Source organism: Apodemus sylvaticus, chromosome 12 (genome assembly GCF_947179515.1).
Source record: "Apodemus sylvaticus chromosome 12, mApoSyl1.1, whole genome shotgun sequence".
NCBI lineage: Eukaryota > Metazoa > Chordata > Mammalia > Rodentia > Muridae > Apodemus > Apodemus sylvaticus.
The window spans coordinates 43348148-43491612 of record NC_067483.1 but is presented as its reverse complement, the minus strand read 5'-3'; the positions used below and the strand labels follow the sequence as shown (position 1 = coordinate 43491612).

The 143465-nt window shown below is 44.0% G+C and overlaps 1 protein-coding gene across 1 annotated transcript; it reads left to right on the top strand.

The window, feature by feature from the left end:
• Positions 1-30131: 30131 nt before the first annotated feature.
• Positions 30132-134001, top strand: Nr5a2 (nuclear receptor subfamily 5 group A member 2). Its single transcript, XM_052201061.1, has 7 exons — positions 30132-30331; positions 33938-34056; positions 35559-35700; positions 37979-38619; positions 89642-89761; positions 96732-96879; positions 133744-134001. The coding sequence occupies exons 1-7, from the start codon at positions 30250-30252 to the stop codon at positions 133989-133991; spliced, it is 1500 nt and encodes a 499-aa protein (XP_052057021.1). The 5' UTR covers positions 30132-30249; the 3' UTR covers positions 133992-134001.
• The last annotated feature ends 9464 nt before the right edge of the window (positions 134002-143465 follow it).

The following is a 143465-nucleotide window of genomic DNA, read 5'->3' as shown; positions in this document are numbered from 1 at the left end:
CCAGGCCTTGGGCACACACCTGTAATCCCAGCAACCAGCAGAGCTCAGACAAGAGCACCAGATGCTGGTGGTTCAAGACCAGCCTAAACCATAGAATAAGACCTTTTCTCGATTAACAGGTGGGAACCACCAGGCTGCCTCTCGGCTGATGATTTATTTCCAAAACCAAAAACCCAAAAGACCAAACAAAACAAATCATATGCTTTAGCCTCAATTAAAACAAATGGAATTTGTTTTACAAATTTGCAAATTATCATAAACATAGCTGACGTTCTAAGCCATCTAAGAACATGGTTTGGGAGGTTTTCTGGTGGGGAGCATTGTTCAAAACGTGTTTCTTTTTTGTTTTTTTGTTTTGTTTTGTTTTTTTTAGTTTTGTTTTGTTGTGTTTTTTTTTTTTTTCGAGACAGGGTTTCTCTGTGTAGCCCTGGCTGTCCTGGAACTCACTCTGTAGACCAGGCTGGCCTGGAACTCAGGAATCTGCCTGCCTCTGCCTCCCAAGTGCTGCCTGCCTCGAAACGTGTTTCATATTATCTAATACAGAGCCTAGAAAAAGCTAGCTTGCTAACAAGCCTCATAAGACAGTTAAAGCTGTTACCCCAGCAGGTGATAGTTAACCTTGACTGTCAGCCTGATTAGACAGGAAGACACCTAGACCAGTAAAGCACAGTCTAGTGGGCTTTCCGGAGGTTTCTAGAGGCCATCGCTTCTGGGACAACAACGGAGGAAGAAAAGACCTGCCCGGGCTGCGGTGGCACTGTCTGACAGGCTGGCCCCAGACGGCCGAGGTAGACAGAGGTGCCTCTTGGTACGGGGGACCTGCGTGCTTCCTGAGAACCTGTGTACATTGCTGCTGCGGGTTGTCTGTGGACGGAGACTCCACCTTCTCAGCCATCCTTCGTGGACTCCTGCGGGCCACTCCACAGGCAGCCTCCAGGCCTTCTGCCCCGACCCTTGAAGTGCGCTCTCAGGTGGGACCACCCAGTTAATCTAAATTTGATTGTGTGAATTAATCTAATTAGCCCCTTTTAGACGTCTACTTGTTGTAGACTAATGTTCATCTAGCCCTGAATAAGAATATTGGCCACTGTCCCTCTTAGAAATATTAAGGAACTGGATGAGTCAGTGCAGGATTTTATATTGTCTGCCAACCGGGCAAGGAGGCACACAGCTTTAATCCCAGTACTCTGGAAGCATAGGCAGGGGAGTCTCTGAGTTTACAAACCCAGTTCCAGGACAGCCAGGGCTACATAGAGAAACCCTGTCATGAAAATTAAAATAAATAAATAAATAGATAGATAAATAAATAAATAAATAAATAAGTAAAAACTGGGCAGTGGTGGCGCACGTCTTTGATCCCAGCACTTGGGAGGCAGAGACAGGCAGATTTCTGAGTTCGAGGCCAGCCTGGTCTACAGAGTGAGCTCCAGGACAGCCAGGGCTATACAGAGAAACCCTGTCTCGAAAAACCAAAGAGAGAGAGAGAGAGAGAGAGAGAGAGAGAGAGAGAGAGAGAGAGAGAATTTTACAAAAAGAAAAAAGAAAATTGTCTGCCCCCTTCTAGAAACAACTGAAGTTTAAAGTCCAAGTATTGTACTAAGTCAAGTAAAATAGAAATGAAACAGGGTCTTGCTATGTCACTTTATGGAAACAGTGGTTCCTGCTGCCCTTCCCAAGTAGCACGCATTATTTAGTTTATTTTTGTTTGTTTTCCTTTTCATGGTAAAAAAAAAAATGCGTAGGTTTGAGAAGAATAAACGCCATTGGAATCAATATTTAATACTTTTCTAGCTCTAGTAAAAACCTTTCACCTTGGCATAGCCTAGTGGTGTGCAGGCATAGGGAAGCATAAGGGTGGGGGGTGGAGGGTTGTTTGTTTGTGTTTGTTGTTTTCAGGACAGGGTTTCTCTGTGTAGCCCTGGCTGTCCTGGAACTCACTCTGTAGACCAGGCTGGCCTCGAACTCACTGAGATCCACCTGCCTCTGCCTCCCAAGTGCTGGGGTTTAAAGGCATACGCCACCCACCACAGTCTAGCAATGTCCATTTCTTCTTACCAAGTATCAGGCCCTAATTCTTCAATCATATCTTCCTCACAAGATGAGGCATAGACACAATTACTACCTTTATTTTATGGGTAAAGAAATTGGTGATCAGCCAGGCAAAGCAGTACACACTTTAATCCCAGAACCAGGAGGCAGACATAGGAAATCTCCATTAACTTAAGGCTAGCCTGATCTACATATATGTATACCCAGGCCGGTCATGGCTATAAATCTAGACTCTGTATTAAAATAAATAAATAAAAATAAAAAATAAAAGCCAGGCATGGTGGAGTATACCTTTAATTCCAGCACTGGGGAGGCAGAGACAGGTGGACCTAGTTGAGTTTGAGGCTAGCCTGGTCTACAGAATGCATTGCAGGACTGCCAGGGATATGCAGAGAGATCTTATTTCAAAATTCAACAAAGAGAGAGAGAGACAGACAGACAGACAGACAGACAGACAGAAATACAGGACAGAGACAGAGATTGATGCTCAGAAATAAAATAACCCTCCTGAAGTCATTTATTAATAGCATAATAGTCAGCTTTCAGAACCTACACCAAACTCTACACTTGATTTATATTTTTATGTTAATTTATATCTATATATGTGTGTCTGTGTGTATTTATGCCACTTGTAGTGGGGGCTTTGGAGGCCGGAAAAGGGTCCAGTCCTGGAGCTGGAGTTACAGGAAACCGTGAGCCACCCGACACAGGTGCTAGGATCCAAACCAGGTCCTCTCAAAGAGCAGGAAGAGCTCTTAGCTTCTGGGTCATCTCTCTAGCCCTTTACTCTCTATTTTACATAGATGTGTGTGTGTGTGTGTGTGTGTGTGTGTGTATCATTTAGACAAGCACTTGACTGTTTCCTGTTTCTAGACTCAGATCTCTCCCTCAGTCTCCCAGTCTCCCCCTCCTGGAAGCACCCCTTACCTCCCACTAGTGCAGACCTTGAAATTCTCCTTAGACCTTCCCACTGCTCAGTCCCACTGGTCTCCCATGGTCCCCAGGAGAAGTACTGACCAAGACAGCACCTGGTACAAAGCAGATGGTCATTTAGTAAACACCAGCCCGAGGTTTGTCCTGCCTCCGTCACTGCAAACCTGCTCACCAGTGAGACTCTATGCTTTCTTGGATCCTCACCCATGAGTCAAGAAACTGGACCCTGATTATACTGACCTCTTCATAGCTCTCCTGCCTTTATGTTGTTCTAAACCTTGTCTCCTACTGCATGGGAAGAACTCGGTAGGGTCACATAGTGTACTGTGTGCTTAGTCATTTGATTTTTAATAATATTGGATGATGGAAGGGATGGACAAACAAGCAAAAAAAAAACACATTGGCTCAACTGTTTAAACTCCGAAAAGCGAAGGAGTGCAGGCAGCGAGTCTGGGTAACAGGAGACCCTAGAAAGAAGGACCTAGGACATGACTAAGTGCTGTTTTATTATGACTTAGAATTATTTCAAATAGGGTCCCAGTGCCTTCAGACTTATGAATCCCACCTTAGGTGTTGCTTAGAAATCAACTTTGCTGAGCTAATAAATAACAGAAAGGGTTAGGTAAGCCAGGCATGGTTGCACAGACATATAATCCCAGAGCCAAAAGAATCGCTTTGATTTCAGAGCCAGCCTGGTCTACAGAGGGAGGCCTTATCTGAAAAAGAACCAAAGGAAGGAGGAAAGGAGAGCGGGAGGGATGGAAAGGGATAGAAAATGACAGGAGCACCCTGGTTGGGGGCACACACTTTTAATCCCAATGCAGAGGCAGGTGAGTTTGAGGTCTACAGAGTGAGTTCCAGGGCAGCCTGGGCAACTTAGTGATACTTTGTCATAAAAACAACAAAAACTCCTGGCGGAGGTGGCCCAGGCCTTTGGTCCCAGCACTTGGGAGGCAGAGGCAAGCAGAATTCTGAGTTAAAGGCTAGCCTGGTCTACAGAGTGAGTTCCAGGACAGCCATGGCTACACAGAGAAACCCTGTCTCAAAAAACCAAAACCAAACAAACAAAAACCAAAACAAGAGACAAGATCACTCCATCTACTATATAAACAAAGTTCAATGATTGGGATGCATCTTTAAGAGGTGGATATCAATCTGTGAAGGAGATTTTTGTCCTCGGAAGGGAATGTGGGTTGTGACAGACCACCAACAGTAGATACAAAACTTTTAATTTTTTTAATTTTTTGTTTTGTTCTGTTGTTTGTTTGTTTTGTTTTTCAAAAGAGGGCTTTTCTGTGTAGCCCTGGCCGTCCTGGAACTCACTCTGTAGACCAGGCTAGCCTTGAACTCAGAATTCTGATTGCCTCTGCCTCCCAAGTGCTGGGATTTAAAGATGTGCACTACCACTCTTTTGACTTTTTTAAAGGTGGTGAATGTCTTAATTTTTATAAAAGCCAATCTGTCAAGACAACTGGGATGTCAGTGCGGCTTCCTTATGGCTGAACTTTCTGATGAGTTCCTGTGGGCCCCAGGATAGAGTGCAAGCCAAAGTTGTGTTTAAGTTTTAATTACTTTGCCTAATCCATGCGTCTCAGACCGGAGAGCCCCTAGCTGAGGACAGGCACTCCCTGACATGCTGGAGGCTGTTGTTTATGGGAGATAACAAGTTTTCGCTTCCTTAAACAAGTTTGGTTAGACCTTCTGCATCTGATATGCTTGGTCACCTGAGGGCCTGTGGGACAGCCTTTCTAAGGTGGGACTCATGGCTATTTTCTAGAAACCCAGAGATGGATCTGCCCAGAGAGTCCATCAACCTGGACAGTATCTGGATTCAAATTTGGCTTTAAATTGTGGGATTAACAACAGCTTTATTTTATTGCCAGCTCATTTAAAATTTAAGGTTGTCCTTTTCTAATTGAACCTTCTCAGAGTAAATAAATAAATAAATAAATAAATAAATAAATAAATAAATCAGGCCTTGTGTGTTTAAGGGTATTGGGAAAAACAGTGACTTATCCACACAAACATAATTGCCATTGTACCTAAGGTTATTTTCACAGTTACTGACTGTGAGCATTAACTAATCACCCTCAGTTGAATAGCACTGGGTCCCCAGCACCATATTTGCCAGAGATACTATACTGACCTAAGATGTTACTTAGTTTCTAGTTTAAATTTAGAAAATTCCGTTAGATGAGGGTAGGGGAGTCATGGTAAAGAGCAGACATGTAGGCTGGATAGATGACTCAGTGGTCAAGAGCATTGACTGCTGTTCCAGAGGACCCAGGTTCAATTTCTAGCACCCACATGGCAGCTCACAACTGTCTAGTTACTAATTCCAGGATACAACACATTCACACAGACATACATGTAAGCACAACACAAACAAACAGACAAAAAACCCAAAACACTGATGAACATAAAATGAAAACAAATTTCAGACTATATTCTGATGGTCTAACATGTTCACATTCTAGAACATTCTTTCCTAAGGTTGAGGGCACCATTTGACAAGGCACAATTTAGCTTTATCAGTCTTCTCCAAGGTCATGCTTCCCAGGGGAGACATTAGGCTTTGCAGGGCTTGAGTGACAATAAGGACCTCCCTTCCACCTTGTGCTTGGTTCCGTGGTCTCTACACCTCAATTTTGTTTTATCTGTTTGTGTTTGAGATAGGGTCCCACTGTGTAGCCCTGGCTGGACCCAGAACTCTCTAGGTAGATCCCACTGATGCAGGACTCCTTTATTTTTCTATGGTGTGTGTGTGTGTGTGTGTGTGTGTGTGTGTGTGTGTGTGTGTGTGTGTGTGTGTGTTTGTTTGTTTTTGAGACAGCATACCACTGAGATAAACTTGATAAACTTAGGCCCGTCTCTCAGGTGACTGTCACTCAGCCTCTGCTCTCCACCCACATTCCACCCTTGCCCCAGGGCTGAGGTCTTATAAGCCGCTGGGCCACACAGTGTTAAGTCACAGTTCTTCATTTTTAAAATGGGTGTGGTGATAGGGTGAGAGGACTTGGCTTCTAGGTTGTTACACTTGGTGGAATGGGGTCTAGTACAGTAACCAGCCTTTGTTCTTGTCATTGTTGAGATAGGGCCTCACTATGTAGTCCTGGCTGACCAGGAGCCCCCTAGTAGACTGTTGGGACTAAAGGAATTTATTTACCTCTAGTTGCATCTGCCCAAACCTCTGACTGTGGTGAGCTGCCAACAAACCCAGCTCTCATGGTTATGAGAACTCCCTCCCAGGGCTGGATCGAAGAAAGAACATAACCCAGGCATGGTGGCACAAGCCTTTAATCCCAACACTCAGGAGAAGCTCTGTGAGTTCTAGGACAGCCTCGTCTACATAGTAAGTTCCAAGCTAGCCAGGACTTCATAGAGAGACCCTGTCTAAAAAGAAAAAGAAAAGGAAGAAGGGGAGGAGGGGAGGAGGGGAGAAGAGAGAAGGGAAAGGAAGAATGACCGGAAGAAATATGGAAGTGGTTTTGTTTTTGTTTTTGTTTTCTTGTAATGAATTAAATAAAGAAAAAGGAAAATTCCCCAAATGTTCCCACCCCTCAGCCCAAGCCAGGGCAGCCTCAATGTAGAAGTTTAATGTTTCGTCGTTGCATCAGAATGAAGACACACAAGATCAGGGTCTGAGAGAATATGGGATTCTTCCTGTCATCAATCCATGATTACCCACACCCAAATGGATTGCATTTCTCAAATTGCAATTGGAAAGCATGGGTATCCTCAGTCAAAGCCAGGTTTCCTTGAGGGTGTGGGCAGCCTGGGGTCAAACACAGGACCTTACACATGCTAAGCATCAGCTCAACCCATGAACTTCAACCCCACCCGTCTCTCTTCAGCTCAGCTCCAGATTACATGAAGAACTCTATTACCTTCTAGAGCTCATCTACCTAGCATCCATCATCCTTCGGTGGCTCTGTGACGGAGGGATTTGCGTCTTGTTTAGAGATAAAATTGGGTTGTATTTGTCTCTTTTGCTAATGCTCATCTCCCAACTCTAGTCTACCCATTGTCCTCAAAACCTGCTCACTGGTGACTCAGAGGCAGTGAGAGGCAGATGACAGATGTGGCTCTATAGAGCATCCTTGCTTCACAGTGGGAGGAAGAAGGGCATGGCCACTGTGTCCCCTTGGCTGGGTGTACCCTCAGCTGGCTCTCACTACCATCTCTTGAAGGACACTGTGCCCTCATGGATGCCCTGCCCTACTGCAGGACTTTGTCCTTTATAGATCACTAGACATCTCAAGAAGAATGTCAATAACCTTCTGCCAAACTATTAAAGGAGAAAAAATATCAGGAGCCATGCAATTTACCACAGGAGCTGACACACCACACTTGACCCACTTGACAAACCCTGAAGCCAGCTCTGGCCTAAGCCCGGTTAAAAGCCTGTGGAGAGCTGTGACTGGCCTGGCTCTCAACTGGAAAAAACAGGAGTCACCCTCCAGTCCTTACCAACTGGTTGGCCTTGAGCAAAGAACTCACAAGCTTCCATTTTTTCTGACCCTTTAATGGTTAGGAGGGGTGAGTAGGGGGAAAGAATCTCTGTCATTTACCTAACCTGGGCAACCCCAAAGACTGACTGAGGCAGTTAGTCATAAATGAGCCAGGTACCCAGCAGACAGTAGAGAATCAAAACCCTGAGGTGGTAACTCAAGCATAATCCTCCCACTCCAGAGCCTGAAGCAAGAGGCTCCTATGAATCAGGAACAGCCAGGGCTATGTATCAACATTGTCTCAAAAAACTTAAAGCCCCTCTTCCCCCCAAAAAAAGACTATAAAGAACCCACTGAAAAACTGGAGCAGCAGTCTATCCTGAAGGTGTGTTGTAAGATCGTGTTTGTGGGAGTGTGTTCAGCAGCCAGAGGTCAACATCATATGTCTTCTTCCCTCAGTCGCCTCCTTTTTCAACTTTTTCTTTTGTTATTGAGGGAGGTTCTCATTACATAGCCTTGCTGGCCCAGAACTATGTGGACCAGGTTAGTCTCAGACATCCAGAGATCTGCCTGCCTCTGCCTTCCAGGTGCTTACATCCAAGGTGTGTACCACTATGGTCTTTGATTTTACTTTATTTTGTTTTCATGATGCTAGAGGTCACACCCAAGACCTTGAACAAGCTAAGTCCACAACCTACTGTCGAGCTTTAGTCCCAGATCTCTGTTTAGTTGGGGGGTTTTTGTTTGCTTATTTTGTTTCGGTAGGAGTGTGACAGACATCATGGAAGAAGCCAGAGCAGAAGCAGGGAAACATTTGGAAACAGAAGTGATCTTCTGAGAAGTGATAAAGGGCATGGATGTGCTAGTCATTGAGTTAGACATGCCACGATACCATTTTCATGTCATCATCCTGCTATGTAAGAGATGAATCATGCTACAGTCAGGCCAAGAAAAATGTTCTGTGAGTGAGAAGCTGCCCAGGTGAAGGCCTGGAGGGTCTCTGGTGAGTCACTGGACTACAGTCCATAGCTGAAGAAACCAGGTTCACACATCAGTGAAGAATTACAGCAGCAGTGGTCACCACAGCAACAGGATAAATATTCAATGAAGGCAAGAAGGCAAATGATGATGATGATGATGGTGATGATGATAGCAAATACTTTTCTTTGGCAGTTGGAGGAGGGTTCAGCCCATATTTAGGGTGGGTCTTCTACTTTGAATAATCTTAGCAAAATATATAAATAAATCATCCTTCACTGGTAAGCCCCTGTAGAGCTTTATCTCATGGGTGATTCTATATTTTATGGGGGAGGTAGGGTTTCAAAACAGGATTTCTCTGTATAGCCCTGGCTGTTCTGGAACTCACTCTGTAGACCAAGCTGGCCTCAGAAATCCACATGCCTCTGTGTCCCAAGTGCTGAGATTAAAGGCATGCGCCACCACTGCCCAGCTTCATGGGTAGTTTGTCTTTTATGGTTTTATTTATTTTATGTATATGAGTATACTGTAACTGTCTTCAGACACACCAGAAGAGGGAATCCAATCCCCTTACAGATGCTTCCTGGGATTTGAACTCAGGACCTCTGGAAGAGCAGACAGTGCTCTTAACTGCTATTAAGGACTCTCCAGTCCTTTGTGGGTAGTTCTAAATGTCAAGTTCACAGTCAATATTAATCATCTGAGCTGTGGTTGTAAATTTTTTATTTACCTATAATCACGTTCTCTCCTCTTTATTAGGTAGATACAAGCAAACCTGATAGATCATGGCTTCTTGAATCATGGCACAAGGACTAGGATCGTCTGAAATGCCAAATATTTAGTAGATAAACATGGAAACTAGAGATGGAGCTGGGGGTGTGACCCACTGGAAGGCACTTGCCTGCCTTGCGCAAAGCTATGGGTTCCATCACCATCTAGGCAACTAAGCAACCAGTGGAGAGCCTTCAAGTGAACCTTCCACTCTGAAGCCAAGTGAGCCTGTTACAGGTGAAGGCTGCCTTGCACTCCTCATCTTCCTGCCTCAGCCTCCTGAGTGCTGGCCTTACCCGCTGTATCCCCACCCCTGACTCTGAAATCTTTGTTGGCTTTGTGATTTCAGATACAAAATATGCCCTGCGTTTTTGGTTGTACGTGAGTTTCGTGGGTGTACAGGGTATCAGATTCCCTGGAGCTGGAGTTACAAATGGTTTCGAGCTGTCGTGTGCCTGTCAGGGATAAATCTGCGTTCTCTGGCAGAACAGTCAGTTAAGTTAGCCGCGGACACTCAGCCCCCTAGCATGGCCTGTGTTTTTAAACTACTTTTTTTTTCCTTTATGAAGAGCTAAGAATTAAATTTGGAGCCTGAAACACATTGGGCAAGGGTTCTATTATTACATTAAACTGCTGGCCTAATCTTTGTTGGTTTTATTCTTTCTCCAATATATTGGAAAGTATAACATATAGGAATATATATCCTTACTCTATTATAGCTCATAAATAGACATTTTACTCATCACAGATTGCTTTATTAAGCACCAATTTCACTGGGTGTGCTTGTGTACACCTTTAATCCAAGGTGGATCTCTGTGAGTTCACGTGGTCAAGTGAGACCCTGTCTCAATCACCAACAATAATGAGAAATAGAGTGATAGAGAGAGGAAGAAACAATATCAAGGAAGAATATTTATGACTCTCCTTCATCACCTTTTATTGAAATATTTTGTTTTTTGGTTTTTGGGTTTTCAAGACAGGGTTTCTCTGTGTAGTTCTGGCTGTCCTGGAATTCACTCTGTAGACCAAGCTGGCCTCAAAATCAGAGATCAACCTGCCTCTGCCTCCTGAATACTTGGATTGGAGGCATGAACCATCATACCTAGCTCTGCTTAAATGTTTTTAAAGATTGAAACCCGGAAACAAAACAAGAGGGAGTTTGTTCCAGTTACTCCCCAGGAGATTGTGAACTGTCAACCGCCGGTAATGGGGGGTGGGGGGTGGGGACAAGCGGGACAAGCGAGCACCGTGCAGCCTGTGTGGAGAGGCTGTTCTGAGAGGAAATCTCAAACAATCTGATTTCCAAAAGACTGACTAGGGCTCTGTTTAATGATTAGTGCTGTCAGAAATGAGTAATATTTACCTGTTCAGAACAGTACCGACGAAAAGCCAATATCTTTCCAGCCAGGTGCTACATTTCCCACAGTTAGTATAAGGAATGGATGGAAAATCTACTTATTACTCCTCACTCAAACCCCCCACTCCACCATTTTACAGAATGTGCCGGGAGGTTTTTGTTTTTTGTTTTTTGAAATCATGCCAACCTTAGCTTGGGTCCTACATAGAATCAACGAGAGGTGCCAGTGAGAATACACAGTCCAGCCATGACTTGGCAGGAGCTAGCTGCGGTTTAACCTGTCTGTGACGCTTCTGGAGCCTGGTGTCATCCGCCTGTTTGAATGAACGGCGTAAGGTGCTCCTTTTTCATGACCCCAGATAACTCACACCCTAAAAGGGACTTGCTGGCATGTCATCTGGGCAAGATGTTCACTGTAAGTCTAATGATTTTACGGGGAGAGCACTTCATAGATAGGCCTCCGTGGTCCGGGAAGCGTACACTCAGGAAGTTTACAGCGACCATAACTGATTAACTGATCTTTAATATCCTCTCGTGCAATATGGGTTCAGATGACATTGTTGAGTGCCTTTTGGATTTTGGCAGAGATGCCTTGGGGTCATCAGTTATCTGTCAATCATTTACAAATTCTTTCTGAAAGCAGTTAGCAAATAAGAGTGTTGCCATTATAAACGTGTATTCTTTATTATAAATGTGAGTCATGATGTGCAGTACAGATGAGCTCACCGGGGTGAGGGAGGTGTTAAGGCAGAACACTAGTACAGAAGATGCCCACGTTGGAAATGATGAGACTGTGATTGAAAAACAGCTCCTAAAACAAGAGGCTATGAACGACTTTGTGTCTGCCTCCACAGAGTCACTGGTAAGCTGCCTGTTGGCTGTGGCTGATGGTGAATGCTAAGCAGCTGTTATTTGAACTATGTGTGAACGATACTTCAGTCTCTCCTTCAGAAAAACGTGCTCCTTTCTCACCAAGTACAAGTATTCCCATTTCTATTAAATTAGCCTGCGAGATAAGCTTCAAAAGACTGAGGTAACTCATTAATGCAGTGTTTCCTCAGCCTGCCAGGAAGCTTCACAGCAAAGTGGGTAGAGACTGGCAAATGAGCAAGCCCAGTCAGGAAAGTCCTGGTAGGACCCCCCAGTGATATTCTTTACCCCTTTCCAACCCCCCCTCCAAAAATGACCATTTAGTCAGAGGCAGATGGCACAGCAAGAAACCTAGCGTGTGTGTGTGTGTGTGTGTGTGTGTGTGTGTGTGCTCTCAGCCAGATTGAGAAAGGGAAGCAGAACAAATCACACAATGATGCTATTAACCCCCAGGAACCTTCTACAGGGAGCGAGGCAGTAGGTGCTAACAGTGCCTGCTTAGAATTGGGGTCACACAGCAAATCTGTGTATCTCCACGATACCCTAAGGCCTGTCCTCACCTAAGATGCCAAGTTTAGATGACAGAGTCTCATGACTTATAAGCTGGCCTCAAACCCGCTTTGTCCTCCTATCTCAGCCTCCTGTACCTGGGTCACAGGTGTGTGCCACTGTATACCTGATGACTCTTTTCACACGTGTGAGGGGCACCAGGCATCAGTTGCATATGCCGTGGCATCCGAATCTGTTCTGATAGATTGTCTTCTCTCTCACACACCAAACTCCCTGTGCACATCCATCTGCGATTTTACTTTTCACCATGACAACCACTGAACTCCATCACTTGTGTTGTTGTTTTCATAAGGATCTCCAGCCTTAATGATCTGAGGGATTGGATCTAGAGAGATGGCTCAGCGGTTGAGAGCACTGGCTGCTCTTCCTGAGGACTCAGGTTCAGTTCCCAGCACCTGTATGGCAGTTCATAACTTTGACTCCAGTTCTAAGGGATCTGATACCCTCACACATCCATCCATCCATCCATCCATCCATCTGTACATCCATCCATCCATCATACATATGAAGGCAAAACACAAATGAACATAACATTAAAATAAATAAATCTTAATAAATAACAAAACAAAAACAAAAAACGAGGTTAAGCATTTCTTTGCCCCAGAAAGGGCAGAGCACAGTTCTGAGCTTCCTGATTCCAAATGCCAGGTTGTTGACCATCCTGCCCTATGACCAGTCTTCCTGCCAGGAGGATCTCACCGCGTGTCAAACTCAGGTGGCTTTGCATGTGTCTCCCAGAGCACATGGCTTAAAAAGGAATCAGAGCAGCTGTCGGCCTGATCACAGGTCTGGTAGACTAACTACACTGTTCAGCGACTGGACGCTCCACCAACGTTTTCAAAATGTGTCTCCATTGCTAGGGCAGGTATGGAAGAAGACCACTCTGTTCCAGAGTACAACACACGTGAACGTGCCTGGAGAAAGACATGGTCCTTCTGCATTTTCATCTTAGGTCGGAGAATGGGTGTTTGTGCTGTAGCCTTTACACCTTCATCCCACCAACTTTGGAGGGTGGAAAGTTCAAGGCATGGGTTCCACACTGAGCTCAAGCCCAGCCTAGACAACTTAGTAAGTCCCTACCCCAAAATCAAATCATTAAAGCACGGCATGCTGGCACAAGCCAGTAATCCCTGCACTTGGAGTGGGGAGGGGAGGCAAGAGGAGCAGGAGTTCAAAACTAGCCTTGGCTACATATCCATTTGGAAGACAGCCTGGACTACATGAGACCCCGTTTTTTTTTGTTTGTTTGTTTGTTTTGTTTTGTTTTTATTCGATATATTTTTAATTTACATTTCAAATGATTTCCCCTTTTCTGGCTTCCTACTCCCTGAAAGTCCCATAAGCCCTCTTCCCTCCCCCTGTTCCCCCATCCACCCCTTCCCACTTCCCTATTCTGGAATTGCCCTATACTGCTACACTGAGCCTTTCCAGAACCAGGGTCCACTCCTCCGTTCTTCATCATTTGATGTGTGGATTATGTTTTGGGCATTCCAATTTTCTAGGCTAATATCCACTTATTAGTGAGTGCATACCATGACTGATCTTTTGAGACTGGGTTACCTCACTTAGTATGATGTTCTCCAGCTCCATCCATTTGTTTAAGAATTTCATGAATTCATTGTTTCTAATGGCTGAATAGTACTCCATTGTGTATATATACCACGTTTTTTTGTATCCATTCCTCCGTTGAGGGATACCTGGGTTCTTTCCAGCTTCTGGCTATTATAAATAGGGATGCTATGAACGTAGTGGAGCATGTATCCTTATTACATGCTGGGGAATCCTCTGGGTATATGCCCAGGAGTGGTATAGCAGGATCTTCTGGAAGTGATGTGCCCAGTTTTCTAAGGAACCACCGGACTGATTTCCAGAGTGGTTGTACCAATTTGCAACCCCACCAGCAGTGGAGGAGTGTTCCTCTTTCTCCACACCCTCTCCAACACCTGTTGTCCCCTGAGTTTTTAATCTTAGCCATTCTGACTGGTGTAAGGTGAAATCTCAGGGTTGTTTTGATTTGCATTTCCCTAATGACTAATGATGTTGAGCATTTTTTAAGATGCTTCTCAACCATCCGAAGTTTTTCGGGTGAAAATTCTGTGTTTAGCTCTGTACCCCATTTTTTAATAGGGTTATTTGGTTTTCTGGGGTCTAACTTCTTGAGTTCTTTGTATATATTGGATATTAGCCCTCTGTCAGATGTAGGGTTGGTGAAGATCTTTTCCCAATTTTTGGGGTGATGATTTGTCCTTTTGATGGTGCCCTTTACCTTACAGAAACTTTGTAATTTTATGAGGTCCCATTTCTCAATTCTTGATCTTAGAGCATAAGCTATTGGTGTTCTGTTCAGGAACTTTTCTGCAAATTGATCCATCCTTATCTCCTTGTACTAAGTTCAACTTCAAATGGATCAAGGTCCTGCACATAAAGCCAGACACTCTGAAGCTAATAGAAAAGAAACTGGGGAAGACCCTTGAGACCCTGTTTTTTAAAAAGAAAATGAGGCCAGGTATGGTGGCACATACCTTTAATCCCAGCACTTGAAGGCAGAGGCAGGCAAATCTTTGTGAGTTTAAGGCCAGCCTGGCCTACAAAGTGAGTTCCAGGATATGTGTTACACAAAGAAATTATGTCTCAAAAAAAAAAAAATCAAGAAAAGAAATAAGAAAGAAAAGAAGGAAAGAAGGAAGGAAGGGTGGAAGGAATCAGACTGGTGATTGCTGAATAGCACAGTAAGTACTTGCCTGGAGCCTGGAGCCTGGAGCTTTGGTTCAGTCCCCAGTGTGCACACATGCAAACAAGTATTCACCATTTATTTATGGGTTGCAGTATAGCTCAGTGGTAGAGCCTTTGGCTACATACCCAGCACTGGATTTAAAAGCAAATTTAATCTAAGGGAACAGCATGGGCCGTATTGGTTGCACTGGAACACGGGACGTAACGCTCAGAGACACAGTCTCTGCCTGCATGCTTCCCTGGCTGGGACTGTCTGTTCCTTCACCTGGAAGTAAAGTTGCTTACTTTCTGTGCACAGGTAGCGACCAAACCTCATTTTCCTAAGGTCATATGGATATATAACAAGATATTTTCCACAGCCCTGTGGAGCACAGTCACAACATGACCACTCCTAACTCGTCCTTCCAGAGTTCACGCAGACCCCAAACTTCCAAACTTGACAGCCCAAGTTGGAAGAACCACAGAGGGAAAGGTACTGCCCTCTCTCCCTCTACCTGCTTTCTTTCTGTCCAGCATGGCCGAGGCTCTGGTCCAACATCTCAACTGAAATGAAGGAAGAAAAGGGATGAAACGAAAATCCTTCAGTATCAAGCACTAAGGACAAAGAGGAAAAGGGTATAAACTCTACAATAATTGCTGTATTTGTTGTATAGTAATTTTTTAATTGGATATTTTCTTTATATTTCAAATGTTTTCCCCTTTCCGGGTCTCCCCTTTGGGAACCCTCTATCCCATCTCCCTCCCCCTGCCTCTATGAGGGTGCTCCCCTACCCACCTACCCACTTCCACCTTCCCATTCGATTCGCAGACCATATGAAGCCCAAGAAGAAGGAAGACCAAAGTGTGGATGCTTCAGTGCTTCTTAGAAGGGTGAACAAAATACTCACAGGAGGAAATATGAAGACAAAGTGTGGAGCAGAAAATGAAGGAAAGGCCATCCAGAGACTGCCCCACCTGGGGATCCATCCCATAGATCACCACCAAACCATGACACTATTGTGGATTCTGGGAAGTGGTTGCTGATGAAAGCCTGATATGGCTGTCTCCTGAGAGGATCTGCCAGAGCCTGACAAATACAGAAGTGGAGGCTCGCAGCCAACCATTGAACTGAGTGTGGGGTCCCTGATGGAGGAGTTGGAGAAGGGACTGAAGGAGCTGAGGGGGTTTGCAGCCCCATGGGAGGAGCAACAGTATCAACAGGCCAGACCTCCCGGAGATCCCAGGGACTGGACCACCAACCAAAGAGTACAGACTCCAGCCGCATATGTGGTAATTTTTTTCTAGATCCTTCTAGTCTCGAACTCACTCTGTAGTGATGGCTGACAGTGTACTTCTACCTCCTGAGCCCTGGGAGCCCAGGGGTGTGCGTACCTCCGTGCATGTGCATGCTCGGCAGACACTAACAACTGGTGGGTGAAATTTTGTTACAAGAAATGTTCAAATGTCAAGGCAACATTTACATGAGCACATGTATCCATCTACTTAGTTTAAAAGCAACACTGAGAGATATGAATGGCTAAGAGAAATAAAGGCTGTGAAGTGGGTATAAATGTGCCTCAGTTACCTAGAAACAGATTCTCTCCCAGGCATCTGAGAGAATAAAACAAACTTCAAAATTCAGCACCAAAGCCAGCCAGAACTTACAGAGATCCCCCTGCCTCTGCTTCCCAAGTGCTGGGATTACAGGCATGTTCCACCACTGCCAGGTCTTTACTGTCAAACATTAGTTTCTCATTTATAACTAGCTATGTGTAACTAATGATGCCTAATAGGTTTGGTAGTATTTGCCATTGAAATGTTATAAAGTTTCTCTTGACTAATTTCCTCTTTTTGTGCCATCTGCTTCTGGTTTTGTTGTTGTTGTTGTTGTTTTGTTTGTTTGTTTGTTGGATATGGTTTTTTTTGAGACAGGGTTTCTCTGTATAGCCCTGGCTGTCCTGGAGCTCACTCTGTAGACCAGGCTGGCCTCAAATTCAGAAATCTGCCTGCCTCTGCCTCCCAGAGTGCTGGGATTACAGGCGTGCACCACCACCTGGCTCTTTTTTTTTTTTTTTTTTTAGATGCATTTATTTTTACTTTAGGTGTACGAGTCTTCTCTTTGCGTGGATGTCTGCCCACTATGCATGCAGCCTGTGCAGAAAGTCACAGACAGTTGTGAGCCATCATGTGGGTGCTGGGAACCACACCAGGTCCTCAGCAAGAGCAGCCAGTGCTCTTAACCACTGGGCCACCTCTCCAGCTCCTCCTTCTGCGTTTGTGGGGAAAATTATTGCTACATAGCCTAGGATTGCCTTCAGTGCACCATCCTCCTGCCTCAGTCTGTGACTGCTGGAATTACGAAGTTTGTCACCATACCCAGTTGAGCCTGGGGATTTGCATATGCTAAACTCGTATATATTTAGCTATACCTGAGCTATTCCATCTTAGTTTCTAGAAGATATATGAACAGTGACATTTCAGAGTCCTAAATGATTTTTAAGAAAAAGGCTGCTTTGCAGACTTCTGTGTCCTTTAGCCAGGGAGATTTCTGGCACATTATACTGTTGTTTAAATGTTCAATGAAATGACCCCAAAGAAACAATGGACAAGAATTGACATCCTATGATCTTGTAAAATCCCTTTAATCTCAGCACTCTGGAGGCAGAGGCAGGGGGATCTCTGAGTTCCACCCTAGCCTGGTCTACAGAGTGAGTTCCAGAACAGACAGGGCTACACAGAGAAACCTTCTTTCAGGGAAAACAAACAAACAAACAAACAAACAAAACAACCAGAAAAATGAAACAACACCCAACCTGTATTCTGGGCTCCTTATAGATCAGCATACAGTGTACCATCTCCCCCTACACGTAGGTGGCCCCCCCCCCCAAACACATACACACTCAGATATACAGAAGGATAAATGAAAAAAATGCATTATACATGTATCATTTTGCCCAAATTTTATCTCAAGATGTTTTACTTTATGGAGGTAAATTACTGTTTCAGCCCAATGGCCAATACACAAGCAAGCTAATACCTCATCTAATAAACAAACAGGACTCTTTCTTACAGCAGCTGGTCAAACGATAAGTAAATGACCGAGAGCTTCCAAGTGCTACCTGTAGAGTTTCAAAGTGTCAATCATATCTACAGTCATCGTTTAAAGAATTAATGCCCGCCAGCGGTTATCATCTAAAATGTATTTGCAGAGGTCAGAAGAGCAGCGTCTGTCCTTCTCCATGGACATCAAAGGGCCATGTCACAAGCTGGAGTTGTGTTAGTGGACTTAAGGTGGTTTGGAGTTTTATCCACCAAGTATGATCTCCTGACCCCTTGGGTTTACAACTTTCCACTCTCTGAGCTGCAGAAGAACCCCTCCTTTTCTGAGTTAATCATTTCTTTGCCATTATCTGCCAAGAGTTCTTATCTCTCTTGCTGTCACTTTATAACAGGGTCCTCTTATCAACCGGCACAGGGTCATGTGACCAGTTGAAGCCTATTGAAAGCTTCCTTTCTTCTGATTAGAAACCATCATGAAACTAGAGACTTGGTTTACAGCAGGTCACGCATGCTGGAAAAAGTGCAGAGTCCAGGAGAACATGGACCGGAGCCTTTCTGAATTCTGTTTTTCCCCCTTTTTCTTAACTTTCACTTAGAAAATGAGGGTTACTGTAGTCTGAGGTTTCCTTCCCAAGGTCACAAAATAATGACAAGCTGCAATCTTTCCCACGTTCAATGATTTCTGCTGTAAGCCAAAGGACTGCCAATAATTTCGCTAAGAATGTCTGCTAGTTTGGATACTGGGGATTTTCAAGAATTTCTTAAGCATGGACTTACAGCTATTGGTAAGTAGGAAGCCACTGTCTTAATATCTGGCTGTTTTGTGCTATTACTGGTGGATTTGTGTTTTAATGCACTACTTTGCCTGTGGCAATTATTAAAAGCACAAAATAAGCCCACACATATATCACACATTTATTTTTCTTGAAGTTGAAAGAAGCAAATGAGTAATTCAACACATGAATATCATTTATTGTATCCTGTGTTTGGGGATGTCATTGTATTAGATCATCTTAGCAAAAAACTTAGTATTTTGAGACAGGGTTTCTGTGCAGCTCTGGCTATCCAGGAATTCCACTGTGTAAACCAGGCTAGCCTTAGATCCACCTGCTTCTGCCTCTGCCTCTGCCGCTGCCTCCCAAGTGCTGGGATTAAAGGTGTGTGCCATTACTGCCTAGCAGAAAATACAGCCTTTAATCATCTATTTCAGCCTTAACAATTTCTCAACATTTTGAATCAACCATGCCAAGTAAAAGTTTGAACAGTTTGAAACAAGCAACTAACATTGATCAACCATTGATCAAAAAAACTACCTAATGAGGAGCTTCCCAGCACTGTGACATTTCAAGGTATCAGACCATGAGAGATCTCATTCACTGTGATCCTATAGAAATGTTTGTTTCTTGGTAATGGAAGTCATTCAAGAAAAACAAAGTCAGACTATTATTAAAGGATTCTGGGTGAGGATTTACTGTGACTGTGACTTGTTTTTAGAGACAGAAATAACCACATACCCTCCCCACAAGCAGAACTTAGAGTTTGGGCACTTTCTAGGCAAGCATTCAATCACTGGGCTACATCCCTAGCCACTATGTGAATCATCTTGCTGTTCCTTGTTGTTCTTTGGGGATGAGTGAGGTTTAGGTTTTGCTTTTGTTTTCCTGAGAGACAAGGGGGTCTCATTATGTAACCTAGGCTGGCCAGGAACCTGCTCTGCAGTGATGCTCTTTGTCTCTCTCTATAATACTGGAACTGTAGGTATGTGCCACCTTGCATGCCTGACTCATTTTATTTTTAAAGGATGAACATCCACGCACATACATTTATTTATACCAATATAGAAACATAAACTTGGTGATTTTACCATAAATTTGGTAAATGCAGTAACATTCTGTTAATCCTAAAAGCTAAAGACAAAGAAAGCAATTTGCTGTAGGTTGTGACCCTGCTGGAGAGCGCGCGCCCCCTTTGCTTCCTCTGGACTAGAGCCAGAGTCGACCCTTCCCCAGGGGTCCTTGCGCCGTCCGTGATCGCCAGCCCAGTCTCAGAACCGGATAATCAGGCCCCCCTGGCTTTGTCCCTTTCCCTGCGGGTGGGGGGGGGGCTTGGGGGGGGAAGCCTGCTGACTCCACCTAAGGCACTGATTGCTTTTTTTATGGTCCAAGCTACGCCCTGAAGTATCAATTGAGGAAATGTTCACCAAAAAAAAAAAAAAAAAAAAAAAAAAAAAAAAAGAAAACGTTCTGTACTTAGGAAAAAGAAAACACAGGGAAGCGAGTGCAGAAAGAGAGAGAGAAAGCAAATAGCTCTTCAGAGGGTGGAGAAACTAGGGCTTTGTGAGCTGTGCATCAACCGAACGCTGAGCACTTCTCTTCGCGTGGGGAACAAGGCGGGGATGAGGGCTAGCGGGCGAGACGGGCACGTGCACCAGACGGGAGCGTGCTCTCAGCTCGCACCAGCTCAGGGCTACCCCCAGGACCTGGGACCACACACGCGGTGCCCACGCAGGGTCCCTAGCCCACCCGGGTGAATTAAAAGATGTCAAGGCAGCAAGCAGAGTACAGACCGCAGTCGGGCTGAGCTGTTTAAACCCGCTGCACCGCTGTAGCATCTCAAAGGCTCTGCTGGAACTGAGGCGGGATGGAACTAGAACTGATAGACCTCTAAGGGGCTGTTTGAGCCTTACCTCCCCAGAACTGTACAGAAGGACTCTCATCCGCCCTGGACCAGCTTACACCCAAACTCGGGGCTTGCCTGCGCCCTTCAGATCCGCTAGATCTCAAAATGACCCTTCAGTTCTCCCAAAAGGATAGGGGAGAGTGTAGGAAAAAGAAGGAAGATAGGATGGCGGTGAGGAAGAGATGGGATTGTGGGGGAGAACCTTGGAGTATTGGAGTATTTGTTCCCACATCTCAGTGACTGGAAAGTAGCTCCAGGCACCCAGATTCTGGTCTGTTTCTCCAGGATCACTCAGACTAGGGACTTGAAGAGGCTGAACCCATTTCTGAAGGAGGGTTGACCTTTTTTTTTCTTTCGGTTTTGTTGTTGTTGTTTTGTTTTGTTTTTTGAAACAGGGTTTCTCTGTATAGCCCTGGCTCTCCTGGGATTCACTCTGTAGACCAGGCTGGCCTCCAGCTCAGAAATCCCTCTGCCTCTGCCTTCCATCTGCCTCTGCCTCTCAAGTGCTGGGATTAAAGGCTTTAAACCCACCACTGCCCAACTAGAGAGTTGACCCTTTAAGGAGACTTTTTCATTGCACTGGTCAGGCCCACTGAGATGGAGGGCATCCCTCCCTATCCTTGGGCAGCTACAGAGCCAGAGCCTAGTACCTGTGTAGTTTTGAGATGGCAAACTACAGGCATCCTGGTGTAGATGCTAGCTGAGGTCTCTAGCACCAAGCGCCACTTAGTTGAAATGTTCCCCCACCACACACACAGAGTTTCTCTGTATAGCCCTGACCGTCCTGGAACTCACTCTGTAGACCAAGCAGGCCTCAAACTCAGAAATCCGCCTGCCTCTGCCTCCCAAGTGCTAAGATTAAAGGCATGCACCACTTAGTTGAAGTGTTTGAGACTTGAAACACAAAACCAAATCCCTGCTTGGTCCTCTTCTACCTGGGCCTTTGGCCAAGATGATCTGAATTCACTCATGATCAGGAGTTGAGCTAGGCGAAGCCTCAAGAACAGGCTCTTTAAGCATCAGACTGACCCTTTCCCTCCATAGCCCCACCCCCACCCCACACGCACCTATTTCTCTGTCTGACCCCACTCCCCATTGCTCTTTACTCTGCAGGAAGGAAAACTTCTCTGGGGGATTATTTGGCTTCAAGGGTATTCAGGAGTTGGGGGAGACACAGTCTTCTTGATGTATGAGCAATGTTAGCTTGAGAGATTGTACCTGGGAAATCCAGATGATCTTAAATTCACCACACAAATGTCTACTTGTTAAAAAAATCTTTTTGGCTATGTTTATTGATAAGTAGTGATAATCTAACTTTTAAACTGCAAGTAACTTCAGTGGTCTGGTAAGCAATCCTGTCTAGGGATAATGTTATGATCAATAAGGAGTGTGTCAAGCCCTGCAAGATAGGCAAGTTAGCTGGTGCTGCTCTCCTAAAGCATCTATTTTCAGTGGTCCTAGACTGTGACTCCTACCAGAAAGACAACCTTGGGGCAACGTGAGAGGAAGGAGAGCAAGCTGTTATTTATCAACAGCCAGCTGTAATGGTTACTTTGGAAAGCCCATTTCTTTATTTAAATTTTTTAAAAAAAATTTTGATTTACATTAGTATTCTGCCTTCGTGTATGTCTGTGTGAGGGTATCAGATCCTCCAGAACTGGGGTTACAGACAGTTGTAAACTACTATATGGGTATGGGGATTAGAACCTTGGCCCTTTGGAAGAAATGTTCTTAACCTCTGAGCCATCTCTCATGTCCCCTCCAAACCCCTTTTCTAACTAAAATTATTGACTCAACAAGTTCGCTTCCTTTAGCTTGCTTTACAAAAGCTCACCGGTTGTCAGCAGAGTGAGCGGTAAATAGAACCCCAGGGGCAGCAACACTCTCTCAATCCTCCCCGCTCCCTTCCTCTCTCTGATATTCAGGGATTGTAACTTGAAGTTGGTCAAACATTCCCCAAAGATGATTATAAAGGGCTCTTTCTATTCCTTTGCATTTTGCAATGGAAATCACCCCTAGAATTCAAAAGGGTGAAATGTGGAAACTGTCTGAATACCTTTCTGGGAGGTACAGGTGGGTGCTAAGGAAGTATGGGTGGTCCTAGCCTTGGGTCATTGTAGGGTGCTCATGGCTGCATGCACACCGAGCTAAGGACCTCACAGCATCCATGCCCCTTAGTCTGAGGACGATGGGGAGGTCACTTGAGTCGCTGAGTTCAGAAAAAGTGGAAGAGGATGAGCAAAGTGACAGTTAATCAGCTTGTTTTGAAACACTTTCAACAAAGTCAGCTGTCCCTCCCTCCCTCGGGGGGAGAAGTGCTGGATTCCTGGCTCAGGAATTGAACACCCAGTGTCTTGCCCCCCTCCCCCCCCCCCCCCCAGTTCAAGACCATACCTTCAAAGGATCTGTGTAAGGTCACTCTGATAGTCTTTAAAATCTTCCAGGTTCTAGACAAGGACTGATGTTACTTACTGCTTTTCTCTTGTTCTCTCTCTGTCTCTCTCTGTGTCTCTGTCTCTGTCTAGCCTCAAACTCCTAAATGCTGGGATTCCTGGCTGCCTACAACACCTGGCTGCTGCCACACTCAATGCTTGGGCCTCACCATCCCTAACCCCTGGCCACAGTTCATCTTCTCCAATTCTGGGTATTGCACACGACCAAAAAAAAAAAAAAAAAAAAAAAAGGCAAATAAGTTGCACCCCCAGGTCCATCCCTTCATCTCTTGATCACAAAAATTACCTTCTGGGTAAAGGACACACTGACACCCTTTGAATTGTGCAGGCTTGAAAATTTTCATGTATATGAATGTTTTGTCTGTCTGTCTGTCTGTCTGTCTGTCTGTCTGTCTATGTGCCTGGTGCCAAAAGAGGGCCTCTGATCCCTTGACAGAGTTATAGTTAGTTCTGAGCTGCCTTGTGGGTGCTGGGAATCAAACCTGGGTGTTCTGGAAAAGCAGCCCGGGCTCCTGCTGAGCGGTCTCTCCAGGAAGCCTTTGTCAGCTCAGCTCTAAAACTACCCCTCTCTCCTGCGGGCTCATGCCCAAGGGTGTCACTACTGTAAGCCCTAGCCAAGCTTCTCCACTTTGCCCTTTTATAGACAGAGGACAAGAGGGTCTTTATTGCTACCTATAAGCCAATCACTGATTTACCTGAAGAGTAATCTCAAAGGAAAGCCTCTTCTGAGAGGTTCTTTCTTAGATCCTAGCAGCGGGATTTTTGTTTTTGTTGACATTTTTGTTTTTGTTTGATTTTTGTTTTTGTTGTTTCTCTGTATAGCCCTTGCTGTTCTGGAACTCACTCTGTAGACCAGGCTGGCCTCTAACTCAGAAATCCTCCTGCCTCTGCCTCCCAAGTGCTGGGATTAAAGGTGTGCGCCACCACTTCCCGGCCTTTTTTTAAAAAAACAAAACAAAACAAAACAAAAAACTGGTAAGTAAGGGCCTTAAGGCCTGGCAGTGGTAGCACACACCTTTAATCCCACCTCCTCTCTCCAGAGGCAGAGGCAGGTGGATCTCTCTCTCTGTAAATTCTAGGCCAGCCTGGTCTACAGGGCAAGCTCCAGGACAGCCAAGGCTGCACAGTGAAACCAAGTCTTGAATGAAAAAAAAAAAAGAAAGAAGAAAAAAAAGAAAGAAAAAGAAAACCCCCACAGAAGAAGTCTTAGCTCAAGAACTTCCCACTGAAGTCATCAGATAAGGTTTAGCACCTAAAGGACAATCTCTAGCCTAGATTGAGGTGGGTGGGTGGGCTTATGGTGGAGAGAACACTCGGTGTTGTCTACTTTGTTTCACCACAGACCTCTTGGCTGACTGGCTCTTGGACTGTCTTGGGCTTGTCGGTGCCATGTGGTGTTTGGTCTGGACTTCTTAGCTCAGAGAATTTCCCCACTTCGAGGCTTTGTAGACCAAGATCTCTTTTGAAGATCCCGGACTCCCAAGCAAGGGCGAGCATGGACTAGGGGTTGAAGACAGTTCCCAGTAATGTAATTTTAAATATACAGAACCTTAACTTCCAAAAACAGAAGTCAAAAATTCCCTTCTTCCTTTCAGGCCGAGGGTTGGGAACTCCAACGGTAGAGAGGGAAGTAGGATTACTCTGGCATTTTTCCCCCAGTCGTAAAGCCCGGGATGGGGTATTTATTAGGATACTACTTTAGGGGATTGAAAATCTGCTTGCTTGACTTCTCCGGGAGGTAGGGGATGTCCCCACCCCCACCCCCTGCAGCGTGCCTGCAGTGCTTACTTGAAACAATGAATACAAAGAGAGTTTTTAAAATGTTTTTTTTTTTTTTTTTTTTTTTTTTTACACCCGGGAAGACAACTGGCTGGCTTCAGGTTTGTATTTTGTTTTGCAAAGCTCCATCTACAGGGTGCGCTGAAGTTTTGTCTTTAGCTGGGCTGAAACCTCGCAGTTCTTTTTAAAACAAAGCGCTCCGGGTGAGGGCGTGGAGCCCAGGAAGGGGGGCGGGGGTAAACTCAGCCCCAGAACCCAGCCGGCAAAACGCGTTATTGGCTCAACTGAATTTTGTAGCTTCACCTGGTGGAAGGTTCAAGTGGGAGGGGTAGGAAAAATAGGGAAGTCAGGGCTTCAGGAGCAGATAAATTCGTTTCTCTTTTTCCTTGGGCTGTTCCTGCCAGGTGAAGAATACGTTAAGACAGAAATCTAGAACTTTTGCCGGGCTTCAGAACTAGTTGATACTTAGAAGTATACACCTAGGACAAGAAAGGTAACTTTACTCAATTCTTTTCTTTATTTTTTCTTTCCTTCCTGCTTCATTTTTTCTTTCCTTCCTAAAAGCATTTTAACATCAAAAGAGAAAAGTGTGAAGAGAGGAGGACGCGTTAAATTTTGTTTACCAGGATAAAAAGTTTTGCAAGTTCTTTGCTAAATTGGGCAGGTCGTTCCAAACCTCATCTTTTCAGGTGCGCGGGAAAGCAGTGTCTGCTACGGTGCTTCTAGCGCTCGGGGAACTGGAATTGGTCCTGGATAGCTTGGCCTCCCCCCACCCCCAAGCCCTCAGCTGCAGCCTAGTATAGGTTACGAGCGCAGAGCGGACTGGCGAAGGCTTCTTAGGTCAGGTCAAGGGCAGGTTTGTTCTCCGTGTGCGCCCCACCGAGCGGAGCGCAACCTCTGGAAGGGAGAAGACGGGAGGAGAACTTGGGAGTTGCATCCTCGTGGGTGGGGAGTACGAGACCTCCTCTGCTCCAGCCAGCTGGGTGAATGGGGCGCGCACGGCTCCGGGAACGCCGAGGCTGGATAAAATATGCCAGGCCGGCGCTTCTCGGGCTCCTCAAGGCTGCGGGAGCCTCCCCGAGCTATCATCCTTTGTAATTGCAACCGTCAATCAACACTTGAAGACAAAGTCAAAGCCGGGAAGGGCAAACCCGGGAGACTCTCCTTGCTGGAAAGGAGGAGGCGCGGGGGAGGGGTGAGGAGGGAGAAGTTTGCTAGAAGTTGTTTGGAGAGCGCCAGAGAAAGAAATTCGGGATGCTCGTGGTAGCTAGGGGAAATTTTAAGTTTCCGCCAGAAGTAAGGGCCTTGGTGAATTCCTACATGTGCTTCCATAAAAGGCAGGGTGGCATTGATAAAAAGATATCTCAGGCGAAGGTTGGGTGTGCGTCCCAGCTCATGGTTGATGCGTTCCGGGGGTCCGCCCTGGCCGTTGTTGGCTTCAGGGTTTAGATCACATAGGTCTCGGCTCACCCCTTTCATCTCAGCTCGCTTACCTTCCCCAGCCATTTAGTCTCTCAGGCCTGATCTGAGACCATAGGAACCTAGAACCATCCCAGATAGAGGAAAGGTGAACACTCTGAGCTGCTGCTGCCCCTCCCTCCCCACCCTTTCTCCTCCTCTTCTTCCTCCTCCTCCTCTTCCTCCTCCTCCTCCTCCTCCTCCTCCTCCTCCTCCTCCTCCTCCTCCTCGGCCTCCTCTTCCTCCTCCTCCTCCTCAGCCTCCTCGGCCTCCTCCTCCTCCGCCTCCTCGGCTTCCTCCTCCTCCGCCTCCTCGGCCTCCTCCTCCTCCGCCTCCTCGGCCTCCTCCTCCTCCTCCTCCGCCTCCTCGGCCTCCTCCTCCTCCGCCTCCTCGGCCTCCTCCTCTTCCTCCTCCTCCTCCTCTTCCTCCTCTTCCTCCTCTTCCTCCTCCTCCTCCTCCTCCTCCTCCTCCACGCCGCACAGCCCTAGGGTACAGAGCATTCTAGGAGACACTGCGACCAGGCCAAGGTCGCAGAACTGGTTTCCTGTCTCGGTGGGATCCTTTACCCAACGCAACAAGAGGGTGAAGGACCCAGAGTGGGTGCTGGGTTGTCTAGAGGGCATTGGGAGGGTGCACTCAGAGCTTGGAATGAGCTTCCTTCCCTCTGTCCTCGCGTCGTGCACCGGGATCACAGACTCGCCACTCCCCCAAACTTGAGGAACAACTCCGCGAAAAACGTGAGTGAGCCCTTGAATGTCCAACAAAACCCAGCTCTTGTAGAGTCCCCTCCCCCCTCAACACAACTAAAGATGTTGTCAAGAACCTAGAAATCTGAAATATGGCCAATCCTAGATACCTCTCCCACCCTGGAGGTGAAAGTCAGGGTTTTCTCCTCCCTCCCTACCCCCATCTTACCTTCTCCCCCCACCCACTGTGTGTATATGTGTGTGTGTGTGTGTGTGTGTGTGTGTGTTGAGAGAGAGAGAGAGAGAGAGAGAGAGAGAGAGAGAGAGAGACTCACTATGTAGCAGTGGTAGCATTGATGCACTGATTGTCTGGTACTAACTATAGAGACCTTACACACACAGACCCTTTACATAGACCTACTGGAATCTGAACTCAAAGAGATCCTCCTGCCTCTGCCTCCTCTCAAGTGCTGGGATTAAAGGTGAGAGGCACAACCCCTGGCAAAAAGGCAATTTCTCTTACTTGTTTCTGGGGCCCCTTCTTTGGTTGGCTGCTAGATGGAGGCTCTGCCTAGACTAGATCTTCAAAGCAAGGGAAAGCCAGCGGGCTACTTAAATGTCAAAGGCCAGAATCTTCTAGACGTTGTCTGTTCCCTGACTTCCCCTCCCTCCTCATCCGTGAGGCTTTTTCTTGGAAAGTCTACCTGTGGGAAGATAAAGGAAAGCCCCCACTTGACCTTTGGCACTCCCTGCTCTGTCTTTGGAAGACAGAGTGCTGGGAAGTGGTAGCAGATTGGGCTGCCAAGCCACTAACTTGACCTAAGCCCAGAAGCTGATGCTAATGAGCATGATCAAAATGGTCACCTCACTGGTCAGCCTCAGTCTGCCTCTGGTTCTGGCTAGCCTTCTAGTCACAGTAAGTCACAAGGCTTTTTAACTCTGGGAGCCACCTCTTGCATACACAGAAAGAAAGAAAGAAAGAAAGAAAGAAAGAAAGAAAGAAAGAAAGAAAGAGAGAAAGAAAGAGAGAAAGAAAGAGAGAAAGAAAGAGAGAAAGAAGGAGAGAAAGAAAGAAAGAAAGAAAGAAAGAAAGAAAGAAAGAATAGCAAAGCAGACCAAGAAGCTGGAGTCCCTGCATCCTTTCTTGGCTGGTAGGTAGGAAGATGATAAAGACCATTATGAGTGCTTAAAAGCTTTGAAATAAACTGATTTCTCAAGTTTGCGTGAACTCCAAAGTAAAGCAGGCAGTGAGTAATGATTTGAGCCAGGAGACTTGCTCCCTTTCTGAACTATGTAAGAAATCTATTTGTAATTCAAAGTGATGTCTTAAAGAAGGGGCAATACTGAGAATGTGTTGACATTGTTACTTGATACTAACACGAAAACTTGAGCATAATGGTCACTAATAGAGGTAAATTCAGCCTGCCCCACCATACAAACTAATTGGCAGGCCCCCTCAATATCTGTGGCCAGAAGGGACCAGAAGGGACGTGCTCAGGCCACATTAGAACCCTAAAGATGCTGCAGAAGCTGGAAACGAAATAATTTAGATTCTGTACATATATGTTTTTACAGCAAATAAATGAATCAGTTTAGAAGAGTCAATATATTCAAATTGATAGCCATCAGTGGATAGCCTACGTCATAGAAAAAAGTATAAGCAAAGATTCTGAATAATTTTATATTCATTAACTACTAGACTGGGCAGTTTATGTGATCTCTATGCCATTTAAATAGAATAAATTCAGCTCTTTTGAGATTCAAATCCACCCCCTTGCGGGTGGACGCCGATAATTACCCAGTTGCACAGCAGACCATGGGTACGAAGCTTTGCGTGCATGCAGGAGGCTGAGAAGAATGTTTTTCATCTTGTTGGGATGAGATCTGAAAACTTTAAAAGATGTGGCTGGGCTAGTGGCCTAAGAGCTTGCGGAGCAGATGGTTCTTTATAACTTAAAAAAATAATGCTGAGCCTTGTGGGGGTTGGGTGGGGGGGGACACCAAAGGGACTCTAGAGTATAGAAGGAAATCAAGGGCTGGTCTTTCCGTCCTACATCCAAACACAGCTAGCTCTCCCTGAAAATTGGTGAGAGTCACTAAGATAATCTTGGACTTCTTTTCATAAACAGGGAGGTGGGTTAGTGAGCAGCCCGGGGAAGCAGAAGTGGCTGTCTTTTACTGTCTTATTCCGTGCAAAGGGAGAGAGAAACCTAAGTGACTTAGCTGTCCGCAAAGTGAGCCTTAGCCCCTGGATACTTTAGGATGCAGCCACTCACTCGTGCCTCTGTGATGACTGCGTTCCGGGAGGACCTTGATAGTGGGACCAACCATCCGTCATTAATGAATTTAACATTCTTTTTTCCCCTTGTTTTAAGTCGGCCCTCCACTCCACAGGTCTCCTTCCCCACACTCACACAAGGACCACCTACACACTCCAGCCCTTTCGCTTCTCCTTGTCTTTTCTCTTTGAAAAAGGCCTCTCAGCCCTCAGATCCCTGGCCGCTTCATTTAAACACAGGTCACTCCTCAATAGCTGAGAAACCTAGTAGCATTTATATCCCCTACTCGCCCCTCCCGTCCCAGGCCAGGGTGGGGTGGGGTAGATTAAGGCGGGGTGAAGAGGGCAGGCACCGAGGCCGGAGCTTCCTTATTGGCTAGTGGCTAGGGTCTGACCTGAGTCTGGAACCTGCGTCCCCATTCAGTGTCTTCCCCTCTCACCTCCCTCTCTGCCCCCACCCCTCCATCTTACCTCCCCTTTCCAGCTTGTCTTCCCCTCTCCTCCTGGCTCTGTCACCCTCGGGGCTGGAAAGGGTTGCTCTCCACCCTAGAGGAGTGGGAGGTTGGAACTTCAGAACTCCACACTTGTGATTGTAGGAGAGAGGGAAGCTGAAGAAGAGATAGGAGAAAGGGGCGGAGAGGAGAGAAGAGGACAGTAGAGGAGGGGAGAGAAGTGAGGCGAGCGAAAGAGAGGAGAGAGAGAGACCCCTGCCGATCCTGAGCCAGAGGGCGGGTGTAGGGAGGGGAAGGAGTCCGAAGCCAGCCGTTCAGCCGCTGCAGCAGTGGCAGCTGGCGGTTGCCTCTGCTGCCCTCCGGAGCGCGGCGCGCACAGATCGCTGTCCGGGGCAGCAGCGCCTTTGCTGTCGCTGCCTCCGCCCCTGCGGAGCGGAACCCTGGCAGCAGAACGCGGTCTTCTTAGACTGGTTCGTTAGCCCGGATCTCCCGCGCGCAGCTCAGGGACAGCTTTGAAGCTGCCGGACCAGACCGGACCCGACAGGACAGGGCTCCGAGGTCCTGCCTCACAGCTCCAGCGAGCGGGTGGGTGAACGGGCACGCTGATCACCCCTTCTCTCTTGCCGCTGGAGTTGAATCTGTGCTGCCCGTGTCCAGGTGCTGGCCTTCCGGACCGACACCGACGCCCCATTCCCGCCCGCAGCCGCCTTGTCATGCTGCCCAAAGTGGAGACGGAAGCCCAAGGACTGGTCCGCTCGCATGGGGAACAGGGGCAGATGCCGGAAAACATGCAAGGTAAGCGGTGCGGTGTGGCGCGTGATAGCGCGGCGCTCTGGTTCCTGGCTTATACACTCTCGGGCAAACCCCCGCGGGCTTCAGCCTCCTGCAGCGTGGGCACCAGAGCAGCCCGGCTGGCAGTTTGCGGTACGCCGGCCTCGGCCTCCTCTCTAGATGCCAGCATAAAAGTTAATGGCACTTGAACTAGGCGGACGATGCTTTTTCATCAACGTCTACTTGGCCACTTCTAATTAAGTAGAGAGACTTCAAGCTCAGAGCCAACTGGACCTGGGGCAGCTGGAAGCTAGGAGTGCGGTGGAACAGTCTTTCCGAGAAGCGGAATTCCTCTCCGCTCACCGGTTCTAGGTTGTTCGGGCTCTCACGCACATGCTCCCGTGTAGAGGGAAAAAACTGAGTAGAATGGTCAAGCATTTGCAAGAGACGATCACGGGAAGGTGATTGGTGTTGTTAATGGTGTTCCATTACACGCGCACCCCCAAAAACCTTTTGCGGTGCCAGACCCGGCAGTCTTTAAGGCAACTCAAAACTGCTGGCATAACTAAAAACACCAATCACCCCAACTCTATTCCTGTCCAGTATAATGCCGAATGAGGGAGGAGTTGTGGGGCTCAGGGTTAGCTCATTACCCTTTGGGTCTCAGAGCCGCTGTGACTGTGGGTATTCCATTTGTATCCCCTCTTGATTGGTAACATCAAGAAAAGGGCCAAATCCAGTCTCCTGTATTTTCTACATGCTAAACTCTTTAGAACTTTATCTTAGCAACGGGCCAAGGAGGGAACAATGTTAGGAAAAGTTTTTCTATCTTCGCCCCTACCAGAGTTCAGGATATTGAGGCCAGCCGGCTTATGATCCCCCCAAAGCTTCCTGCCGGCCTTTTTTGTGAGAACTTGAAAGGGTCAGAGAACTGTTGAGAACCGGGCTCGTGCACTATGGTAGGCTGCGCGCTCTGGCCGCTAAACCTAAGGTCGCCTTAGGCACCGGGAAGGGGACAGCAGGCTTGTGGGTGGGGTCAGAAATTCTGGGTGATCTTTGGGGTCTTTTCCAAGTCTTTGGGTAGGCTTATAGAAGTTCCCTGGCCTCGGTCCTTAGACTAACTTTTGTGTGTCTGCTACTGAGGAAGCCTTGTTGGTCTAAAGAGATACACCTGGGATTCCTGATCAGTGCCCCGGGCCTGCTTCCTGCGCTCTGGCCTCCAGGCTCCGCTAAGTTTCCTCCCAGCAGGAGGACCGGCTTCTTGCTACTTCCTGCCCTGTGCAGGCTTTTAGGGTGGCAGGATCCTGGGGCGAAAAAGCGCAGTGGAGGGAAACACGGTGGAGGCAGGCGTACTGAGGACTGGAGAGAAATACCCTGGTAGCGTTTTTCTTTGTAAAATTGAGAGGGCCCTTCTTGGCCTCCTGCCCCTGAGCCAAGACATTAGCTTGCCTTACTGCTGGGGGGCTGGCAGAAACGGCCCTACTTAGCTTGACGCTGGTTTCGAAAGCAGCGTGGGAAAAAGCCTGTCGCGGCTTTGTGGGAGTTTGCAGCCTGCACAGTACGCGCCCGCCCGCCCGCCGTCGGGTCCCTTAGTAGGGATACATTCATACTTTGACGGGTGCTGGACCCAGAAGGAAATTTCGTTACTGGATTCGCGAAGCATCCAACTTCCAAGGGGATTAACGGAGGACCAAGCTTTTCAAGACCCTCGCCTTTTCCCAGGGGCGCAGGGGTTTCCAAACCGAGGTGGATTTGGTTCTCTGAACTCTTAAGCTAGGTGCCCTAGGTGCCCTGTGTGTAAACAAAAAATGATTCTCTGACCTCCCAGATGTGCCTCTCCCCACCCAGACTCCGAATTTTGCCGGAAGACAGGATTCCGTCTTTCATTCTATCTCATCCCTGAGATGGGCACGGAGAGTGTAAGTGGTTGCCAAGTCTTAAATGTGAAGTTAGAGGTTACTTGTTGGGGAGACAGGGAGACAGAAGAGAACACACAACTACTAAAGTACAGCCCCGCTCAGCCCAGAAACGTCCCTGGAAACAGAAGACAGAGTTTCAGAGCTCTGTAAACTCTCCCAACCCAAAGCTTTTCCTAAACCCTTAGGTCCGGATTCTTTAGAGTGTCTCAGCCTCTCGAATAGTTGGGTTCTGAGCTGGCTTCGCTGGAAAGGGGCGCGCTCAGCATCCCTTATTTCTGAGATACTGAGCCCCGGGAATGCCTTTGCTAGAGCCTCTTCCCAACATCTTTGCAAACTGTTGCTTTCTCGGACCAACTTACGCTGTCGGGGAAGAGAAAGAAACGAAGTTCATTTTTAAAAGAATAAAGATATCATCTGGTGATAGATAAAGAGGCATAGTACTTTGGCTCTGGGGTAGGGGCAGTTTCACCATTTTCTTTTTAGTAAACAAATCAGACTAAACTTCTGCCAGGCTGTGGGTACCCCTCCCCCGCCCCGCCCCTTGCAATGCCACTGATTAACTTAAAGCAAACTCTCTTTGGAGTTTGTGCGTCTTTGGGTAGCAGAAGGTTGAGCAAGGGGACCCAAGCCTAGCCGGGTGCACAAAGGGTTTAAAGAGGGTGCAGGGGACACACGGGTAGTGGCTGGTTGTACAGACTTGCCCCTTGCCTAGATGCAGGCCAACCCCTGCCTCCAGCTTAGGAGTGGGGTGGGAGCTTCACCGGGCGCAAGTAGGTCTTCAGTCTCCTCTGATCGTGCTTAGGGGTCGTTGGCCACCGACCTTTACTTGCATAGTTTATCTTTTTGGCTGCAAAAACTAGGGCATTAGTGGCCCTAGCCACAGTAAATCAGGATACCATAGTCTGAATTTTGTTCAACAGGCAATCTCGGAGGTGTTTATACTTTACCGAAGCTTGTGAAGTTGATTACAAAGCTCTAGAACTCTGCTAAAACCCTCCTGTGTTTCTTTTCCTCGCCTGTTTCTGCTCCCCTTCCGGGTGTCCTCTCCTCTTCCTTGTTTTTATTTTCACAGGGCATTTTCAAACGTGAGGAGATGAAAGTGGCCAGAACAGAACTCCCAGTCAATGCGGAACTGAATGTTTTGATTAATCTAACAGACTTGAACCCTGGGAGCCACAGGCTGTTGTTAAAGTTGCTTCTGAGAGGCGCAGTTCCTGCAGCTTCTTTGCTCTGCAGATGAGCATTGCTAGCCTAGTAAAGGGAGGTGTCCTACTGCAAGCCACTCCAGGAGTGTGCCAGTCACAGCCTGCATTTTGCTCTGTTAGGCAAAGGTGACATTTGGAAACATTAGAGGTTTAAAAGACATTTTCGGTTGTTAACTTTTGTATGGTTCATGGTTTTTTTTCTTTTCTGATCTGTTGGCTTTTGTTCAACGGTGGTTACTTTAAAATGTTAACCAAAAAAAAAAAAAAAAAGAGTTGGAATTGTTTTTAAATTGAAAAATAATGAAGTGCACGTTTATTGATGCACAAAAGTCTTTTCCTTTGCTTGTTTAAAAGTACTCCTTTTCAATACCAGTTGAGTAAACATTATTTTATGATTTACCTGATATCTGGCCACCAACCACCAATGATGCTTTTCAACACAGCATTAAAACCAGTATTGGGAAATTAATAGGGTACGTGTTCACATTTCTCTTTTTTTGTTTCAGTGTCTCAATTTAAAATGGTGAATTACTCCTATGATGAAGATCTGGAAGAACTATGTCCTGTGTGTGGCGATAAAGTATCTGGGTATCATTACGGTCTCCTCACCTGTGAAAGCTGCAAGGTTGGCTTTTCCTGTGCTGCCTAAAAAGATAGAATGTTCTGACCCAAACCATGGAAGCTCTTCAAAGCTAAACCTAAGCTGTTTCTTTCTTTTTTTTTTTCCAACTGAAAAGTGAGAGGTGGAGGAAGTGTTATAGGGAGACTAGTACTCAAAATATGTCTGATTTACTCCAAAGGCAGATAGATACCTAGGCTCTAGGAAACTGTCAGACTTGTGGCTTTAAAATAGTTTATTGTGGTGCAGTACTGTATCTATAGGACTTTATTTCTAACAGTCCTAAATATTGATTTTACTTGACTTATCTATATTTAAAACATCCTTCTTAAAAGGAAACATGATAGAGTATAATCCAAGTACATTTTAACTTGAGAGGAATCTGTGCTGCAAGTTGGAACATTTTTCTTTAATTCAGAAGACATGAAGGTCTGAATTCCCAACTGTATGATTTCATCTTGATGGATTCTGAAAATATTTTTAAAAGAATTTTTTTGAATGAAGGTATCAAGAAACCAGATTTTATTTTCTAATTGAACAATTTTTATAAGTGTATCATATGACTTATTTAAATGTAGGGAATTTGAGTATGTTCAGTGTGCTTTTATGTTAATAATCTTGCCAAGACCTTAAGCATTTGTCAGTTTAAAAAAAAAAGTCCCCATGAATTCAATTTTCTCTAATTTTTCCCCAACATCTTCTTTAAAGTAGAAGCTCAATGCATTTATTTAAACTTTTGCTGGAAATCCCCCTTCATTTTCCACAACAAATGAAGATTGTTTCTGTGTGGGCTAACTCGAATAAGCAAGGATACCATCTTAGCAGAGAGTGGGAAAGCCATGCACCATTTCTGACCAGTCCCTGTAAGTGTGAAGAGGTAGAGGCACTGCTGCAGTTCAGCCTCGTGGCCTGTGGCAGCACATCCCCGCTGTGTGCATGGCTTTCCCATTAGTTGGACTTCTAAGACACAGCTCCCTCCCACCCTTGAATGGGTTCCAGTGGCATTAGGAACATTTCCCCATTTTTGTTCCTGAAGTCCTTTTCCTTTTAACTGTCAAGTGTTGACATTTGTAAAAGATCTGAGGTATTTGCTATTCAGTTCTTACAATGGTTTGGGACTGAAATTGTTTTCAACTAGCTAAAAACAATGTGGCAGGGTTCTATGACTTACCTCTGCTTGGAACATGGATGTTCATAGGAAGCCAGATTTAAGAAGAAAAAAAAAACTGGTCAATATAGAGTGTATTTTTTTTCTGACTGTTGGAACTAAATGGTATCAAATTGATGTAATTCTTCAGGAATACAATTTCTGAGGCCAGAAAAATCTTCACTGAGGCCTGGCACTGATACTGAGGGTTGGTCTTGTTAAATATGAAATTAAACCTCAGGACCACATCAGGGCTCAGTGGCCCAATAAAAGGACTTACTGGTGATTTCCTTAGAGTAAAACAAAAGAAGAAAAATGAGTTAGACTATACGTCTCACTCACACTTTTCTCTGTCTTATAGGGTTTTTTTAAGCGAACTGTCCAAAACAAAAAAAAATACACATGCATAGAGAACCAGAATTGCCAAATTGACAAAACACAGAGAAAAAGATGTCCTTACTGTCGATTCAAAAAATGTATTGATGTTGGAATGAAGCTAGAAGGTAAGTGACTGTCAGGAGTCCCCTGGGACTTGGACTTTAAAACATTGTGTGTTGAGCAGGGAAACATTGTTTCTCTAGCCCTCTAACACTGTTGACAGTGATGGAGCGTATTTTTAAGTTTCATCTTAGAATAGCCTGCCATTTAAACTTGCTAACGTCTACCAGGGAGAAGAAAGAGAAGCAAGGAAATTGTCTCTCTCCCCATCTCTTTAGTTTGGGGTGTGATATAGTTAATATTGAAAAGGTTAGAACTGACGCAGCTGTACTGAGAACAAATTTCATTTGGAAAAATGTGAAAAATGAAATGAAATCACCCTTAATTTTTTTTTTAAATCAAGATGCCCTAGGTTTTTTGTTGTTTTTGTTTTGTTTTGTTTGTGTGTTTGTTTGTTTTTGCTTTTTTTGTTTTTAAAGAAAATTGGCCTGGTTATATCATTGTTTCATTTATACAATTCATGATTCTTGAGAAAAGTTAGTTTTTTCACTGTGAAAAGGGATTTCTTATACAGAATTTCAGGTTTCAATAGCATAAAGAGTATACATCAATTTTTTTTTTTAAAGAAAAAGGTAATAGCTGAATCTATACAATTTAATAACTAGGAAGCAGAAAGTACGCCAAGCAGTGGGCTCTCGATCAATAGTGATGGTGAACGAACGAACGGGCCTTCAGGAGTCACTCTCAACTGCAGATGAACACTGCCGGCTTCGGCTTGGCAGCTAGTGGAGTTAATATGTGACCGCTGTAAATAATTTGTATTTCATGACTGTTAGGGTGTGCTGCTATTTTCCAGCCTCTGACCTGCTGGCCTTCCACAGATTAAACAGACTGCAAATAACACAATATGGCAGGGTACCCAGCACCGTGCTACAGTAAACTTCATTTGATCAGGGAACGCCTTTTACTTGGTTATTTAGAGGTTTTCTCCTGTATATAGAACTCATTCTTGGGAGAGTTATGGGGGGAAACAATTAAAGAATTTGTGTTTTTGCATAAATCTTCCAAGTTGCTAACAAGTTTGTTTATTCTTTTTTTCCAAATAGAAGTGGCCATTTTGGTTAGCCTAAGGACTTCTTTTATGAGGAGATTGAGAAAGAAAGTAATTTGTTTATTAATTTTATCGTCAGTCTTATTAGTTGTCAATAGTGGCAGATGCTAACTATGAGTTTTAATATTGCAGATGTGATATTGAAACATAAATGATGTGATTTCATACAGCATGTCATTTGATTTCTTTTTTTAAATGAAAAGACAAAAGATTGTGTTTTTTAACCTCAACATTATGCTGTGCTAATTGTGTGTGAGTCGCCCATAACTATACCCATACTTTAACAATGGTCATCGTATAGTAGAATATTTGATAAATTATTTAAATTAAAAACTTTCATGACTCAGTGCAGAATATTGGATACTTAGAATGTACAGTAAATTTTTAATGTCATTATCAGTCCTAAGATTAAAAAGCTCAAAAAACTTGACCTCCAGCAATCTCAGTGTTCCAAGTTGTCAGAGGTTGTCAGGTTCTGTCTAATTACCACTGGCCACTGTGGGTGGCCTAGGAGGGCACTTCTGACTAACTATTAGGCTTGGCCTGGATTCCACATGATTGCACAGAAGAACCTCTGGACAACTTTGGAAAGGACTTTGTTTTAATTGTGTCTAATCCCACTTCAATTCAAAGCATGGCTGGTGCTTTTCTGATGTGTATCCACAGTACAGGTGAAAAGGTTTTTCTGGAAGAGCCTGCTCCTAACCTTTGTAACAGAGTAGCCCCAAATAACTAGAATTGAGGAAGACTTTATGAGAAAAAGCATTTAATCCAGAAGCAGGCTTGATTCTCTTTTTCTGTAAAAAAGCAAAAGGAAGGAAGGACCCTAGTGCAGATGCGCACACGCAGATGCTCACATGCAGATGCGCGCAGCAGGTATACAATGTTGCCTTCCACACACCCCGAAAGAAAATCATACCCCCCAATATTAAATATCTGTTGTGAAATGTCTCTAGTTCACAAAGGGCTATGCTTTCTTAGGTACCCAGAATAAGTTTTTGATTAACAACCCAATTGAAGGAAAGAACTCATAAGGAAGATACTTCTCCTCTTCGGATATCTGTGGACTCTCAGTAAAATGCTCATATATACACACACACCACACATACACAACTACACAACACACGTACACATCAGTTGCTAACATTTTCAAATGCTTCAAGATTTTTCAGAGTGCTACTGACTATTCCCTTCTTATATATTATATATCTCTTCTTTTCTCTTATCAACAGCTGTAAGAGCTGACCGCATGCGAGGAGGCAGAAATAAGTTTGGGCCAATGTACAAGAGAGACAGGGCCTTGAAGCAGCAGACGAAAGCCCTCATTCGAGCCAATGGACTTAAGCTGGAAGCCGTGTCTCAGATGATCCAAACAATGCCCTCAGACCTGACCTCTGCAATTCAGAACATTCATTCTGCCTCCAAAGGCCTACCTCTGAGCCATGTAGCCTTGCCTCCGACAGACTATGACAGAAGCCCCTTTGTCACATCTCCCATTAGCATGACAATGCCACCTCATGGCAGCCTGCATGGTTACCAACCATATGGTCACTTTCCTAGTCGGGCCATCAAGTCCGAGTACCCAGACCCCTACTCCAGCTCGCCAGAGTCAATGATGGGCTACTCCTACATGGATGGTTACCAGACAAGCTCCCCGGCAAGCATCCCACACCTGATACTGGAACTTTTGAAGTGTGAGCCAGACGAGCCTCAAGTTCAAGCGAAGATCATGGCTTACCTACAGCAAGAGCAGAGTAACCGAAACAGGCAGGAGAGGCTGAGCGCATTTGGGCTTTTGTGCAAAATGGCGGACCAGACCCTGTTCTCCATTGTTGAGTGGGCCAGGAGTAGTATTTTCTTCAGGGAACTGAAGGTATGTCATAACCCTCCTCTCAAGAAAAGTCTAGCTAGGTTTCTGGCTGTTAGTTATGTTCTTGGCACTTGAGAATGGGTTTTCCTTTTTGTTTGTATGATTTAAAGTAGAAGTGGGTGTGTGACCATTCCTGTAGGGTTTTTATAGGTTGATTTGGTAGGGCTCTCGGTCTGTGTAGCTCCTAACTGGAAGATAGTGTTTAACTTGCCATTAAGTATTTATTCGTAGTACAACACATTTTGACTCTGAGATGGTTCCAAAAAATGCTGCATCAAACAGCTCTTAAACTAGTTATAAAGTGACCAAGTCAGAAAAAAGAAAGTATATTCATGTAGTCTTGAAGATTTCTTTTTCAAAGGACTGAGCCAGTATTTAACTGTCCAGGTCCAAGGCAGTGCAAATGGTACCACTGGCTAGAAATATCAACTCAGCATTTACTGTTTGCCCTGACAGTAGGGTGATAAACCATTGCTTTCTGAGCAGATCGAGATAGGATGCTCACTGCTACTGTAGGCCAGTGGTGAGTGCTGGTCTACTGGGTTCCTCTCATATACCTGTGGTTTAAATTAATGGATTGGTACATTGTAAATACAGCACTTGTTTGCATAAGGATCTATGTTCAACTATGTAATTATTTTATTTCCTGAAACTTAAGGCCAAATTAATAATACAGGAAAGTCGTTTAGGAGTTTGGATTCTGAGCGAAGACCCAAGCCACATTTGGTAACTAGGCATTCTATTCCTGATTTATTTAAGCAAACCCTGAGTTTGACTTCCAAGCCTTTTTCGTTATAAAAAGTCAATATTAGGCTTTTGCTGTCATAATGGGAGCCGTGACAATAAGTATCTGTGACTTCTAGCCTAGTGAGCTTATCATGAAAATGTGCTGTACATGAAGAGGGTAAAGAAGCTGTATGTGAAGGGAAAATAACGTTTTTCACAGAAGTCTTAAAGCAACAGTATGTGTGTGGAATTACCTGACTAGATCTAAAGAGGTCAATAAGAGGGTACCAGCATGCAGTTATAATGCATCCGGCTGGTTATTCTCCTGGTCTCTATTGCTGTATAGAAATTTGGCAGATGCTGAAGACCAGGCTGCAGAGGCCAAGCAGAATGCTCTGAGTTAGCACGTTAAGACCAGGAACTTTCAAAGTAGAGAATCACTTGATGATAGAGCATTCATTCTTCAAAAAGCTAAAGCCAAACAGTCTTCATATTCTGGGTGCTTTTACGTTCGTAGCCATGGCTCTAGGAGGACAGATAAGGTCTTTAAAAAAGAAAGTGTTTTTGGTTGGCTGTTGCAGAAAGCTGCAGTGATGGAGTATTCTGAATCTTGTATTCAGGTGGAGTGTAGCTAGCTGGGTGATGCTGGCTTGCTCTGTAGCTGCGTCTGCCTCAGGCAAGAGTCAGTGCTGCCAAGTCTTGCTGTTCTCATCTGTAAAACTTTGTGTGTGCTCTGGAGTGAGCCTGAGAGGTTGATTCTTGTGTTGAGGGGGTTGAGGTGTTGAGGAAAGACATGAGGACACACAGAAGCACTGCAGGTCGACACACTGCAGGCACAGTAAAGAGGTGCTTTCTTTAAATTATTTTAGTTATTTGAAAGGCTCGTCTTTATGTAACACAATCTTGTATTCAGTCTTAGATTATTCTCTTAGTTTGGCACCAGGAAACTGTATTAACCAAGGGTTATAGGATGGTCAGATTGTATTGCAGTGAACAGTAGCCAAGTAACAAATTAGTTGTATAAGATGAATGAAAAATTGAATGAGATAAAGTTGTTTTTCCCTAAAGTTTCTGATAAGATGGTTTTGGCATAATTCCTTAAAAAAACAAAACCTGGTGTGGAGGCAGATGTGTATAATCCTAACGCTCAGAAGGTTAAGAAAAGAAGCTTGCTCTAAGTTCAAGGCCAGCCAGTTTACACAGGAAGTTCTAGGCTAGCCTGGGTTACAGAATGAGACCCTGTCTCAAAAATAAAACAACAACAAAAAAGACAAACAAATTTCTATTAGAAAGACAGCTGAAGAGATAGATGTTTTAAAAATCATCAGCAAAACAATGGATCTTTACATGCACAAAAGAAAACGGTACAAGGTATGTGACTGTTCTAGTCACAGGTTAGACTTCATGAGCGCTGGGAAAATAGACAGTTTTTGAATGTCCTCCCCTTTCAGCTAAACTCTGGTGCGCAAGTCTCTCCAATGGCTTGGGCTTAAATATGCCTGAGATGTCAGTGTCTTGGTTTGCAATAGGGAACGGACATCTTATTTTTGTTTGATGTGTACTCCGCAGGCAGTAGTCATCATAGGAAATAGATTGAAAAGTAAGAATGTAAAAACTCCAGGGTACCTAGGAGGGGTAGGGAGTTCTCCCCTCAGCTTAAGTCTTTTTCAACAGTAGAGCTCAGGAACTTCAGAATCGCTTAAGCATTGCTGTGAATGGAGAATTTCTTTTCTGCTTGTGTACAAATTTACTTTGTCAAAAACCAGCAAGTCCTCTGAAATCAGCACAGAACATACAGCTTTCAAGGGATGTAGCTTGCAAAGCTTAAAGCATGAGTCTCAATCATGCTTTAGGCTCTTTACATTGGGTGGTGGTATACAAAACACATCTCATACATTCGCACGAGCACAAGCATCACATACATGCACACCTCACACATACACACACATACCACACACCACACACACCTCATATATTCACACATACACATCTCATACATTCGCACGAGCACAAGCATCACATACATGCACACCTCACACATACATACACATACCACACACCACACACACCTCATATATTCACACATACACATCTCATACTTTCACACAAGCACATACACCACATACATCTCATATTCACACACATACACACATACACATATATACACACATACTACACACAACACCTCATACATTTCACACACACCACACACATCTCATACATTCACACAAGCACACAACACCACATACATCTCATAGATTAACACACATATACATACACACATACCACATGCCCCCTCCACATATACATCTCCTACATTCACATACATTCACACACATACACACATATCACACCACACACACACCTCCTACATTTACACACATACACATATCACATCATACACACAAATACACACACACATCTCTCCTGTATTCACACACAGATATTTGATACATTCACACACATACACATCTCATATATTCACACACATGCATACACGGATGCACACCAGTAAAGCCAGGTTTCCCATGATCTTCTGCAACCTATATTTAATAGACTTTATTCCACTTCAGCCTCGTCCATTTCGTGCTTTGTTTGGCTTTTGATTCTTGTCGTGACACACTAAGTTGATTTCATGACCCATTAATCACACATTGACCTTCAGTATTGCTGCAGGGAAGGTTCTGTGGTCTGTCCACTTGGCTGTCACCTACCTGTTACCACTCACTGCTTCTGGCTTGGACTAGAAGACAAGCCTACAGCCTACAGTCTTCATTCATTTTATTGAAGTTGTGACTTTTAAGTCTCTTTTCTGAAGATGAGTGGTCATCTTTAAATGCTTGTCATTTGCTTGTTAGTGTCACAGATTGTTCATCAAGCGACACATTTAGGGGACAGAAAGTTCCTGGAAGAGAATAGGATAATAAGGCAGTTATGCAAACAACCCCTTGATAACATCATACACTTCCTACCGTCTCAAAAGGAGAGAACACATATTTTCTTTACTAGTTACCAGGTGGAAAGGCTTGTGGGCAGTTTTGATTTTGCTTCGTATCTGTGAAAAGGGACTCTCAAAGCATCCCTGTTGAGATCAGAAGTAGAATTGCAGAAAACCAAGATTGGAAGGGGAAATGGGGGGTCACACATACCTCAGCCAGGTTGTTTCTCATTCTTATAAACAACTTTGGCCTCAGTCCTAACCAACAGCATCTAAATAGGAAAATTAATATACTGCCACCCGTCACTTTCGAAGAAAGCAACAAATGCAGCCCATGGTCCCCATTGGCTAGCTTGATGTTTGTCTAGCTAGGTTTTCAGGGCCAAAGGTGGTAAGAATCCCACTTCCCTCTTTCTCTTTAATGTGTGTAGGGTTGTGCGCGTGTGTATTCATCTTTGCATGTGTGTGAATGCATGTATACATGTCCTTGTGTGTGTGTGTGTGTGTGTGTGTGGTCCTGTGTTTTCTTCCATGCCTCTCCAACTTACATATTTAGGCAGGGGTTCTCCAGAATCCAGGGCAAACAGTGAGGCTGGCCAGCCAGTCAGCTCCAGATTTTCTCTCTCTTCCTCCTCTCTGCAATGGCAGGCTGGCTGTCTCAGCTTTTTACATGGGTCTGGGGGATCAGAAGCAATTCACTTCATCTCTGGGCAGTCTTTCTAGACTCTTCCTATGAAGGAAGGCAGAAGAGTGTGGTTTGCCCCTAGTGAAGGCAGAGCTGAGGCTCAGAGTCAGGAGCAGAGAATTAGACTTAACGCAGACAAGCAGAAAGAGAGACATACAGAGAGAGACAGACAACTGGCACATGCGCACAAGCACCATGACCTTTGACTCCCAGAGTATAGACCTTTGCCAGTACCGCTAAAGCGGATCTCTAGGTCCTCAGAAGTCCATCACCACCACCATTAAATCACTAATAATCAGCAAGACGGGTTTTCCCTTAGCCTAGATGGCCCTGGGGAGGGACTGACTCACTGTAGAAAGCCTCACTAATTCTTTTCAGCCACCAGGGAACCATTTCATGGAGATCTACCGCTAGTGCTTCTGGGCCTTGCAAAGAAGACTCAGTAAGCACCCATTCTATAGCACGCAGGCCCTGTGAATCCACGTGTCCAGGCCTAGGCTGATGGCCAGACCTGATTCTCTTCTGTCCTCTCAGCTTGGGGGCAAGGTGTGTGTGTGTGTGTGTGTGTGTGTGTGTGTGTGTGTGTATTTGTGTTGGCCAGTGTTTGTGGTCCAGTGTTTTCTTCCATGCCTCTCCAATTTAGAGATCCAGGCAGGGTTTCTCTCCAAAATCCAGGGCAAACAGTGAGGCTGGCCAGCCAGCCAGCTCCAGATTTTCTCTCTCTCTTCCTCCTGCGCTGCAATGGCAGGCTGGCTGTCTCACCCACTCAGCTTTTTACATGGACCTAGAGATCCGCACAGTTGCCTCTGTGTCTGTCTGTCTGTCTGTCCCGCTGTGTATGGTGTGTGGGGGTGCATGCATACTAATGAGAGACACACATTAAGTCCTTCTTCCAGAGAACTGGGCAGAGAGAGAAAAGAGGATTAGAATCCAGCTCACAGGTAGCTGCAGATCTGAGACATAGCCCTCAACCCTCGGAACTTTAAACGGCCTGTGCCCAGGACGAACACGACACCCCATACCTGACGTCCTCCTGAGGGAAGGAAGATGCTTCACGTCCTCCGTTCCCTACAGCACCTGGGACTTGCCTTTCTTTCTATCTCATAAACATGAGTACAGTGAGAAAATAATTCCCACTTTGTTAAACAACTAACGAATCTGGAGTATCTATTTGATCTTTTAATGAGACCAGATGTCCTCGGAGGATTCTGGGAATGGATGTAGAAGAACTTCCCCCCATGAATGATTCTGATACATGTAGGAAGAAAAAAGTCTAAATTAATCCTGACTGAAACTCGTAACTAGAATTTCTGTGGAAAATAGGTCTCAGAGACTTGGGGAGTTTGTGTCAAAGGAATTCAGTCATGTCGAAGGCAGGTTTTTAGTGTGGTTTTCTCTAAATCAAAACAGCAAAGGCTGGGGCTAAGATTTCTTTTTATTTTTTTCTGATCCATTACAGAATTTCTAAGCAGGGTTGCATTTATTTTTAACATTTATCTCCCAGTCCCCTCCTTTTTTGAGAATGAGGGTCTTACTATGTAGCCCTAGCTGGCCTGGAACTCTCTATGTAGACCAGGCTGACCTCAGCCTCACAGAGATTCACCTGCCTCTCCCTCTCAGGTGCTGGGATTGCCACTGTATACCACCAGACCACAGTTCATAGCTCACCTTTCCCAACCAATACACTTGTATTGGAGCTGCCCGAATTTTAGAAACATTTTTATAAAAACGATTTATTTTAATTTAAATTCCGTATATTCATGTGTGTGTGTGTCGATGTGAGGAGGCAAACATTTGGCTACAGTTGCACTTCGGACAGAAGGGATCTAGAGGTGGAGCCACAGGTGATTGTGAGTCACCTGAGGTAGGTACTGGGTCCTCTGCAAGAGTGTGACGTGACGTGCTCTCAACCAGAGAGCCATTTCTCCATCCCCAATTCTTTACTAAGGTTAGTTCTCCCTGACTCTCCCTGTCCCCCCCCCTCTCTCTCTCTGTGTGTGTGTGTGTGTGTGTGTGTGTGTGGTGTGTGAATACCTGTGCTTGCCTCTCACTGTAGCCCGGAGGGGTCAGCTCTGAGTGCTGCTTTGTGCCGTGGAGAGTTTGTGCTCTGGTAGGTTGATTGGTGAGACAAACTGAACATGTCCATCTGGCTGTGGTGAGGGCTGGTCTTCATCTGTGTGTATGTTTCTGAATCTTTAAAGTTAGTTCATTTGTGTGTGCACACAGCAACTTTCGGGCATAAGTTCTGCTTCTATCACATGGGCCCCATACTGCTCTGGTAGGCTATTTTGATGGCAGGTACCTGTACCTGTTGAGCCATCTCTCTAGCCTCAACATCTGTGTTCTTCAGGGATGCCTTGGCAGTGCTACAGGCTGCCAGGCACGATGGTGCACATATATAATCCCAGCACTAAGGAGTCTGAAGCAAGAGGATTGTGAGTTCTAGACCATCTCCCTTACATAGCAAGACCTTGTTTCACGAAACAAACGACACACTGACGCTTCCATACACTAGTTAGTAACTTATTTTCACTAAAATCCAACTTAACGCCCCTTCCTTGGGATTTATCATTCTTAGGGTACAGGCAGATGAGCACTCACAGTCCCTGTAGCCAACCCCCTTTAGCAATGCCTCTTCTCCACTCTGCCCCAATCTGCTTTTCTTAGGATACTTTAAATCAGAATTAAGGCGAGATGTGTGATGATTCAGGTGGATGTCTGAGTTCAAGGCCAGCCTGGTATGTACATAGTGAGGTCCAGGGCAGCTAGGGCTACAAGGAGAGACCCTTTCACAAAAACAGAATAGCACGTGTGCGCGTGCGCAAACACACACACACACACACGCACGAAATTGCTTTGTTTTACAAGCAACAAGCTTCATTTAATCTCCTGAGCTCTGCGCAGGAGATTGAACTTGAGAAGTCTGCACAGCTCCTTGAACCAGCCATAACCATGGGCACGCAGCCTTCCTGGAAAGGCAGCGCTTCTCTAAGAAAAAACTCGTAATTCTTGGAGCATCTGTGTGGAAAGCACAGCTGAGAAACCTAAGAGTAACAGGGTAGACTTGTCAGGTGTGTGCGCGTGCGTGCGTGCGTGCGTGCGTGCGTGCCTGCCTGCGCGCGCCTGTCCCTCCCTGTGGGGCACACGAACAGGATGGTTTTCCTGAGGTCTGTCAAAGAATGCTGGTTTTTTTATTGGGTCCACACTATAGACAGCGCAGGGCTGACGGCTCACACACTTTTTCCCACGGTGAAGTAAGTATAGCACACCTTACCTGCCTTCGCTTTAATTTCTTGAGTAGCCCAGGTTGGCCTCAACCTTGGACACCAGTTCAAACCAGTCCTAACTCCTCGTCCTCCTGCCTCTGCAGCACCAGAGTTGGGATCTCAGCCAGGTCTACCTCCTTTAATCCCAGCAGGCAGAGGCAGGTGGATTTCTGAGTTTGAGGCCAGCTTGGTCTACAGAGTGAGTTCCTGGACAGCCAGGGCTACACAGAGAAACCCTGTCTCGAAAAAAAACAAAACAAAACAAAAAAAAGATATTCTAGAGGACATATCCCTCCTGTCCCTCCACACACTTCTAAGATTACTAGTCTAGAGGGATATGAGTTAATTGCTTAGTGAAAAAATATCACAAGCTGGACACGGTAGCACTTATAATGCTGCCCCTGGAAGCCTGAAGCAGGAGACCAGGAGTTTGTTCACAAACTGGGGCTCAGAGGGGCCTGTCTTAACCAGTGTCTTTTCAGGCCCAAATCAGTTCAATTTGTTTTTTGTTTTTGTTTTTTTTTAACAAATCAGTCCAAGAATGTGTTCCTAAAATTGACATGGCTAACTGAATGAGCTAGGAGGCTCCAGGAGAATGGAGCAATGGGAGACAGAAAGGAAGGCACTAGAGGACCTCTCAGGGGCCACCCAGACTCAAGGCCTGGTGTGGGATTGATAAACAGGAAGTGGCAACAAAATAATGTTCCGGTTTGAGATCATCACAACACGAGGAACTGTAAATAAAGGCTCAAAGCCTAAGGGAGGTTAAGAAGCCCTGGTCTAGACAATATTTGGACCCAAGGCCTTCACTGATGCGGATACACAGCTAAAACATGAGTAGTGGTATTAAGACAATGGAGTGGGGGGGGGCTGCTCTGGAAACAGCTTTTCTTGTAAACTGGCCCACCCCTGCGGGCACGAATAGGGTACCAGGTGTGGAGTAGCAAAGAGTGGCAGTCCTTAAATTCCCGAATACCTGGGTGGGCTATCTCTCTCCCCTCCAGCCTCCCAAGGCCAGTACTATTTCCTTACAGAATAGGATGTAGAAACCTTTTTTTTTTTTATCAGTTTGTCTGCTTAGAGACAGTGATGTGCCTGCCTCAGGCTGGCTTCCTTGCTCTAAGGCCTGTCCTTGCCCAGGTGGGGACATACTGAGCTAGCTCATCTGGATGGATACCTGCTAGTGTGAGATCCTCGAGGTGGGTGTGGGGGTGGGTGGTGTGCCTCCCTGTGAGAGTCCTGGGTACCATGCATCCATGGGTAGCAGACTAGGAAAACCAGCCAGCATGACTCACACTTGACACCCCTTCACGCACTGTTGAAGGACTTTGCCCCCTGAACCTGTGACGTGCAGTCGATCCCTTTATTTCCTGGGATAACTGAAGAATGCCTTTGCTCTGACTTGTTCCTCCGCAGCTTGGGAAGTAGACCAAGCAAGAACTCAGCATGCATTCACAGGCTGCATGGAAACTGGGCATTTAAGCAACTCTTCCAGTTGGGGACATCCGCCACTGACCCAAGAACACCACCCCCAATCAAGCACAAGGACAGATAGTCCACCACTTCCAGAGCATTTTGGCTGTTTCTCCAATGTCTGATACTAAAACCCGATGCCAGGTTGTCTCATGCCAGACAGAGCTTGGACAGCCAGGAAGCTGGGATTTCTAGCCTAATCTGGACCATCAGCCTTACCATTTCCACCCTCTTAGCCATCCAGACTCTTCCTCCTCAGGCTCCTTTATTCCATGTTGCCTTAGATGGCAGGGCCTGGGGGTTTCCTTCTCCCTCAGTGCAGGATCAGGGACCTAGAGGTTCCTGGCCCCTGCCCTTGGCTCTATGTTCTCTCCCCTCTCTGGTGGAGAGGGAAAGGGGGTAGTCTCCTACAGAGGACATGAAACAGTTAAAAGTAGAGTCCCGGAGACCTGCCACACTTTGCAATAGGTAGAACAGTCCTTCCAAATCTCCTACTGGGTCATTGTCTTTAGAGGGTGAAGTGGACACATGGTTAGTATGCGATTCCCACAGAGAGAGAGACAGAGAAAGACAGACAGAGACAGAGATACAGAGAGAGACAGAGAGACACACAGAGACAGAGGAGGGCATTGGCCTGGCAGGGTGGTTATAGATGGGGTCTGTGCCCCTCATCGGCAGGTGACTTTTGACGTCCCCATCTTCTCGGGGAACAAAGCAGGATGGCATGTGCATGGAAGCCACAAAGAAAACCCCGCTGTTGTTTTCAGACAGCAGCAGGTTTCCATTGCACGCGAGGCAACGGGCTTCGATGCAGTTCTCTTAGCCCCATGCCCGCCCAGTCCTCCAGACGGCTGCCTGTGCTTCTTCCTTTCACCTTCCCTTGGGATCGCTGTCATGAATTACCTACCATGGCTAATCAGATTTTCCTTTCTTCATTGACAGCAGTGGTGGGATTTGAGTTCAGAGCCTCCTAAGAGCTAGGTGAGAGCGCTCTTAACACTTCCCAGCCCAGTCCTTCATGATGGCCTGGTCTAAAGGAATAGCCAAACACGTTGGGAGAAAATTTTCAAGTCTAAAGTTCTGAGGGCTGCCGAGGGCTGCTGTGTGCTCTTCTCAGAGCACACTGCCCTGGAGCTGAGAGAGGTCCCTTGGGCTGGGCACTGCTGAGGATTTCCTTTGCACCCAATTTTGATCCAGCTCTGATTTTGTACAAAGCCTTTCCTTTCTATAAATCTAATTCACCTAAAGTCTGAAGGTCTCCACCTGTGGGTCACAAACCCCCCAGGTCTAAATATCAGATATCCTGCATATCAGGTATCTGCATTATTACTTTTCACACCAATAGCAAAATTATGAAGGAGCAATGAACTAATTTTGTGGTTGGGGTTCACCCCAACATGATAAACTGTATTAAAGGACTGCCGCGTTAGGAAGGTTGGAACCACCACTGGTCTAAAGCTTGCCCTTCACGGTGCAACCGGAGTGCCAGAGGCAGAGTTCAGTCCTGGTGTCCATTCTTCCTACTCACAGCAGAGAAGAAACTGGCTTTATGTTGGTTAAAAAACGGTCCATAGCAGGACCTCTGCTCTGAAGTGCCTTTTACCCCAGAGAAGCAGAGCAAATGAAGTGGAAAGGATTTCATTATTCCTCCTCCCTTCCTTTCCCTTCTATTGTTTTTTTTTAAGAATTATTTTATTTATTTTATGTATATGAGTGCACTGCCACTGTCTTCAGACACAGCAGAAGAGGGCATCTGATCCCATTACAGATAGATGGTTGTGAGCCACCGTGTGGTTGCCGGAAATTGAACTCAGGACCTCTGGAAGAGTGGTCAGTGCTCTTAACCGCTGAGCCATCTCTCCAGTCCCAGCCTTTTTTGTTTTTTTGTTTTTAGACAAGGATTTTACTATACACACCTGACTAGCCTGGAATTGTGTAAACCAGGACAGCCTTGAACTCGAGAGATCAAGTGCTAGGATTAAAGGTTAAATTGAAAATATTTTAGGGAAAGGAAATGTCCTAGATATCAAATACATGCTGGCTAAGTTCGGTACAGCCTCAGAAGCAGATGCAGGAGGATTGTTGTGAGTTTCAAGCCAGCCTGCTCTATATAAAAAGTTCCTGCTCTACTTAGAGTTGCTGGCCTTTCTCCCTTTCCTCTTCTCCCTCCCCTTTTTCCCCTTTTCTCCTTCCCCCCTCCCTCTCCCTTTCCTCCCTCCCCCAAGGCCTCATGAATGCTAGGCCCAGCACCTTGCTTTACTATTAAGTATCTTACAGTATCTTACCCTCAGTGTAGAATATATATATATGGAATATATATATAGGGAATATATATATTGAATATATATCAGAATGTATCAGAATGTAGAATATATATATATATATATATCTCAGAATTCTGTTTTCAATGATTTCTTAGCTCACACTGCTGATGTCTTTTGTTGAGGTATCTTCATCTTTATTCACTCCTGGATGATGATGTGCACATGTAGGGTTGGGGGGTGGTCCCAGCTAATTCTGCTTCTGTGATTTGAGTGCATATCCTGTTTTCAGGCCTGTTCTCTGCAGTTGGCTAAGGCATGCCGTTTTATTTTGGCCACTGTATCCTGTGGACTCTGAAATCTATCCAGGCTTCCTTGCCCCACACATCTTGCTTGATTGATCTAAAGTTGTGATGAATAAGAGACTTTGCTTACTGCCTAATTAAAAATAAAGCTTACTAAATATTACATTTCCCTTGTAAAAAAATAATGATAGAGATTAGTGTTTGTGCAGAAGTGCTGGCAACAGAAGTCTTCAAAAGTTTTCCTTTGGGTGATGAAAAGCTGTTACATTATTTTGACTCGCTAATCAAATGTAATTGGGTAGCTTGAAGTGCCTTAGCTTCTCCTTGTACAGTTATCAAAGCAGGAAATGTAACTCACGGAGCTGATGAAAGGCGTCTCTCACGGTATTCTTTCAATTATAGATCTTACGGAGCAAAAGAGAGAACGGCTCTGCTGCTGAAAACGCAGAGGTTTGAGATGCCCCATAATGTTAACTGCTGTATTAGCTAGTTAACACATTATTATGTTCTTTAATTGATTCTTACTCCAGCTTCGAGGGGGGAAAAAAAAAAGTCTGAATCTATTTGGCATGGAATTAAGGATGGGGAGATGCCGGAAAATAATATTGCTGTTTACGCTAGATTCAAATCACAGCAGCTCTTTGCAAGGAAAACAATAGTCCTGGCAAGACAATATGCCTTTTAAAATACTAACATTTAGTTGTAGCTGAGAGCTAACTAGAAATAGAATTTTTTTTTTTACTATGGTTGCTTCATCCTGGACTGGCAAGAGTGCTGAGGTACGATTTTGTGCGTGCATATACACACACACACACAAGCACACACCACAATAAATAAGAATTAAAACCACACATTATGCCTCTATCTCCCTTGGAGGGACCACTTTCTTAAAGTTGGCTCACACTCAATTTATGCCTGAAAGTCTGCTACAAGTGAGTAGGTGTGAGCCAGGCTTGATCCGTGAATTAATTCCTTTATTCACTCATTCACCACACAGATAGAATTACTGTGTGGTAATCCCTGTGCTAAGTTTCTGGAGACAACAGCGAGAGCAGTCTTGACTGAACACCTGCTAAGTCCCTGGGGTCCATTTATTCCACACCACTCGCCCTTCCCGGTACAGGCAGCATTTGAGCGCAGACTCTGAAGCCTTAGTCTCAGGTTTGGGTGTGTGGCTTGCTCACCGCAAGGCTCGCAAGGACATGGCCACCAGGCAGTGTCATTCCCAAAGACAGCAAGGCAGCTCCCTCCCCCCCAGACCCCCCCAGTAAAAACACCCCATTGGCCCTACCAAGATTAAAACAGAGAAGGCAGCTTGTCCAGATGTAGTCCAAGCCCTTTGGAGGGTGCCTAAGCCAGCACAGGAGAGGCAACAGTGGCCAGGGCTAGAATCTGGAAAGTAGGAGTGGAGAGTCAGATGGGAAGGCAGAGACAGACCAGCTGGCGCAGGACTAGATGCCCTGGCCAAGTGACCTCTGGGAGTGTACCTATACTGGAGGGTAGACTGTCAGCAAGCTAGGGGAAGCTGGGCATTCTATTGGGGTGTTAACATACTGTTCTCTTTGTTGTTGTCTGGCTGTCCTGGAACTTACTATGTCGAGAGGGCTGGCACTGGGACTGAGTGTTGTTCGCTACTATGCCTGTCTCTAACACATGGTCCTTAAATACTGATTTTGTCTGATTTTTATGGAGACAGTTAGGCAGGGGACTAATTCCTACTAGACTTTCCTAATATAATTTCATAGCTTTTTCTGTTCGGGTCATTTTTGTTTTGGGTGTTGGTTTGTTTTTGAGACAGGGCCTCAGTCTGAAGCTCAGGTGGGTCTGGAACTCTGTCTTCCTACCTCAGTCTCCAGAGTGCTGAATTTCAGGTGTGGGCCACCAGTTGATTATCTTACCAGCATGTAGTTGAAAGTCCATTTGACTCTCATATTTACTCAACTGCTTAGATTTTGTTGTTATATGGAAGGTATGCATGCAGGTGGTATCTTTAAAGTGCTAAAGTTACTATAGGTATTTGAGATCTTAGTCCTTGTATCATGGTTGGTGTTTGAACAAATGCCATATATTAACAGTTTTTTTTTTTTTTTAGAAGAACCTTCTTTTAGATCAGAAAACTTTCTTTTAACCCTCAAGCTGATTTATTGATTTTTATTTCATTGTCAATTATTTAATAGCCAAAATGAGCTTTTCAAGTGTTGGTACATGTGGACAGGGCTGTCCAGCCCAGTGGACAGACCTAAAGTTGAGCACGTTGGCCTTTTAGAAATTGCTTATTGCCGGGTCTGATCCCAGACCCAATGAATTACACATTCATTCAACATGTGTTAGTGAAATCCCACAATAGCCCAAGACGTGCTGTAGGCCGGGACGTACTGTAGTTAACGAGATCAACAAGAGCACTGTGTTTTTTTTCATCAGTGCTCCCATGCTAGGGGTGTGGGGAAGCTGATGATAGACAAGGGAAATGTTACTGCCAGAGCAAATCAGTGCACAAAACAGATGCAGGAGGCCGGCAGCTGGCAGCCAGCTCCACTTCTGAGATGGCCAGGGGAAGAAGTGACCCTCGAGCTAAGGTCTGAACAGCAAGAGCAAACTAGTGTGAACAAAGACATGTTGTCCAGGTGAAAAACAGACAGGGAAAGAAAAAAGACACGAGAACTAACTCAACACTTCCAATAGCTATCAAGGGACAGGGGAAAATGGTTCTCTGTAGATGAAAGTGTATCCTTCTGAAACAAGCAATCTTGGCATTTAAGCAATGCTGTGAAGTCAGCAGATTGTCCTAAAATGTTACTGCTCAGGTGGATACTGGGCTGGACAGATGCAGGAGAGGGTATAAGAAACCCAGACGCTACCAGAGAGCGTACCACAGGGGCTTAGCCCAAGAACAGAGAACAGGAGCTGAGGGGTGGGTGGTCCCAGGATACAGGTTGAGGTGAAGCTGACAGACTGCCAGGACAGAGATGACGAGACAGGGAAGACTCAGTTTCTGGCTAAAAGCACAGGCAGCCTTTTATAAGGGGAAACAGTCTCCAGGGGCCAGCCCTAACATTGCCCAAACACCTAGGAGAGGCAGACCCACGTCTACTTTCTAGGAGCCTTTGATTTATTCTAATCTTTCTTCCCAGTCTAAGAAAATGAGGGTGACTAGGCAAACCCACCTGCAGGCTCATCCACGTCTCAGGCTTTCCACAAAGATCCTAAGAGTTGGGCTCTTCTGCAAATGTTCCTTGATGGGATTCAGAGACAAAAAGCAGCCAAGATAACATGCCTCCGGGACCCCTCCTTTGACAGTATATATCGGTCCTTTGCCTCCGGGACCCCTCCTTTGACAGTATATATCGGTCCCTTGGAGACTGTCACTAGATGAATATGACCTATTGTTTGATCATCACCATGGACAACATTGCTTATTGAATTGCAGTTGTGGGAAACCTAAGAAAGAACTCAGTCACTGAACTATGTCAGTGATTAGCTTCCCGGGTCTGGTCAGCACTGCCTGCAGTAACGCAACACCGTATGTAAGGTACAAACTGCAGTAACACAACTTAGTAAGGTACAAACTAACCAGACTTCAAATTCAGTAGGGAACTGGCTAAGGAAAATTCCTTCCTCTGCCCTGTGGTGTGTTCTCCTGGCTCTCAAATTGGTTCTGTGCTCAAGGAAGCAAGAAGCTTAGACCTCTTGTGTTAAAATGACTAATTTTTTAACTGCACCCCAACCTAGTTCTAGGGATGGCAACGTCCGGATTAGTGTTTTGATTTACTTGACACGAGCTAGAGTCTTTGCCATGAGGAGACTTCAGCTGAGAAAATGTTTGTTCCTCTCTAGGCTGACTTAGGCACAAGCCTGTGCAGTATTTTCTGTTTTGTTGTTTTTTGTTTGTTTGGTTTTTGAGACAAGGTCTCTTTAGTAGTGCTAGCTGTCCAAAGACTATGCTGCCTTCCAAACTTAAGACAGATCCATCTGCTTCTGCTGATGCCCTCACTGTACTGGAATTAAATGCACTCACTTTAGCATCCAGCCAGTGGGGACAGTCTCTTGATTAATGGTTGACACGGAAGGGCCTAGCACACTGCCACCCCTGGGCCTGTGGGCGTGGGTGCTATTAGGGGCTGGGTAAGCCACAAGCCAGTCAGTGAGAGTGCTTCTCCATGGATTCTGCTTCCCGGTCCTGCCTCCAGGTTCCTGACATGCTTGGGTCCCTTTCCTAATTTCTCTCAGTAATAGAGTGTTACCTAGAAGTGTAAGATGTAATATAAGCCCTCCTCCCCCAACTTGTTAATGGTCATGGTATATTATCATAGGACTAGGAACTGCCTGAGACTGTGCCTATGCTGGCAAGCACCCCACAACTGAGCTACATATGGGACTGGTCTAAACATGTTTCTTCAGTCTGGGTCCTTAGTGAAATTTGACCCACAGTTTGTACCTAGGCCATGGCATAAACTTTTTCTCTCCTTGTCTCTGGCTATTTATTCTAAACCTTCATGCTAAGTTTTACTTGCAATCTTTTGCTGCTTGGCTTGATTTGGAAAGGCTGTTTCCTTTGCTTCCTCCACTAATACAAGCTATGTAAGATACGACAATTTATTTATACCTTCTCTCTTCCCAGTCCAGTGCAGCAGTCAGCACAAACCCTTGGTCTTAGCACATAAAGGCAGAGGCAGGATGATCCTTGAGTTGAGGCTAACCTGGTCTACAGAACTAGTTTTAAAATAGCCAGGGCTACTTAGAGAAACCCTGTCTGCAAACAAACAAGTTCCCAGTACTGCAAAACAAGAATATATACTCTGTGATACAGATACAGCTTCCATATAATGATCTGAGAAAAAGTGTTGGTTTCTCTATGTTAAGATTATTAAGCAGGTTATAAACATTTTTGTTTACATTTCTGTGCTTCAGAAGAATCACATGGTAGGTTGTCTTGGCTAAAATGCTTTAGCATTAGAGAGTTTGATGTTTTTTTTTCTTTGGAGTTGGGGTATATACATAGTGAGAGATTTAAGGAATAGAATCCAAGTGTAAACATGGATTGGATTTGAAGCATATCAGATTTTAGGGCTGTGAATCAGGGACACTCAACCTGCATCAAGCCATCTCACTTTTCTTTTGCCCATTCTTGCTTTCTCCATCTAAGAGTAGGATTGTAAAGTAACTCATTTAAAAGTTAATTGGAAAGCATTTCTAATTGCAGAAGAGCATCCATGACCACTTACTCTGAGAGAGACCGTAGCTGATTTCAAAGTGGGCTATGAAAAGCATCTGGGTGAAGCATTTGGTCTTCAGAACTCAGTTCAGCAAAACTAAGAGGGCAGGGAGCCTAACCCCAGCACCACGTAACCAGGCAAGGTAGAGCACACAGCGGTATAGGCAGGGGAATCAGATGCTCAAGGTCATTCTTGGCTGTATAAAGAATTTGAGAATGTGACAAAGTGTTCAAGTTCCTTTTATTTCTGAGGCGATGTGACTGCTGTAAGTGTAGAAGGGACTAAAGGAGTAATTTGTACGCATATTAAAGGTTATCCTGTTAACATGGCAGGTACATGGGGAGAGTTAAAAGACAAGATAGGAGGAGAAGCCTTCTGCATTTTTTGGTGTGTGCTTGGACTTTTAAAATATTTTGTGTTGAGTTAATTCACGAAAAGAGAGACAACAGCCTCTGGGTAGTAGTGGTGCATGCACACCTTTGACCTCAGCACTGGGGAGGCAGAGGCAGGCAGATCTCTGAATTTGAGGCCAACCTGGTCTATAAAGCAAGTTCCAGATCAGAAAGGGCTAGACAGAAAAACCCTGTTTGAAACCTGCAAAAAGTAAAAATAAGAGACCACAGCCTATAAAAATTATATGAGTTTGTGCGCGCTCGCATGTGTCTCTTCTTGAGGAAGAGTCTTACGTTGTAGCCCTAGCAGGCCAGAAATTTGCAATGTAAACCGGGCTGGCCTTGAAACTACAGAGTGCTATGAGCAGTCTGTCATACTTGGGCTGACGATTTTGATTTTTAAATAGCCACCATGTTAAGAACCTGCTTTAAGCCGAGCGGTGGTGGCGCATGCCTGTAATCCCAGCACTCTGGGAGGCAGAGGCAGGCGGATTTCTGAGTTCGAGGCCAGCCTGGTCTACAGAGTGAGTTCCAGGACAGCCAGTGCTATACAGAGAAACCCTGTCTTGAGGAAAAAAAAAAAACCTGCTTTAAGCCATCAAGAGGCTTCACCCGCTACTTAGTGTATCTACACTGAATCAAAATTCTGCTCAGAAATTGAATGTGTGTGTAAGTCTGACTGGGCATTTACTGTGGAATTATCCATGCCTATGTATGTGAAAGAGCCTACATGTCTGGAAGAGTGTCAGTTTGTGTGAGAAGCTCTTAAATAAATGGGGGAATTCTGAAAGGTTCTGCAAGTCATGGTGGAAATGTGTTGGCAAACTTAGAGTGGTCATTGGTGAAAGTAATCTTTTGAAATAAGAACACAGCAGTGTGCACCTGTTACTGCTAAGAGAGTCATGAGTTGGAGACCAATCTGAACAAACCAAGACTCTCTCCCAAAGCATCAAAAGCCATGAATAAATCATTAGATCTATCCACATTTCCTCAAACACATCCTTTTGCAAAATTTTTACTTTCTTCGGTGATGTACTCTTTACCCAGATTGTAAACTAGTGAGAATTCCCGATTAGTCAATTAATTTGTGTTTAGACTGCTTTGTTTAATGTTCTCTGATTTGTAAATCAAATGCACCAGACAGATCACCTACAGAGATAGGAATATCCACAAAACATCTCAGGTGTTTTTGCTGTAGATCCCCCCCCGGAGCGTTGAGTCTGATCCCACTTCAGGCTGAATTGGGAAAAGCCCTAACCTCTGTAATGAGGCCAGAGCTGAAAGGACTGGTGCACAGATGTGCTGTTTCACAGAACTCTCCGCGCTGGGGAGTATTTATTTCCCTTTTAACTTTATCAAAATAAAACTATCAGGTAAAAACATACTAAAATGGTCCTTCAAACAACAGTTCTTCCAGTCCATTATTTTCGAGTGAGGGCAGATCCAACATGAAATTACCCTGTATTGAAAATGGAGGATTATTGCAGAGCTGCTCCCGTTTTGACTGAGGTACTTCTTGGCGTGATCAGTGTTAGAGCAGAGAGACTGAAATTTTTGTTAAGAGAGCCAGCCTTTGACGCTGAGTGCTCTAATTAACAGCCGACTGTTACTCCAATAGACCATTTTAAATAAAAGACCCCATTGTGTGCCTGCTACTGGATTTTGAGGAAGTGTAAGGCAGAGATGATGCTCTGTCAGACAGGACCATGGCTCCAGCACCACCTGTGCCCCCCACTCCCCCACCCCCTCCAGCAGCAGAACAAAGCATTAACAGTAGTTTTCTTTCCCTGGAGGTCTTAGAAGCTGTTCAGAGTTGAAGATGCAAACCATCTCAAGTCTGAGGCACTGAGGCCTGCGCTGTAGAACCTAGCACAGTGGCCATTGCGTCCTAGTTCATGCTGGTGGGATGTATATCTCTGGAGCTTTAGATATGACATTGAAACTGTTGATGGACAGGGAGATGGTGCCACTCAGCCAAAAAGCAGTCCAGTGGGCAGTGTCAGTGCGGCTGGGAAATATGTGCTTTTCTGGGGGCTCCAGTGAGTTTCCAATGATCTCTGCTTTCAAAGGCAGTCCCAAAGCCCACTTTCTCTTGTGAGAAGACCCGTACGTAGATTGAATGTTATTCTAAGCCATGTCTTGTAACAATCATACATTTCAATGTTCTACCCTGATTATCAACACACAATGAGCTGGACACAGTGGCAGTCTAAGATTTATGACAAAAGTCAGGGTTGAGAAAGTAGGATTTACCACTTCAAGTGGGACTCTGAATCAAAACATCAAATGACCAAATCGTTACACTTCCTGAAAAATTAGGAAAGAAAACCAGCCAATTACCCACCCCACCCCACCCCCACCACCGACCCGTGAAACTGTTTTTAGTTAATATGGACATGTGGGTGAAGTATTTTATTTCTTCTAAATATAGGCTTTTATATATTAAAAGAAAAGCTATTTACAACTGATTTGTTACTAAATAAAATCTTGGATGAACACTTTTAATTACTAAAAAGGTAAGGGAACAATAAACACGGGAAATATAAATGAATAAAGCTCTCGGCGTCAGGCCGCTTTCAAGGCTATAAATAGCATCCCGAGCTCCGCCACTATTCTTAGCGAGAATGAACAAAAGAAGGTGTCCCAAAATAGAAAGGCAAGCACATCTCCCCAAGCCTTGGATTCCAGGGCATAAGAAACTCTTCGAACAAGTTCATGGATTCATGGGCTTAATTGATCTTTGAAAAGGACATTTCCCTTCTGTCACCTTGCCAAGGAAATTCTTTTCCTGGCATGTTTGTAAAATTGGCGGGCCGATGTTTCCTTTGGGTGACACAAGGTGTGATGAAGAATTTTATCTTTACTTCCTTACTGAAATCAACCCCGGTGTCTTGCTTTTCTGTTAACTTATTTGGTTATTATCAGATGCTGGGCAGTTGACAGTGTTAGTGCATATAATAGACAGGCCTGCCACTTCTTCCATCTGATCGGCTCCTGGCCTTGGCCAAAATATCTAAAATATGGGCACTGTGTGCTTGGGCACGCCTTTCAACCCAATGCTCCTGAGGCAGAACGAGGTGGACCTCTGTTGAGGCAATCCTGCTCCATATAGCCAGTTAGAGGATAGCCAGGGCTACATAGTAAGACCCCTGTCTCAAGACAAAAGCGAACTGAACAAAGCAAAATATTTATACGCGCGCACGTGCTTGCTTGCATGCACGCACACACTCCCTCATACTCTTCCATATTTCTTCAGGTTTTTGGTTGGCACATACTGGCACACGATGCCACCCTTCCTGATATGTCAGGCATAAAACTGAGTTGTAAGGCTGCAATGTAAATAGAAACACATATTCTTAGCTCAGGTCATGCTACCCTTAGTTTATAAGAGACTTTCCAGGGCCAGTGACATGTTTGAAACCATGAACAGTGGAAGCTCATGCTGGTACTGTCCCATGGACGACACTTACTCATTTTTGACTAAGGTTTTATTTTTAATTATAGGTGTGTATGTATGTCTGTATATGGGTAAAGGAGACACCGGTAGCCTTGGAGGCCAGAGGTGTTGGATCGCGGGGAAGTGGGGTTACAGTTAGTCATGTGCTACCTGACCTGGGTGCTGTGTAAGACCAACACATGCTCTTAGCAGCTGAGCCATCTTTCCAGCCTCTTCCCCACTTTATTTTTTCACATAAAACATTAAAATTCTTATCCCAATTTCTGATTTTTAAAAATTAACTAATTATGACTATGATTATTTGAGAATTGATTTTTTTTTTTTTGGTTTTTTTGGATTTAGTTTTTTTCGAGACAGGGTTTCTCTGTGTAGCCCTGGCTGTCCTGGAACTCACTCTGTAGACCAGGCTGGCCTTGAACTCAGAAATCTGCCTGCCTCTGCCTCCCAGAGTGCTGGGATTGCAGGCAAGAATTGATAATTAACACTGTAAAAGTGAAAGTACTTTTGATTGAAAAAATTCAGTATGAAACAAAATTAGGTATTAAATTAAAATCTCTGAGAACATTTTTCATGAGTAGCAGTGAAAAACTGAGTAATTTTTTTTTAAATATACTGGTTTGTTTCAGCATTGAAACTACATTCTATAGTCATTATAGAAACCTATCACTTATTTATAAACTATGTGTACCATCGTTAAGATTGTTAATTTCAATTTTATTATAAAATATTGTATGTTTTTAAAATAATTATTTTTAATAATTCTTGAGTAAAATTAGTTCTCAGCAGAAGGTTGTTGTCCCTAACTGTAGTCAGGCAGTTCAGCTCATTTGAAGTTCTCCTCAAGAAGTATATCTTATTGTCCTCCTGTATTATGCATATATGATTTGGGAACAGAGATACGTGCTCTTAGATGTCTGCGCATGCTTGTGAAGACCCAAGGTTGACATTGGGAGTACTCTCTACCATTTTCCATGTAATCCATTGTGGCAGGGTCTTTCGATTGAACCCAGAGTTCACTTTTAGTTGGCCTCTCTAGCCGGCTTGCTCACGGTCTCCATACCTCTGCCTTCTGAGTGCTGAAATTATAGGTAGGCCGAGACCTCAGCTGGCATATATGTGTGCTCTGGGGTCTGAGCCCCACGCCTCAGACGTGGACAGCAAGGGGGTATACGGTTTTTGTTTTTGATGTTTGTTTGTTTGTTTGTTTGTGAGCCTAATTTTCATTTGTTTTTGAGACAGGTCTTTGTACATAACCCTGGCTGTCCTGGAACTCACTTTGTAGACAGGGCTATCCTGGAATTCACAGAGATCCTCCTAACTCTGCCCCCGAGTACCAGGATCAAAAGTGTGTGTTCCACCAAGCCTGGTTGGCTTTCTAATTTATTTATATTATTTACATTTTAAAATTTTTATTATTTTTTAGTTTTTTATTTTTATTTTATTTTTGAGACTGGGTTTCTCTGTATAGCCCTGCCTGTCCTAGAACTGAATCTGTAGACCATGCTGGCCTGAGCTTACAGAATCCACCTGCCTCTGCCTCCCAAACTCTGGGATTAATGGTGTGCACCACTACTGCCTGGCTAAGCAAATGTTTTAACCACTGATCTCAAAATACTTTCTTTTGGGTGTCTGTTGAGAGTGTAGCCAAAGAGGAAAATGTCTTGGTCGGATGAAACATTTAAAAATGTATATGGAAGTCAGATGTTAATTGCATACCCTGTTTGACATCTTCATTAAGATAAGAGCCCATTTTTAGCCAAGAACAGAGTCAAAATTCTAGCTGCAGATTACCTTGGAATACCCAAAAAGTTGAAGCATATGTTCAGAAGAATGTCCATTGTGAACAAGTTTGATTTCCAGTGTTTTTGTTAACTGAATACCACACAGGGAAAAGATCACTACCATGGCAATGTGCCTCCTGGAGTAGCTAATGACAGGCAGGCTAGCCCAGAATCACCACGTTCACCATTGCTGCTGCTGCTGCTGCTACAGCAGCAACGGAAGCCCCAGTGGACCTTAAACCCTGCTCCTTTGGGCACGGCTGAGGAGGAGAGGGTAATGTGGTCACGAGTCCTTATTAGCACTTTGTTGCCGCCTTTCTAGAAAATGTAAGCATATCAGTATAAATTGGGGGGGGGGCAAATAATAAAGGAGCATCTAAAAATTAGTTTCATTTTCCCCCTTTTTGTTAAAACTACAGTATTTATATATCATATTGACTTAGAAATTCTTTGGTATTCCATCTTCTCAATTTTTGCAAAACACTAAAGTGTAGTAACTAAACAGCAAACCAATTTTAAGTTGAGCTTGGATGAGAACGTTTTATGAAGATTGAATAGGGACCTCAATCCAAGGACATAATAGACAAGAAACATTTTTTCCCTCTCCCTTCTCTTCAGAAGTAGTCTTCCGCATGGTTTAATGTGCTAACATAACCCCCATCCAATATTTCAAAAGATACAGAACTTCCCAGCACGATGATAAAGTTTTCCTGTGTTCCAATAATAAAACCTCGTCGGACCAGCGATTTCCAGCTCCTCTGTGGCTCAGCGATTTGTGGAGAGCAGCTAAGTCCGAAGTGCCTCGCTCGCTAGCGCAGTATCAGTGTGGGAGTCGGAAACAGATGTTCGCGGGACAATGCCATTTGTTGTCACTGTCGATACAATGTGGCAGCTTTCCCAAATGAAATTGTTTGTGGGTGGAAAAGAATGTAAGCAGTGATTCATGCCCGGACTCTTTTTTTTTTTTTTTTCCTGCTGGAGTCTAACCATATTTGTTTAAATCATAGATCAGAAGACATTGGTGGGTTTTTAAAAAACGTCTTAAATAACTTACACTAAAATGTCTTCTTTTTTTTTAAGGACTATTTCAAGAGTTTTACTGAAAATACTAAATGCCTTTCTCTTTCTGGAGAAGTCTGATAAGATTTGACATTTACTCAGATTCTCTGGTTTAGATTGGACATTTTAGTATTACACTTGGTAGGCACCATTTCCACTAAATAATCCTTTGCTTACCATTTCATCAAAACAGTGGAGCATGAAGTCAGACTCTTCATGAGCTCCGATGGGCTCTCAGTAGAATTATACAGGCTCATCCAGCGACTTACTTTCAAAGAAAAATGTGTTTGTCTGTGAGATATAAATGTGGATGTGCAAAGACATTTAAAAGGTGCCCACAATTAAATTGATATAACCAAGAGACCCTTACATTAGATGCACATTGCAACAGGATGCATAGAAACAATCTTTCCTGGGAAGAAAACCTAATGAGAGTTTCAGGCATATCTATCAGAAAATTAATTTTATATGAACTAATTTTAATCCACAGATAAGGAAGATTGAGCACTTATTCATACCTGTATAGCTGTCTGGGGCAGCGGTTGTTTAAATGCTGTTGTTTCTCTCCATTGGGGTCTGCATCTCAAAGATTATTTCAGGGGCCATGAACCAGTGCTCACAAGACTTCTTTTCTCATCAGCCAGGGACCAGGTTGATGCATGCCCTGGGCAGCCTTTCTTGATCTCACTTATTCTAGGTTGATAACACAAAAACATTTTTAAGGCCGAGGCAGGCAGATCTCTGTGGCTTTTTTAAGGCTAGCCTGGTCTACACAGTTCCAGGACAGCCAAGGTTACATAATGAGACCCTGTCTCAAACACAGAAAACAAAAATCTTTTAAGGCTTAAACTCATGCTCTGTACCTCTGACTGTCAGGTAAAAAGTTACTGAGTTTCCCAGGAAAAATGCATATTCCAGTAACTTCTCCTGCAACTGTAGAGCGTGCTTGGCCTTGAGCCCAGTGGTAGCCATAGGGAAGGGAGCCTAAAGGATACTGGTATTTTCCTGCTTCGTGAATAGTTAAGTAGGCATTTCAAATTTCTGTAAACTTTTCCAGACTTTCTTTCTTGGGGTAGTGCTGTGGATCAGATCAGAGTTATGGAGACAACCCTGTCTCTCATTTTGATAAGTTGTTTACCATCATCATCATCATCATCATCATCATCATCATGCCATTGTCATAGGGAACAGTTCTCCCTTCTCCCATAGGATCCAGGGTTGCAGTCATGTGCTACCTAGCTATTTATATGTATTTTTAAGTGTTGAGTTGATAAATAATTACACCCAGATTTAAGGGCTACACTAAGATTATTGCATTCATGTATGTGATGTTTGAGGACAAGACAGGGAGAGCTTTCTGATTAAAACTGACATTCTAGCATGGCTATAGTAGTTCATAAGGAAGATCTCAGGAGGCTGAGACAGAATGATACACTTACAACTTCCAAATGACAGCCCCCTCCAACAATTCTTCCCCTTTGCTCTTTTTTATCCATTGACATTTCTGCATTAGCAATTAGCAATTTACCAGTGGCATGTGTTAACATGCCAGTCTTTGTGGTAGAGTAGGAAAGAGTAAACTGAGGCGGACTTGCCTCACAGCCTGTCACCACTTTCTTACAACAAGATCTATTTATTTTAAAATAAATAAATGAATTCAATGAGAATATGTGAATTCAGCGAGAGCGAGTGTCCCCCCCCCCCCCCCAGCAGGTTTGAATGCTTGAAACTGTGAAGCTGGAGTTTCAGTCAGTTGTAAGCTGTCCTACATACGTGCTGGGATCTAAACTTGGATTGTTGGGATGGATAGCTAGAATATGCTTAGCTTCTTAACTCATGAAGCTATCTCTCTAACCCATATTGTAATCAGTTTTAATTTAGAACATATCACTAGAGTCCCCCTCTCCCAGTGAGACAGTGGCCCTACAGAGGGTTATTTTAAAGACTTTTTATTTTCTGTACCCTATCAGACATATCTTTAGCACTAAATGACTGGAAAACTCATGATTTTAGTAATAATTACAAGCTGGAAGTCAATACTCATATCTAAAATATTTGCACTGGTGCTTTCTGATGGTTTTTTTTTTAAGCCAGCAGCAGGGAATTCTACATTTTCCTAAATTTTAATCTCATTTGGAGAGTATTTCAGACATGTAAAAGCAGATTCACACATGATTTAATCACATCCTTTAACTACTATCATTATTAATACTTCAATAACTGCGTATATAACCCAGGCTAGCCTAGAAACAACAGTTTCCTGAGTGCTGAGACTGCCCCCCCCCCCAATCACCCATATGCTGTAGCATGGTTTTGTGACTCACTTCAGTGGACACTATGAGTTTCAAAATAGCCAAACCAGTTCTTTGACCTTTAAAAAAAAAAAAGATGCTATACTAAAAAACTTTCTCTTGACAGTCTAACTGTGGATTTAAGTACTCAAGCTATGGAAGTCTTTAAGAACATATCATTTTTCACAATGTCTCAGTTTCTCTCTAAGGGCGACTGGATGGATTTGTGTGTCCTAAGGCCAGCTTCTGCAGCCAGGAGCAATCAGGAGGGCAGAAATTCTAATCCTGACGTGGCAGGCAAGGCCCAGTTCTACTTGACAGAAATGATTTCAATTACGGACCCCCTGGCCCACCTTTGCAGTTTCCCTGGAGCAAATGTTGTTGCAAACGGGGGAAATCCTTAGACACCAGATAACCTGCTCAGCGCGTGGGACGCAGTTACTTAGAACACTCCAAATCCCATCTTTGATCCCGGGTGATATTTTTCTCTGTTATGTCACAGAGGTCACCTGGCTCATGTGTGACAAACTGCCTCCATAAGTCACGGTGCCACTGGCAGAGATTTGTAACCGTGCCCCTGGTCCATTGCCTTTGAGTTATTTCACAGGCCCATTGCTTCACATTTACACTCTGTCGGAAGATGAACAGGGGACGGGAGTAAAATCAAGGGCAGGGGCTCATCCTGAAGGACAAGGGGAAACAGGTGGAAGGTTAATGGCCCTGGAGCGATTCCACCAGCCTCTCAGGCTTGATATATGGGCCTCGGGCCGAAAACGGGCATTGGCTTTCAAAGATATATTATTTCATTTGAGGAGAGGCACTCTGGAGTTCCTGCATTTGTCTCCTGATAGATGATCCTCTGTCTACAACTGGTTATGGCGTGTGAGTTTTCCCCGGGCCTTCTCCCCTACATAAAAATTGTGCTGAGCCCTCCAGCCTCTCCTTGCCTATGTAAGATCTGGACAAGCACAGGCTCCTTGGCAGGCTCTTGGGATTTGGTTGTTATTTTAGTAGTTGGTTTTTCTGAGGCTGGAGGCGAGCGCTGGGCAAAAGACAATTCTGTTCATTCATGTACAACTTGATAAGGGTGGCCTGGAGGAGAGAGGCAAGCATGGGGTTCTGTGTCACAAGATGAGCTCTTACCCTTTCAGATCCCAAAAGTTGCTCCCTTAAAAGTAGGTGCCAGTCAGAAGGCTTTTATTGTATTACTTTGACATCTCCCCTAAGCTGTGAGGCAAATGCTCTTTTTAAATCACCGACAACAACAACAACAAAAGTCTTCAATAAGTTCTAGGTGCTTTGGAGGAAGGACAGCTGGAAAGTGATCATTAATTTTCCCAGGAAACCAACCAAGTAGAGCTCTTGCCACATGACGCCTAATGCTACACAAATGAATTGAGCTGGTCACTAGATGAATGGAGTCGCTTGAGTTAGCCTGTGCTACAGAAGGGTGTAAGGCTATTAAAAATAAAACCAGTCTTAGCTTCCCTGGGTTCTTAGGGTTAATGTCCATGAAAATATTTGGAATTCTAATAGGCTTCAATTTATAGTATTTTGAAATTAATTATTAACCTACCTGGTTTGAGGTGTGTGCATATGAAGGCTTTGCCTTTATAATACCTGATAACTGCTATACTAGCCTCCTCTGAGATAATGCCTATTTTTATGGCCAGCATTAAGGGAAAACGAGCTCAGTAAACTCACTGTCCAAACATACACTGGGTTTTCTCTTCAGCTTTCTGCAGGTTCCCCTGCCCCTGTGTCTAACGTTCCCATATCACTGTGTGAGGCATCAAAAATTTATTCAGAATTTTTATGGTCAAAAAAAAATTCCTCATTTTCCATTATTGTCCTGGACTCATGAGCACTTATCATTTAAGAGATAATGCTAGACCTGTCTGATATTGAATGGCATATATGACTTGATCTGAGAATGTGTGTGACTGCTGCACACGTAACAAGCTCTATCACAGTAATTATCTGTAAAATCGAGATCAGGGCTATAGGAGCGACCTGGGAGAAGCTCGCCTGCACAGTCTAGACTCTGGCTCCATCCTCAGCAGTATGTAATAGAAGAGGAAAAAAATGAGGTTCAATTCTTAACAGAATGAAGCAGCATCTGGCTATTGGCTTCTCTTAATAATGAAGTTTTCTTTTTTTCTTTTTTCTCTGGAATATTGCCAACTGGAATAGTCAGAGGTTAGCTCAGAAGCAAGAAGGCTCAAAAGTTACCTAAGGGGTATGGAATATGTTTTAGATGAAAGATCCCAGATTGTATAGTGTCGAACCAGGGATGATGGTAGCCAAGTGCCCGTGCTCCCACTTGTTGCTAGGATACCTGCTACTGAGGACTTCACACAGTCACCCCGCGGTGCCACAGATAACATTCTCACAGCAGAAAGTGAGCTCCCAGATCCACACAGCCACGCCTTCCAGTCACAGCCTGTCCTGTGCTTACCTTCGGCTATTTATGGCTAATGACCTAAAGGCTTCTCCTGCTCGTTTGAAAAAAAAAAATGACTGATTTCATTTCAGCCATGTTGACTGTCCCGCATGGTCTTTTCAGTCAGTAGAAAAGGCCCAGTCTGTGGGTTAAGTTGACTCCTCAGGCTGGGCTAGCTCAAACATGAGAAACCTGATGTCCCTACATATGTCAATCTCCTGGCTCAGACAGACCCTCCCTCACAAGCTGACCCGTAGGAAGCAAAGGGTTGCAAAAGGCCTCTTAATTGCTCATTTGCAGTTGAGACAAAAAAAAAAAAGTCAAATGCAAAAGGCTCTCAAAGCCAATGGAATCTTCATTGAAAAAAAGAGAGATCTTAATACACAGAGCTGCTTATTATTGCAAAATTAGAATAACAAATGCACCCAGCATGAAGCCAACATAAACTTGCCTGAGTTTTATTCAACCTGAGACCCACTCAGCCTCCTTGTCTCTAACAGCAATAGAGTAGGCATGCTTCCCACACTCTGTTTGTTATTCTTTACTGTTCATTTAATGATATATTTAGGTCTCCATCACACTTTGTATTTTTACACATAATTACCCATATTAAAAAACACTCATTAGTGTTCTGTTCCACTGACTTAATTATGCCCCTTAATTAAATCTTGACTAACTGGGGGTCACCGCAGTGTCAGTGGGATTTGTCACTGGTTGTCAGCAGGTGTCTGGTTGCATCTATTACTGGTTTTCCTATGGCTTGAATCTATTGAAGAATTGTCTGGGGTTTTTTTCCTGCCACAGTTCGTATTGGAAGCAAGGAATTGCACTTATAGACAGGCTCCCCCAGGGTGTGTGTTTGTAGAAGGACATTTTTGTTTTTATTTACCTGGAAATTTTCTTCTTCTTCTTCTTCTTCTTCTTCTTCTTCTTCTTCTTCTTCTTCTTCTTCTTCTTCTTCTTCTTCTTCTTCTTCTTCTTCTTTTCTTCTTCTTCTTCTTTTCTTCTTCTTCTTCTTCTTCTTCTTCTTCTTCTTCTTCTTCTTCTTCTTCTTCTTCTTCTTCTTCTTCTTCTTCTTCTTCTTCTTCTTCTTCTTCTTTTGTTTGTTTGTTTTTTCAAGACAGGGTTTCTCTGTGTAGCCCTGGCTATCCTGGAATTCACTCTGTAGACCAGGCTGGCCTCGAACCCAGAAATCCACCTGCCTCTGCCTCCCAAGTGCTGGAAAATTTCTTGCATTAGGAGAAAGCAGAATGCAGAATTGTATACACAAGCACTTTTCTCCCCCCTCCCCTGCCCTCCCCTCCTCTCCCTTCCTCTCTGTTACCCTACCCTACCCTTCCTTCCCCTCTCCTCTTCTCCCCTCCTCTCCCCAGAGAGGAGGAGCTGTGTAATCCTGGCTGACCTGGAACTTTTTTTTTTTTTAATTTTCTTTTTTTTAAATTTTCTATATTCTTTGTTTACATTCCAAATGATTTCCCCTTTTCCGGTTCCCCCTCCCAATATGTCCCATAAACCTTCTCTTCACCCATTCTCCAATCACCTCCCTCCTTTTTCTCTGTCCTGGTACTCCCCTACAATGCTAGATCAAGCCTTTCCAGAATCAGGGCCCTCTCCTTACTTCTTCATGGGAGTCATTTGTTATGCTAATTGTGTCTTGGGTATTCAGAGCTTCTGAACTAATTAATATTCACTTATCAGTGATTGCATTCCATGTGTATTCTTTTGTGATTGGGTTACCTTACTTAGGATAATATTTTCTAGTTCCAACCATTTGCCTAAAAATTTCATGAATTCATTGTTTTTATTGCTGAGTAGTATTCCATTGTGTAAATATACCACATTTTCTGTATCCATTCCTCCCTTGAGGGATATCTAGGTTCTTTCCAGCTTCTGGCTATTATAAATAAGGCTGCTATGAACATAATGGAGCATGTGTCCTTATTGCATGCTGGGGAATCCTCTGGGTATATGCCCAGGAGAGGTATAGCAGAGTCCTCTGGAAGTAGCATGTCCAGTTTTCTGAGGAACCGACAGACTGATTTCCATAGCAGTGGAGGAGTGTTCCTCTTTCTCCACATCCTTGCCAACACCTGCTGTCTCCTGAGTTTTTAACCTTAGCCATTCTGACTGGTGTGAAAATTTTTTTTTGAAAAAAAAAAATGACTGATTTCATTTCAGCCATGTTGACTGTCCCGCATGGTCTTTTCAGTCAGTAGAAAAGGCCCAGTCTGTGGGTTAAGTTGACTCCTCAGGCTGGGCTAGCTCAAACATGAGAAACCTGATGTCCCTACATATGTCAATCTCCTGGCTCAGACAGACCCTCCCTCACAAGCTGACCCGTAGGAAGCAAAGGGTTGCAAAAGGCCTCTTAATTGCTCATTTGCAGTTGAGACAAAAAAAAAAAAAGTCAAATGCAAAAGGCTCTCAAAGCCAATGGAATCTTCATTGAAAAAAAGAGAGATCTTAATACACAGAGCTGCTTATTATTGCAAAATTAGAATAACAAATGCACCCAGCATGAAGCCAACATAAACTTGCCTGAGTTTTATTCAACCTGAGACCCACTCAGCCTCCTTGTCTCTAACAGCAATAGAGTAGGCATGCTTCCCACACTCTGTTTGTTATTCTTTACTGTTCATTTAATGATATATTTAGGTCTCCATCACACTTTGTATTTTTACACATAATTACCCATATTAAAAAACACTCATTAGTGTTCTGTTCCACTGACTTAATTATGCCCCTTAATTAAATCTTGACTAACTGGGGGTCACCGCAGTGTCAGTGGGATTTGTCACTGGTTGTCAGCAGGTGTCTGGTTGCATCTATTACTGGTTTTCCTATGGCTTGAATCTATTGAAGAATTGTCTGGGGTTTTTTTCCTGCCACAGTTCGTATTGGAAGCAAGGAATTGCACTTATAGACAGGCTCCCCCAGGGTGTGTGTTTGTAGAAGGACATTTTTGTTTTTATTTACCTGGAAATTTTCTTCTTCTTCTTCTTCTTCTTCTTCTTCTTCTTCTTCTTCTTCTTCTTCTTCTTCTTCTTCTTCTTCTTCTTCTTCTTCTTCTTTTCTTCTTCTTCTTCTTTTCTTCTTCTTCTTCTTCTTCTTCTTCTTCTTCTTCTTCTTCTTCTTCTTCTTCTTCTTCTTCTTCTTCTTCTTCTTCTTCTTCTTCTTTTGTTTGTTTGTTTTTTCAAGACAGGGTTTCTCTGTGTAGCCCTGGCTATCCTGGAATTCACTCTGTAGACCAGGCTGGCCTCGAACCCAGAAATCCACCTGCCTCTGCCTCCCAAGTGCTGGAAAATTTCTTGCATTAGGAGAAAGCAGAATGCAGAATTGTATACACAAGCACTTTTCTCCCCCCTCCCCTGCCCTCCCCCTCCTCTCCCTTCCTCTCTGTTACCCTACCCTACCCTTCCTTCCCCTCTCCTCTTCTCCCCTCCTCTCCCCAGAGAGGAGGAGCTGTGTAATCCTGGCTGACCTGGAACTTTTTTTTTTTTAATTTTCTTTTTTTTAAATTTTCTATATTCTTTGTTTACATTCCAAATGATTTCCCCTTTTCCGGTTCCCCCTCCCAATATGTCCCATAAACCTTCTCTTCACCCATTCTCCAATCACCTCCCTCCTTTTTCTCTGTCCTGGTACTCCCCTACAATGCTAGATCAAGCCTTTCCAGAATCAGGGCCCTCTCCTTACTTCTTCATGGGAGTCATTTGTTATGCTAATTGTGTCTTGGGTATTCAGAGCTTCTGAACTAATTAATATTCACTTATCAGTGATTGCATTCCATGTGTATTCTTTTGTGATTGGGTTACCTTACTTAGGATAATATTTTCTAGTTCCAACCATTTGCCTAAAAATTTCATGAATTCATTGTTTTTATTGCTGAGTAGTATTCCATTGTGTAAATATACCACATTTTCTGTATCCATTCCTCCCTTGAGGGATATCTAGGTTCTTTCCAGCTTCTGGCTATTATAAATAAGGCTGCTATGAACATAATGGAGCATGTGTCCTTATTGCATGCTGGGGAATCCTCTGGGTATATGCCCAGGAGAGGTATAGCAGAGTCCTCTGGAAGTAGCATGTCCAGTTTTCTGAGGAACCGACAGACTGATTTCCATAGCAGTGGAGGAGTGTTCCTCTTTCTCCACATCCTTGCCAACACCTGCTGTCTCCTGAGTTTTTAACCTTAGCCATTCTGACTGGTGTGAGGTGAAATCTCAGGGTTGTTTTGATCTGCATTTCCCTAATGACTAGTGAAGTTGAGCATTTCTTAAGGTGCTTCTCGGCCATCTGAATTTCTACAGGTGAAAATTCTTTGTTTGGATCTGTACCCCATAACAGACTGGTTATTTATACCAAGTGGCTTTAAACATAGAAATGTGCTGGGCTTAAAGGCTTGTTACCATGCCTGGCTGACAGGAACTTTTAAAAAGATCCCTATTTGCCTTCTATAAGTTGTGATCATATTTGTGTATACAACTCTGAAACTTCTTTTGAAGAAGAAGAGAGATTCCTAGTGGGGTTTAAGCCTCCCGCTGCATGTCTAGAAGTGTGATGCAGTGGTAGACGGTTTGCCTGGCAAGCAGGAACTCTGGCTCCAAGCCCCAGCACCTGAGGGGGTGATCAAGGGTAGCACATTACTGTAGGCCAAATGCTGGGCAGATGGGAGGATCAGGTTCAGGGTCTCATCCACCCCATATAGAGGCACCTAGGCTGTGTGAGACCCCGTGTCCCTCCCTCTGACCTTACTCCTTACATAACAAAAAGGCTCAGGTGGGATAAGACCTTTGTGTGTCTACTGGACACTCAAGTGGCCTCATTATTTGGAGGAAGGTCTTACTTAGTACAGCTGCTTTGACTTCCCATTTTACAGTAGAGTGTTTTACACTCATGGTCTTAGCACATTACTTCAGGGAGACAGAATTCCCTTGTTTCTGTGTATAATAGGCATCTAATGTTGATCTGAATAATTGATTAGTCCATCCAGGCTTTTGTCATTAGTTGTCATCTTCTTAACCCCTCAAAACACTGCCTGTGCACCTAAAGAGGCCTTTGCATTTATTAATGGATTTTATTTATTTATTTATTTATTTATGCTTTTAAACATCTTATTATTACAGTACCAGTAATTGAGCACAGGGCCTCGTGTATGGTAGGTAAACACTCTACCATACCAATTAGCTATATTTCTAAGCTTTTTTTTTTAAAGTTTACATTTGTTTAGTTGTATAGGTGGTAGCGTAAAAAAATTCATCCTGAGATCCATTGCAGGGAGAACCAATTTCCATAGGCTGTTTTCATGCTTTGAGGAACACATTTAATCTCTACCAGCAACTGTAAGTTTTCAGTTTAGATAATTATTCCAAATGAATTTAACCCTTTTCTAAGTTAGCAAGCAGCCTAACCCAGGAGGTTCATACAGTGGATGGGGTGTGTCTGCTCGATACTGAACCTTCAAACACTGTGTGATGTCCCAGTGCTATCTGTCTGGGGAGTTGAGGTATTTTTCCTGCCTATGTATCGTCTTGGATTGTTTTAATAGTTAGTATTCTCTTATTGGTTGGTTGGTGGTGTTTGTTTCTTCATTTTATTGTTAGAGATAGGGACAGGGACTTGCTATATAGCCCAGGCTGGTTTCGGCTTACATAATTTGTAAGCTTCCTATCACAGCCTCCCAATGGCTGGAATGTCAGGGATATTATGCCACAGTGTTTTCTGAAGGTCAAAGGGAAGATGCTTTAATGCTAAACAAACGTTTTCAAGTGTGCGTTTGTGTTTGAGTTCATCTGTGTTTTCATCTGTGCATTTGTCCCTGTGCAGTGCATAAAGACATTGGTATGAAACAGACAACAACTTTCAGGAGTTGGTTCTCTTTCTATAGGATCTCTGTAGTTAGCTAGCTGGTCCATTTTGCTTTGGGACACTGGGATTGCAAATGTTCATAACTGTATCTAGTTCCTTTATTTATTTATTTATTTATTTATTTATTTATTTATTTATTTTTGAATGTTGGCTTCAGGGATCAAGTCGGCCTGCTTTTAAGCAGACATCTTACCCACTGAGACACGTGACTAACCCCAAAGAGTTTTTTTGCCTGCCTCTGCCTCCCAAGTGCTGGGATTAAGGCATGCGCCACCACCGCCTGACTCCAAAGAGTTTTTAAAATCATAAACACCAGGCTATTTTGTTTATTTTTTTCAAGACAGGGTTTCTTCATATGACCCTGGCTGTCTTGGAACTCAAAAAATTCCACTGCCTCTGTCTCCCAAGTGCTGAGACTAAAAGTGTGTGCCACCATCCATCTCCTGGTGAAGTGAACTGATCACATGGGGTAGATATATTATACAACTTGATTAGCAATGTATTAATTCCTTTGTAGTAGTATCTCTAATTAGTTTAGTTGGTAACCCAAGAGCAGTAAACATTTCTGGTGTAAAAAACTCTGCAATTATCTGTAGAGTTCATGGGTTAGCTGTGGCTGTGAGGTCTGAGAGGAAAACAGGCTTGCCTCCATTGGAGGACCAGGATTTCTAGGCATGAAACAACAATGTGGCCAAACCCTGCTTGAGTTGATCATCATAGGACTTCTTTCAAGAATTAGGCTCAGGTCAGGCCTAGGACCTAGAGTGTCCCCAAGAGGATCCAAGATAGTGTCCAGGATCCATTAGAAAAGCCTCTGCCTAGTTGTAGTGGGAAGGGCAGCTCGCGGTAGGAGTGGCCACATGCAGTCTTTTCTAGTTCCAGGTTGTTTGTTAACTTAGCTGTTTGCAGATTGTTTCCTCTGCTGTAACACATGCTGTTAACCTCCTTCAGAGATCTTCCTGGGAATTAAACAACTTAACGCAAATCAGGTTTCCTGGTAGATAACATATACTCAAGAAACATCAATTTTATCTACCCTTAATCCTGTGCTTGATCTACTTGGCCAGTGCTTTATTGTGGCTCAAGGCACAGTGCACAGCTGATTCTCTTCTGTCCGACTGGAGGGCACCTGATTTTGGCAATCATTTAAGGTAAAAAAAATCCCACAAAATCCAGCATGACCTCTATTTGCATATGTATGCATAGTTCAGCAGAGTTCTGAGACACCTCAAGACGCCATGATGCTCCCATTTCTCAAGCTCAAGCGTCTGGCGTAAGGTCATCTAGTCACCTCTGAGGGATGGCTGGACTGCAGGAAATGGAGTTTTTACTTAGGATCAGTGTGTGTATCGGTTTACCTGTCCCACGATGAAGTTACCTAACTCCTGCTTGGAGCTGAGAAGAAAATGCAAAAAGACACCAGAGCACAGTGTGATTCATTTATGGTTATAAGTGGTTCAGCCTTTCTTTTATTAGTATGCCAAACACGTCTTATGTATGCCAAATAATTAAGTCTATTATTAATGGAAAGGTATGAGGGCGGGGAGAGAATGAGTTCCGGAAACTTTTTTAGAACTTAAAAGCACGCTAATTACCTTACAATATGGCAAATGTATTTAATAATAGACCTCCCGTAAAGGAGGGTCCCATTTCAGCAACCTCCATCCTTTATTTGTGTGTATGTGTCTGTAACCCTGACCTATTTTAAAACTGGGGACACACAAAGAAAATTCTTGTTCCGAAGGGGTATTATTGTGTGGCCTCCATCTTTAGCTCCCGGGGGTAGCTTTGGGAATTTTGGCCAGACTCTCCTGTAGCTGTCAGAAACTTCTATTCCCATATTCCACACAACACACTCTTTCCAGAGGTTAGCTCTGCTTTTGTGAAATGACCATGCTATTTGCAACTATTCACAATGTTTAGTTGCACATACAGAAACACCTAAAACACCCAAGCAGGCAGTACACCATCAGTATCTTCCAGCCTTTCCTTCCCGAGACCCAAGCTGATGTGACCAATTAAAACTGGAGTCTCAGAGCTCTCCATCCCGCTGAATCTAGACAGGGAGAGAATACCATTGCATCTGTCCCGAGACACACGCACCGCGTAGCCAACCCTTGCTCATCACCAATTGTTAGAAACCAAGCACAGAGCTTTGAACCCAGTGGTTTCCTGAACTCATTTGTGGTGGTACAGACATGATTGTGAGAGATTTAAAAGGGGGTCCTCAAACCATTTCATCTCAGCATGTCTGGCACTCTTGAAAACAAGAACTTCCACCTGCTGAGTAGCTGCTATACCAATGAGCTATACCCCCGAGCTGTGTCAGTTAGGACTATGAAAATGAATGTATGAAGGGTTAAAGCAGAGAATCCCCCAAGTACACATTCCATGTGCCACTAGAGTGATGAGGTCATTACATCCGCAGCTTCCAGGTTCCCGAGAGGTGGAGGAGGGTCAGAAAAGGTGAGAGGGCAAATGACCTCTTGGTATATGAGAAAATCCCTTTAACGTCTTGTGCTCTTGGACCAGACTTAGAAAATGGTGATTTACCACAGCATTCTTGTGATCACTACTGCTCTTCATGCCGATTTAAGTCTGAGGAGGTTTGAGGCCAACTGAAGATAAAGCCCAAATAGAGTTCCCTCTTTCTGTCTGTGTTAGGTTTTCTTTCTGTGGAAGTGGTATGGAACCTTGAGCCTTGTTCACACTCCATACTATTTTAGGATGGGGCCTGCCTACCTTACCCAGGGTGGCATTTCACTTGATTTTGATCATTTAACTTAAGGTTTCTGAGGTGAGATTCTGAAGTTTTACCAGGCCTAGCTTCAACTTCGGGAGTTTTCAAGTCAGTAAATGGAATAACAAGGGGGGAACTGAAGGGAACAGAATTCCAATAATGTCTCAGTAATCCAGCCATCATGACCCCCCCCCCAGTGTGGGCTTATCTATCACACACACACACACACACGCGCACGCGCACGCACACGCACACGCACACGCACACACACACACACACGGAGGAGACAGATACAGATTCCTACAGGGCCAGTAGCCATCAATATTAGCTGGAACTTACCAGAAGTGGGAATAAACCAAGGCTCAGCTGGCTAACTTCAGTCTGCCCAACCTCACACTGATTTTCTTGGTCCCTGGAGGCAGGGACAAGAATTGTATCCTCTATCAGATCCCACAGTTGTCACTCTCACTGTCAGCAAATGACCGTCATCTATATTCCTTTGCCTAAAATGTTAGTGTATAAACATTTGAGACCATGCTCACAGGGTTTCAAAGTGTAGCACATCGACCATCAACACCGCTGGGCCACTTATTTTTTTAGATATGCAGGGTCCCACTGAGTCAGAAGACCGGAGTATAGGTGTATTGGCGTCTAAACCTCCTCCCCCCCACACACACACCTGAGTTTTAAGATAGAGTTAAGTCAAGCAGCCTTTTACTGTCAAGAAATGTGCAGTGCCTATAATAACAAAATCAAAAGTAGCACTCTTAAAAGAATAACTTTATGCATTTATGATATCATAATTAGAGGCATATTCTCCAGGACCTCCTCATCTGTAAAGACAGGCTATACCTTTTCTGTAGTCATCTTTGAGGTAAGCCTTTAGTGTGCTTTATTAAAAGCAAACAAACACTGAAGGTCCCTGTACAAGACTGTGGTTTGTGGGAGAATCTAATTTGTACTAGGGAGCAAAGGTCAGGTGGTGGAGCTCATCAATGCACTGCTCCAGGATGAGATCAATCTCCATACGTCACCGTATTGATCCGCGGGCTCATTGGCGCTCCCCTCCTGGAACTGTGTGGATGGTGTGTGAATGGAGATGGAGAGCTCTCAGCCTGAGGACTCTATCAGGAAGGATGTTCTTCTCCCCATTTAGGCTGGCTGGCTGGCTCCTCCCATTAGGATCTTCTTGTTGAGCAAGTACTTGGAGAGAAATAGGCATAATAGGTTGTTTTTCTACTGCAGACAAGATGTCTGTGAAATGTCACTTTGCATATCACATGAAAAAACAACCTTTTAGCCCGTGGTCATCGGAGCTTTGAGAATGAGTTGCAGTTCTCATTGAGGGACTCTTCATTGAGAGAAGCCTTATGGGTGAAGAACTACAGGTAGGAATATATTAAACCCAGCTCAAAGATGGAGAATCTCTTAAGTATTCTTACTAAGATTCTTACTAAGACTTACTGCTTTTTCTGCACTCCTTTGTAAAGGCAGATGGTCCCACTAAAGAGGGAGACGAAGTTTGCTCCTTAGCCAGACTCTGCTTGAGTCGCTTTGAGCCATTTAAACGGTATCAAGATATCAGAGGTCTGAGCCAGGCGGTGGTAGCGCATGCCTGTAATCCCAGCACTTGGGAGACAGAGGCAGGTGGATTTTTGAGTTCGAGGCCAGCCTGGTCTACAGAGTGAGTTTCAGGACAGCCAGGGCTACACAGAGAAACCCTGTCTCTGTGTAAAAAACCAAATCCCCCCAAAAAAAAAAAAAGATATCAGAGGTCTTTAGTCTGTGTAGCCATCAACAGGTCAGGTCTGGCTGATGCAGAACAATGCTGCCTGGATATGGTTGGCCTTGGAATAGGATCTCTGACACATTATTGTTAGTTTCTCGCTCCTGTGAAGGAGCTGTGAATATTAGTGGACATCCTCTAAGGAAGGGTCACAAGTCATCATAAAGAAACAGTTTAAAATACTTTCTGACCGTGAAGAGTTCCTATTGGTCATAACAGCAAGTACTGTGTACTCGAGCTGGCTGTCCTTTGCTTTCTAAGTTGTGCGCTATCACCCCTTGTTTCTGTAGACAAGGACACCTCACAGAAAAGCTTCTGATCACAGTGATACATGTTTGAAGGTCCTGTGTCTAAAAGGCTAACCATCCCACAAGTCTATTCACTCCTCCAGTTAAATAGAGTATTTGTGAGCAGCAGTATGAAGATTTAGAAGCCGCTGGCTAAAGTTGTACAGTTTCATGGCTTCACTGAGTTCCGTTCTTGACATCCATAGTGCATATATACAGACAGACTCATTCACGAGATGCCCCTGGGGAGCCACACAGCTCTTCCTTCCTCTGCCTCCAAAGAACACCATCCTTCCAGGAACTGTGGGTGTGCATGGAAACTGTAAACAGCTTCTTCCTATAAAGAACATACCTGTTTTTGTGGAGCTATACATACATCTAAGCAGTTTTCTACTGCACGAAATCCAGAGGAATACAATTTGCTCGGTTCCCCTATATTTGAGTGGGAACAGGGACTCCATCCCTCTCAATCTCTAAGAGAAATATTATTTGTTACAATCAGTAGTGGGAGGCTGGGACTCAGTTCTTGTACCCTATGTAGCTACCTTTGTTGCAATGTGTTTTCTGTATACCAAGGTGTCTGCTGTTCATAAATTTTTATAGGCTACTGTATTCAGTGACAAATGTAATAGTTGTAGATTTTTATTTAAGTGTGAGAAAAGGAAAGCCTTCCTAGAAATAGGAAAGATGAAAGAAGTTAGTTTGGCATCAAACTAAAGCAGTGGTGGTTCTCGGCCTTCTAATGCTATGACTTTTGGGGTTTTGTTTTTATTTTTGGTTTTTTTTTTTTTTTTTTTTTTTTTTTTTTTTTTTGAGACAGGGTTTCTCTGTATAGCCCTGGCTGTCCTGGAACTCACTCTGTAGACCAGCCTGGCCTCGAACTCAGAGATCCGCCTGCCTCTGCCTCCCAAGTGCTGGGATTACAGGCGTGTGCCACCACCGCCTGGCCTAATGCTATGACTTTAATACAGTCTCTCATGTTGTGGTGACCACTGAGCATATTATTAGCTACTACTTCATAATTGTAATTTTTCCACTGTTTTGTATTGTAATGTAAACATCTGATGTTCAGGATATCTGATCGATGAGCCCTGAGAGTGGTGTGACCCACGGGTTAAGAACCACTTTCTTAAGGTGTAATTGAAACAAACCGACTGTGAAGTCATTGCCTTGAGCACCTACAGGATATCTCTTCCTTTAACTGGCAGAAGTAAGAAATTGATTGTAGGTTTGGTGAGGAGTGTGTTCATGGTCATAGTGACACTGCTATTAAGGTCTAGGCCCTTTATTGGAGGTTTATACTCTATCCTGCTAAGCTATAAGCAGCTAAAGAGACACTGGTTGGGCATAGACCCTAGGAATCCACCTGTAGGTCTTGTGGAGTTTAGGGGCCTAGTCTTTTCAGTGAAGGCTCACACTAGGGGACTGTTACAGTTACTATTGTATTGCAAGAGATACCATAACCAAGGTGTCTTATAAACACTTTTAGAGGTTTAGTCTATTATCATGGTATATATGATATCATGGTATACAGTAGCTGAGTGCTATATCCTGACCAGCAGGCAGAGGTTGGAGGGAGAGACAGGATAGAGGGTGAGAGAGTATTCACCTGGATCTGGTGTGGGCTTTTGAAACCTTAAAACCCACCAGGCAGCATTAATTCTTCCAAGAACAACACACCTCTTAATCCTTCTAATCCTTTCAAATAACATCAGCTCCCTGGTAACTAAGCTCAGATATGTGCCTATGGGGAGGGGGGCATTCTTATTTAAATCATCACTCCAGGGACCAAGAAGCTAGGTGGCCCAGCAAGAGGGATGGCTAAAGGTTTGAAGGAAGGTGATTGACATGCTGGGCCATTAAGGCCCATGAGGGTCAGGTGTTTCATATAGGCTGGTGGCTAACTGCTGCCAAGTCTACTATAACAATGAAATTCTCACTCCCTATGCTGGTCTTGAAAGCTAGCAGTAGTAAAAAGCCTCCAGGATTAAATTAAGATCTTACCTGAGAATATTGAGACAAGAGTCAAGTAACTCTTTGTACCAAATAATTCAGTTTGGGGGTTTTGGAATAGACAATGTAACCTTTCATCTCATCCACAGTCTCTGCATTTTCATTCTGCCAACCATGAGAACCCATCCCTCCTTTCAGTCAGCTCATAACGCCAGTCCACTGTGTGATTCAACCAGTCTCCATCCTCAGCCACCTTCACAGGCTAACCCCCGGGAAGAGCAAGCAGAGTTGTTTGGTTTTGCCACCTTCCAAAGGTCTTCATTTCCCAAAGCATAAATATCTTTCTCTGAAATAGAGAAATTATAACAGTGTTAACGTATCTCCTTGTAGGGAGCAATTTGGGACATTTTTAGTCATCCTTTACCAACTGTGACAAAATACTTGATATAGTGCGCTTAGTATGCAGAACATTTATTTTGGGTCATGTGTTGGGTTAGAATTGTAGTCAGCCTATTCAGTTTTAGACATTTGGTATGGTGATGGTATATAAAGCCCTGGGTGCTTACAGTGGAAGAGGCTGCTCAGCCGTAATGTGGGGGAGGGGTGTGGAAGGACTACACACACACACAAACGCACACACACAGGCACACAAACATGCACACATGCACACACACATCCATTCACAGTGACATGACCATTTGGTCCCTTCTCCCAAAGTTTCCATTTGTACCCAGGACCACCATTGGCTAGGGGCCAAGCCATTATCACAGGAGTCTGCGAGGAACCTATGAGACCCAAATTATAAGTTATATTTTGAAGACCAAAACAACAACAACAAAAATCCAGAGGGTTTTCTTTACTTCTTTATGAACAAGGATATTGGAATGGAATATTATGAGGTGTGTGTGTGGTCGTGGTTCTTAGATTCCTTCTATGTTTCTGTCACCTGCAGTCAACATAATGTACCAAAATTATAGCCCACGTATCCTGAATTTCTTCATCTTTAAAATGAAATCACTGGACCAAAGACACTTGATCATTTCTGTCTTGAGTACCTACTAGTCAAGCATAGACTGTGAGCACAGGGCTAGGGACAGGCTGTGCCTCAGCATAGAGGGTTAATGGTGAACACTCTGAGCAGTAAGGTGTGTGTGTGTGTGTGTGTGTGTGTGTGTGTGTGTATTGGGGCCCAAGGAGGAGGGTTGTTGCCTCCCACACCGCCAGTGACAGGGAGTTTTCATGTGAACCGTTTAGCATCAGTGTGCTATGTATAGTGCTTCGGGATAAATATTTCCCGATCACAAAGCAAAAATTGTTTTGGCCTACCTAGAAATAACCTTTGTGCACCTTGAGATCTAGCTGCTGACCCTGGAGCTCTTGGACAGGTGCCAGCCTCTTCTGCGAACCCATTTCTGGGTGTCGCTGAAGACACAGAACCTGCACTTGGCACGGTGACCTGAAAGAGGAATTTGAATCATGTCAAGGAACAAGTCCTGTTGCCTGTCCCTAGGGAACTCAAGGAAAATGCTCCTAGGAATCTTTGTGCCCAGAGAATTCCCATCACTGAACAGACCCTCGGGACTGTAGCTTCACTCGCTCCTAATTTTAGCTGTGTTTTTGGTGAGAGATATTTAGGCCACTGGGTGTTTGTTTTTGCTTTTGTGTGGGGTTTTTTTTGTTTTGTTTTTTTTTGTTTTGATTTTTGTTTTTTGTTTTTTTTTAAGTCCTTTGGCTCAATGCCCGCTTGAAGCAGCCAGCTGAAAGGGGAGGGCGAAGGACATGTTTGTCTCTATATGGTTTTTATAAAATGACTTTGCAATGCATTCTGGAAAGGCCAATTATTAAGTGGCCTTAGAGGGCACAGAGCATGCTCTGTAGAGCCCACCTTGTCTCTTCCTCCTTGTCACCTCAAGGACCTCAATTGTAGTTTTCTCTGTCACAGAGAATGAGACAGCCTGTCCCTTCTTCCATTCACATCCTAATCTAAGATGCTAAATGGTGGACTCATGACACTCCCACAATTCTCTGCCTGGGGGCATGCTTACTGGTAAGACAGTAGCTGGAAGGGAGACCTAGAGACATAACTTCATTATAGATTGTAGATGTCATCAGATTCAAAGATCCTTTCTTGACCCTGGGTGTAAGCCAACAGAAATTACATTGTTTTACATAGTATTTTCATTGTTGTGAGCTATAAATTCAGGAGATGATACAGATGTAACCATTGGGACTGTGTTCCATCTGATCTGTTGATCCCTGTATTATACCTAGTGTGGTTTTGGAAAAGTGCCAATATAAATGGACATGATAACATGAAAGTGGGTTTTTTTTCAGGATTCCACACACCTTGACAAAGATCTAGAAGCAACTAGTAGCTTTGCTTGGAGAGGGAGAATTAAACTCTCCCAGGGATGGGTGAGCTCCCTTATTGGTTATCTAGTGCATAATGGTCAGTTCCGAGACTGTGTATACACACACACACACACACACACACACACACACACCATAAAATGGATTAGAAGCTTGGTGTAGGGTATATATGTGTGTCTGTCTACGTGTGTGTGTGCGCGCGCGTGCACATGCTCTCAGGCTTACACATGCATATACATGTGTATGTAATAATAAAGGAAGAGAGTCTGTAAACTTGACAGCCTGTTTCCCATGAACAGTTACAGACACTTGTGAGCCACCATGTGGGTGCTGGGAACTGACTAAGGCCTTCTGAAAGAGCAGCCAATGCTCTTAACTAACTACTAAGATAAACTCTTCAGCACTCATGACAAGGCTCTCTCAGTGTAGCCCAGACTGAAGGCGAGGCTGAGCCTCAGGAGTGCTGAGATTATAGGCATCTCCTCAATAGCAATATGTAATATTTTGACATACTCCTTTAAACTCAGAGGTATCTCTTAGTATGTCACACTGGCTTCCTGGTGGGAAGGCAGCTTCTCTGAGAATAGTGTTAACAGCCCTTGGAAGGAAGACGTTAAGCACCCCTAGATGTCTGCATAATGACACTTAACTTTGGAAGCATGAGTCCAAAAAAAGTTACCCGTTTCTGATAGAAGCTCAGCAAGAGAAGCTCCAGACTCGTGCACCTTCCTTCCTTCCTGGAGGCTGAGGTGAGCGTGCTGACTGTGAATGTCTACAGTGCTTCCTTAGCGAGCCTGAGGTCTAGGGCTGTGGGATGGTGTCCCACGTTCTTGAGCTTTCTGTCCACTGACCATGCCTTAGACATTATGTGGGTGCTGGTTCCCTCCTCCACCCCAGCTCCACTGGAGAGGCCTACTGGAGAGGGTGAGGTAACCTCTGACAACCCCTCTCCTCCCTAACTTCAGGTTATGGCATGGCTACAGATGGGGGAGTTTTGCTTTTTGACCTGTCCTTATAACAGGTTATTGTCAATATTTTCACTTTCAAGTCAAGAGGCCATCATGTTTGCCATCCCCTGTTTAAGAATTTGACAAAAAGTGAAATCCACATAAATAGGTGACTCGGTTGCAAGCGAAGACTGTAGGCTTTATCAGCATCGAATGCAGCAGGTCGGCGAGGACTTCGGAAGGCGGCAGCTTTTGAATGGCTTCTTAGGGAGCCTGTGAATATTCTTGGGAGAGACGATAGTATATTAATATTCCTGGTCCCTAAGTCACGAGCTTTTCAAATCCTGGCTCATTAATTTACCAGAACCCTGTTAATGTTATATAACACGAGTGCCTTAAGTTTCCCCATTAGCAAAACGGGGATCATGTTCAGTCTGCCTCCCCAAGTGCTGTGTGGATTGAGTTTGTGGACGTAAAGCTTTATTTGCTTTTTTTTTTTTTTAATGTATAAACATAGATGAGTCTTAGGACACCAGTCTAATCCCAGCTTCCTGGGAGACTGAGGCAGGGCTTCTAATATCCAGTAGCCAAAGCAAGTTCAAGAAAAGCCCAGTACATTTAGGAGGCCCTGGGTCAATCAACCAGCCAATGGAAAAGATCAGGAATACTGTTTGTATTGCATGCCTGAAACTTTTTATGTGTTAATGTGGTCCATAAAGCCCTTCTGTTAGGGTACAGAAAGCTGTTGGAATGAAATCTTGTCACAGAATCTGACAGCTTGTTTCCTGTTTGTTGCTTTAGCCTAGTGTGCTCACAGGAAGTTGCCAGCAACAAATGGGTCATGCTCCTGGGAGAGCTATGAGACCTGGGATAGGGAGGAGGTTTACATGAAAGCCTTGTTAGCATTACTGAAGGCACACACAGGCTGGCATAGCAACAGGCCCAGAGCAGATTGCTATGATCAGAGGCAACTCTCCTTAGCTGCCGGCCACTGTGGACATCCTGGCTGGGAGATCAGCCTGTGGGAATTTGGAAAAATGTCATATCCAGACAAACAATATGCACAAACCAGATGATTCTAAAATCTACCCTGTGTGATGGATTTCAGCAAGAGGGAGAGACAAACCTGGTGTCTTGATCCTAGGTTTCAGAGGATTCTTGGTCTTGACCTAAGTGGAAAGGTAGTAGAAGACAGTCTCCTACTCCTCCCCATGTAGCTTCTGCGGATTAGAAAGAAGATAGCTCTGGGAGAGTTCATCTCCATGGAGGATTGACGGAGATCCTATGTTGCTCCATTGGAGAAGTATAGAAGTATAGAAAGGGCCAAGATGCCTTGGGTCCCCATACAGTGTTACCAGCTAGGCCCTTGTATTGTGAACAGCAGCATACCATCGGAAGCATGCTGGACTTCTCCAGTCACCTGGGAGCAGGGAAGGATTATTAAAGGATTATAAATCCACCACCAGCGTGCATCCACCGACTAGAGAGCTTTCCTGGTTGTTCCTTCTCCGGTTCAGTTTTGTTTTCAGTGCTGTTTAATCATTGTTAATGCGAAATCATTTTTTTTCTTGGACTTTGTAGCAGTTTATTGTACAGGTTTCAGATAATCGTCTGTGTTCTTTATAAAACACTAAAGGATTAAGGCAGCTGGGTGTCTGTCTTGCCTGAGGCAGGTTTTGATTTTTCTCATTGCTTTTGAATAGACGAATATAAATGTCATTGTTTGAAAAAGAAATCGTGATCAACCTTCAGAGATTTGTTTCTTTGCTCTTCTTGCTAAGGGAAAAAAATGGTGGGTGGGTTTTTGGTGACACTGAAGAATGATTAAATAGGGTATGTGTGTGTGTGTGTGTGTGTGTGTGTGTGTGCGTGTGCGCACGCGCGCGCGCGCACGTGTGCATGTGTGTACGTGTATGGGTGTGTGCGTGCATTTATTCATTTATTTTGGAGGGAATGGTTTGTGGGTAAAGGTCAGAGGACAACTGGTATTGAACCCCAGGTCATCAACCTTGGCAGAAACTGCCACAACCTGCTGGGCCATTTCATCAGCCAGGTTTTTTCTATTTTTTTCTTTTCTTTCACTTTTAAACTATATTGGATTCAGGAGTTACTTTTAGCAGCAGTGAATAATGGGGAGAGGGATTTATTATACAGTTTGACAAGGGCTGGGGGTGGTGGTATGTGTTTTCTCTCATGGTCCACAAATGGCAGGTCTCTTGAGTTTAAGGCTAGCCTGGCCTACACAGCACATTCTAGGGCAGCCAGTGCTACAAAAAGAGAGCCGTACCATTAATAAATGAATGAATAAAAGATTCTACAAGGTAGGTTCCCCTCCTTCTGTAGTCCTGGGGGACCTGCAGACTTGGCCTTCGGCCATATGGGTCCTGGTCAGGTCCTGTCGCTAGAGTGTGAGTTTTCTGTCCTTCACAGCAAATGCCCCATTTTAATATCAGTCCTGCACATAAAGTTGATATTCCAAAACAAGAGGATCATGCCTGCTCTTCCCCACCTACCTGTCCATTTCAGTAGAATGTCTTCCTGGAAGGATCATTTTTAAAAGCTCAGCCACAGCAGCAGTGAATAATGGGGAGAGGGATTTATTATACAGTTTGACAAGGGCTTATAAAAGTCTCCGCAGCGGAGAAAAGGAAGGGGGATACCAAGTCCCACAAACAAGATGCTGTTTTTAACCCATAAACACTTGGAAAGGGCAATTCCATTCTCCCTGATGGATTGACTCAGCATTCCAGGGCAGGTTCCATGTTTAGTGTCTGGCCAAGACAAAATAGAGTCTGTTGTGGTTGTTATGTTGTGGTATCTTGGTTTTTTGGTGTGGTGGGGAGTTTGGGAGTTTTGGTTTGGTTTGGTCTTTTGAAAGAAAGGAGGTAGAAGGGGAAGGTACATGAACTTGGTTGGAGAGGATGTGGGAAAACTCAGGGAAAGGATATGACCATTTAAAATGAACTCTAGAGGAAGTGGGGTAGCATAACAACCGCGCCAATCTCAGCTGTTCAGAGGGAAAGAGGAGCAGTGAGGCTCTGAGCCTCACTGGAGACGAGAAAGATCTCGGTGTTTCTTGCTTATCAGGTCCCCTCTCAGCAGGAAAGTGCACACGCTTCTAATGATTAACAGGCTGGGGTGTGGGAAGCAGCGCTTCCTAACAATACGAGGCTTGTGCCCCTTTCCACGCATGTCTAAAACATCAATATAAATAGTTTCTCTGATAAGCAACTAGTTTCTGAGATAAGCCCTTCCTCTTATTACAGCAGATAACCTAGGCTTGTGGGGGTGCTGTTACTCACCACTAGTGAGGTGCTTTGCTCTCTAATTGGACTGATAGCTGATTGGTCCTCTTCTTAGACTCCCCAAATGCCACACTAAACATTACAATATTAATGACAGCACATATACATACATATGTATGTACAGCACATATACTCACATACATACATATATGTATATACTTATACACACACATAAATATGTATATATATGGGTGGGTGTGTCAAATATATACTTTTATATATTTGTTACATAATGGTGTGTGTGTGTGTGTGTGTGTGTGTGTGTGTGTAACAAATTGCCTGCACTTTTTATCTAGAGATAGAAGGCTCACTTGCTCAGGAGGGCTTTTGAAATTATAATCAGTCCAGAAGTCCTTACCAAGGGCCAGCTTCAAGTGCAGACCTGGAGGGCACGTGTGACTAGGGACCCCATAGTGGCTGTTGCTTTCACTGTATGAAAAAATTATCATTTATTTTACAAGGGCTGAAGGAGACACTAGCTTAGCCTGTGGGGCTGGCTACCCAAGATACACGGGAACAGCCCACAACCACCATGGAAGTGATTCAGGCATTTGGCCCTTAAAAAGCATTAGGCGGGTTCTAGGAGACTCTTAGTTGGTCTCAAAGAAGAAGTGACAGAACAGACACAGAATATAAAACAAAAGGAACACCCAAAATGGCCAGGACAAGCCCCTGTACTCATTCTCTGCTAATTTAAAAGATTTATCTGTTTTCGTTTTTTTATTAGACATAGACATTTCTTGGGTCAGCATGTGCACATGAGTATAGGTGTCCAGAGGAGTCAGATGCTTCCAGGTTTAAGTTTCAGGCATTTGGGCCACCTGACTTAGTGTCTGGGAGTCCCGGAAGAACAGTCCATGCTCTGAACCGTTAGGCCACCTCCCCCGACCTTCAGTCTTCTTTGGGGGAGAGTGCAGGACCTAGCTGCAGTTCTGTCTTACCTAGAAGTTACTATGGAGACCAGGCTGCTTTTGAACGCACGGATCTGCCTCCCAAGTCCCAGCCTTAAAGGCATGCTCTCACGCAGTATAAATAGGTTCTTAAGCTAAAATCCTCATTTTCCACCCACAATGGACTTAGGAGGTCTGCCCAGCCTTGCCTCCTGGAAGGTCTGTACAATGTCCTCCTGTGTAGTCATTGTTGGAAACACGGTCTCAAAGTACAGGGTTTTTGTTGTTGTTGTTGTTGTTGCTGTTGTTGTTGTTGTTGTTTTGGCTTCCCTGAAAAGTGTGCTCAATAAATAACCAAAGTTTTATATCATGTTTAAAAAAAAAATTAAAGAGTCAAATTACCATTGTAGACTGATAAATGTAAAATAAGACGCTGATATCTTGTGAGGGTGTAATAAAACCTGGGGGAGCAGCCTGTACTTTGCTCTGAAATCACTCCTAGCATCTAAGAGAGAAAACTGTAGAGTCTGCTCTAGGTGCAATGACATGCCTGTTGCTGGGTCATCCGGATGCTGCTTCCTACCTGCAGGCAGCCTGAGGCAGAGGATAAAGTACCTAGTTCCTGCCTCCACCCATCCCCACCCTGCGCAGCTCCTCACAATGCCACCTGATACTCAGGAAACTCGAGAATGCCCACTGTCAAGTAACCCACTGGGTGCTGGGACAAGCAAGTGATTTCCACAAAGACAGGGATTGGTCTAGCCTTAGCTAATTCTTTTATCCCAGAGTCACACACTTAGACACACCAAATAATTGGCTCAAAAATAGCCTCTTGGACCTGCTCAATAGTAAAGAATTTATTGTCCTAGGGTCTGTAGTGGCGTAGTGATATGTGGGACATTCAAATCCTAATTCTAGAATTTTTAGCAGTGTACATTTTTCTTGTCACCCAGTTCCAGTGATAGCATCAGTCTATGTAGCCTGGATTTGGAAGTTGGGGAGTGAGGTGGGAGTGGGGTGTTGAAGGCTTCTACTTGTTCTGCATGTCCTTCTCTGAGCTCCATCCCCAATCCACTCTTCCCTGAATATGTCTGCCTATTGTTATGTCTGCCTATCGTTGTTCCTTTGTTTCTTCATTGCTTTACATCTCCCATTCACACACCACAGCCTAAAACTAAATTCCCCTAACTTAGTGTTCAGAGTGCTAGAATTTATAGCATCACCATGCCCCATTTAGAAAAGACTTCATCAATGATGTCTTTTTGCATATAATAAAACAATTCACATATTTTAGCTGCAAAAGTAAGGCTGATAGCTATTGGGCCAGTGTCATACAGACTCGAAGTACAGAAGCCATGGACTGCCTCCATGTTCTTACCCATGTCCAGTACTTTGGCCGTGTTCACTGTGTTCCAGCCTTATAGACATTGGAGTTGGCCACCAGCTCCTGTCTGTGTCAACTGTCTAGAGTCTCATGGAATCACTTTGTAAACCATCAAGGGAGCACCCACAAGGTTTTTTCAGCCTAGCACTTTAGGAGATAGCTGTGCTGCAGAGTAAGACTTTACTTTGGCCAAAAAACCAAACCAACCAATGAGTCTAATGATACGAGTTAATGGAAACTCTGACTAAGACAATCCTTAAACATTCCCTGACATCTGCCAGCCAGTAGAGCTTCTGCACATAACTGGCAGGTGGGTCTAGCATTTGGGTACACCATGGTTTTGGTAAGAAAACCATGTAAGGGCAGATTGATTGTCTCTACATCTATATTATAGATGTGTAGATAGTGTATGAGATAAATAGGCCTTTGTCATTGAATAGGACAGTCCTCCTGAGGGTGAGAGGCGCTCACTGTGACCCCGCCCTTTTGTTGTCATCACCATAATCTTGACTACTCTTGATTGCAAGGAAAATGGCATTTAGAAGATTTCACGGAGAATTCTTTAAATCACAAACCTGCTTAGTACAGGGCATTTATTTGTTTTATTTTGAGATGGGGTCTCCTGTAGACATGACTGGCCTCATATGTGCTATGTAGTCAAGACCAGTCCCCATGTTCCAAGTACTGGAGTCACAGTCGAGAGCAGCCTTCCTCGCATGAGACCTGCATCATTAAGAATTATCGTTAGCACTCATGATCGATAAGGCCAGTGCCTCTACCTCCAGTAATCCCTCGGGCTGCCCTGTTAGTGTTCCCTCTGTTTGGCAGCTTGCTGAGCTGTGTATTGAACTTTTTGTGTGTGAGCGTGGGCTATTTGGGATCCTTCCAGCATGTTATGTTAAGGGCTATTTAGGCATCTGTGCCTCCAACAGCTAACCTCTCGTAGCTCTTGTACTGCTAGCTACAACAATCTAATCTAGTGTCCTTTCCTAGCAGCTCACTGATTATAAATACGTAGCTTATATTCTGAAGTGTTTGTCTAAATAAAAACAGCATTTTCCAGGAGCAGCGATGTATTTCCTGATTACCTGTGCCTGAGTGCTCCTTGAAGCAGACCTCTTTGCTTATTGGTCATCTTGTGTGGAAAATTATGCAAAAACCAAAATGATATCTCGAACAACATACTCTTTATTTTTCATGTACAGGTTGATGACCAAATGAAGCTGCTTCAGAACTGCTGGAGTGAGCTCTTGATCCTCGATCACATTTACCGGCAAGTGGCTCATGGGAGGGAAGGGACGATCTTCCTGGTTACTGGAGAACATGTGAGTATCCCAACCGAACCCAAACAAACAAAACAAAAACCTCATTAGTAAGCTTGTTCAGAGTGGCGGGAATTTTTACTAGGTCAGAAGCACTCTTGTGACCTAGGAGAAAGGGAGAAATGGTGACTCGCGTCCTCAGTTCCTGCTCTGATGATAACACTGAAAAGCAGACAGCTTTCTGCTGCCGGTCTGCAGAATGAGGAGGAGTCGTCGTGTCCAAGGGTGAGATCTGCATCTAAATGAAACTCAGCAATTGGGACTGGTGGGTTGGGATTTTTTCCCCCCCTTCAGCTTCTGCATGAGCACACCCTGTTTGTATCTTCCCTAGCCACTTTAATTTCTTTTATAAACTGGAGAGTCCTTAACAGTTTTGCTGCTGGGGATGATGGTGATGATTGTGCTAAAGACAAAAACTTAGGATCTCGTACGTTAAACATGTACTTACCACTGTTGAGCTACTACCCAGGTGGCCCCAACATCCTTGCTATTTTGGGATGTTCTCAGTGGAATAGCTGGAAGACAGACAAGCTCATGAGAAGGAATCAGCGTTCCAATTTCCAAGAGCTGGTCAGTTATCTACAAAGAGAAATGGTTATAAAGTTGGGCTTGTTTGTGAATCTGTAACTGTTGAACCTATTGGTTACCCTGCTATGTGCTGGTTGCTATCCAGAGGCACTGGTATATATTAGGGAGTAAAACCAGAAAGTTTCCTGTCCTTTTGGAACTTAATGTTATAGCAGGAGGTTGACTAATAAACAAATTCAAAAACCTGCGGTATATTGGAGCAAAGGGAAATTAAACATATACGGGCCAGCAAGCAGAGGCATGAGCACAGTATGAGGACGAGGCCTGGGGAGGATACAGTGTGTGGCCTTACTGAGGTGACATTTGAGTGACCCATGGGAAAGCAGAGTGACCTTGCCAAAGGGAGGACCTATGCTATACAGTGGCATTAATTCCTACTTCTTAGGGTTGTATAAATTCTTCTGGTCTTGTCTTCTCTTTCCAACAAATAATGAATAGTTTGGTAATATAAACTCAGGGTATACTGTGAGTTCTTTAGTCAGTCCATTTGGTCATAGCTATGCAGGGCACTACTACACCGTTCAGCCAGGGTGACTCTGGCACAGGGGTGTTGTGATCTTTAACATCCAGCCATAAACGTTTATGTGCTGTGAAACCACAGCAGTGCATATTTGAAAAGGAGAGGCTGTCTCCACACCATTCGCTGTATTATTAATAAATCACACTTCCCAATCAAATAAAGGCAAGCACCATTTCAAGCTTTTGCCGACTGGATCAATTCGACCGAGTCCATCATTATCTCTGCAGCTCTGGGGAGAATTTTCTAGATAAGAAAGTCTGTCTGGCCTCATGTGCTTCCAAATTTTGGCGTTTGCATTCTGTAACCGAGTCTTAGGAGGGAACCTGTCCATTTTTCAGACTGGTCACAGGGTTTGTGTTTGACCATCCCTACCCTTGCCCAGCTTGAGGCTCCATTAGAAGTAAAAGACACCGCTCAGGAATCAACTCATCTGCTTAAAAGAAATGGGACTGTGTGTCTCATCCCAGTTCTTTAGACATATTTCTTAACCTAGTTTATTTTGCCTTGAGTAATGCTTTAGAGTAAAGTAGTGACTGCTCTAAAGCAGAGAAAGCACACCCCCTGCCTGTCTGATTTTTAAAACCAAAACAGCGCAAACTGTTAATCTCTGTCAATCACTGCCGATCTGGACAATGCATGAAAATGGAGGGCGGGAGCTCCCTCGTCCTTCCCCACATCTTTCCTGCAGTACAGATGCTCCGGCTTCTCCGTGTGAACAGCATGGTCACAGCTCTTGTGAGCAAGCTTTCTCATTTGTAGTAACTATAGGAGAAAAGCACACCCCCAGGCTCCTGTGACCACAGAGAAGGCTAGCACTGAGCCACACAGGGAGACTTGTGAAGGTCAGGAGCTTCCTGACAGCAGGAGAAAATTAGGGGTTGGCTTGAGGGGTGGATACACAGACACAGAGAGAGACAGAGACACACAGACAGAGAAGTATGTATGTGTGTATACCTGTGTTTATGAATATATCCTACTATGTACATGTGTGTATATGTGTATCTGTATGTCAGAACAGACTGTGTACCCATTTTAGAATTTACTAGCTACATCCTCTTGAGAAAGTCATCCTATCTTTGAAGCACCAGTTTCTATGCCTGTGTGGTGGGGACCATTGTGGTACCCACATGAGAAAATTGCAATAGTAACAACAGCAAATAGGTGTGTGGCACTGGACTAAAGAGTAAGTCTTCTAAACAAGGTTGACACAGAGACATAGTGACCTATGTCCCACAGAATGTCTACCGTGTGAACTTTCACACCCAGATGGAAGTCTGCTTCCATGCTACAGTGTAGCAAGGTCATGCTGATGTCCTGGGGAAGAGTTAAGCCACAGCCTGCCAATAAAGCATGCAGAACTCTCCCTAGTGCTCTGTGGTTGGCACTCACCGTCAGGTGAGGAAGATGCTTTCACTGCTGGTAAAAGGTATTTCTGGTAGAGTAATAAATGGAAAGTAATCAGCAAAGTGAGAGGGGAATTATTAGACCCCGTCCTGAGGTGAACAGCGGTTCGGGAGGCCCCTCCTCTATCTGGTCTATAATGGCAGCCAATGTCCCTTGATGTGCTTCGCAGTAAGCAGTGCTTCTGGCAAGCCCCAGAGCACAGTCTGGCACACTGCAGGATCTTCCAAAAGAGGAAGTGTGATCAGAACACGTTTTATCAAAGTAACAGAAACCCTAACTAACACACATACCAAAGCCATCATCTCAACACAAAGAGAACCCTAGACAGTAATTTCCTATTACCTTGAAGCATGTGGTTCGTTGCTCTGGGGAAGCCCCAGCTGCCCTGAGTCCAACATCTGGAGATCTCCCTGCCTCTGCCTATTGAGTATGCACCACCATGCCCAGCTATTTGTTAGTTTTCATCCAGCACTGATACAATAAATATAGATTAAATAACTCTGAAGCAAAAAGTGAAGACTGGTTATCATTAATATTCAGTAGTGTCAAAGCAATGTATTTAATCAGTATCTTATATATATGGCAGCTGATTCTTTTTTATCTAGTATTTTTAAAACTATACATACGCACATGCATATATACCTGTGTGTGTATCAAAAAACAATAGAGTACTTGACACGAGGGCAGATTCTAGTATTTGTGTATTGTACCTAATTAACAACCACGGAAACATTATCCTATGGGAACCATGTACTGTCAACTTATTACCTTTTAATAATTGTGCACTGTATTAAATGACAAGAGTCTTACACTCTCCAAGTCATCAAAATTTTGGACATTAGAACTGAAAGCAATTTAGCTTGAATTATCTCTGTATCTTCATGATGAATGAAATTTATCCAAAGAGGACACTGGCTCACACGGTCTCTTCAGTATCCCCCTTGAATTTAATGGCATAGAGATTACTTGTACGAGAGCAATCAATTAATTTTACTAAGTACATAAAAGACAAGGCCAGCTGCTTCTGAAATGAGTATAAACTCTGCACCCAACAATGAAAATATAATTATGTTTGCAATAAAATGTAAGGAAGTTGCAGGTCTGTGATTTATCAGAAGTGAGTCATCCGTCCTCCCTCACAACTGTGCAATTTGATAAATTATCCTTGGAAGAAATGTTGCCAGAGCCCCCTGTCGTCTAATAAGCATGTTTGAGCTTCCGAGTTAGAATGTAAGTAAATGTGGCTGTTACGGTGTTGGGATGCCAGTTGGTTCCTTGGTCTATCTTACTACAGGTGTCTCACTGAATAGATAATCCTGGCAAGCAGTTCCTTCAGCGTAGGGTGTTACGTTTTGAGAATGAACCTTGGCTACTTAAAGTTACTCTCAATGACCTGTTGAAAGTTCACACACATCTAAGTAACCTCATCTTAATAGTAAAATTTCCCTACAGTGTACTTGTATGTGTTACGTAGTATCTGCGGTGTATATTCAGTTGACAGCAATCTTGAATCATAGTTCTCACTATGACTGTGTCTTCATAGCCACAGATAGGAGAGGGACTGTTTCTAGCTTATGTGCCTTATTTAAAGATGAGCACACTCAGGGTGGAGATGGCATCTTGACTTTCCCGACTGTCTTTGTAAGGGTCAGTATTTAACCCATGTCATCTGTTAGTCCTCAAGGTTGTCACCTCACTGGGCCAACCTGCTCTCATTCACCCACTGAGCCCATTTTCCCTGTAGAATTTCCCTCAAATGTTAAGTACCCCTTCTCTGAAAATGCTTGGGATTAAAATGTTTCAGATTAGGGGTGTCAGAGTTAAATACATAGAGTGAGATTGCTAAGAGGTCGAGCCAATTCTGACTATGCATTAATTTAAGTCACACACACACCTCCCAGAGGGAATTTTGTCTAGTACTTTTCATTGAGCCCATGTACACAGAACTTCTCCCTTGCAGTGTCCTGTTGGCACACAGAAAGTTTTAGTCTGAGGTCATTTCAGGTCTCAAGATTTTAGTTTGGTTTGGTTCTGTTTTTTGACACAGGGTCTCATGTAGCCCAGACAGTACAACTTTTCTCTTTATCCACAGCTGCCCTTGAACTACTACTGTTTTTTCTACCCCAGGCGTCAAATGATGGCTGAGCTTTAAGGGTTTGAACCACCAGACTTGATTATCTGTCAGAGTTTTATATTTACTATGTTCAATCTGTGTTACTCCAGTAGCAAAGGTACAGATGGTTATTTTTGTTTGTTGCAGTCGCACTGAGTTTGCTTGGTTGGTCTAGAACTCACTGTAGTGTCCAGGCTGTGATCCCAAGCTTGTGACAATCCTGCTGTCTCTGCCACCCTAGTTGGTACAGGCTAGTTTGACGCAAACTAGACCCACCTCTAAGAAAGGCCAATTGAGAAATTGCTTCCATCAGATTGGCCTGTGGCTGAGTCTGTGGGGCATTTTCTTGATTACTGGTTGATGTGGAAGAGCCTCGCCCACCGTGGGTGGTGCCACCCCTAACTAGGTGGTCCTCTGTTGTATTGTCAAGCTGAGTGAGCCAGTTGTGGCTTTGCAGTGGCTCCATGGTCTCCGCTCCTGTTCTTACCCTGGCTTCCCTCCATGATGGGCCATAACCTATCAGCCAAATAACCCATTTCCTAGGGTCCAGTGGTGGAATCATGAGTGTCTGTGCTATCACAGTTAACCTTTGAAGTGAGAACTTCCTCGACATAGGGACCGCCCCCTTTAAGAATAGTGACAAAGAGGCTGGCTGAGGTGCCCCTACCTGCTCTGCATCATCCCCTTGATGATGCCTTGCCCCAGGGTTCAAGCTGACTGCAGACTGAGCCTTCCCCATGGTCTTGAAAGAGAATCTCTGAAGGAGCTCGTAGAATGCTTGACTCTTCCATCCCAGGGATAGTGCCCGCCCAGGGGTGGAGACAGAACAGTGGGAGGGCACCAGGCTTGAAGCCCTTTAGTGGGCTGCACATCAGTGGTGGCTTTTTCCTGGGTAGTTGACACTCTGTAAGTTGATTGACACCTTTGGGGGGGATCTCCTCCCACTGATTCATAATTTTCCCACCCTTGAAAACGGTTTTACTGCACCCAGTATTCTCTAGTTAAAGCTGAAAACTCAACTCATCATATTTACACAATATAAGGGAGAAAAAAAAGATCCATTCCGCCCTGTTTTTAATTGCAGATTCTACTCAGGGGACTAGTTCTCATGCGTAGGAGGCAGCCCTGTGCCTTCTCCTAGCGAAACAAGTGCAGTCAATTATGGTAATGAAATGTCAATAAATATAAAAATTTAATACAGTCTGCTCTGGGTGAGTGGCAGATGAGGACTTGCCTCCCAGACAAATTTGCTGCTCATGCAAAAATTAAATGCACCTAAAAGAGCATCTGGTTGCCTGAGAATTCGCCAGAAAAACAAAGCCAGGAGTGCCAGCTACTGAGTGGCGCTTCCCAGGCTGTGAACTCAGGGCTGAGCCAGCACTGCCGTGGACGGCCACCCTAACATCTTAACTTGTTATTATAAACTGAACAGTCTTATGTCCTCATGAATAATGATGATGGTTGTCTCTCATTGCATTTTACAAAATGAAAATAGAAGTAAGACTTTTGGGGCTTGTTTTCCAGACCAAGAAATTATTCTGCATAAAAATTAGGACACGTGTCAAGGGGGAGGGAGGAAGTGGTAATCAATTGGATAGAATCTAATGTAATCATCTCAAGCTAACAGCCTCATGTCAGCCTCTGAGGAAGGGGAAATGTTACTAAATAGTTTCGGAATCTAGCATGTCGACACCAGGGAGGTTAAAGTGGGAGGGATGATGAGTTTGAGCCAAGTTGGGCTACATAGTGCTACTCTTATTTCTAAAAAAGAGCCCTTAATCACCACACTGCAATATTTTAAACATCTGCAACAAGCAGTCTTGATCCAAGTATATCAAGATGTCTCACCATGCCAGTTAGGATGTATCATAACCATTATTTCCTCATATGTTGGTTTATGTTATTGTAGAATTATTATGTGGTTCATTTCTTGTGGGTAGCATATTTTTGTCTCAACTTCAGAATTTAAATGATTACCTTGCATATTTTTACCGCTGTAAAGCAGGTATGGGTAATTGCAGTATAAAGGCAACAAACCAGTTGCTCTGAAAGTCGTTACCATGATTGGGATTTTTATCAGCATCATTGGCAATGCCTTCACAGGAGGTATCTCAAACTGCTTTCAGGAGCAAAGCTCTCCCTAACTGGACTGGTAAGCTGTTGTCAACTTGAGCCACCTGTAAGAAACAAAACCTCAACTGTGGGACTGACTCTGTCAGACTGGCCAGTGGCCTGTGTTTAAGATCTATCCTACAACCTGATTCTACCCACAATTCCTAGCAAGTCCCAGGGATCTTCGTAGTGCTGGTCCTGTTGGTTGTCACAGCCATGATTCTTCTGTGTTGCAGGTGGACTACTCCACCATCATCTCAAACACCGAAGCCACATTCAACAACCTCCTGAACCTCGCACAGGAACTCGTGGTCGGACTCCGTTCCCTCCAGTTTGATCATCGAGAGTTTGTGTGTCTGAAGTTCCTGGTCCTGTTCAGCTCAGGTAAATGAAGTTATTTTTCTCTTAATCTGTTCCACAAACATTATTTTCAAATACCCAACATTGAGCAAGAGTGAGTGTCTTGGTGTTACAAAGATAACGGGTTTCCTTCCAGGGTCCTCAGAACCGAGCATGCTTTCCCAGTGTTCTTTCTCGGATCTTAGCCCTTTAGCACATGGGTTGGGGTGTAGAACAGGAGTTGTGCTGTTCTTTTCTCCCCAGTGGGCAAGGAAACAAGGGACAGGAGGCAAGGACAGAAGCCACGGTGGCGATGTCAGGAGAGTCACTGTCAGAAAGGTGGAGCCATCTTTCTGCTGTTCATATTTGGACGAGTCTTTTTTCTGTGGTCTGGCTTCTGTGTTTATAAACGGGGCCAGTAGTTTTTGTGTTTTAAAACTCTGTTAAGATTAGCTGGAGGATGTTTGTAATGAGAGGGGCCACTCTGCACATTTAAACAGTGGTGGCTGTAAGGGGAAAGATGCTCGTTTAGCCCGGGTTCAGAGGAGGAAGATACCTGAGCAAGATAGATTAGCTAAATCAAGGCTCTCAGCGAGCCAGTTGAGAAAAATCACCTCTGCTTGGAATAAAAAAAGGATTAGGGAGATGGATTTTTATTGACTTCAAAGGAACAGATTTTTCTGCCTGTCCCTTAGTTGATTTCTGTATTTTGTTGGCTTAACAAAGCCAACTTAAATAAACTTTTTGCCAAGTCTGTTCATTCCTCATTGGAAGAAGGGCTGAGGGAGGCAAGCAACTTCCCTTGAACAAAAATAATGGAAGAAACCAGACTTACCAGCATATGTTTTTTCTTTAGTCTTCAGTTATAAGATGGTTGTGCATTCATATCCAAAGAAATAAAATAAGAAAACAATATGTAGAGTGAAACAGATGTGTCTGCTTTCCAAATTAGGCACTGTTGGTCCAGAATTCCTCTTGATAGCACCACACGACTGTTGTTAATAGAGGGATGGCTTCATGTTTTAAGAGGAGACTCAGTCTTTTTCTCATGAAGTCAGTGTTGAAAGGGAAGTGACGCTTTTTGTGTTTTGGAAAGTGTGGTGGATAGAAAGAAATATTAGTGTGAGTGTAAAAAGACATCTGTTTCATAGATGGAATGTTCGAAATTTTCCAGTGTGAGGAGTGGGCCCTGCGTGCTTTCTGTATTAACCACAACAAACAGGAAAGTTCCTTTCAAGGAAGCCTGTATCCATGATGCAAGGACAGAGTGTGGATTCCCAATTGTAAGGCTTGCTGTGACCCCCACAGAATTTTCTGCCTTATAGCAAGATCTTGGTGTTTTCATTTAACTCAGTGTGGGAAATATGGGTGCATGCATGTGATTAACTTACCACCTCTTCCTGAGGGGAGCCTCTTCCTGAGGGGACACTAAACTCTTACCCCAGTGGCTATTTTAAATGAGTAGAGAGAAACTACATGTGAAGGTATACATGTAAGACATGATATGACTTAAATGATTTTGTAGGTTTATGTATTTTATCTTATGTGTGTGAGTATTATGCCAACATGTATGTATATGTATATACCACATGCATGCCCAGGGAGGTCAGAGGAGGACATCCAATTGCCTGGAATTAAAGTTACAGATGGTTGTGAATTGCCATGTGGGAGCTGGGAATTGAACCTTGGTCCTCTGAAAGAGAAACAAGTGTCCTTAACCATTCAGCCACTCTATCCCTGATTTCCATTACTTTTATCTTGCCTTCCCTGTTCTCCAAAGTATTATATTCTCTGCCAATCTGGAGGAGCCAGGTGTATCTTAAACACCTTCGACCTTTGAACCTTTCAAATGATCGTCTGAGGGACTGTATTTATCAGAACTGCCATCACTTCCTTGTTCTGTGTGTGGCTTCTGGGGAAGCAAGATCTGGGGAAGAGCCAGCCTAAGTTACCTGTTGAAAACTTGTCTACTTACTGGTTGAGCAGGAAACAGAAATAAGGTCTTCTCATCACAGGTAAAATAAGTGCAGGTCAAAAGTTCATTTTTACAGAAGTAGTAAAAATGTAATTAGCAGTAAAATTCAGGTGGTTTCCAATTTATGAGCGGAAAACTTTCTTCATTAATTTTCTCCAAGGAAACAATGGATAATCAATTTTTTCAACCCTATTGTATACTAAAGTAGCTAGTATACTTTAGATCCCAAATAACTGTTCCACTGTGCCTGAGAAGGAAGTTGTACAGGGCCGCTCTGGAACCCCAGGCTGTTGCCTAACCAGGTGCTCCTTTCTCAAACCCTCAGAAACTTTGAGCCTTCCACACTTGAACCAGACAGATTCAGATCTCAACTCTGCCCAGTGTTGCCCTTCTGTCATCCTGTCAAATGGATGCTGTAGCAGAGTAGATGAAGGCCAGAGACTGTTGAAGAGGTAGTTGTGGCCTCGTTCTCACATGAGAGGTGGTGTTGCCCTTCCCTCAGATTCTGAGAGAAGATGCAGCATGGCCGTGTGCACATCAAGCAGTTTGAGCCAAAAGAGCAGCCAGTGCAGAAGTTTGAAGGAAAGGTAGGGCAGGGTGAGTTGGAGGGACAGGAAGGAGTGAAGCAGGAAGCAGGTCGAAGGCAGACAAGAGTCTAGCCTTGGACCATCTAACAACTCCAAGGTAGCACTGGGGGTAGTGTAAGAGAAGGATGTGCCCTGACTCACTCTGTAGGCACCTGGGGATCGCAGAAGAACTGTAGGTGTGAAAGCAGGCTGGCCAGATTATGCTCATGTGACTTTGCCTTGGCAACATGGAAAGAAGCTATTTTTGTACGATACGGGCATCTGAAGGAGAGGACAGAAATCACGCTATGACTGTGAGAAAGCAGACACCTATAAAGACCTCAAGGTTTTTGTTTTGTTTTCTTTGTTTGTTTGTTTGTTTGTTTTTTGGTGCTTAGTTAGGAAAGGCCGTATAAATAGTTGACAAGTTTAGTAGAAGCAGGTTCCAGAGACAGCCACCCCTCACCCCTCCCCGCAACTAGCTACTCACAAAAGGACCCAACTAAAATAAAACACTTGACTAAAAGATTTCAGAACTACTAATCGAATCTATGAATAGATAGGTCTATCTGGTCAAGAAAAGAAGCAAAACTGAAAACCCTCAAGTCTTTCAACATCTTTGTGATCTAAAAGAGACCCTAAGGATCAGTCTCAGCTAGTCATAATGTGTTCCTGACATTCTGCTGAGCTAGGATGGGAGTGTAAGTTAGTGGCTGCTTACCTTGTATTGCCAATGGCCCACTGATTCTCACAGAAAAGAGATGTCCTGAGGTGGCTACGTGTTTTATTAACATTTATGTGCCAGTTTATTATGCTTACTTTTTTTTTCCTTACAAGGAGTTACTGTGAGGAACAATCAGGGTCAAAGTAAATTTCACAGAGGAAGAAATGTGTAGGTGCTGATATCCACCATCATTTTGAACACGGTGTAGATGAATAAGACTTCCACAGAGCATATTTGAGGAATGTTAATGTAGGTTGAGTGCCCGGTGCAGTGAGACCCTAAATCAATTGTTCCAGCTGAGATTTTCTCAGCATGAAGACCATGTGGCTGGATGCTGCTGTGACTTTGTGTCACCTCTCCCGGTGAGTGCCCCCGGTTTGTTGTAAACCACCACTTTTCTGATCACACACTAGTTACACTAGTTCTGGAGATCTTGGTAACATTTATTTACATTCATTATAGTCATTCTCCTAGAGGGGAAATAGCCAAATCTAAGCAGTGGCTAACTGTCAAGTCAAGTCTCTTTAAGTAGCCTGCAAAAGGGATGGGCCTCCTTCTCAGTTGCTTCTGTGCTATGGAATTCAGTTCTGTAACTGAAGCCTCCATTGAGATTAAAATTAATCATACACACACACACAAACACACTTAATTTACATAGCTGTGTACATAGTAAGGACCTACAAAATGTTTACTGAAAAAAATAAAACATGCTTTGTTTTAAACTTAAAGCCTTTGGCAAAGTCATTTTAATGAGAATTGGAAGTTAGTTTATCTGAAGGGTGCATTTTGCCTGGTAGAGTTGGCACATACTGCCTTTAATCCCAGCACTTAAGAGGCAGAAGCAGGCAGATTTCTGAGTTCAAGGCCAGCCTGGTCTACAGAGTGAGTTCCAGGACAGCCAGGGCTACACAGAGAAACCCTGTGTTGAAAAAAAACAAAAAACAAAACAACAACAACAAAAAATGTGAAGGGTGCATTTCAAACATTCTTCCATGATACGATGACTATTTCTTATATCAGTTTCCGTTCACCAAGTTTATTAAATAGAGATGTTATTTGTAAGTTCACTGAGGTGCAAAGATTTATTAGAATATTGGTGACTAAAAAACATATCCATAATTGTGTTCCAAATAAATGAATGAGTGATAATTTTCAGGCCAGGTCAGGGAACACTCTCACAGTTCTTCCCTGGTGCTAACATAAAACACACGGAGAATATCCTAGCTCTTCACGTCATCCCAACAACCTTGAGACATTCTGATGGGGGCAACAACCCTAGGCGAGATGACTTTGGTTGACACCGAGAACAGCACAGATGGTTCGTGCAGAGAACCTACCGTGCATTCATTGCCTTCTCCTGTCTGGTGCCAGCGTCCTCTCTGGAGCCTCATCACTAGAGGTGCAGAAGGTCGGGGGAGAACCTTGTTCACTGTCGAATGGTTTGCTTTAGTCCCAGGTCAGGTCCGCTCCTTCTGAACACCACCCCTTTATCCCGAAGGCATCCTCATTGGATCCAGACAATCTCTGCAAGATCAGAGAGTAAATGATATTATTGGTATGACTTAGTAAAAAAACAAACCTTGTGTTGCTGAAGGTTCTTTAAAATCGTAAAGCGGCATTGTAAGGCCGAGCAGAAAGCATTTTTACCCTGTCTGCTGTGGCTCCTGTATACTGCCCCCGTCTAGAGCAGACAAAGGCGGCTGTATGGTGAAGCTGGACTTTTTATCTACCCAGTCTGTAGGTTTTAAAGTCATATATGGTATATATTTTGCTTCTTGCATTCTACCTGACAGATATGGGTTTTTAATAAATATTTATTGCCTTTCCTCCCAATCTCTGTATTTGAAAAAAAATGTAATAGGATATGAGATAATGGTTTAAAGTAATAATTTAAAAAACACAAGCTTAAGATCTGGAGAAAGATAGCCTAGAAGGTTGACCCTGTGGTGTGTTTTATTTTAGAAATAAGGGCATATTTACATTATGAACAGAGTTATTCTAAGGAAAATGGAGACTGAAGAGAGTCCTTTTCCTTTAAGAAGAAAACTCTATGTGGAATGTATCAGCATTAGGGCACTAGAAGACAACTACACGCAGCCACAGAAGAGGCAGTCACACTCACCTTCAGTGACGTTAACAGCAAACATCTCCGTGTGTGTCCGTCATTTCATGGTTTTGCTTTGTTTTAGTTTTGTGGGTTTTGTTTTGTTGGTTGGTTTGTTTTTGTTGATTTGGTTTGTTCTTTTGTTTTTGTTTTGTTTTGTTTGAGGCAGGGTCTCTATGTAACCACAGTCGTGGCTGTCCTGGACACACTTTGTAAACTCAGCTGTTCTCAAACTCACAGAGATCCACCTGCCTCTTCTGGGATTAAAGGCATGCGCCACCACATTCAGCTTAGTTTTTTTTTTTTTGGGGGGGGGGTTGGTCTTGCTATATGTAGCTCTGGCTATTCTGGAACATGCTGTATAGACCAGGCTGGTCTCGAACTAAGAGATCTGCCTGCCTCTGCTTCCCAGGTACTGGGATTAAAGGTGTATCTAGCTAATTTAACACCTTCTTTACATCCTGGGATCCAGACCTGAAGCCAACATCTCCCAGTGCCATCCTCAACTACATAGTTCCAGAACAGCTTTGGGATACCCAAGACTGTATCTCAAATAGCAATAACAGCAACAGCCATAATAGTAAAATAAAAGTGTTGGGAGTGAAGCGCTCTGGTACATGACTTACCCAGCAGTCATGAAATCCTGAGTTTCAGTAAGACACATAGGAAAACAAGTTGCCCCAGCATGGTGGAGCACGCCTTTAATCTCAGGTCTTGGGAGGCAGAAGCAGGGGGATCACTGAGTTCAAGGCCTGCCTGGTCTACGTAGTGAATTCCAGGACAGCCAGGGCTCACTTCACCCCACCCACCCATCCCCCCCCACCCATCCCCCCCCACCCCCCCCCCACCCCCCGCAAGTAAAGCCCTTGTTTTAGTTATCCATGCACATAGGCAAGCACATGTCTCAGGTTCAGATAGATGGAGCTTTGGGGGAAAAGAATGAGGTGACTGAATCTATGGCTTCTGACTTCAGTGCTGGTGCAGCATACTGTTGACTTTGTATCAGTAAACACAATCACACGTGTTGACTGTCTGAATGGCGTGTATGATTTAGCCTTTGGTTAGTTTCCAGTATACTGTCTTCAGTTGCGGATGCGCATGGGTTTGTTCCTTGTTTGAGTTTCAGCCGCTGATGCTTCCACTTTGATAAAGACCCTGTGCTTGGCTCACTTTCCCTTTGTCTCAATGCATTATGTATCCTTCATAGCAGGACCCACTGAAGGGCACCATGAGACCCTGCTTTCTGTAGCTAGTGAATCACCACGTCAGTCGCTTTCTCTTGAGCCCAAGCCAGTCAGGGATTTTGTGCAGGAGTCAAAGAATCCCTTGCAGCCTTCCTAGACAGGAGTGTGTGTGTGTGTGTGTGTGTGTGTGTGTGTGTGTCACTGCTGAGGATGTACATGTCACCTTAATCTATTAGTTATTAACTAATAATCTCCCATCTCAATCAGACACAGCAGGGATTTAGTGAAGAGGAAACCTCTGACCATTAAATGTGGTTTTAAAAGGTTGCTGTCATTTCACACACAGGAAACCATGGCCCATTAATTGTAACCCCCTTCTGCTTACCTGCGAGTACGGCGTTTAAGCCAGGACTCCTTGTTAGCACTATTTATTTATGAATGTTTCCATGGCTGGTGGCAACAGCTCTTGTGTGAGAAGGAAGACGTCACCACCCACAGGGCTTTCCTCCTGTCTGCTCAGTGGCCGGCTCTTTGTATAGAGCTCCTCTTGGGCAATGTTGGGTACGCGCTGGTGGCCTCAGCTGCAAATCCAAGTGCTAGTTCAATTCCAGATGTCAGCAAGATACAGGAGTCGAAATCTGGAGGAGGGTTTGCTCCTGCCGAGAGGAAAGAGCGTGGCAGGGTGCCTGGTGACTGGCCAGTCATGGGTTATCGTCTGGTTGGGAGGGGAGGCATTGTTCTGACCTGGGCAGTGCTCAGGACCATCTTGTGCCTGCTCTTCCTGTGTTGCAAAGGACCCAGGAGAGATGTGTAGGGTCCACAGAGGGGTCTTGGTTCTCCCTCACTTAGCATCGGGAGCAGGCTCCTGCCATCTTTGACATGTGGAAATACTCTGGGGTTACAAAGAGAAAGGGTTGGCTTCTCTTGTAAACCTCTACAGAAGAGGTCCCACATTGTTGGCTTTGGGACGGATCATGTCCTTCCCATCGTGAAGCTATGTGTCTCCATCATATTTAAGGAGAGAAACAATTGCAAAAGAAAGAACAAATCTTCCCACTTTGCTTTTTTTTTCATCACTAAATCCAGGTGGTGAGAGAGGCTTCCAAATCCCACTGAGGAATTCGACCCCATTGACTAATCTCTATGTTTACAATCCTAATGCAAAAGTGATTCCTTTCCTTTGTATAAGGCAGGGACCATTTGCTGGAAAGGTGGATCTTGAAAAGGCAGGCTTCTTAGTTCTGTTGTCATTCTTTGTTGCGGTTTTGCCCCAGAAGTGGCGTAAGAGTTTTTAAAGAGTGGTGGCATGGTGGCTAAGCAGCTAACAGTATCTGCCACCAAGTCTAATGACCCAGCACCCCAGTTCTCCAGGACACACATGGTAGAGAAAAAGAACCAATTCACACTCACACACATTTTGAAAGGGATTGGAAACTCAAGGAGGGTGACTCCTTATTCAGATTATGGCTGACTGTGAAGATAGGCTACATGTTTTGTGAAACCTGTTAAAAGGTCTTTTAATCTTGCCATTCTGTGGTAGATTGTTGCCCCTTCTGAGGCTGGCCCGATGTTTGCTATATCAAGGCCTTCCTCTAAATTCTTACCAAACACTGGCCACTGATGACTGACCTACCAAGTCCACGGATACTGTATATTCCTCTCACATCTCTCCCTGAGCACATTGCTTTAATTGTTGCTCATGGAGTCAGAGAAGCCAAGGAAATGTCCCAAGGTTCCCTGTGCAATTAGCATGCAGGCTAGCTTTTACCCTTTCCTTTGTGATATTCTCATTTAGTAAAACACTCACTAGACACTTGTCAAACGGCCACGCATATCTTCATACTCTTCCCCCGCTGAGGTGTCTGCAGCTGAGGGGAAGGCCAGCAAATAAGCACTTCCAAAATTTATGTAATCATTTGAAATTCAGAACGGATTGATTAGCATTCACGAGATGCCACGGTTCAATATTTATACCATAGAGACTTGGCAGAGGCAAATAATGGTACCTAAAGCGGATGCTTGCCTTCATTAAATGCAGTATAATAGATGTTGTGTGTGCATGATTTTGTGTGCGTCTATGTGTGTGTGTGTTTGTTTGTTTCCCCACTCAGTGAGCAAGGCAGATTAGCCATGACCAGATATAATTCATTTTGAAGTTCGAAGTTTGAAGTTAATCAATATGTATTTACCACCACTGAAGAAGTGATTATCATTTGTTATCTGTTGGCACAAGAATATAATTGCCCAAATAGCATTCATTTCAGCAGATTTCTGAGTAAATTATGCTTAAAATATTTATTATGAGTTAGCTGCTAATGCAAGAGTCATTTTGCTAACTACTGCTGTTTAGTGAGATGATTTTGTTTCAGAGACTCGGCACAGCAGGTTGGGACTAACTAGCAACGCAAAGAAAGAGCGAAGGCCCTTTGCTCAGCTGGCGTCTTTCTGTGCGGCCACATGCCAACCGCTCTGTTCGCATCTCACAGGAAGTGGCTAGTGGGCACTGGGGTCATGCCAGAGCCAGCACAGCAGCGAGCGCCATGGAGGCCCAAGCCCCAAACCAGCGGCTCACCTGTGAGCCCCTTATTGACAGTCCCCTTGCTTTACTGATAGGAGTCCAAACTTGTGTCCTGACTGTGTCTGCCTGGGAGGGCTATGTTCCCAACAGACCCACACAACCCAGGAGGCAAGGACGAGCTAGGAAAGAAAGACATTTCATCATTCTGAACACTGAAATCCACACAACACCCACAGATGTGGCAGCGTGGGGCCTTTCTAGAGACAGCTGTTCAACGTGATACAGACCTATTCTGCGGCTCTTAAGAGACACCCTTCCAAATAAGGTGTGACGGACCAAGCAAATAGTTCAGAGCCCACGCTTCTGTTACCAGCTCTGCCCATTCTCCTTTGATCCTTTCTAGTCACTTCCCCCTCTGAACCAAGGCATGCCCTCCCCCTCACACACCATATGTCCAGTCATCCTTAGATGACTAGGTCTTTGTCAACTATCTTGTTGAGAAAACTAAGAAGCAGCCGCCCTCAGAAGTTCACCAGAAGGTTCCGAATACCAACCTCTGAGCCATCCAGATATTATACATCTGCCCCTGCTTGGTACGGTGGAATTCCAGAACATCAGCTTAGAACCTCTAATATTACAAACCTGTGATGCTGCCAAGTCATACTAGGAGAAGGAAATGGAGGTTAAATGACTTGAACTCCAGACAGAATGCAAGGCCTAGCATCACACATGCCACAGAGCTGTTGTTTGTTACTGTGGGCTCTGTGTAATCCCAGGACTTGGTCTTTGTAAGACATCAATCAGTTTACCTGAGTCCATTGCACTTGGATTGTCCTAGGTTGGCTGAGGAAGCATGTGCCTTCTATGTAGGCCAGCGGTGAGCTCAGATGGGGGCACTTGTGCCTAACCAGGAATGAATGGTTGCAGTTTAGTTGTGAGTCATTTGCCCTATACTTTTTATTTGTGGAAGCATCACTAGATCATCTGATATTTATCCTAAGAGAAGTAATTCTTTGCTAGTATCACTAAGACTATACTGTATACTAAGTATACATCCTTTCCTTTCCTTTCCTTTCCTTTCCTTTCCTTTCCTTTCCTTTCCTTTCCTTTCCTCTCCTTTCCTTTTTCTTTTCCTTTCCTTTTTCTTTTCCTTTCCTTTTCCTTTTCCTTTTCCTTTCCTTTCCTCTTTCCCCACTGTAGTTTTTATGCATTCAGGCTCTTTTTCTTTTAATTTAACCTTTTTGGAAGTTTTTATTTTTTCCTTCAAGATAAGGTCTTATATCTCCCAGAATCTGATCTTCCTGCCTCTACCTGAGAAGCTTGAGAAACATATACATCTGCTTTTGGGAGTCCCCGCTGGCTTTGGCATGACTTGGTGCAGGACAAAGACAGATGCTTTTCAGAAAACTGGATAGAAGCCTCTTCTCCCATATTACCAAGTCTCTGAGAGGAGAGAGCCTCACACAGTAGGCCTGGTTCACAGTCTCTGACCTATAGCCTACTGCGCTTATTTCCATTTTCAACTTGTGGTGAAATTTATACAACATCAAAATTCCCATTTTATATCATTTTGAGCATACAGGTGTGTGTGTGTATGTATATGTATATATACATACACACACACACACACACACACACACACACACACACACATTGCTATATAACCATCTGTCCCTCTCCTTCCAAAACTGAAATGTTGTCCCCATGAAGATGCAATTCCCATTTCCCCTTCCCTCCAGCCTCTGGAACCACCTTTCTGTTTAGGAAGAGTCCTGGACGTTTAGCATAGCCTTGCCTATCACATAACATTTAAGTTATTTTACAGACCGTGCAAAGGCGCGTGTCCAGGAGACCAAGGCCCAGGCTGGGTCCTTGACTGCACGTCTGCTGCCGTCGCCCTCTCCCACATAAGGGGAGGCCCTGTGTTTGGCCGCAGAGGGGGCAGTTAGAAAGGGCGGCATCCATAAGTTTCACTAGTAGCGGTGAGGCCTGCGTGCTTGAATTTGGACACTCTATCTGGTGTATTTGGGGGAACTATCTCTGTCCATATCTGTAAATTCAAAACATTTAAGATCTACATAGAGCATCATGAAGGTTAAATACCAGTTATGAAGAACTTAGCAAAATGGGGAAAGGGCTTTCTTGTGCCAACGTAACTTTTTTAACTCAATTCCAAGTCCCCATTTTAACCAGTTAAATGCACTAGCTAGAGGCTTTATTCTAACTTAAAAAAAATGTGTTTAATGTTCATTGATGTTTTGCCTGCATGCATCTATGTGATGGTGTCAGAAGCCTTGGAACTATAGTCAAAGACGGGAGTGAACTACAATGTGGGTGCTAGGAATGGAACACTGGTCCTCTGGAAGAGGACTGCTGAGCCATCTCTCCAGTCCCCGTTCTAACTTTTAAATTCTGAAAATTGTCAGAAGATGCCAACTCTAGCCACTTTCTTTTAATACATCTACCATACACTCTCAAAGCAAACCACAGACAAAGTTCCCGCTTTAGTGCAGACCCTCCATGATGGATCGCCAGCGGAGAATCATCCTGACCCTGCACCTGCTCCTTGGAGAACGTTTGGACCAGGCAATTCTTCAGCTTGGCCTTTCTGTTTTCCACAAATGTAATGCCCTTTAGATCACTTGAGCTGTGCCTAACATCATTACAGTTCTTTAGATCTGCTGGCGGATAGCCTCTAAGAGTAGTTAAATGGAAATTACTGGTCTCAAACACATAAAATATGAAGGTTTCATATAGGAAGCCTGAGTTATTAAGAAATAAAGTTCTAGATAATTTATCCTTTTTAAGGGATTTGTTGTAATTTGGGAAATGAAGACTGTCAGACTTAGCTATGCTCTCGAACACAGTTTAAGGAAACCCCAAAACAGCATGCCCTCTCTCCTAGCTGTACTGTGTACAGTAGATTTCAAGTATAATGTCAAATGCTTCCCTTTTATCCATATTGCTAGCCTCAGATTCAAGGGACTGAGCAGATCGAGAGAGTAAGGAATAGGCATCTGTGAGCCAGACATGGTTTGAAATATTTTTATTGTCAACGAGATGAACTTCAAACTTTTGAGGTCTGGGTCCTACCATCTAGAAGGCAAGAACAGAGAGGAGGGTCTGATGGTCCTCCCCGTGACACTGTGGCTCCTCCTGAGTGACGGCTTCCTTAGCTTTCAGACTCCAGACCCCAGAAGCTCTGCTGTGGGCACTGTGGGTGTTAGCTTCATCCTTCCTTCTTCTCTCCCTCTGATTCTGTGTTACTTCTTTGACAGCTCTCCACAGATCCTTTTCCATTGTAATTGTTTCTCCATGTATTGTTTTCTATTGTAATTGTTTCCCCGTGTCCTCCATGCATTGTTTTCTATTGTAATTGTTTCCCATGTCCAATGGAGCACCAGCTTGGCTCTCACTCTGTATTTTGAGCATGCAGCATCATTCCTGGAATGCCATTCATATTAGAAAGCACTGCTTGCTTAGTTGGCAAGTTCATGATTGCCCCTCTTACCCTCAGCTGTGAACCGTGTACTTCCCTTGCATTGTTTCTGAGCATCACCGCAAGTTAAGATACAGTGCGTGTGCTATCCTTATGCTATCTTTTCCCAAGATCAGGGAAGCCCAACAACATAAAAATCGCCCAGGTGGTGAGGAGCAGAACGGAGCTCTGCACACTTTAGACACCAACTGCCAGATTTCTGCACAGCTCCCAACTGTTTTTCCGGCTAATTAATTAAGGGAAACTATAAGGGCTAGCTCCACATTTGTCAGTTACAACGATGGCAATTCCTTCTAAAGCAGACCAGTCAGGAGCCTAGAGAAAATCGAATCTTTCTAGTCCCTCCTTGAAAGCAGAAGCTGAGTACAGGCCCTAAAGGCCAGCTCCTTGGCTTTGCCCTTACTCTGCTGTGGCCTGCCCAAAGCCCGACGGCTTTCAGACACTGTTGTTCTCTGTTTACCAAGTCTGGAGAATGGGCTTGCCAATTTGATCACTGCAGAGTCAGAAGCACAGGGTAGATACAGGGTAAGGATGCTTTACGCTGGCCACCTGCCTCTGCTCCCATCTTGACAAATCTTTATGATGAGCAGAAGGGTCAGCAGTCACAGTCTGGGTTGCTCTTGATCAAAAACTTAAAGAGCCGGAAAATAAAAGAAAGCCAGGAAAGCGTTTTAGTAATTAGCGATTTCTCCTAAAATTGAGAGAACATAAGCTGTTGTTGTTGGCCACAGAGAATTCCGAGATAAATGGAATACCCATATGTGCTGGCACCAGTCCAGGGCAGTGGGTATCAGCCGGGCTGGGGCCCCTGGATACTGTAACAGTATCGGCTCTAATTATAACTTCAAGGAAATTCCTCTCTCAAAGAGGTGAGGTAGCTGTGGCAGCTTCTTCTTCTCACAAAAGAAGACCGTGTGCAGCATTTAAAAACAGCTAGGTTTGCACTCAGCACTCAGGGTATATTTTCCAGATCTGTTTGATTTGAGAATCTTCGGGATTCTAGGGGAACCTGGGCCCCCACCATTGCCACCTCTCACATGATTCCATTATATGGTGGATGCCATGATTTGGTGATTCTTTGTCCAGTTCATGGCCATTTACTAAATTTAAGAAACCAATCTTCTCTGTATCTTATTCTATTATCGGGCAATTATTTTCATTTCTATGGAAATTTTTCAACATATTCTCCTATTCAACTTGACTGTACCAAGTTATAATGCAGAGTAAATAAGAGCTCCATTACCACTTGTCAAAATCAACACTCTTATTTATTTAGCTAGTGGGTGTAAGTTGTCATTTAGAATTTGTACTTGTGATGATCAGTGACTTTGAACATCTTTGTGCCTGTCTGCTCATGTCGTTAGCCCATTGGGAAATATGCTTCCCTTACTCAGGCACAGAGTCCCCCCTTCTCTGAGACAGGTAGATGGGTGAATTCCGTTTCTTTCACAGAAGTAGCCATAGTCATCAAAATTGTCCTGTGTGATTCTTTTTTTTTTTAAAGATTTATTTTATTTATATTTATACAAGTGTACTGTAGCTATCTTCAGACATACACCAGAAGAGGGCATCAGATCCCATTACATATGGTTGTGAGCCACCATGTGGTTGCTGGGAATTGAACTCTGGACCTCTGGAAGAGCAGTCAATGCTCTTAACTGCTGAGCTATCTCTCTAGCCCCTATCCTGTGTGATTCTTGCTGTTTGATTTTCTTTAGGGAATCCTTCTCCACCTTTAAGGTGTCTGTGTGTGTGTGGTGCGTGAGATTTTATTTTTCTTATAGACAGCTAATTGTTCTAATGATACTTACAAAATAAATTATTTTTGTATTTTTTAATGCTGTATGTGTGTGTACATGCACATGGACCTCTTTCTGAATTTTAAGTCTTATGTCATTGTCATTGCCCTTTTTGGTTATTTCAAAGCAAATTTCAATGTGATTTAATCCTTCTTATAGAAGGATTTCTGTTTCTTTCTGTTTCTATCTAGCTTTAGCTGACCAGAACCTACTATGTAGTCCAGGTTGGGCTCAAACTCACAGAAACCAGTGTGGCTCTGCCTCCTCTACAGTGTGATTTAAAGTGTGCACCAGTGTGCCAGCTCCTTAGAATGAATCCAGAGAGCTGGTTAACTGGTCTCAATCCAAAAGTGGTCTTAAAGTCGACTTTCCCTGTTCCATATATGTTGTAGGTTTGGGTTTTTATTCTGCGAACAACTAAGACAGGTTTTTGTTGAAATTGCATTGTGTTAAGGAATTGATTTTGGGAAAGTTATTTACTTCACTGAACTGAAATCCTGTCATTCATGAACATGGTTTCTCTTCTGTGGGTGGGAGGTCGCTGACAGACTTCTGGGAAGCTGTCATTTTCTCCACAGACATTGTGGCCATGCTTTTTTAGTGACTTCTATAGTTTTTCCTTACACTGCAATGCCTTTCCTTGACATCTTCTCATTAGTTAATATCCATACACTGAATATTTTTAAGTGCATCAATGTCTAATTGGATTCTCTTGTTACCTGAAATGACTTTTCTGTAGTTTAATTTGGACTTACAACAGTCCAAAATTTATATTACATTGTTGACTAGATAATATGAACTTGGAGCTGTGAAAATAGTTGTACTTCTTATAAGAATAATTACAAACTCTCGGAATTAGTATGAATTTCATTCATATACAAAGGATAGAAAATGCATTGACTTTGAAGATATGCAGCCTTTTTTTGCCTTCAGTTTTAATGGATCCCCTTCTTGATTAGTTTGTTCACATTCTAGCTAGATTCTTGAGTTGAACATTCTCTCAATTTGTTATATTTTTTATGGAAAGAATTGGGGTTTCAAAGTTGCCTCCTGTATACATAATTGTATCTGCAGTGACCTTGGCGCCCGGTCAGGGAGTCTAGAAGGGCATGCGTGCCACTCTTCAGAACTCTAGGGGATGCCAATCACGCAGTGCCTTTGCCAGAGCCTATATGCTGCATAACCCAAGTGGCCCTCCTTCATGGGCCTATATTCACCTCCAAATATTTTATATCTCTATTCTGTTCTTTGGGGTTTTAAAAATTGTGGTTTCTTAAACAGTGGGCTTTCAATTTCTAAGCAAACACCGGTTTGGCCGTGTTATCATTTCCGGAATGTAAATTACGAGCCACACGTCATAGAGACTGCTTTTGCAATGTATTTAGTTAATTTTTGGAAGTTTGGCTTGTGTCATACAATATTTGTGACACACAAGTGTCAGGTTTTATTCACTTCCATCATTCTGATCATTTTAATGCATTTTTGCGGTAGAGTTACTGTTACTGAATAATAGTTTTACATTTGTTTTGTTTTTAATGTGTGTTTATGGGGGAGAGTCTGTGCATCTGAATGCAGGAAATGGGGAACAGGCTTAGGATTGTTTGTAGGTGATTAAAAGCCACCTGATGCAGGCCCTGAGAACTAAACTCACATGATCTGCTAGGACAGATGATTTATGTTCTTATAGGCTTCTGTCAGCTCTAGGCCATGACATTCCCATCCTGACGTCTTCTCACCTGTGCAGTTTTGACGGAGAAAGGTTAATGTGCTTCGGGAGTGAGCCATCTTGCTATTCCATCTGTGAAATGGACTCCAGTTTGTCTTTCCAAATCCAAATGCTGCTGTCCTCTCTCCCAGGACACCTAACCAACCCAACAATCTGAGGAACTTCTGCTAAGACTTTAAACCTTAGAGTTGGTTTCTGTTCTGTCTCCTGGGCCTGCCATACCTTTCATATTCCAAGGCCTTGAGAAATTTCTGTTGCCACAGCTAGCATGATAATCCCTCAGACCATTGACCCAGGAACTATCCATGTTGGCCTTCATGAGAAGCCCAGATTCCTGGGACTTTGACTGGGCCCACAGAATAGGCAATGGCTCAATGGGTAAAGGCCAGAAATCTGAATATATATGATCTGTCAGAAAGTCTCCACCATTTAGTGTCACTACAGTTAATCCTAAATGTTGTTGTTCCTCGGGAATCAACTTAGGGGATAGTTACTTACTAATGCCCTCCACTAAACCAAAATGTGCAGAGTATAATTAATGCCTCAGTTTCAGGAGTTTCTCAGGGGAGCCTGAAGGTCCACTCTTTCCTGTATTCTGAACTACAACAATGCCTTAACTTTCTATTTCGACACAAATCAAGAGTATAAAGAAAAAGTTAATTTATGATCCTTCTGAAAAATAGGGCACCTGTCCACTTAAGTCCTCATTGTAGCTTTCTGAGTGCTTCGCTGTCCCAGATAGCAAAGGAATCTGGAAGAACCTTGGCCTCACACTGCCACAGAGATGTCTTCTTCGCTTTCAAACATTAGGCACCCAAGAGGCTTAACCTTCAAAAGAGATAAATTTATAGGAGAATTAAACTAAGTAAACTACAATAATAATAAATGATCTGTAGTTAACCAGAGATTTATTGCCAAACTTTATAAAAACATAGACACTTACAAAAACATTATTGGCTCATCCAGTGAAGAACTTACTGCCAAGCTCAAAGACATGAGTTCAAACCCTGAGGCACACACGATGGGGAGAAAACATGTCACACACACACACACACACACACACACCTGAATATGAAAAAGCATTACATGCTAGATACCAAATTATTAAGTTGTAACAAATTTACTAAGTGATTTGTACAATTTGTTACCTAAGAGGTTTGTACAAACACACCCTGGTGGAGTCCAGGCAAGGGCCTTGTGTATACCAGGCAAAGCCTGTAATCACTGGGCTACAGCCACAGCCAGCAAGCTATCTTAGTGTTTTTGCATTGGTTTCTAAAGATTCTCCTAAGGGAACTGACCCGTCTCTAAGCAGAACAGTGTCAGAGCCTGCTGCTCTGCTTCCTTAGCTGTGATCGCTGTAGGAGTCTGGCTCAGGAGGCAGTTACAGAGCTGGTTTTCATAGCTGTGATTTTATTTTTTTAATAGCCTTCACAAAAGAGCCATCCATAGGAACCAGTCAAACCAGGCGCCATTCTTTACCTCTGGTTCTTTCTCAGGCAACCTAAGGCATGTTTAAAAATCTTCTCAACTAACAAGAAAAGGTGTTTGTGGTCATAATACAATTAAGTTGGAAATAAATTTTAGATGATAGCATATTCAAATCACAAGAGTGGTCACTGTCTCTAGTGTTCTTAGTTTCCAGACTAGAGGGCGGGCCAGCTGGGGCTGGATCTCAAAATCAGTCCACAAATCTCTCAATATATTCTCAGTCCTTGGAAAATTTGAGAATTTCTTGAGGGCAGAGAGATGGCTCAGTGGTTATCAGGATCTAACGCTCTCGCTGGGAGCCTGAGTTCTGTCCAGCACCCACAAGGTACAGCTCCTATCATCTGTAACTCCAGCAACACAGCTGCTGCCTCTGGCCTCCAGGGTCCTGTATTTACACGCACACACTCACAGACAGACACACATGTACAGATAATTACCAAAAAATCTTTCTTTTTAAAGTTTTATTTTAAGAGAATTGCTTGTTCTAAAACATGCTTATAAAGGATATATAACACAAGTTTTTGTTTTTAAAAACCACAGTTAACTAGTCAGTAAAGCAGCTATTGAATATTCAGTAGGTGCCCAGTATCCAATTAATTATGGATTTAATTGACTACAAAAACAAAATTGGGTAACTAAGTAGTTAATAGTTATATTCTTCAAACAAAAAGAAGTGTGTGTGTGTGTGTGTGTGTGAGAGAGAGAGAGAGAGAGAGAGAGAGAGAGAGAGAGAGAGAGAGAGATTACTGTTGAATAGTGAATGCTGGAGATGTGTGGGAGGGAGGGTGTTCTGAACCGGGGTGATAGGAGAATTGCAAGCTGAAAGGGGAGACTTTTAAAAAAAAGGCACAAGTCCGGCATGGAGGCCCTAGGATGCCACAGCTCCAAAGGCTGAGGTGGAAGGATTCTGAGTTCCAGGTCATCCTGGGTTATGTAGTGGGACCCTGCTTAAAAACAAACAAAACAACCTAGTTTGTTAACATTCTCTCCTTGTGAATGGCCTTCCCTTTGAATACTTCAGTGAGTGATTATGACAATTGATCTCTGGGCATTTTCTGTCTTTGCTCCACCGCCATCTTGTCTTTAGCTATGCTGGTGCTGTGCGGTTCCAGCCCAGCTCAGCAGGGATTATGGAAGAACAGGGTCAGCTGCAGCTGTGGCTGGGATACTTGGGGCTTCTTCCCCACCCCTGCCCAAAGACAAGTTTGCATCTGGGGTCCTCTGACTGTAGTAGGGCTCTTACGCTAGATGAAATGTGTATGCAGATATATCCATGACTATCTCTAGAGATATAAACAGATACACACAGACTCTTTCCATTGTGCTCTTGACCCGGAAGGGTGTCTGTCAGGCACTTATTCTTGGCTACTTGAGAGCGCTCAACAGCTGTTGTCACATGTATGTGCTAACACTTAACACACAAGTCAAGGAGGAAAGACAGTGCTGTGTGCAGCACCCCACCCTGGAGCTCCTCACTGTGGAGCGGCACAGCACCGGCCACAGGACCACAGCTCGGTACTGGTGGCCTTGCCCGTGGCCCCTCGGCCTGCATCTCCACATCGTGAGCTCCTAGCCATCGCTTAGCAGGGCCTACGTGCTAGTTCTTCACAAACTTCCTAAAAGCTCCCCCCACCCCCTGTCTCTCCCCCATTGAGTACTGTGTAGGGGTCACTCTATCAAAGCTATTCTATGACTGTGTCTGTCATTTGTCTGAAGTCCATAATGCCCAAAATAGTAGGAGTCCACACAGCCTCTAGATGTGTAAGCGAACGAATGGGCATGTGGATAAATGAACAGGGATTGAGTTTGAAACCACAATAAAGAGTTTTAAAGATGCATTGTCATCCTCTGCTCCCGTCCCCCCCCTTCTTCTACCACCCCATCCCCCTCTTCCTCCCACGTCTACCTCCTCACTGCCCATTTCCATTCATTCTTGAGACTGGTGAGGAAACCAACCAAGCCTAGCTTGAAACCTGCACCCCCTCTTCTGCCTCCCCTGGTGGATGCCTGCTGCAGGAAACAAACGTCTGTGCGGTCGGGTCCGCAGAGGAGTTGCTGGAGAGACAGGCCGTCCCTGATCTGTTATGATGCCTCAGCCTGGTGGAGAGACAAGCAGCAACTCCTAGACTCCAGTGGGCGTCATCCATATTTAATGCACTGTTCTATCACCGTCAAGCATCTCAGATGGTTATCAGCAGCACTTAAAAATATGACTCCTTGTTAAATAATTAATACGGGTGATGGGGAAGCTTCGGGCAATGCTCAGAGCCCTGGTAATTAACCGGCTGGTTACAAGAAGCAAGCAAGACGGCTTAACCACCAAAGCCACCACGTAGGGCTGGGTGTTTAACACAAAGCTGTGTGTATGTGAATGGCCACAGAGACAGATTCGGTAGTGGTGCCTGGGTGGTAGGGGAGAGATCACAAGCTCTCTCCAGTTTAAGACTGTCAGAAAACACAGGCCTTCCTCATGCCCCAAGCGTTGCCCGCCCCCTCCCTGCCTCCAGTTACAGGAAGAGCCCAGTACTTGGTACCTTTTGACGGCAGGAGCCGAGAGTACACATCTTTTCTGTTCTGGAATCTGTTTTATCCACCTCCCTGGAGCATTTAGGGATGAACCGAACCTCGATTTGTTTGTTTCTTGCGTGTTCTCAATATCGTTGGTTGTTCTCAGAAATTCGCCTGGTAGATTTCTTGGAGGAATTAGTCCACAGCATCTCAGTTCTAGGAACTGAGAGAGGAAAATGGGCCTATAACTGCTCTCCAGCCAGGGCCGATTCCCACGCAGCCCGTCCCACCGGCCCCGAGGAAAAGAAAAAGCTTTGTCAGATGAAACATTGTCTTGCGTCCTTTTGCGCCATTCGGGACAGTCATTCTGGTAGGAACTATCGGGCGATAATAGGACGGTCTTTTCAGAGAAAGCCCCGGGTTTCAAGTTAGCAGGAACCATCTATCAATTCTTAGGATTATGCCATGATTTACTGTCAGAGCACCATGTGTTCTGTGATTTTCTGCCTCCTGTGAAACACTGTGCTTTCCTTTCCTATTGATGTATCAACTATAATAGTTACAAGCAGCTACAGGAAAATCAATAGCTAGCTTTCATTACTGTGTACATCAAGTCAAGAGCCCCACGCTTCAAGAGCATGTCTTGTTAGATACTCACCAGTGGAGGAAGGTTGAACACTGCTTTTTTTCCAGATTGGATGAGAAAAATCAACTTCGAGAATTGTAAGCATTCAGATACACACACACACACACAAAATTATACATGGGCTGTCACACATATACTACACACACACACACACACACACACACGTATGTACATACATACATACATACATACGTATAAAATGTATTTCTATTTCTGGTTGTCTTCTAAATGGAAGTATAGAATTTTACGAAGGGGGTGGACAGAGGTTTAATTCTTTTATCAAAGGAAAACAAGCATTCCAAAATGAACATAAAGGTCCGTTGCCATGTGTTCTGTTCTGTAATCGTCTCAGGCCGCCCAGGCAGCAGGAGTAAGCACTAGCATGGCGACAGTTGGCAGGCAAGCACTGGGCGGGCTACAGAGAAGTACAGAGCTGGGATGCCCGAGTCTTAACCAAAGTTTCATTCTCGTTGAAAATCCATGTTGGAGAAAGAGCAGGGTATGGGATCTAAATGCAACAAAGACATGTATTGTCTTTGGATCACATTTAGCGACCAGACAGTACATGGAAGTCAAGGCGGCCAGAGAATAAAATGCACGTGCAGGTCCTGGGGGCTGTCAAAGGCCCCGTGCTCTCCAGAACGTCAGCCTTCGTTTCGGCCACACTCACAGGAGCCGAGCAAAGCAGTTTAAGGAGTCTTGGTTCTGGTCCATGCGAAATCATAAAACCCATAAAGCCCCCATCTCAAACCATGTGCAGTGCACGCATCCGAGCCTGTAGGTTTGCAGGGTTCACCTACCACTTCCTTAGAGTAACAGTCCGAGGCCATGGTTACCGTCTAGTTCCAAACCCCAGTTCACTCTCATCTTGAGGATTATAGACTTATATATATTTAGTGAGAAGGTAAATCTGTGTTTAAAGAATTAAGGTAATGTGGCACATGCCTTTAATCCCAGCACTTAGGAGACAGGCAGGCAGATCTCTGAGTTTGAGGGCAGCCTGGTCTACAGAGCGAGTTCCAGGACAGCCAGGACTACAGAGAGAAACCCTGTCTCAGAAAAACAAAACAACAAAAAAGAATCTTAAGAAACTATAAACTACTTTTTGAAATATCTTGGCAACATTTAAAGACATAAAACCTAATACACAAACTTAGACCTTGAGGACTAGATCAATCTCCCCCAGTGGGCCATTTTGAAATATTGATGAATCTAAACAAATGGTTTGATTTCTTTCTGTCTATTTTGTCTTGAGGGGGTGAGAGGAATCATGTTAGCAATGGTCTGCTTGGAGAGCCTGTTTTCTTTCATAGTCTTTGAAACTCCTGGGGAGTGCTGGCTCCCCCCCTCCCACGGATGTGTGTGCCAAGCAGCTTTTGCATTCTAACAAAAGCTGAGTGTTTGGTATTCTTCAGGGATTGTGCAAAGATGCCTTATGTTGGCCCTCATCGCTATAACTGAAGATCCTGGGAAGCCAGCTATGCACTCCCCGACCCTTCTTCTGCACCACTTCTGGGAAGAAGCTCTTAATTACCTAAACTAGTTACAGTATAGTGACATCAGCAAGATTAAATTGTCCCTTTCTTTCCCAGTGCTGGACCTGGAACCTATAGCCTCACAACACTAGACAAGCACTTGACCATTAACCTCTATCTTCTATGAATCTGTGTATACACATACACACACACACACACACACACACACACCTCTACTTTTTTCCCTTTAGGATTACAGTAGCTTGCCACTCCAACTAGCCTATCATTAGTCTAGTAGCTTAAACTCTTTCTTTTAAACATCAGTTATGTTTGTGTATCTGCGTATGCCTATCATGTGTGTCCGAGTTCCCGTGGAGGCCAAAAGAAGTTATCACAGTCCCTGAAGCTGGAGTTGCAGGTAGCCTTGAGCCACTTGGCATGGGTGCCGGGGAACACTACAGAGCCACAAATGCCATCTCTGAGACATCTCTCCAGCAACCCCCTCCCCCCAGCTTAATAAACCTGCTCTTCATATGCTCATCCTAACTACCATCGGAGAGGTGTGAACTGACTGCGCCTGACACTTCCCCTAGATAGCACCTAGGCTTCTAGTAAAACCACAGCCTCAGCTGGGTTAAAGGGAGAGACCTCTCCACAGCCACCCAGGAGACTGTTTGCTCTGGCTTCACCCAGTTCGTGCCCAAGGTCCGAAGGCACAGACTTGGGCAGGAAAGGATCAGGATGTTATAGACAGCCGGGGCTTTCCAGGCCGGCTGCTCTGAGCTCTGTGTGGCCACACTGATGGGGAAATCCGAAATGACAGCAGCTGTGCCACCCACCCACTGGCTCCCCGACAGAGACACTGCTGCTGGTTAAATACATACACACGTATGTACATACATACACACACATACGTACACACACATACGTACATACACGTACATACATACACACATACATACATACATGCACACATACATATAGATATGTATTTGTGCATATATATACATACATATGAAGTATGTATATAGCAGGCTTTAAACACAGATCATTGAAAGATATCTTGTGCAGAAATTGTGGGTATATTAAAAATTAAGTGCCAGGCAGTGGTGGCATATGCCTTTAATCCCAGCACTTGGGAGTCAGAAGCAGGCAGATTTCTGAGTTTGAGGACAACCTGGTCTACAGAGTTCCAGGATAGCCAGGGAGCAATGATGAATGAGAGGGAAGGGAGGAGGAGAGAAGGGAGGAGAGAGGGAGAGAGAGAGAGAGAGAGAGAGAGAGAGAGAGAGAGAGAGAGAGAGAGAGAGAGAGAGAGAGAAGGAAAAGTAGGTTTGTAGCTGACCAAGCATGCACATCAAGCAAAGGCAACTGTGCTTATAGTTTCTCTAATTAGTCACATAAGATTTGAATTTTTCTTTCCAATTAGGAAAAAAAAAAAAGAGACTCAGGTCACCATTTTCGTTATCTTGAGTCCACACAAATGTTATTCTGTGATCTAGTCAAATTCTTAAATTAATGATACTGCAGTAAATTATAGAAGAAATGGTCTGGGGTCTCACAAACGCACTATGTACTTTTGAGCCTCAGTGTCCAGAAGCGACTTCAGATCCTCAGTGTGGATCCCCTTCAGGTTTACCTCTGTTGTGCTGGCGCTACGCATGTGTGTCTGCTATTGAGTGTGCTTGTGTGGAAGTGTCTGTGGCCCGCCCCACAGCTGGTGTTATTTCCTGTTCTGGATTTCCCACTCTTCAGTAACTGCCCTCGTACTAGACACAGTTGGGTAAAGGTCAGGTCTGTGCCATGCACTCTCTTCTGACTGTGTCCAGCCCAGCAGGCAAAACCCGCCTGCAGCCTGAGCAGTAACCTGTAGCTGTGTCCTGACGACCGTTAGGGAATCACCGACCCTCACTCATCCCCACAGAACCAGGAGAAAGGTTCACTCCCAGAGAAAGAAGGCAGAAAATCCCATCATCTCTTCTGCACCCTTCAGCTAAACATTTGGGAACTCCTTGTTGATTACCAGCACAGGCAGATGATTAAGAAGCAGTGGATGTTTATGATGCACTTAAGTTGTCCATGTGTTGGCTGTCACGGCTTTTCTGGCTTTCAGGACTGTTAAAAGATGCATCATTTGCCAGCCCCTTAATGTGCCTGCAGCGGCTCACTCCCACCTGCAACACCAGTTCCAGGAAATCTGACACCTTCTTTGGGGCTCCTCAGGCACCCCCTACCCAAGAGGGGTGCAGTCTGGGGTTCAGAAGTGGCAGGGCTTCAGGGAGTGGGGTAAGATGTGCAACTCAAAAGTTATCAGGACATCTCCGCTCACACCAAAAACCGGTAACACGGAACAAGATAGAGATGGGGCACAGAAAGTGGAGCTTAGACTGTAGCCTCTCTAGACCCAGCTTTGCCTTTAACCAATATTAGAAGAGAGACTAATACTGTCTTATGCATTAAATCAGATAGTGCTAACAGCAAGAGGTGTTAAAAACCCATTGCTGAATTAAAAATCAGTGAATGAATTTCGAGCATAAAACTTTCTGTCACTTAAATTGACACCGTTTCGACACCTGCCAGGCAGTGTGTCTGCTGTGCGTTTGCACTCAGATTTGGCCTGGAATAGAGTGTGTTCTTGGCTACACATGCATTATAGTTGGCGATCCCCCCATGAAGCTCGTGGGGAGAGTATTTGGGTTGTCTTGTCCTTAACCATGAGATCTCACGAGACAGTCACGGTTCCACAGTGGCAGCCCGAGCTGAGTGACATCTGGGGACCTTTGTCCTCCCTTGTGAAGGCCAGTGGAGAGGTCAGAGCAGCTCAGTAATGACACTCATCCTTTGGGGCTCGTGTCTGGAAGAAGGTGGGCTGCTAAAAAGTTTAGCAGCTTTCCAAGGCTGTAAGATTTCCTAGGCAAGAACTGGGTGGCTAACGGAGACAGTTGTTCAATACAGTCGGCACCTCAGGGAAAAGGAATAACTAATGCATTTTGAGCCAGGTATTGTCCTAAGCTTGTAGTCATTAGTGGCTTCTGTTGTTGTTTTTAAAGATGAGAATACTGAGCTGTAAAAGCAGTTTATTTAGCAACATAAGCAGATATCAAATATATCATGGTCACCGACTTAGCCAAATCCTGTTATACTTCTAAAATCATAGATGAGGATCACCTCCTTGTCAGGAGACAAGCCCCAGGATTTCCCAGCCTAATTTCCCTGTTAGATCTCCACTATATGATTACACAAATACCGAACAGATTGGTGATATAGATTTTCTGTCTTTCACAGAGAAATACAAATCCATGAGCAAATGAATGAATTATTAATTTAAGTTATGTCCAAAACCTCGATCAGTATTTGGATTTAACGATCTTGTTAGGTAACCCATTTTTTTTCCTTCCTCTTCTTTTAGCAGCCCACCCTAAAGACCCTATCTTAATTCTTCATGCCAAATAATTCAAGCTAAATATTGGTTTTCTGGATAATGTTTTTTCTTACTTTCAACCTCTGTCACACTGAGCAGAATTTTAATAAGCTAAGGGAAATGATATAATAACAGGTAAAACGTGCATCTAAGTCTTAAAAGGCAGCTTTATTTTAGCTTCACAAACTAATGAAACCCTGGATGCGTATGTAATGGTGGTTCTCACAGGCCTTCCACTACAGAATTGTGTGGATTGTCGGGTATTGTTACTCTTTAGAAGAAATGGAAGCAGAGCATCCCAACTACATGCTCTGCTGAAACAGAACTTTTCAGCCTTTCAAAAAGCCAAACCTATACTTAAATATTAAATGTTTACTATACATATTAAAGAACCATCATTTCTGTAACCTCAAGCCAGTGCTTTCTGGGTACTGGGTGCTAAGTGCCTTCAGGGTACTAACTAGAGTTATGGGTACTAGAGTTATGTAACTGTTAAGCTAGAGGACCAGGGTTTGGCTCCTTGCACTCACATGGCAATTCACAAACCTGTAGTTTCAGTATCAGGGTATCTGACGCCCCCTTCTGGCCCATGTGAGCACTGCATACACATGGTACCACAACATTAAAATGCACAAGTTCTCCTCCTGACACTATCTATCATTTATTAATTGTGTTGTCTCTTTCTAAGAAACAGTAAGTGCAGGGTTGTAAGGAAGTATAAATATTTGTTATAAAATAGATTGAAAGGCTTTGGCAGTAATTAAAAAAAAAAACAACTTTTAATTCCCAGACAGGCAATATTGTATAAAATGCCAAGGTAGAAGCAGACACAGTGAATCTCTTAATTCCCAGATGTTTCCAGTTCTGCTGGTTAAAGCTGAATTTATTTCTCCCAAGTAAGATCTTCAGAGCCCAGAACTTCCCAACAAAAATAAAATTGAAACCTATTATTTAAAATAGTAGAGTTCAGATTGGTCGACCTTAACTGGTGACCCCTTACCAAGCTCAGCACTACTGTTTGAAGAAATTCTTGTTGTTGTTGTTGTTGTTGTTGTTACATGGGTTTTTGTTTCATGTGTTGGGGCGAGGGGAGTTTTTATGAGAGCAGGATCTCACCATGAGCCTCTCAGCTGTATTCTAGTTCACTTTGGCTGACCTTGAACTCACTTCCCAAGTGCTGGGGTGAAGGGCACGCACCACCACGCCTTGCTTTGGTTTATCTTGACTTCATTTTTTTTAAAGTGCTAAGAATTTATTCTTTTAAATAGCAAGTATATCATACCAAGTTTCTCCTTTCTATTGGCATGAAAAGGGTGCAGGAAATACTGCTCTCCTGCACTCAGAGCCAACCACACTCTCCATGATACCTCGGAAGACAAACCATTACAAAGATGTTGACGCAGAAGGACATCCCCCAGGGGTCTGTTTCTGGGTGCGACACAGGACAGTGGCTGCTGCATCTGTCTTTCTGGCATCTCGCTGAGCAGGACATTTCTTTTTGACACAATCAACACCTGGCAGTGAGGCCCAGCTCATGAGTTGCACAGAACTATCACCTGGATTGCATAATGTGGAATGCATTCTTTCATCACTGCCTTTTAAAAGGGACTTTTAAAGAAAGTATTCTGGGACTCACAGAAGCCTCTTTTTTCCTGTGGCTGCTTCCTCCCTTCCCACCCATGCACATTTTTTGCCTGAAATGGTCTCCCTTCCTCCCCTCTGAGAGAAACCAGTGCAGATCAGGCTTTGAGCAACCTTGTGTAGGGGCGGGGGAGGGGGCAGAGACAGCAGTGGCTCCTGGCAATCCAAATTGGAGGGCGTCCTGTAGACAGACTTGTGTTTCAAAGTAAAGTATTTCTGTAAAATACTGAATTATGAAGGAGTATTGATTATGTGGGTAGAAGAATCTAGAAGACTCCATCTTTTGTCTTCCAGACTTGTTATAACATAGAAATGTTACGATCAACTACTTATTCTCAGTGTAGCACCTTGTCTGCTCAGTACATGCTGTCCTCTCAAATGCTACCTTTCTTCCTTCCTAGACACAATCTTGAAAGTTGATATTGCTTGCAAAGCACTACCAAAGCTAGCAAGTTGAACGGAATTGGGCTGATGGCCACACGTAGCCAAAATAATATTTTAATTGGCCAAGCTAATATTTGATCCAAGTTCATAAAAGTTTGAAGTCAGATAATTAAATGCAAATACTGTCTTCATCCCAAAGACGGTAAGAATGCCTTTAAGCTAATATTTTTTAACAAGAACTGTTCAACAGCACTCTCTTGTAAATTTCATCATACCTGAGGCAGTTTCCCTCATTCGATTAGCTGTGAAGCGGAATTTATCCCTGAGGCAAACCAAACATCTAGTACAGGCTAAACTCCACAACTGGAGCTTAAATTTGGCTTAATATATCCCCACTTGGATCTGCCTGTTTAATTCTCTTTCATATGATATTGTTGGTTTATTCATAGTCCTGACTCGCCACCTGAACAAACTGAACCTCATATCTTATTCTAGGAAAATAAGAAAACTTTGCGAAAAGCCACCGAAGTTCCTGAATGGAAATCAAATGCAAATGTGTAGCTCTAAACTGTTTCAGGATGTCACTATAAGAATGGAGGTGTGGCGGGGCTAAGAATGTGGCTGTCTCCTACTCCACAGGGACAGTGTTCTCCATGAAAGGATACAGGGATTGTGACTGCTAAGACCGGCCAGGGCAGCTGCAGTTTTAATGCTTATGTGAGAAATGCTAGCGTCCACCCATTTTATCAAAAGTTAAGTCTGTTTCACATACAATTTTTTTTTTTGAGTTTAAGGGCACTAAGAAAATTTGAAGTAATATACCCCCTTTAAATTTTGTTTCTTGGTTCAAAATATTCAGTCAGTTCCCCTCCAGGGACCTCATCCTGTCTTACTGTCCATGAATGTATAGGTACTTGTCCCTGTACATGCCTGTGCCTGACCTGCACAGGCCAACACTCCATGGAGTGTGTTTGCTGCCCTTAAAATCACAACACCATACCTCAGCTTGCTTCTGTGGTTTTGGTCCCTGATGATTTATGGAAGTCACAAATCATTATAAATTTGTTAAACATGTTTCTAGGTATATAATTAGGCACATAATTTAGAAGCCAAGACTGAGGATTGTGAATTCCAGATCAGCCTGGGCTATATTGATAAGACCCTGTTTCATACTTTAAAAATTATCTGTGTCACCCGATACCATGTCCCTAACATGGCACATGGACCCAAAATAGTTAGTTTAGAAGATGTTCATATTACTATGTCACACTTTCAGACAAATGCCCCCCCTCCCCCATTCATGTAGCTTAATTTCTACAGTTTTTTAATCAGGTTGTACTTTTTCTAGAGATAAATTGTAGGAGCTATGTTCTACTATACCTGGAGTTATTTTTGAGTTTGACAAGGCTATAAACCTAGTAGTTTGGTACTGCTGTCTTGCAGAAAAAGTGCTCAGTAAATTCCCATTGCAGTCTTTTTTTTTTTTTTATTTCATCTTCTTGGGAGCCTAATAGAAATTACTAAGTTCAGTAATACAGGCACTGGGTATAGGAGGGTGTGCCTGTGCTGTGTGGGAAATAAGAAATACGAGACAGGCTGAAGGCTGCCTCCTTCCAAGAGAACATGTCTAGCAGCAACGACAAGAATGAACCAAGGACTAGTGGATCAAAAGCAGAATAAACCTTAACAAGAAAGATATTGTTAGAAGAATTTAGAAGATCTCCAAACACACCAAGCAAGGGGATATGACTATGAAATAAGTATGCAGACATATTGTTTAATTTGACAGAGACATCATCCTAGGCTGGAGCTCTGCTCTGCATGCCGCTGTCTTGTAACTAACAAATGACCATGGTGCACCTAATGGGCAATGAGTTGGTCATAGACAGCAGTGTCTGCTCCGAGCCTGGGCTCAAGACCAGTTACCCGATTGAAGGTGAAGGAACGAAGATCTCAGTCAGCACAGACCCAGGCCCATCTGAAACCAGTTGGTAAGGGGTAGAATCAGACTGGAGAGGTAAATGCCAGGTGAGTGTCTTTAATCAGTAGCCCAAGGGCAGTGGCAAGCCATTGGAGAATTGCGAGCACACAATCAGATTCCCATCTAAAGCTATCCTTCCGACTGTCCTGAAGAAAATGGACTGGAAGCAGGCAGCATTGGAAGAATTGAAACCAGTTAAAGAGGTTGCAGAAGCAATAAAGGCACATTATGGTAGTGACAGAGAGGAAAGGGTAGATTGGAGACATAATTAGGAAGCAGATCCAACAGGACCTGGTGGTGTGTGGACTGGCAAAGAGGGCCACAGGAGACTGGGCTGAGTTGTAAGCACTGAACTTAAGACAGACACACCTCCAGCATCTGGGTGGAGAGGACATAACTGTGCGGAAAGTCAAGTTTCATTGGCAGCCTCCAGCGAGGGCATTGGCAGAGCCAGGGATGTTGTTGAACATGGTAGAGAAGAGTGCCCCACATGGAAGGCAGGCCAAAGGATTCGAGAAGCACACACATACCTGATGTTACAGACAAAACACCCGGACAGCACAATACATAATGGAGTTGGGGTGTGTGTTGTTTGCTATTAGGAAACAATTCTGTGTAAAACAAAACCTGCTGCGAATTCAGTGTGGGAGAACAGCAGCATGCCAAGCCTTGACCAGACAGACAGACAGTCAGACAGACAGAGTTCATGAACTCTCAAATCCCACCCCCAGTGATGTACTTCCTCCAACCTTCCCAAACAACAACGCCACCAACTGGGTGGGGGAGGTATTCACATGAGCCTATGGGGGACATTTTGCACCACAGGCGACATGCCCTATACCCATCACACTAGCCACCCTGTGTACTTCCTGGTGTGCTTTTTCTATAAGTCGGTCGGAAGGCAATCATGGCTGCATGGGACATCCTCCATATGTCAATGGTCCTTGAGCCCCATGTCCTAGCATGTCACATACAACATAAAATAGCATGTGTGTTCATGTCTAGTTGGGGCTCAGACCCTAAAAATATGGGAGGGATGGATGAAAGTTGCCACCTGAAACTTCAGATTTGACAGTGTTTCCCTTGAGGGATCTTTTGTGTGCATGGGTGCTTTGTCTGCGTGTATTCCTACACACCAGAAAAGGGACATCAGATCCCGAGATAGACAGTGCGAGCTGCCATGTGAGTGCTGGCACGTGAACTCGGGGACACCACTGGAAGAGCTGTCAGTGCTCTTAATCAGTGAGCCATTTCTAGCCTCTCACCGAGCTTTGTGATTGAAAATGGAAGCTGCAAGTACTTCTGCCTTACTTTAATTTTGGAAAGTGAAACATCAGAGAATCTGTTATTTGTCCATGAGAAGTTAGTCCTAGGGAAATGGCCAGGTTGGTTGATTCCAGGAAAGACCATACCCACTTTCCACATATTGCTGGAAGCCAACACCGTCTCCACGGGGCATCTGAACAGTTACAAGAAAAGCAACACTTACTCGAGAAGGACTTTTAAAAGACCCTTTAAAGCATGGAAGCTATTCACGTTTTGTACATGGAAAAGCTGACTCTGAGGAGCTGAGTAACTTGTTACTGGGGCTGGTCGTGAAGACTGTATTAGAGCACTATTGTCTTTGGTTTTGTTGAACTCAAATTGGACCATGTGATCAAATGGTCTGAAAACTTCCCATGTCACTGAGAAGATCCCTCCAGACCCCACCCCTACCCCTTTTCCCTGAAGACTGAATGTAAGACTCGGGGACACCACTGGAAGAGCTGCCAGTGCTCTTAATCAATGAGCCATTTCTAGCCTCTCACCGAGCTTTGTGATTGAAAATGGAAGCTGCAAGTACTTCTGCCTGAATGTAAAACAGTTAAGGGCAAAGAAACTTCTTGGCACCTTCACAACTCACCTAAGCGGAAAGAGTTGGGTATTATTCCAGGGACCGCTTCCTTCTGTCCTGTTCTGAGGTTTTTGTCTCTGTGTGACTCTCTGTGCCCAACAGTCCTTCCCTCTGTTGCTTAGTTCACCTTTCAAAACAAGTGGGCTAAAGAGATGGCTCAGCCGTTGAGAGCACTGACAGGACTTCCAGAGGACCTAAGTTTTGAGTCCCAGCACTCAAAATTCCTCAGGCCTCACCTTCACCAAAAAGCCTTGATGTTCATCCGATGAGGTTTTAAGGTCTCTGTATTCACATTAAAGGAGCTACGTAAAACGGGCTGGTCAGCGTTCCTGTAGCTTCAGTATCTGGCTGGGGCTCTTCCAAGTAAGTTAATTCATGCATCGTGTGTATGGAAAAGGAAGTGTCATAGGGTTTCTGTTGCTGTGAAGAGACACCATAGCCAAGGCTACTCTTATAAAGGATATTTCATTAGGGCTGGCTTTCAGGTTCAGAGGTTCAGTCTGTTATCATCAAGCATTTAGGCAGACATGGTGTGGGAGGAGCTGAGAGTTCTACATCTTGACCCAACTGCAGCCAAGAGAGGACTGAATCTCTATTCCCCATGCTGGGCAGAGCTTGAGCTAAAAACCCGCCCCCACAGTGACACACTTCCTCCAATAAGGCCACACCTCCTAATAGTGTCACTTCCCACAGAATGTTCAAACCACCACAGGAAGGATTGCTAGAATGTTTTCTAGACAAGGGCCCACAGTTGTAAGAGCCCGTGTTTCTCTAAAGAGTTCAGGCATTTTGACTATCAGTCATTCTCAAGCCTCCTAATGCTGTAACCCTTTAATATAGTTTCTTGTAATGTTGTGGTGACCCCCAAACCATAAACCCTTTTTTTTTCTACTTGTAACTGTAATTTTTCTGCTGCTAAGGGGTTGCAAACCATTGGTGTATATGGTTTTAAGAGCAGCCCCTCCAAAGGGCTATGTTTCTTGTTACTAATTTGCTAAAGACATTGTTTGTTCTAGTTGGTGAAGGTGGGTCTTGGCTTAATATGCACGTCATCGTACATGGTACAGGGCTATAGGGATGAATTTGAGATCTTGAGTTTCAGGGTTTACTGGAAACTCTATTCTCAGAGTTTGATTTTAGGCAACTGCACTGAAGACTCCCCTCCCTTCTTCTCCCTTTCTCTTCCCTTCCCCTCTCCCCCAACCCTACTTTTCATCAGTGAATTTTGTTCATGTAAGTTTCCTAACCAACCTCCAAAACTTCTCATGGAATTATTTATACAAAGTATTCCATTTTATTCCCTAAAAATACTTTTAAAACTTCCTTGCAGAAAGTTCTATTCCCTCCCATAAAAGAAAAGGCCCTTCAGACAAAGTCTGTCATCTCTCTCAGAGCTTCAAGGAAAAACTGCCTCTTTCCCTCAGCTTGGCTCTAAAAATCTGGATGTATCTCAGGAAAAGACACCCAGTCCTGGTCCCCGCCAGGCCCCTGGGTCAGTGAAAGACCCTCTTTGAACATGTGTGCAACAGCAAGGTTGCTGGCCCTCCCGTGACAGTGACCAGGGAGGCCAAGGGTTCATCTTCAGAGAGAGCTGAATCCTGCTAGTGACAGAAGTCAGTGCAGTAATGTATTCAAGAAAGCCTAAGGGTTTACTTCTCAATAAGGCTGGGAAAAAAAACCTGAGCACCCCACTGTGAGCTTATCATAATGCGCTTCATAGAGAAAGTTGGTAATTAGTCCCTGAGTGAATAAAGTATTACAGAGGAGAATTGATACTTCGAGGGAAGGCAAAATGCTCTTGCAATCATCAAATTTTAAAGGCTGCAGGAAAGGTGTGGGGATGCCTTTGCCTGTTTACATACAGTCTCTTAACGCAGAATTTGTAATCATGACAAGGGTTTTGTTTTGTTTTTTTCAATTGTGTGAGGATGAAGGTTATGTAAATTCCAAAGGAGTGCAGCGTGCCAAATGCAAGATGGTTGAGAGCAGGTGTAAAGTGCCATTGGGCTGGGGGTGGCCTGGAGGGGGGATGGGGGGGGGACGGGGAGGGAGGGTCCAGTAGGAGGATTCTGGTGGGTATCACTCGTTCCTTCCAGCTCTGGGGTTTAGGTTTGCTGCTGCAATCCAAATGCTTCGCAATACTGTTTGCTAGGGGAACCGAACCACAAGTCTCAGTACTTGTCTATTTAAATTTTTAAATGTTCAAAATGTTTAATTGTGTCAAAACCAATTCAAAGGTTGATGTCAGAATACACTCAAGTTTTCAAACCCTTCCTAAAGAAGAAAGACATGCAAACCACATCATAGTAAATCCCAGGTTTCCTGGAGGGAGGTGTTTTCACCTATATTTTGGAGTTGCCTTTCTATTGCTTTTCGGTCCTTGTTAGCTCATCTCTGGACCATTTAGATTGTTTGGGGGAAAAAAAAAACAAGGTTTATCTCAGAGGTTCAAGAGACATAGGACCGGAGGGAGCGATTGCAATTCCCGGGAGATCTCATGCAGCCCAGACCAGGGGAGGGAAACCCTCATCTCTAAAACATGAAAAGCACGGCTCACTATCTGGACCACAGAACCAAACCCACCGTGTGACAAGTGAACACTGACTGGAATATACCTTATGCAGTTTTTTAAAAACCGTGTGTGTGTGTGTGTGTGTGTGTGTGTGTACGCAAAATTTTCCAAAAAAATTAGTTTCTAATTGAAAAAGCATACTGGGTCACAGGAACATAAGAAGGGGCATTTCATACTTACAGTTAATCAGTCTTGTGAAAATACAGCGACAGTGTAAAGGAACAGTAATTAGTATATTTTCCAAGGATACCTTGACTAATGTGTGGTCCTCTCCCCAGAAGCCTGAAGTCTCTGTGGGGAAATGGATCTGTGGGGAAGTGGACAGTTTAATAGATGGAGGGAGGCGGCTCCAAGCAGGAGAATGTGCAGTGATCCGGCACCAGCTTGCCAGCAATCGAGAGCCAGTTAATCAACCTCGCCGTCTTTTCTCTTCCCCCTGCATGCCAGGCCTGAGTGGAATTCACAATCCTGTCTCGTGTGTAGCAGGATTACACATGACCACCATACCCCGCTCTCCTTAGTTTGCTTTCCCCCAGTCTATCCGGATCTTTTCCATCAGCATCTACTTTAGAAGTCTTTGGGACAATTAACAGTATGCACTTTATTATACTTAATGCTGAATTAATTGAAGCAGCTTAGAGAGATAATTTAGTCATGTGAAGTCTACTCTGGTGACTGAAGAATGAAGAATATATATTTGGCCAAAATAATATGAACCTTTTCTCCTGTATGGAATGCTTCAAATGTTTTGAACTTTTCAAAGAATACCAGTTTGGACCAGAGTTTTTGGAAGTTAATACAAAAGATAATCTGAGAATTGATCTTATGTTTCATACTGTTTAAATCCCTACATCCTGCCTACCAGTCTCTGTTGACAGCCTTTCCTCCTCATGCACATCTGTCATTGTCGTGTGAATTGATCCCATTTCATATAGGTTTGGTTTTGTTTTGTTTTTTGAGATGGGGTCTCTGTATATAGCCATGGGTGTCTGGGACTCACTCTGTAAACTTAGGCTGGCCTCATCCTCAGAGATCTACCTACCTCTGCATCCTGAGTGCTGGGATTAAAGGTATGGACCCCCACACCTGGCTTCGCTTCATATATTTTTGTAGTTATCTTTAAATTACTGGAACAAAACTTCCTACTGAGGCAGAACATATTGAAAGTATTCCTAACCATTTACATTTGATAATTTCTAACCAAGCAGAACACTAGATGCTAGGCATATTGGTAAATGTTTTATAAGTCATATTTCACATAAGATGGAAGTATTCAGTTAGCTGCTAACTTCCACGTGTCAAGTGTCAGGTGCCACAAAGGGTGCAGTGCTTCTGTGTGGTACGTGACTGGCTGCCCCACTCAGTAATCACACAGTTTGGGACCTCCCATCTCTCTCCCTTTGAACTAAATAAGGCTTTCTCTCAGTTGCTATATCTGCTTCTTACCGATTCCTCATTGGTTTGAATCTGGACCAGAGACTTGGTAATAGAGAGATGTCATTTCGCACAAATGTAAACATTCAAATCACCCTGAAAATATTTCAGGGGCACCTTATTGTAGCCCCATTGAGAGACAGGCAAGAGGAACACAGGCAGGTATGGCATAGGCTGTTGTAACAGCGCCTAAACTATTGGCTATGAGTTACTATGGCAACAGTTACCTTTCATCTGGGACATTTAACCTTGCACTAATCTTACTCATAGTATTTGGTTTTCTTTAGAATCTTGTTTATTTTTGTCAGAAAATAAAAGGATGAAGGTGGCTTTATTTGTTTATTCTCTATGCAGGAATATCTATAAACACATCTGTGTATTCTTTCTTTCCCAGCAGCTTCTATACTCACTTTGAATAAAAGTTATGTAGTGAGCATAAACTTCAGAAGTAAAAATCCCATCTTTCCCCTGCCCATCATCTGTGTGTATTTGTCCGAGCATCTGACTTTTGTGGCACTGTAACTCTTATCCAGTATGTAGAAGGACCTCAAGGGCAGATGTCCTAAAATTGGGTGCTCACTGGGAGTTAGGCAGGATGGATTGCCCGTGTCCAGCTTCTTCATACCCATGACCCAGGACCAGGGGGAAAAAAAAGTCAGACTTATGAAACCACACTGAGGTTAAAGGGCACCGAGCAGCCTGCCTTGTATTCTGCCTAAAGGACAAGGCTTTCCATTTGATAAAGATCATTAGTTACTGAGATATATATTTGAGAGAGTTTCCAGTAGCAGAGTCTTCAGTTGGCAGTCACTGGAGTGTACCAGATGGTTCATTAGCATAGGCTAGACAAGTCAAAGGCTTTCAGAATCATTTAGAAAATGTCAAACAGAAACAAGAACCCTGTCACTTTTTATTAGAATTAACTACATCACACCCTGGACACAGATTTCACCTTGGGTCAGAAAAATTAATACAGAATTATATGAATTGTGTAATATACTGGTTTAAGATAGGTCTTTCTCTAGGGACTCATTTGCTAGCAATATATTATGATCCCTCTACTTTAAGAATCCTCAAGCCTTTCCTTTTGTAAGATATGAGAAGAGTTGACCTTGCTCAAAATCCATTGGTGTCTAATTGATTTGAGGTATATGCAGAATTTCAACAAGGCGGGCTTGCAAAGCTCCTTTGCGATCCTTTTCCCTGGAAGCTTGGTGAAGAGGGCTTACTGAATATTCAATAGCATATAAAGTATGCTTTATATCAAGAGGAAGAGACAGCTACCCATGCACTGAACATTGCTTCAGTAAATAGGAATATAAAAAGAAAAATACACCAAAATGAAATCTTCTTTGTTTTAAATGCAGATGTCAAGAATCTCGAGAACTTGCAGCTGGTGGAAGGTGTGCAGGAGCAGGTGAACGCCGCCCTGATGGACTACACGGCTTGCAACTACCCACAGCAAACGGATAGATTCCGACAGCTAATTCTTCGGCTACCAGAGATCCGGGCAATCAGCAAGCAGGCAGAAGACTACCTGTACTACAAACACGTGAATGGGGACGTGCCCTATAACAACCTTCTCATTGAAATGCTGCATGCCAAACGAGCCTGAGCCCCTAGGAACAGAGACTGGAGGAGGAGGAGGAGGAGGAGGAGGAGGAGGAGGAGGAAGAGAGGGAAGAGGAAAGACAGAAAGACAATACTCTGAACTGCTCCAAGCAATGCTAATTACAAACTTGGTTTAAAGACACTGAATTTTAAAAGCATAATAATTAAATACTTAATAGCAAATAAATGATATCAGGGTATTTGTACTGCAAACTGTGAATCAAAGGCTGCATATCCCCAAAGGATTCATATGAAAGACATTGGAATGGAGTGGATTGAACTTACAGATGGAGTCCAATACCACAGCAGAATAAAATGGACAGAACAGTCCTTGTATATTTAAACTAATCTGCTATTAAGAAATTCAGCAGTTGACCTGTGTTATTAATTGGACTTCTCCAAAATTGCTCCGTGGTGATGCTGAAGAACTCAAGAATACTTGGGCTGTGCCTTGACAGCCTCCCCTCCCCCCACCCCAAGGCCTGACACCTTCTGACCTGTGAGCCCTGAAGCTATTTTAAGGACTTGTGTTCAACCACACCAGTAGTAGCTCCACTAAACCAAGATTTCTGAATGTCTGTGTCTTAGACCTGCCAACAGCTAATAAGAACAATGTATAAATATGTCAGCTTGCATTTTAAATATGTTCTGAAGTTTGTTTTGTCGTGTGTTCGTAATTAAAAATAAAAAAAAAGGCAGTATCCCTCTTCTATATAAGCATTAGTTAATATTAAGGGAAATCAAACAAATCTAAGCCAATACTCCCAACAAGTGAGTTAGATCTTATTTCTGCTAATGTTGCTGAAATGTGGCTTTGGCATGGTTGGGTTTCATAAAAATTTTTGCCCAAGAGGCTTGTTAGTATACATCCATCTGTTTAGTCATCAAGGTTTGTAGTTCACTTACAAAAAAAAAAAAAAAAAAACCAAACCACTAGACATCTTTTGCTGGATGTCCAATAGTCACAGTCCAAGTAGCGGAAAGTCGAAGCATGTTAAGCATTGCCAAGTGAAGGAAAGGTTGAGCTGCAAAGGTGATTGACTCAAGGGTCATTCCAGTTGTGACTCAGCATCCCTTAAACCTAGGATGCAAAAGCAGTGATTCTGCATATGGCCTGGAAAGACAGGAAAGACAGTCTCCTACAAAGGGGAATGGAAGATACTGGCCTCTCTCTAAGTCTTAGACCAAAGTCTGCTGTAGAACAAAATACTGGAGGGCAGAGATAGCAAACAAAGTCTCTAAACAGTGCTGTCAGTATTAGCATGCGGTGCCACAGACAGGCTTGGAAAGCTTGCCTGCTTTCCTGGTCCTAAAAGGGAGCTGTGCAGATGTGGATCAACATTTGTTGTTGAAAATAAAGTATTAATACTTTAAAGTCAAATAAAATATAGTGTTTACATTCTTTAGGTCCTGGGAGGAGTTGGGGGGGACTCTGATAATACAAGATAGTAAAGGCAGTAATTTCTTTTAATGTTATTTTTCTGGTTAGTAATTATTTTTAACAGTACTTAATTATTGTATGTCGTGAGACACTAAAATCAAGAATGGGACTCTCATTTCGTCTTTAATTTGTTACAATTACCAGCAGCACAATCATTTGTAGAAACTGTATAAAAGAATATCTCCCGGTCCCTTAATTTTTTCCACAAATGTTTCTGGCTTTGGAATAGTTTATTTATATTGTATATCATAGTTTCAACTATAGACAATTACAATGCTAATTTATTGTTCCTTGGGTTCCCCTTTGTATAAGATAGAACCAAGACTGAAGAAACCAAATATATGTGTTTACTATAGCATGTCTTCAAGTTAGTGAAACATAGCAAGGGTATAGAAGGGTCTTAATGATTAAAACCATGCACTTGATTACAGGTCTCAGAATTCCCATAATCTGTCTGTAGTTTATTTAATATCCATTGTGAATCATGTGACTTAGAACTTTTTATTGTTTTTAAGACATTTTAACAATACAGAGTCTTAACCTGGTTTTCCTTTCCAAACATTGTAAGTTGTATACCAAAGATATTAGTTTATTACTTCTGTGTGTACAAAAAAAAAGATTATTTTATTACATTTATTGATCATCTCTAATATCCATCCACAGGAGGGGTGCACACTAGTGTGTTGGGATTGACTCTCAGTGTTATCTTTATGGTTCTAAGGAGGAGAAAAGTCATTAATCAAAGCTCAGATCCAATGCGTTAAACCAAACAGACATGGCTGTTCCTCCCAACTAAAAACCAAATTGGTCAAAGGTGCATGGAGAAGGACTGGAGATGTCAGTGGTTAGTGAGAGCACTCTATCCTTGGTGTTACTGGGACTAGAAGGATGGCTATTTGGGGGAGGGGGTTGACATTGAAAAAAAACCATGTTTCCTTATTTTAAACATATATATACTCCCCCACTGAATATTAAACCTAAAAATTGTCAAATACCAGTTTGTTGTTCACCTAGTAGCTTTCACCCTGAGAATGGTTAGAGAAACAGGCAACAGTCACACCCATACCAAGGACAGAAGCAGTTTGAGCAGGTGTGTATGTGTCGCCCTGCATCCAGGGCTCTTTAAGAGCCGGCCGGTTATCTGATGTCAGTAGGTAGCCAGTTTGTGACTTAGCCTTATTGATCCTAGGGTGTCCTAACAAGGCAGAGGAAAGGTCTTCAGCCGAGCTGGATTTCCCAAGGTTGGTCTCTGTAAAGAGACAGGTCGGTAATGTCTAACGAGTCTTTGGATTGTGGCTCTTCTGCGTCTGACTTGGATTTGAATCCATGCAGTGTTCAGAGTGTGAAGTTGGTTACTTGTTGACGTTTTCTTACTGTATTAGTGAAATACACATTGTCATGTCAGTTCTTGCCATGAATTTCTCAATGAAATGGATTTTTTTCCAGTATTTCAATAAATATTGATATGTCCACCTGGTAACTTTTTAAATTCTCTGTGGTGTCCTTGTGGTGCATATGGAAGCATCTAGTAAATTAAATAACATGGCTAGGAATTCAAATAATTTCACAATGGCTGTGTCCGTTCAGTCTCTTGACCTTCTATCTAAGGCTCCATATGTCAGCAAACAACTCAGAATATTCAGTCTGTATTGCCATAGTTCCAGTGCAAAATTAGACATTTTATGTCATTTACTGAAAGCAGTTGGCCCAGTATTCTCAATCCTGTTGTCTACCAAACACTGCCCTAAAGTGCCTTCTATTTCAGGGCCTCAAACAGGTAATAGTGGCATGCACCTTTAATCCCAGCATTTGGGAAGCAGAGACAAGTGGGTCTCTGTGAGATGGAGGCCAGCCTGGTCTACAGAGCAAGTTCCAGGACCCACCAGGGCTACACAGAGGAAACCCTGTCTCAAAGGAATGAACAAAATTAAGGTCCTCAGAACAGTTTGATTTTAAATCCCTTTGAACCAACCAATATATTGATGAGAGGAGGACTGGAGCAGGGGGTTGTATTTACAGTTAGTGATGCTGGAATTCATGGCTTCGTGCATGCTAAAAAAGCCAGGATTTCTGCATTATACACAGTCCAGTGGCAGGATTGTGAACAGAGGTTATTTGACCCAAGGGACACTCTTGACAGCTTTTGTCATTCTCTTAAGCCGAGATACTAGAGAAAATCAGGCAGTCCACCGCCAACTACATGTATGTATCAAGAACTCAGAACCAGGGGGGTGGGGCCATGGCTGGGTAGTAAAGTACTTGTACAAATGTGAGGACCAAGTTTCAAATGCCCAGAACCTAGTAAAAGCTTTGTGGATGAGGTGTCCTATCTGTAATATCAGCTAGAGAGGTAGAAAGAGGATTCCCAAGATACTAGCTAAACTAGGTTCAGAAAGTGAAAAATGATGACCTTCACCTGCAAACATGCATGTAACCTCTCCGGAGGTTAACCCTAAAAATAAAATGCCTTAAAAATGCTAGAGAAATTAGCCTTGCTCAAAACTAACCAGCTTTTGGAGACATTCAAAGCAACTGGAACAGCTATAAAAAACTTCAGAAATAAAACATGTATTATTAAGTATAATGAGTCATGAAACAACTATGATTATGAAATATCAAAGACCCCCTGGCTCCCCATTCCACGGTGCCCTCCTCCCTCCTCCACAGTTAAGACAGGTGGGATGCCGCAGTCCTGCTAGACAGAGTCTGACTTAACTGCAAAGTTATCAGTTGGATGTATCTACATGTTGTATATACACACGCACTATGGAACCGAGATTTTAAGCAGCTAAACAGTACTCTACAAATCCCAACTATCCTGACAATCCCCCCCCCACAACCCCGAAAAAAAAACAAACTATATAAATGATTCTTGGCATGCCACAAAATCTATAATGTATTCATGTTTAACTGAACTATGACTTACACAGCTCTTATTATTATGTGCATGCCTAGCGTATCACCCAGATCAGCTTAGGTGAGAACATTGAGGTCGTTTTTAATGTTTTTCTAAGTGGTTATATACATTTTTTTAAAAAGCAGGAAGAGCTTCTCCAGAGTCTAGTGGCAGGGGGCAAAGGTCATTCTGACAGAGCCATGGGGGCCTGACTTCATTCTTAGAATAACACACACCAAGTTGCTAAACCCACTGCAACCATGAGGCACCCAAAGGGCTGGAAATGACTCATGCCGATGTGCACTTGGTTGTTCTGCTGGATATTCAAAATAACTTTGAGGGGTTTGTACCTTTAACTAAGTTTGACGTTCAGTTTGAAGCCATCGCTGATGTATATTTTTATGAGAACCATGTGGAAGCCATGTTCACCAGCACACAGGTCAGAAAGCTACAACACTTAGTGATCTTGACATTTCCCTGGAATAATACGGACCAATTTTCCTAAGCGCCGAACAGGAAGTGTATAGTTTAGTCACTCAAAATAAATATTCTTGAAGGAGTTTAACTGTTTCACATGAGCACTTGTTTTATGTTAAGTTAGAAATTAATAACGTGGTGAGTGGTGACGGGCTAGGCTTGTGGGCTTTTTCTTTCTTTCTTTCTTTCTTTTCTTTTGAGAAGAGCTTCACACGTGTTTGCTGCTAAGAAAGAGGGAAGGTGGTGAATTAGACCAACTGCTGGGTTTGAAGCTCAACTATCAAGAACACAGTAGGATTCAGAGAGCTGGGTTCACCCTGCTCCATTCCTCAGATCTGAGGCTGCCCAGGGAGCATCTGTCACTCCAGGGGCAAGCTGGGGCCAAGCCCTGCTACATCCAGCAGGTCAGAGTTCAGATTCGCACTAGGACTTTTAGTTGAAAATAGCCAAGGAGCATCACCAGACAAGCCACAGACACCTTGTTAGATGTCTTGACTCATCAATGTGAGAAGACAATCACTCTTGTGTGATCCAGTGCTGTCCCCCATACTCTAAGCTCCGGGACACCCCACTGAGCCAAGCTCAATTAGTTATGGCCACCTAGAGCTGAAGCCCTTTCAGGTGTCCTACCCACAATCCTCTGCTCTACTTCTGTGCCCCTTCTTCCCACAAGGCCTCAGGACCTAAAACCCACCTAAGTCCTTTTCCTGATTCTCTCAAATCAGTCCACATCTGGCCTCCCGGACACTTCAGATCAGACCCTTGACATTTCTTGCCTGAAAATATGCCATAGATTCCTGGCTGCACTCTGGCCGTTAGCCTGCCCTTTCCCAGTCTCACTCTGTTCAGCAGCCAGCCCAGTAGGTTGGGTCACTCCCATACAACCTTCCCAAGGCCTTTCTTGACTTGGCCACTCCCTGCCTCCCTGGCTAATCTTCCCAGCCCGAGCCAGACCCTGCCCCAGGGAACCATGTCTGCTCTTCCCCTTGGTTGATGAACTCCACAGGGACACGGAGTCCCGCCCCTATCCGGCGCCACACACCTGGGGCTCTGTCCTCTGTGACACGTGTCCCTAGTGTTATTTTGACTGTTCCCCATATCTGACCTCTGCCCTCGCCAAAAATAAAGAAAAACAAGCAGGAACATCAGGTTAAGTGCAAGTGATTCCATTAGTTTCAAGCCACTGGCTCCGTGCAGACAATGATCAGATCTTCCCCCATGATGTCCACAAGGGAATTAAGGCTCTATAAGCCACAGACTACACTGGACTACAGTCAACCCATAGACTACTACCAATCCCTGGCCTAGCTTTCTAAAACTTAAAACACCAGAGATAATTAACAAGAGCCAACAAGGGTGGACTTTGGTATATGTTATTTGTCGTTTTTTTCTTTGTGAAGTGGTAGCTCAGACTTTCTGGGTTCCAGGCCTACTGTTTATCACCTGTGGAGAGACGGTAACTCACAGCAAGAAGCACTTGATGAGGCAAAACTGTTCACCTCGTGGCCAAGAAGCGAAACAGAAAGGAGAAGAAACCAGGGTCTCACGGTTCTCTTCAGTAACATGGGGAGCTCCCACAAAGCCCTACCTCCTAGGACCAAGATTTTTAGCTCATAGATCTTTAGGAGACATTCGAGATCTTAACTACAGCAGTCTTCCTTTGCCTCGACTTGGACCGTGTACATCTTAGCAGAGCTCAGCCTGGGATGCACTGGTGCCCATCCAAGGTACTCAAAGACCTCAAGCCTAGGTATGGCAAGGGTATTGCATAGTCTTTTCTTTTTAAAGATTTATTTATTTATCATATGTAAGTATACTGTAGCTGTCTTCAGACACTTCAGAAGAGGGTGTCAGATCTCATTACGGATGGATGTGAGCCACCATGTGGTTGCTGGAATTTGAACTCAGGACCTTCAGAAGAGCAGTTAGTGCTCTTAACCACTGAGCCATCTCTCCAGCCCTGGGTATTTCATAATCTTTCAAGGGCAATTCACTCATGTTATTAACCGGTCTATGACTTTTCAGCAAACACAGACCAAAGAAACAATTCTGCCTTAGTCTACTGGTAAGCCGGTGAGCTTGCTGGCTCAGCAAGCATGGGTAGCTCACAGGTGTCTACATAGCTTGAAAGTTTATCCTACTTGTGAGACCACACACTCTCAAAGCTCTGTCCTTGGCATTCCCTGGCTAACTTGTAGTCAAGCCCCCACCTACCCCTACTGGGGAGAAAAGTTTGTCATTTTTCTGAACTTACGGCCAGAAAGTTTCCCAAGTTCCAAGCCTCCCTCTTCCCTCCCTCCTAGAAAGAGTATTTCAGTGTGGGAGACAGTCTTGCACATGTGCTAGTAGTTCCATTCCTGTCACTGTGTTAAAATTCTCTAATTAAAAAAAAAAAAAAAAAGCAACGAATGGGAGAAACCATCACTGCGGGGCGGTCACCATCGCAAAGACTCGAAGCAGCTGGTCACATTGCAGCCACAGTTGAGAGCAGACACAAGTGCATGCATGCATACATGCATGCATGCATACATGCATGCTGCTCAGCCAGCTGCTCTTGCTTAGTCCAGAGCCCAACCCCAGGGAATATTGCAGCCTGTTTTCAGCAGGCTTTCCAACATCAGTTAAGACAGTCATATTTCACAGGCATGTTCCTAGGCCAACCTTTCTTAGAAAATTTCCCCTTGGGACTCACTACCCAAGTGATTCTAGGTTGTGTCAAATGGACAATTAAGCCTAACCATCACGTGCCGACACAATATCAGTCCAAGAAAGTAGGCAGTAAAAATGGCATTCTATTTACACAAAATGGGCTACCTTCTGAAGAAAATGCTGGGAAAGGGATTAGAATTATACTGTGTGGCCTCAGAGAGTAGAAACCTGTTTAGTAAAAATAGGCAGGTGCAGCCATGAAAGAGATCATAGCACAACGTAAAAATTAAAAAAAAAAAAAAACCTAACAGTCAAAGTGGTCCAAATCTTAGACCACCTGTATTAGAAGCCAAGACCTCCCAGAAATTTGTCCACTCAAGGACAGACTGGACAACAGTGCTGCAGATGTGACTCTGTTTAGGGTGACTGGCCACCACTTGACCTTCCATACCTGACAAGATCCAATTCCAACATGGCCAGGTAAATAGTTTACCCAAAACTTTAAGAAGAACCTTCCACTCCAACATCCAGGGGCAATCTGCTTGTGCCTTTCGAGCTTTGCTAGAATGGTCTTACACTCAGAGTCAAGAACCAGCTAATGAACTCATGAAGTTCATTTCAGTATTTAAGACATAGGAGAGAGGTCCAACCTATGAGACATGCCAGGCTGATGCATCCTCACAAACGGGCAACAGTTAATATTCTGAAACAGAAAACGTGTTGACTCTCTTAAAAGCTATAGGCTTTCAAAACTCTTCTCCCTGGAGTCAGAGATGGCACCCAGGGATGGAGTACTTGCTGAGATACAGGATTCCCCAAGTCAGGTCCCCAGCCCTGTAAGCGGATACACCGAACAAACAAAACACGCTCCTTTACCCTCCGCTGTATTACCCACACTGATGGCCCTCGTCTCAGACCTCATCCGAGGGGTCAGAAATGTCCCATGGTACAACTGAGGGCATGGCTCATTGGTAAAGGTGCTCACTGCTGATGCATGAAGAACTTATTTGGATTCCCAGCACCTACATAAAAGCTGGACATGGTCATGTGCACCTATAATCCAGAACTGATGGGATATAGGACAAGTAGATCATGAAGGTTGACCAGCTAACTTATCCAGCTGCATCCATGAGCTTCATGTTCTGTGAAGAGGCCCAGTCTCAACTGATGAGATGGAAAACAATGAAGATATCCCAAGTCAACATCTGTTCTACACACATGTGCATGAATGCACATCCCTCACACACACACACACATACACACACACACACACACATGCATCACACATGTGCATTCATGTACCATATACACACGAGCATGTATGGATGCACCCTCACATATGCACATACACACACATGTATGCACCACACACATGCACATGCACACATGCACCATGCACACATAAGCATTCATGAATGCACCCTCTCATGTACACAAGCATATATGCCCATGGTTGATGAGGTCATGCTACCTGCTCTCCCGGCCCTTCCTCACCACTCCCGTCTGAAGAAAGAGCACACACTCCTCCTGGGCTGCTGAAACCCACCTGATCCCTAAAAACAGCTCTGTGAAGGAAAATCAGTCCCCTCACCTGACCTGCATCTCTTAATTAAAAGGCAATAGTTGAGTATCCATCTAGCATGTTCCAGGTGGGTGATCTAGCACAGAAAATACAATGAACATAGACTGAAGATAACCAATGAAATAGCAAGATGTCATTTTAAGCAGCATGCTGAATGGGGTGCTGGGTATGGTGGTAAGTTGTTCCTTGTCCAGCAAAACTCCCTTTCTCCCTCCCTCCCCCACCTCACCCCCCACCCCCACGATGCCTGGCACCTTGAAGACCCCCCTTTCCAGTGTTCTGCTGTGCCAGTGTGAGGGCAGCTGTGGCAGTGGGATGGGAGCAAAGCGAGCAGCAGCGGCTTCTGCAGGAGAGCTGAACCGCATTCCCAGGCTGGGCACCACGGCAGAGCACGAGCCACCACAACAGACACCAAGGAGCAACAACGTGGAGG

What these genes read in the sequence shown, in the direction of transcription:
- Nr5a2 (XM_052201061.1), top strand. Translation starts at nt 30,250, where the DNA reads ATGCTGCCCAAAGTGGAGACGGAAGCCCAAGGACTGGTCCGCTCGCAT. An exon ending in TCACCTGTGAAAGCTGCAAG is followed by an intron (nt 34,057 to 35,558) that starts GTTGGCTTTTCC and finishes TCTGTCTTATAG; the next exon opens with GGTTTTTTTAAGCGAACTGT. An exon ending in TCCTGGTTACTGGAGAACAT is followed by an intron (nt 89,762 to 96,731) that starts GTGAGTATCCCA and finishes TCTGTGTTGCAG; the next exon opens with GTGGACTACTCCACCATCAT.